The sequence below is a fragment of the Neomonachus schauinslandi genome, chromosome 14, assembly GCF_002201575.2.
Source record: "Neomonachus schauinslandi chromosome 14, ASM220157v2, whole genome shotgun sequence".
Lineage (NCBI taxonomy): Eukaryota > Metazoa > Chordata > Mammalia > Carnivora > Phocidae > Neomonachus > Neomonachus schauinslandi.
The window spans coordinates 59,147,702-59,282,803 of NC_058416.1; the positions used below are offsets into that span (position 1 = coordinate 59,147,702).

Sequence of the window (135,102 nt, forward strand, 5' to 3'; positions counted from 1 at the left end):
GAGCCCAAGCAGGGGGAGGAGCCCAAGCAGGGGGAGGAGCCCAAGCACGGGGAGGAGCCCAAGCACGGGGAGGAGCCCAAGCACGGGGAGGGGAGCAGACTACCTGCCTGCTGAGCAGGGAGCCCATCTTGGGGCTCCATCCCAGGACTCTGGGATCCTGAGCTGAAGGCAGCCACTTATTATTTTTTTTTTTTTATGATTTTATTTATTTATTTGAGAGAGAATGAGAGACAGCACGAGAGGGAAGAGGGTCAGAGGGAGAAGCAGACCCCCCGCTGAGCAGGGAGCCCGATGTGGGGACTCGATCCAGAGACTCCAGGATCATGACCTGAGCCGAAGGCAGTCGCTTAACCAACTGAGCCACCCAGGCGCCCCTGAAGGCAGCCACTTAACTGAGCCACCCAGGTGCCCCTCCAGTATATCTTTAAAACGGCTTATTGTGTCAATCTCATTTGTCTTAACGCTCCACGCAATTGGCATATAAACATAGTCACTTTTTTTGGTCATGTCCGATGCAATTCATGCCAGCATTTGTAGTAGCCACATTTACAATCAGGGCTTCAGGCTTTTTGTTTTGTTTTGTTTTACTAAATTAATTTTATCCACGAGGAGGTTAGTTGTTTCATCTGTATTTGGTTTCACTAACTCATCGGGTGCAAGCTCTATATTTACTTTCTAGGTTCATACTCCTTACGTAATATTTTTCATTTTCTTACTCAAATGTTGCTATTATATTAACAAAGAGTAGTTATAACAATGTGCTGTGCAGACTACTTTTACCTAGCTAATGGTTTCAGCAGCAAGAATAATTGTTCCCATTTTTACATCCAAAGTTTCTAATTTTTCAGCTATTATGTAAGGTTTCTCTTCCCTAATCCACATCACCCATTAGTCAACATTTTGGTCTTATGGGGGAAGGATTTTTGTTTTTTGGAAAAGTTATGCTAAAATTCCACATTCTAAAAATGAACGAGGGGGCGCCTGGGTGGCTCAGTTGTTAAGCGTCTGCCTTCGGCTCAGGTCATGATCCCAGGGTCCTGGGATCGAGCCCCACATCGGGCTCCCTGCTCGGCAGGAGGCCTACTTCTCCCTCTCCCTCTCCCACTCCCGCTGCTTGTATTCCCTCTCTCGCTGTCTCTCTGTCTCAAATAAATAAATAAAATCTTAAAAAAAAATAAAAATGAACGAGGACTTCATCTGCGATATTCGTTGGTTTCACATCAGTGATAACCTCCTTGACCTTCTTTGGCCAGATTTCGATTGTGAGCAGATCCTTCTGATTACTGCTGAGCTTTGTAGGATTTCACAGCCAGTAAGACAAAATTGATCTGGGTGCTTTCCTTATGGATTTATATAGTCAAAGTGGTTCTGGACACAGGCTGCCTCTAAACTGGATTATCTGGGGCACAAACGGCAGCGAGTTTGAGGAAACCCTGAGCCTGACAGCTGCCTCATGTTGCCCATTATTTTGCACGATCTCTTCACTTCAGAGAGTATTTCTGGTCCATGACAAGAAGGCAAAGTAAAAATGTATGCATAAATCCACAACTCATTTAACCAACCGAGCCTCTATTTTTATTTTTGTAATTACACAAGTAAAAAACGAATTCATGATCGTTGCAAAAAAATGCAACACCACAGAAATATATGGAGTGAGAAGTGAGGGCTCCTTCACACACTCTCCTCCCATCTTACCCCTCCCACAGATCCTTCCAGACTTCTCTCAGAGGATTCATAAATTCCATAGATAACCTCCCACTCTGGCCCTTAGAAAAACTGGTCCCCCCTTCTCCTCCTCACTCACCAAGATCACAGAACCAAAAAGAATTTTATTCTGGAGCACTTGTTCAAGTGGCAAAGGAGGTGCAATTTCTCAAAGTAAAGGGGGAAATCCCAAACCCTGCCATGCACTGGAGGGGGCAGTTTGGAGAAGGCCAATGGTGGTGGTGGGGGGGGGGAGGGGTTGTCTAATGAAGCGGCCAGAAGAGGGAAGTGTTTGAGCAGGTGATCAGAATCTGAGCCAAGTCTGCTTGGACAAAGGGCAGGGCACCCATGGACCATGTCTTCCCAAGGAACAGCCCCCCTCATTAGAATCAACCTTTTCAGGTCCAGGAGAAGGTGCAAGGTAGCAAGAATTCTTCTATGCCTTCATTTCATACCTGTAATCGTATCCATCCTATGCTACCTTGGGTGCGAGGCTGGAGGAGACCCAAGGTGACACTCTATCACTGGGTGCTCCAGCAGGCTCCAGGAGGTGGCCTCATGGCAACCCTGGGGGGCACAGCAGAGAACATTCCAAGCAGGGCATGCTCAGAGGACAGTGTGTGGACCTCAGCTCTTCTTGAGGGTGGGAGGAAGCTGCCCTCTTTATGGGCTTTGTTAAAAAAAAATTCAACTGAGTGAATTTTAATGATCTTATTGGCTTTATTCAATGATTCATGAATCAGGCAACAGCCCATCTAGCAGATAGAAAAGAGCACTGAGTAGCTGTACACAGTGAAAGACTCGTAGGCAGAAGGGACTGGGAACCAGGAAGTTACACCAGGCAAAAAAATCAGATTGGTTATTGCAAGGTCACCTTCCTTTAGGGGATGATGATGGGGTCTATCAGGCAGATTACCTCTCTAGTGCTGATCTGGCGATTCCTGATTGGTTTAAGATTCCATTTCTGGGAGAGCAAAAACCATAATTAAGTCACAGTTTGGTGATGTGGGGCTTAGCATAAGGGACTCCCTTTGGGGCCTGCTGTTTTGCTTTTAACTTTTTTTTTTTTTTAACATATATATGTCTGTGTGTGTTGTGTGTATGATTCCTTTTTTTTAAACCATGCATGCACACACATTTTTTTAAACATGAATGGAATAATTGAATTTATTCTTCTGTGACTTGCTTTTTTTTTTTTTTTAAAGATTTTGTTTATTTGACAGAGAGAGACACAGCGAGAGAGGGAACACAAGCAAGGATAGTGGGAGGGGGAGAAGCAGGCTTCTCGTGGACCAGGGAGCCCGATATGGGGCTCGATCCCAGGACCCCGGGATCATGACCTGAGCTGAAGGCAGACGCTTAACGTCTGAGCCACCCAGGCGCCCCATGTGACTTGCTTTTTTTCACTTAATACAATAGAGTATTTCATGTTAGTATATGTAGAGTCGCTTCTCCTGTTTAACACATATTGCCTATCTTTTAGAATTAGAAGATGGTTGTTTGTTTATGCTCTTTTTGTTGTTGTTGTTGCTTTAGGATTAGGAGGCCAGCCATGAGAATGACCTGGGGAGGACCAGAGAGGCTGGTGAGGCCACATGCCTGGCTATTTGGGGACTTGTGGGAGGGAGCCTTGCTACTGAGCAAGTGATGTCAGGGGCGGGGGACACTAATGTCACTTGGCCTCAGCCTCTACATCTCTGCAAAGGAGGGTGGGGAAGGTTAAGGAAAATCCCCAAATTCCATCCTTTTGAACAATGTCTCCATGCCATTTTAGGTTTTCATAGCACAAGCCTAGCAAAACTTCCGAGATGTTTTAATGATGTCAAACGACCTTCCCTTCTTTTTTATTTTTTTCTTTTTTTTGAAAGAATCGAAGACAAACTTCAAATGTTTAGAATGTCAACTTCATCCCAGTTCAATGCTTTTGTATGTATTGCAGAGAAAGAAACTCCCAGAAGCAAACATGTCAAAATGATCTCTTGAAAGGAAAAAAGCTTATTTCAAATGTCAGTAGTTAGCAATATCCTTGAAATAGAATTATAGCCTTTGAAAATCAGGATTCGTAAACTTAATCGTCCCAAGGTCACAGTTGGGCTTTCATTTCACAGAACTTTCAAACAGCCTCAAAAGTACTGTTAACTGATCATTTTCCATAAGAATGGCGCTGACTCTCCTTAGTTAGCCTGACGAAGTTAATCAAGGGGAGCAACACCAGGAACTGGGGGGGGCAGGACTCGGGGCAGGGGGCCAAGCATATGTGTCTTTTGTGGTCCCCACTCCAGTTTGGAGCTTCTCCAGGACACTTCTGCTTTTTTTTTTTTTTCTTGCCTTAGAATTCACTTGTTTGAACAACTGCCAAGACATTGGGGGACACCTAGGAGCCAGAGATGGAGAGATAAGATTTGAATCATCCTCAAATCAGTGCAGAGGGGATTTCACAAAAATGTCATTCTCTTGGCAAAATGCCAATGTCATTTTTCTATTGTAAAACCATATTTTCAAATTCTCCTCACCAGTGTGGGGAAAAGGACCCACATAAATTGCTCCTCCCATACAGTCTGAGAGGGAGGAACTGTTTGGGGAAGGGGAGAAAATTCTAGAACAGCATTTTCCACACCTGGAGAGGGAGCCCCCTGATGAGTCCTGGATGCTTTCAAAGCAGTGACTTCACAAATCAGATTTATTGCAGCAGGGCAGCATTTCCCAACTGAAGGGTAAAGGGATTCACTTTGTTAAAAGATAGAATGATCACTGTTCTATTTCAATTTTTAAAAATATCCAGTAATTACTTTGAAAATTTTTCATCCTTAAAACGGAAAGTTTGAGAGCCATCCAATGCTTATCCAATGAGCAGGTCAGAGGAACCAGCTCACTTACAGCTGCTATGAGGGGGAGGGGGGCTTAACCACTCAGTGGACACAGCTGGCTCATTGGGTGGGGTGGGGTGGACCATTATCCTTAGTTCTGCATTGTTTAATTTAGTCTGTATAAAACTATGGTGTAAAGTGGGGGAGTGAACAGGAAACCCACTGAATGGGAGAAAATATTTGTAAATCATGTATCTAATAAGGAATCAAGACCCAGAACATATAAAGAACTCCTAAAACTCAATAACAAAACAAACAACCTGATTAAAGATGGTCAATCATCTCGAGTAGTCACTTCTCTGAAGAATATATATAGGGGCACCTGGGTGGCTCAGTCGTTGAGCTTCTGCCTTCCGCTCAGGTCGTGATCCCAGGGTCCTGGGATGGAGCCCGTCATTGGGCTACCTGCTCTGCGGGAAGCCTGCTTCTCCCCCTCCCACTCCCCCTGCTTGTGTTCCCTCTCTTGCTGTGTCTCTCTCTGTCAAATAAATAAATAAAATCTTTTAAATATATATATATATATAAATATTTGGCACAATCAATAACATGTATTTATCTAATCACAGTTCTTACAGTGCACATCAAACTATCTCTTGTTCTTCACAAATCAGTATTAAAAGAGAAAATATAGTTTTAAAAGCCCAATTTTCACTTTTAGAGAAAAAAACTCTTCTATTCACAATGTATGGTTTTTGAACAAATAATAACAAATAGCAGTTTGAAACTTCACAGAAAATTTATAAAAATAAACCAACTGGCGTTTTTCAACCAAGAACTGCAACATTTAAGACAGCTGCTTTGGTCTATTTTTGATGCCACAATGCTGATACATTTTATTCTCACTTAAAATCTTATCAACACAGTAGATGTAAATTACTTTTTGAAAAAAAGAAATCACAAGATTTGTGATGGAAAGCATCATGTCTCTCCCCACTCCAGGGCTGTTCCCATGGGCAATAAATTTTATCAACATAGTAGATGTAAATTACTTTTTGAAAAAAAAAAGTCACAAGATTTGTGATGGAAAGCATCATGTCTCTCCCCACTCCAGGGCTGTTCTCATGGGCAATCACTTTTTTATTTTCCATACTTCTGGTAGTTACCTTCGTAATTCTAAATATTGTGTCCATATCACTACTTCTAAATTAGATAGATATTATCCAACAGCTCCCTGCTCCAAAATGTAAAGATTTAACCTACACAATTGACCTTCTCTTTTCAATTTTTGATAGTTATTTTAGTTCTTTTTTTTTTTTTTTAAGATTTTATTTATTTGACAGAGAGAGACACAGCAAGAGAGGGAACACAAGCAGGGGGAGTGGGAGAGGGACAAGTAGGCCTCCTGCTGAGCAGGGAGCCTGATGGGGGGCCTGATCCCAGGACCCTGGGACCATGACCCGAGCTGAAGGCAGAAGCTCAACGACTGAGCCACCCAGCGCCCCGATTTTAGTTCTTTTTTATAACCTTTGTAACTTGAAATGATACACTTAGACCTCTATTTCTTGTTCCATTAATTTTATACAGTATTTCTTGTCTCTCCAGGATGTAAAATTAGAATTCTTCTCCAAATTTTACCTCTCGACTTAGGTTCTTACTATTTTGTGGATTGTCTAAATGTTCTTTTTCAAAGTTGAAAACCATTAAATGGCTTACACATTATTATAACTATTTAGGTATTATTAACTGCAGAGATTTTTTTAAATGCTAGGATCCCAGGGGCACCTGGGTAGCTCAGTTGGTTGAGCATCTGATTTTTCATTCCAGCTTGGGTCATGATCTCGGGGTGGTGGGATCAAGCCCCACATTCGGCTCCATGCTCAGCATGAAGTCGGCTTAGGTTTCTCTCCCTCTGCCCCTCCCCCAGCTCACACTCTCTCTCTCTAGAATAGATGAATAAATCTTTTTTAAAAAAAGAAATAAAATGCTAGGATCCTATTTCCTTCTGTACATGGTCAATGTCAACACTCCAGAGTTACCTGAAAGAATGTTCTTAGAATTATAAGCAAAACCTATTCTCTTTTCTAATATTCTACCAATTGCTCAAACTTATGCTACCTTCCTTCCAGGTTGCTTCCTATTTGAACCATGACTATCCTGTACAACTTTCTGGGTTTTTTTTCTGGAGTTTCTAAGTGCCTTTATTTTATCTTGTCAAAAAAAGAATGGTGCCTTCTTCTCAATAGGCTTTTGGGTCAGTTTCACCCCTTCCTGTATCCCATGTCTTTCTTTTTCTTGGCTTTCCACTCATCTCAAGAACTTTCTGAAAAGGAATATGTGGGAGCTACATTAAAAAAATTCTTGTATGTGTGCAAATATCTTAATTTTTTCATTCAATTGATAAGTTGACTGTATATAGCATTTTAAATTGAAAATCATTTAAAATTAATGCCAGGATACCTTGACTTACTACTTGTTCCACAATAAGTATGCCTGTTTATTTTGGTATTTTCCTTCTTGCTGCTTATTTTTTCATATATCTAGGGATCCATAATTTGGTCATATTTACTCTCTGACCACCTACAATTCATGAAACTACTCTTCATGAAGTGTTGCCATGCACTACCAGATGGTAGAGGAGACCTTTTGGTAGTCAAGCCAATTTTTCATTAATAAGTTTCTCTGACACAAGAGATCATCCTAAACCTAATGTGCTGGAAGCTTTGCAGTCAAGAGGCCGTAATTTCTTACCTTTGCATTTTACAACATTCTCTAAGTAGAAAAAGTGACAAACTTGTTAATGTATCAAAGTCCCAGAAAATTTTAAGACAACAAAAAGCATTTCATGAGGATATAAATGTTATTCAGTAATAAGATAGATATAATAACTGAGAAGTCTGCTATTTCAAAACATTTGGCAAATGAATTATTGTTTCCATGATGGAAATTTTAAGGTGACAAGGGAGAAAATATGCATTAGGCAACTTTAGTAAAGTAATAAATATTAAATAATGATTAGCCAACTTAATTGTATGATTGATATTTACTATAGATTTTTAATATTAGCCTATTGTTTCTCTCAAGATTTTCAGATATTTTTACTGTTAAACTTTCAAAAGTACATGTTGAGCTTCTGATAATTCTTCAAGGGTTCTCCATAATTTTACTTTTCTACTTTGTTTGGTAATTCTTTAGTTAGAACAAATTATTTAGTTAGAAATACTACTTTAGGTAGGAGATTCAAATGTGTTATAATTAGGTGAACATCAACAACATAATGACTACTTCATTTATTCTTTAATTTGTGTCAGGCTCACTCTAGAACATGACTATTCTAATTGGGCGAATTGAATCAGTCTAATAAGTCTAATCAGAATATCCTATTCTAAAGAGTCAAAACAAACACATCATATTGTCAGGATTTTCTTACCTAATTAATATTAATCAAATTACATGGCATCATTTAACTTGTCAAATAAATAAAAAATACAAGTTGTCTTAGGTATAAGGATTTAGAAATATAAAATAATTAAGAAAATTATAATGCAGTTGTTTAAATGTTTTTCCTATTATACTTAAAATAACTTCTCTATTATATACCACACAAAAACTAAATATCTATCTATCTATCTTCCAAAGAAATTCTAGAATTTCTATGAAAAGGCACATGACCTGGATTATCCAAAGTGATCTTGAAAAAGAAGAACACAATTTAAGAATTTACACTATCTGACTTTAAGATTACTACTAAGGTATAGTAATCAGTGTGGTACTGGTGTAATGATAGAGAACTGAATAGAGAGCCTAGAATTGACCCACATTTATACAATTATTTGAGTTTTACTAAAGCAGTTCAATGAGGAAAGGAAGTTTTTCATAAATGGCACAGGGACAACTGGATATTCATTTGGGAAAAGATGAACCACCTGTATCTCATCCTTACCCAATAAATAATTCAAAATGTATCACAGACCTAGACTTAAGAGTTCAAACTATAAAGCTTCCAGAAGAAAACATTAAAAAAAAAATCTTCTTGACTGTGAGGTAGACAAAGGTTTCTGGACAAGACCCAGAAGGTGGTAACTATAAAATTAAAAGTTGATAAATTAGGGGAGCCTGGCTGGCTCAGTCAGTAGAGCATGTAAGTCTTGATCTCAAGGGTTGTAAATTCAAGCCCCATGTTGGGTGTGGAGACTACTTAAAAAAAAAAAAAAGGTTGATAAATTGGACTTCAGCAAAAATTTTAAAATCGTATTTCCTGAAAGGCACAGTTAAGATAAATAAACAAGCAAGAGGAAAATATTGGCAAAATATATATTTAGTAAAGGATGTGCCTCCACAATATATAGAGAACTCCTACAACTCAATAATAGAAAGACAAAAAATCTATTTTTTAAAAAAGCAAATAATTTGAGCGCACACTTTCCAAAGGAAAATGTACTAGTGGCCAAAGAGCAAATAAAAAAGGGTTCAACATCATTAGTTGTCAGGAAAGTGCAAATTAAGCTACAATTAAGTTACCACTATAACTAACCAGAATGGCTCAAATTTAAAACACTGACAACACCAACACAGGGAAAGTGGAAAGAATAAGAACTCTCATACATCGTTGGTGGATATATGAAATGGTGCAATCGCTTTGGGAAAAGTTCTGATAGATAAACATCTATCTTATGACTTAGCAATTCAGCTCTTAGGATTTTACCCAAGGGAAATTTAAAAACAGGTTCACAAGAGGACTTGTGCAAGAATGTTTTGTTAGGAGACAGTTCTCCACGGGTCTCTGGTGTTATGCATGGCTTGCGAGCAGAAGCACCAGCTGCTTTTTGTTCTGAGCTATGTTTGTATAGAGAACAGCCTTGGAAGATAAAATCTCCCTCTGGGCAATCATAACAGATTCAGGTTCTCTAAGCTCAGGGTTTGTCCCCTGTGACGTAACTCCTGTATGCAAGCATCACTTGTCCTGTATGTCACTCCATGGAGATGGGCTTTGGGAAGTGGTGCAGATACTGATACTCTGGCTACAACCATAGCTGTGAGCAATAAAACCCTTTGTGTCTGACTTAGGAGTCTTGTGATACACTTACATGATGGAATACCACTCAGTGATAACTAGAAATGAACTACTGAAACACAACATGAATGACTCTCAAAAACACACTGAGTGGAAGAAACCTTACACAAAAAAGTGCTAATTGAATGATTGCACATATCTGCAGTTCTAGAACAGGCACAACTAGTCGATGGTGTACAAAATGATGACTGATCTAGATAAGGGTTGGACTGAGTGTTGTATTTTTTAAAACTCATAGAATGGTGGTACACTTCATGTTTGTCTATTTCATAAGCCAGTATTATAAGCAAATATTAAGATCTAGTTAAGCACATGTGAGCTGAAATGTTTAGGGATAAAGTGTCCTCAGGTCTGCTGTTTACTTTGAAATACAGAAAAAAATGGGGCGCCTCGCTGGCTCGGTCAGTGGAGCATGCGACTATTGATCTCAGGATCGTAAGTTCGAGCCCCATGGTGGGTATAGAGATGACTCAAAAAAATAAAATCTTTTAAAAAAAGAAATACATAAAAAAAATAAGATAGGTTGGTGGGTGATAGATACATAGATGGAGAAAAGATAGATCAAACAAATGATCAAACAAATACAGCAAGATATTAATACTTGTAGAATCCAGTAGTGGGTATACATCACTGTACAATTCTGCCTGCCAACTTTTCTATGTAAACAGCATTTTTTCATTTAAAAAATTGGGGGAAAATACACATAAAAATTCTAATGGGGCTCGAGATATATTTTATCATGAAAGGAGTCTGTTAATGAAAATGATGTTTAGGAAATCTTACTAATTCCAGATATGTCTGTCTTTTCAGTTCTTGCAAACAGATCCAGTATAAACCCAGAGATGTCTCTCAGACAAGAGAGAGACAGAGGGAAAGGGAGAAAAATGAAAGATGAAGTCAAGGTTTCCAGCCTCAACATCAATAGAATTTTTAAAATTTGTCCATTAGCGGGGTGCCTGGGTGGCTCAGTTGGTTGGGCGACTGCCTTCGGCTCAGGTCATGATCCTGGAGTCCCGGGATCGAGTCCCACATCGGGCTCCCTGCTCAGTGGGGGGGGGTCTGCTTCTCCCTCTGACCCTCTTCCCTCTCGTGCTCTCTGTCTCTCATTCTCTCTCTCAAATAAATAAATAAAATCTTTAAAAAAATAAAAATAAAAATAAAAATAAAATTTGTCCATTAGCTACATAAACTTTACTAATAAAAAAGAAAGTATATTTTAAAATGATCACAGACAGTTTATTAACAACATGATCCATAGAAGTCATCCCCAAGTCCATCAAGATTCTAATAAGCCAACCAAAGTTTTATTAAATAATTAACATTTATTATATATTAATTGTTTCAGTTTAGATAGTTCAGATTTATGACACTGCTACATTTTTATATGTTGTATATATGTCTTTTTAAACTTATGACATGATTTTGATCATCACTATAATGCTTTTAATGCTGAAATAAATTATTGTGTTATATATTTCCCTTGAAAAATATGTCATTTACTTTGTATCACAGTTCCCAGCAACACATTTTGGAAAAAAATGTACTACTTTTTTTGGGTGCTACTTGTATTTTTAAGTAAAGAATTATGTCAGATGAGTTTTAAAAAGTGTCTTACTATCTATATCCCATGTGAGGAAACTGGATCAGATGACCACAAATCTGTTCAGCCCGATGGTCTGCTCTTTGCTCTGTCTTCTGAACAGTGAAAGTACAAATTACAGCTGCTTCCCCCCACCAAACAGAAAGCATCATTATTTTCCTCCTTCATAATGTATCGTTTTCATAAATAGTTCAAACAACACAGGGACAGTGAACACATTCTCATACATATTCTGTCCAGATAACTAAGTTTGCTGTTTATTGGATATCATGGACATTTTTCATGCCAAAAAAATAAACATACATAGTATTTTTAAAAGATACACTGTATTCTACTGCAGTGAATATATCATAATTGATTCAATCAATTCCTGGTTGATAGACCTTTAGGTTTTAATGCCTTCATTGCTAAAAATAATAATATTATAAGTATTCTTGTCCATCCCACACTTGTCCTATTATACCATTGGAATAAGTTTTTGGATCACAGTTTATATATGCTTTATATTTTGTTAGATACCCTGAATTTCTCTCTTGGAAGTCTGTACCAATTTACAGTTCCACCAACCATGTAAATTTTTTAGTTACTCCCTCAGCTTCTAGAAACCTGCAGCTCCTGTCTTGCAAAGTAAAATATTTAACAAAGGAACTCTTAAATATTCACTAGAGGGACATTTCTCATCCTTTATTTACCAGAAAGACTTCCAGCCATTTCAATCAAAGACTCTATAAAGGTTATTTCAATTGATACTCCTTTGTTGTAATTAGACCCACACATAAACTTCCCAGGAGATGGTAACCCACTTTATTTTTAAAAGCCTGTCTAGTTTTAAAAGCTTTCAACAGCCACTCTAAGGAAATCCTTTTGATGGCAAACTTCAAAGCCTTGTTTTGGTTAAGGTTCTTTTCTTTCTGTTTCAACTTCAATAAAAAGATGGAATACCTGATTCCTTTACTTGAGAACTAGATTTTCAGTCATTAAAAGCATGTCTCCACAAGCATAGCTAAATCCCACAGGATTGAGATGCTGCATTCATTCAACAAGGTCTGACCTTTCTCCTCCTGTCTGGAAAGCTCTGTGCTAAGCACCAGAAGAAGGAATAGGAGGGTGGGAGGGGCAGCAAGCTAAGGTCTGTTTGACACAAGGACAAAACAAAACTATTAAGTGCCTTGGAAAGACTAGGAACTAAAGTGAATGTTTTTGGTTGAGTCACAAATGGCATATTTGCGCTGCTGCAACCAGAGCCAGAACCATAGTTATATCAGTAAACTAGAAATTCTAATGCTCCATTTAACAACCCTGTGCAAATTAAACTTTTCAGGCTTTGTCCAATCCAACCAGACCATAGAGTTTAGAGAGGTTTAGAAACTTCCCCAAGGGTCATCTGTAAGTAGTGACAAATCCCAGACTCAACCCCAAATATATCTGACTTTGGGAAGCATTTCACTGCCTTGGTTCATTTTTTTTTTTCCAGCTTAAAATAGGAATTTTATTTTATTTTTATGTAGTTGACATATAACATTACATTATTTCAGGTATACAACATGATTTGCTATTTGTATACATTGCAAAATGATTCGTATAGTAAGTCTAGTTATTAGACCCATCACCAGACATAGTTACAAATTTTTTTGTTTGTGATGAGAACTTTTAAGAGCTATCATATTATTTCATATAAGGGCCAGAACAACCTTACAAAGTAGTTAGCATTAGGGCTGTTTTTGCAAATGACCTTGGACAATTGAGTTAAGAAAATACATTCATAGAACAGAGGTCAGCAGAGTACAGTCCATGGGCCAAATCCAGTCCTTCACATGTTTTTCTAAATAAAGAATTTTTGGAACATAGCCACACTCACTTAGGTACATATTGCCTATGGCTGCTTTTGAGTTACAGCAGCAGAATTGAGTAGTTCTAACAAAGACCACAGAGCCCAAGGAAATCTAACAAACTTACTATCTGGCTCTTTAAGGAAGAATTGCTGATTCTGATGTACAGTAGGAATTAGAGTTAACATTCAAACTCAATTCTGTCAGATTCCAAATTTGTGCCCATTTACCTAGTCTAATTATACCTGTTCGTTGTGTGTACAAATTCTTGCAAAGTTTTTGACAGTATTTCTCTTCTCCTTGCGGACATGTCAGAGTGGTATGGTCTGGGTGATAGTACATTTACGTGTTAATTTGGTGTCTGTGGGGAAAGATCATCCCACAGTCACCCCAGCTGAACTCCTTGGACCTTACTGGTCACTATAGTAACTGCAGCCTCCCACCTGGCCTCTATTGCTCTGGGGCCCCATCTTGCTAAAGAGCATTGATAACTTGGCTCTGTGCTTTCCTACCATCATCCCTGACTTGCAGAAACTCTTGCTGAACCCCTAAGTGATGCTGGTGCCCCTCTAACAAGCACATCTCTAATGGCCTTGCTGACTGGTGTGTCCTGGGACCCTCCTGTGGACCATAATCCTCTGGTGGGTCTTCTGGTCACCCATCATATATCCATTCCAACACGCCTGCTTCCCTCAACCCTTCTATTCTTCCCCCTACCATGTGCCAGGGAAACTCAGACATTTCTGCTTCACTGAATGTTGGTCATTGGTTTTTTGCAAGCTTCTAATTAATTGTTGCCTGAGCATCAGGTTTGCCCTATTCCTTTTACCAGTCAATTCAAGCAACTCTTTTGGTGGAGTCTCTTTCCTCCATTATCAGGCCCAGCATGTGCCCATCCAGGTGATTGCCCTGGCTCCCAGGATGGGTGGTGGGAGCAGCTCCTGAGGAGTATGCTGGTATTATGTAGTGATTTCTAGCATGGCAGAAATATCAGCTGATACGAGGGAAGGGTGGAACATTTGGAAGTCATAGGGTTAAGAGGTGTCTACAGAGTTAACATCCTCAATGGCATACATCCATTTGTCTTTATTCCATATTTCAGAGTCCCAGGTTTTCCTAACCAGGACTTTGACCTTAGCATAGCAGACTTGCCTTTGGCTGAGAATTCAAACATCCTGGAGCTCATCTGTGTCCACTCTTCTACTGCAAAAGATAAGGACCTTTTTGTGCGCTACTATGACTCTTGGCCATTAACTGCTTATTAATGGTGCTCAGGCTCTAATTATTCCCCTGCAGGGTATTAATACAATTTATCAGCAACCATCTAATTCAACTGTCATGGAAGACATGGTTCTCCTTATATTTCTCAAATTCCTGAATCATTTTATCTGCAAGACTGTTCTCCTCTCCCTGGAAATTTTTCCAGCTCACCACGGGTAAAGTCTTTAGCAACTGGGTCACAATCTTGTGCCAGGAGTATCTGTGCCCACCTACCACTCAGGATAGCATTTTCAACATCTGCCAAGTTGTAAGTCAATAAATCCCAAATCTCATCTTTCCATCTGTTCCTCAGACTCCAATTTCTGTGCCATTTGCAATAGTCTGAGTCCTCTGAGACGTACATGCCAGTATGGGACAACACATGCAAGAGATTTATTAGGGGAAACAACTATGAGAGAAAATGAGGAGACTGGAAGAGCTATCAGTCATGATACAGGTATGACCCCTGTAAAGGAGGGAGGGAGGGAAGGAAGGAGGGAAGAGAGGAAGGAAGGAAAAAAGGAAGAATGAAGAAATGGCCGTAACTACAATGCAGTTCTAAGAAAGTTCTGGCAAGACTATGGGCATTTTCAAGTCAAATACACCCAGGAGAGGAATCCTGCATCTTGCAAGAATGGGCTTGCCTTAGTACTCCTGCCACTCTTAGTCACTGACTGGGGAGCAGCCAATGTGGGAAGTGCAGCCTTGGGAAGAATGCAGTGATGCATCTGGAATACATCATCTGGGACCATCGGTCAATTAGGGTACCTACAGTCAGAGATCCAAGAAGGACGTGTCTCCACTGCCACACCCCACATGTCAAAGAAAAAAGGGTCCTTTCCTTTTTTTTTACAAGAATTTACTTATTTCCAGTTTTATTGAGATATTATTGACATACATGTTAAGTTTAAGGTATATAACATGATGATTTCATACATGTATCCATGGCAAAATGATTACCACAATAAGGTTAGTTAACTCCTCTGGGGGAAACATCTTTTAGGAGAAACCAGTAGGTTGACACACTTAACAAAATAGCCCAACCAGACCCCCCAAGAGGGAACGAGGTCCACAAGTCCCAAGCCCCACATACATATACAAGCTTTTTAGTTTCACACTTTCAAATATAGTGAGATAGCCAAGAGTCACTGCACACTTAAGGAAAATCTCTCATATGAAAAGCAGAGACCCAAACAAACACAAACAATGGTCACAAAACCATCAAATCACAACCTGAGAAGAATCAGAGATTATGCAAGGAGAAGAAAACTTCAACATATGTGTCACTGATAGGCGCAGGAAGAAAAGATAGGTTATTACACCCAAGAATAGACAGGATGCTATATAAAAAAATTAAGAGAAAAAAATTAAAAGAAATTAAACTATGAAACCAAATGAAAACCCTAATACATAGGTTGAAAAAATATTTGAAGAAATTTAAGTAAAAAGACAAAGAGACAGAAAATAGGAGATAAAAGACGATAAAAGTAGAAGAGCATTATAAGGATTCAAGAGCAAATTACAGGAATTACAGAAATACAGAAGAGAGAAGTGGATGGGGAAAAAAGTCATCAATGAGATAATCCATGAAAAGGTCCCACAACTGAAATGCATGGGTTTCCGGACTGAAAGGTCCTAACCCACAAAAGAATAAAACTAATCCCAGCTCAAGACCTATCATTCTGAAATTTCATAAAACCAAGGGCAAAATAGAGAATTTAAAAGTATTTTTTCTTTTCTTTTTTTTTTAAAGATTTTATTTATTTATTTGAGAGACAGAGAATGAGAGAGAGCACATGAGAGCGGGGAGGGTCAGAGGGAGAAGCAGACTCCCTGCCAAGCAGGGAGCCCCGCAGATGCGGGACTTGATCCAGGGACTCCAGGATCATGACCTGAGCCGAAGGCAGTCTCTTAACCAACTGAGCCACCCAGGCGCCCCATAAAAGTATTTTTTTCTTAAAGAAGAAAATTTAAGGTTTTTGATGGTTTGTTCACAAAGGATCAAAAATCAGAATAGTATTGGATTTTTCCACAGCAATACTAGAAGCTAGGAATATTCTTCAATATTCTGGGGTAGAATGATTTGTTTTTTTTTTTTTTTAAAGATTTTATTTATTTATTTGAGACAGAGAGAATGAGAGAGAGAGAGAGAGAGCACAGGAGAGGGGGGAGGGTCAGAGGGAGAAGCAGGCTCCCTGCCGAGCAGAGAGCCCAATGCGGGACTCAATCCAGGGACTCCAGGATCATGACCTGAGCCGAAGGCAGTCGCTTAACCAACTGAGCCACCCAGGCGCCCCTGGGGTAGAATGATTTGTAATCTGTACTTGGTCAAACCAAGTCTGAATTGTCAGCATAGAAAAAAGATACTTTAAAATATGTAAGGTGTGTTGGGGGGCCCATAGCTGGTGTATTAAATAAAGAATATGCAGATTATGACCTGCTGAGTGAAGAGGCACAAGCCACCCACACAGCGTTGGCAGGTAACTCCCTCAGCATTTGAGCTCCCACTTTGGGAAAGAGAAAACCTGGGGGTCCTTTTGACTGAAGGCACAGTTTATTGTTTTATTGTTTTTAAAAAATTTTTAGAGAGAGTGTGCATGGGTGCTCCCAAATGGGGGGAGGGACAGAGGGAGAAGGAGGGGGAGAATCTTCAGCAGACTCCCTGCTGAGCACGGAGCCCAACTCGTGGGGCTGGATCTCACTACCCTGATATCATGACCTGAGTCAAAACCAAGGGTCCAACACGCAACCTACTGAGCCATCCAGGTACCCCTGAAGCTGCAATTTTAACACAAAGAAAGAAAGTAAAACCACAAGATGTATTACTTACAGCTCCCAGAAGGAGGGGCTGGGGGAGGAGGTAGGGAGTGCAATGAGCTGGGGGGAGGGCAGTTCTCCGTCCCAGGTCACAAGGAAACGGAGGAATACTTTTAGATGTTTAGGTTTATCTAGACCAAAACTATGATCCATAAACTCATGATCCAAATTATTATTATTCTAAATAACCGCAGTGTTATCACTGATAACTTTAAAAAACAAATGTTATACTTTAAATTATGACACAAATTTTACCATTTCTCCCCCTAGAAATGATTACATGAAGTGGCATATAATGGAAATGGAAAAAATTTTGCTATATCAGATGGACGCTTGTAAGGTAAAATTTTTATCTGAATCAGCTTTGTAGTTTATTTACTCCTAGAAAATCTTTAGGATTAGAGAGGACTGGAGGGAAGATACTAGAATGCAGTTTATATTTACATTTGATTTATGATCATTTCAATCAAAAGGTGCCAATTCACACTAACTTACAGACCTTGGAGGTTATAAAGTCATTCCTGCAGGAACCAAGGAGATTCAAGAATTCTTGTCATAGATTGCAAATAAATGGCCACAAATTCTTTCCAGTGCCTCCGTGTAGGTGGAGTCTATTTCTTCATCCCTTGAATCTGGAGCGTGGCATATGACTTGCTTTGACCAATGGGGCATCAGTAAATGACCTGCAAACACTTAAAAATTGTTTGTGTGCTGAGAATACAAACTAGCCTTTGGAAGATGAGAGATCACTGCAGAGAGAAGCTCAGCCATCTCAACTGCCCCGGGTGAGTCTAACCTCCACCTAACCCACCAACTGACTGTAACTTCAAAAGCAGCAGAATAGTTTAAAGGCAGAGTTGTGGGGTAAATTGTTGCAAAGAGTAAATGTGAACTCATATAGTTCTGACATCTGTTTTTGTCATGAGCTCTAAATAGTGTATCTTTTATATGATCTGTAAAACTATAACATTTTATTATATTATTAAATATATATTTAATAATAAGAAATAAGAAATTTCAACTATGTAACAGTGCTATGACCAGTGAACTGTTTAGGTGCCAGTCCCAAGGATACAGGCAACAGACACTGGATCTTTCTTTTTTTTTTTTTTTAAAGATTTTATTTATTTGATAGAGAGAGACACAGTGAGAGAGGGAACACAAGCAGGGCGGGTGGGAGAGGGAGAAGCAGGCTTCCCATGGAGCAGGGAGCCCAATGCAGGCCTTGATCCCAGGACCTTGGGATCATGACCTGAGCTGAAGGCAGACGCTTAACGACTGAGCCACCCAGGCGTCCCGACACTGGATCTTTCTACTCTGTTCATCCAAGCGTGGGGTTGTCTTTAGAATATTTAATCCAGTTCTCGTATCTTTAAAAAAAATAACAGTATTATTGAGATATAATTCATGTACCATAAAATTGACCCTTTTAAAGTGTACAATTCATGAAGGATATTCTCTTTTTTTGTGATGTTGTTGGTTTTGTTACCAGGGTGATATTGGCCTCAAAATGAATTGGGGAGTGTTCCTTACTCATCTATTTTCTAAATGGGGATTAATAGATTTGGTATTATTTTTTTTTCCCTTAAAATATCAAATATTTTAAGGGAAAATTCACCAGTGAAGACATTTGACCTGGGTTTTTCCTTGTGAGATTTATATTTACCAATTCAAGTTTTTTACCCTCATATGTCTATTCAGATTTTTTACTTTTTTCTTTAGTTTTGGTAATTTGTTCTCTCCAGGAATGCCTCCATTTTCAGCTATTTTTAAAATTATCAGGATTATGATGTTCATAATATTCCCTTATAATACTTTTCATTTTTGTAAGGTCTATAGTGTTGTCCCTCTTCATTTCTCATTTTGGTAATTTATGTCCTTTTTTTCTTAGTCGAGCTAAAGTTTTATCAATTCAATCTTTTCAAAGAGCCAGCTCTTGGGTCCTTTTCTCTCTTTCCTTTTGGTTTAGATTCATTGATTCCTATTTTTATCCTATTTCCTTATTTCTACTTAATTTAGGTTTGATTCACTCCTCTTTTGCTACCTTCTTGAGATAGAAGCTTAGATTATTGTCTTCCTTCTAATGTAAGCACTTATTGCTATTAATTTCCCTCTAAGTACAGTTTTGGCTGCTTCCCTTAAATTTGATATATTTTTGTTTCCATCAGGTCCAGATGTTTTCTAATTTTCCTTGTGACTTCTTCTTTGGCCCATGGGTTATTTAGAAATGTGTTCATTTCCAGATATTTGGGGGTTTCTCAGATTTTTGTTTTTGCTAATTTAATTCCACTATAGAAAGAGAACATATCTTGTATGTTTTCAGTCCTTTAAAATTTATAGAGATTTGTTTTGTGGCTTATTGTATGATCTATTCTGGACAATGTTTCATTTGTTTGAAAAGAATGTGTATTCTGCTATTGTTGGAGTTTTCTGCATATGTCAAATATTTCAAGTTGGTTGATACTGTAATGCGGGTCTTCTATACCCATCTTGACTTTCTCTCTTGTTCATTGCTGAGACAGGAATTTGAAACCTCCAACCACAATAAATTGTCAATTTATCCTTTCAGTGCTTATGATTTTTGTATTACATGTATTAGAATTTCCTTCCTTTTTAAAGCTAATATTGAACATGCTAATAATTGGTAATTTAAGTGCTCAAAGCACTTAAAGAGTGCTTTTAAAGCTGTACAAACCTTGGCCTCTGAAACTGAAACCAGTCTTCATGCTGTCAGCTCTTGCTTTCTCTCCCTTCCCATCCCACCCTCCCTTCCGGTTTTGGCCTCATTTATTGCTACTGCAGAAAAGACTTTATGTTGTGAAGAACATGGCCATCAGCAGTTACCTCAATAAAAAGCTTTTTTCCCCCTCCCTTTTCTGTGTCCACATAGCGATTTCAAGCAAGGGCTCAATAATGCCCAACTCAGGTCAGTGCCTATCCCTTGGCCCAATTAGTGTTGCTAGAAGAAGAGTATTATTAACTGGCATTGTGACATGCCCATCTCAGTGGGTCAGAGGACACTCTTCTGTTGCCAGAGGGGTTAAAGAGAAAGCTTCTCAAGCAGTCAGAAAACAATGGCTACCACAGACCATGTTGGTATCTAATTGTAGGAGGCTCCTCAAAGTCAGGCTTAGGGGGCTGAGTAGAAAACGTGTACAAGGAAGAGACCTATTGTCAGATCTGTCAGCTTATCTGAGAGTAGGACGGATTACGTAGGTTAATCTACATTATACAATGAAGTTCTAAAGAGAGTATTGCACGTAGGAATGGAAGTAATTGGGAAGGGCATTTATCCCAAATCATATTTTTCCCCTAATAATCAGCCAACTTTTATAAAACAAGAACACTTCAAAAGACCCGATTTCGAGCCATGTAGTAGCAGAAAAATTCTTCAAGTTTTGCTTAGGATTCCTGGGGGGAATTTAGTTATTTTCAGCCTTTCCCACGATTCAGTTATTTCTGCAACCTAAACATGCGGCTGGACAGTTCTATTTCAGGTGTTCCTTTGCAATTATTGAGCCAGAGAGGGCGGTGGAAGACAGCCCCGCACCCCAGCTCGAACCAGGGGCTGGCCCTTGTCAACACCCATTTTAGGAATTCTCAGCAGGCTCCCGACACAGAGTTCTATGCAAGTTTCTCCTCCGAGGCCCTAGGCGCTTCCTTTAACGAAAGCCCACAGCAAAAGTCCCCACCCCAAGCAAAAGATTCCCCACCCAGTCCAAGGCCGGGAAGATGCCCCACCCAGCGGCAGGCTGGGCCGGCCTCCTAGGCTGGTTTAACTGGTTAGGACGACCGAAGCCTGCTGGCACAAAAGATCTGCACTTCGGGAGCTGAGGAGCAGCCGGCTAGAACGTGGAGAGGAAAGCTCTTTCCTTTCTCAAGACCACCGCAGGCGATGCCTTCCAGCAGTCTTCACTGTTAACTTGCTCGGGGTAGGTGTTACATCCCACCCAGTCCCCCAAGACCAGGAACTGCGCAGGCGCCCGCTGAGCACTAGCGCGGCGCATTCTCTCGCGCGCTCCCTCAGTCTCCTCAGCGAGCTTCTGGGCCGAAGGAATCACGGTGCTTCCTGGGTGTTGTAGTGTCCTTCCTCGACGAAGGGCCCTCACGTAAACTGGGCGATGGGCGTCCGAGAACTACGCCTCCCAGCGTGCTGCGCGCGAGGGCACAGGGCGTTTGCCCTTGACGGCTTTAGCCGTCAGCACAGAGAGGAGGACCCGGGAAGCCGGCAGCGGCGGGAGGAGGGAATGCGCGTGCGCGTTGGGCCGGCTCGTCGCGTTCTGTCCCAATCATTGTAAACAGGCGGAGGCTGGGGCGGGGTGGGAATGGGGCGCCCGAGGCCGGCTAGGGGCGCAGCGCAGGAGGCGTCTACGGTGGCTGCGGCGGTACCGTGAGCGCGAGGAGGCGGAGGCGGCGGCTGCGGCGGGGGCGGGTTGTCGCGCGGCGGCAGGCACAGGTCAGTGGCGGTCAGGGGTGGCGTGCGGGGGTCGTAGCGGTGCCCCTCGCGTGCCCGGGGAGCTCTCTGCGCACCCACCTCGCAGCGGCGTCTGTCAGGCATCTTGCGGGGCTGGGCACTCTCCGCGCGCGGAGCTGGAGTTGGGGGTGGGGGGCGTGGCTGCCCCGAGTGCGGGTTCATCCCGGGCAGGCTTCTCCCCAGTTCTCGCCCCGTTGCCGGCCGTTCCTCCCACTTGCCGGCCGGGCTTCCCTCGTGGCATCCGCATTTGTGATTTGGTGCTCTCGGGGTCCGGAGGAGGAGAGTCGGGAACCGGGCCCCTCCCCACTTGAGTCTCCAGGCCTTAGGGCAGCTCTTGGGCACCGGAAAGGAGGAGAGGGGACTCTATCTTTTATATAATAACTATTTTTTTAAAATCGCACCCGGAATATTTACCCGTCTCCAGGACTTGCCCAGTGGACCTTTTGGTTCTTGATGTTTCCCACCGCTGGCACGGAAGCAGTGGGGCTCCTTTGGGTGCTGCGGTCTTTCGTTCAGGATGGACGAACAGATCCTGGAGTTGAGAATTCTTTTTACAACTCATTTTCAAGTATGCTTGTGCCAAAATGTTCTTATTGAGGTCACCTTTTTTTCTTTTTAAAAATTTATCGTTATGAGAGTGAAACAGGTTTTACAAAATATTCCACACCCCAAGTCTTAACCTGAAATAATTACGGTGTTTCGAGTTTTGGGATTCATTACTTCAGAGCCTCTCTCTTGACCAAGCAGCTTGTTTCCTCTAAGGCCTAGTAGAGTTCTTGAAAATAATTAAAATGTTAACTCGAGATATTTTGAATGTGTATTGTAGAAGTACAGTCGTTTGGACGTGCAGTTCACCCACCATCTAGCCTCATTAGAAAAGCTTTCACTGAATGGTTTGTAGAGTGGAGTGGGCATGTTCACATGCTGCAGCACTTTCCGTAGCATTCCATCATACTTGGCAGTTATTCATAAAGTATTTAAGTGGTGATAAGGAGCAAGCTCACTTTTGGTTTGGTGATTATGGAGGCAGCACTTCTAAATGAAAAAATGGGACTGTGAGTAATAAAAGTAACCTCACTTGACGCCTTCCTAGTTGTCTTGGTGATTTGATAGTTCCTTTCTGAGTGTTTCTGAAAATGAGTAATTGCTGTAAACTGTACTGGCAGTAGGAGAGGTAGGAAGGAAGTTAGAGTGGTTCCCACTTTTCTGAGTGACCCATAGATTTAAGTGGGGTAGACTAGTTTAACAGGAACCACTGAGAAGTAATTCTTTGAACAAAGTATCTTGAAGCAATATGACATAATTTGCTCTCTTCAAAATAGTATCTCTCATTTTAGATCTAATTTAGGAAACTAGAAGTGTTATCAGAAAATGAATATTAACTTTAATTTGTACACTTGTATTTGCACAGATGTTTGCTTGGCCAGGGGAGATTGGGCTTGAACATAACCCAAAAGTGTGTTCTTTCTTTTTTGAAAGAAAATTCCTGATAGAAACTTAAGTTCGTATATGTGGAAGGAACGAGGAAGAATGCAGGTCATTTAGTTAGTATAGAGGAGTTACTCTATAGCAGGTACTATGCCAGGTGAAGAGGACTTACAGATGGATTAGGCAGTGACCCTGCTTTCTGGGTGATAAGGCTTTATCTCTTACTTGAACTGTTCTCAAGTACAATATGTTTTTAAGATTACTTTGGAGAGAAAGTATGGGGGTATAGAGGGTGTACAAAGGAGATAGTGATCAGTTTCCTAAGGGAAGAGAAGGAGAGATTGAGGAAGGTGGCGGTGGTAAGGAAAATATGTATAGGAGGGGATGAAAACAGTAAGGATAGGCATTTAGGTTGAAGGAACAGTGTGAGCAGAAGCACAGGAGTCTAAGCCTCCATAATGAGTTGTAGGATCTGCAGGTGTAGCTAGTAGGCAGGGGCCAAATTATGGATAGTCTTACACGCACAGTTGAAGTAGTTTCAACTTTTATCTTGGAAGCAAATACAAGTCACTGAGACAGGATAAAGAAAACAGAAGCCTAAGCCAGCTCAGCCCATTTTAACTCCCTGCTGTGTGTCACATTAGGTACTTAATGCTTTGTCCTTAAACTTGAAGGTTTAGGCATGACTGAGGCAGAAAATGAGGGAAACAAGGGGCGCCTGGGTGGCTCAGTTGGTTAAGCACTCAGGTCATGATCCCAGGGTCCTGGGTTCAAGCCCAACATTGGGCTCCCTGCTCAGCAGGAAGTCTGTTTCTCCCTCTCCCTCTGCAGTTCCCCCTGCTTGTGCTCTCTCGCTCTCTGTCAAAGAAATAAATAAAATTTTAAAAAGAAAATGAGGGAAACGAACTTAAGGCAGAAGGAATGCTGGATGTGATTAGAGAGAGCATGGAACACTTTGCAGAGCTGGAAGTTGTTCTCTGCAACTTTAACATTGGGTTTATGGTGGTAAGTAGCACATGAGGCTGCACAGATCGGTCCTTGAGTATTGCATGACATTCTAAGGATTCTAGAATTTTTCCCTATAGGTAATAATAGAGTTTATGAATTTTAATCAGGAAAGAGTCATGATAAGGTTTTCCTCTTAGAAAGATCATTCTGGTATTGTAGAGTGCAGATTTCAGAAGGGATGGAGGGAAGATGAGGCAGGGTGCAGAAAGACTGGTTAGGAGTTTTTGTAATAATTGAGATGACAAGGCCCTAAACTAAGAGTTGTGGAGATACAAAGGGGTAGGTTAACAGTACAGTACAAACAGTACAAAAACATTTAGAAGGTAGGATCCATAGGATTCAGTTACAATTGGATTTTAACTTGGGTCATTGAATAGACAATGGTAGAGTACAGTTGACCCTTGAACAATGTGGGGGTTAGGGGTGCTGACCCCTCTTGCAGTCTAAAATCCATGTATAACTTTTAACCACCCCCAAAACTTAACTACTCAACTACTGTTGACTGGAAGCCCTACAGATAACATAAAGTCAATTAACACATATTTTATATGTTATATGTATTATATGTATTCTTACAGTAAAGCTAGAGAAAAGAAAATGTTACTGAAATCATAAGGAAGAAAAAGTATGTTTACAGTACAGTACTGTATTTATTGAAAAAAAGACCACATCTGAGTAGCCCCACACAGCTCAAACCCATGTTGTTCAAGGGTCAACTCTGCACTGAGACAGAGGAAGAGGTGCAAGCTTGGGGAGTAAAAGTATTTTAGCTTTTGGATATATCGAGTGGGAGTTGTCTATGAAACATCCAGGTGGAAACATTAGCTACAGAGTTGGTGTGGGTTTGGAGTTGAAGAGAGAGGTCTTGCTATGAGAGTCAGCAGGCTATATTATAGGTAGTAGCTGAAACCTTTGATTTACGTGATACCATGTAGGAAGAGTTTACTGATGGAGACTAGTTCTGAAAATAGACAATGGAGAACATTTATTTATTTATTTAAAAATTTTATTTATTTATTTGACAGAAAGAGACATAGCGAGAGGGGGAGCACAAGCAGGGGGAGTGGGAGAGGGAGAAGCAGGCTTCCCCGTGGAGCAGGGAGCCCAATGTGGGGCTCGATCCCAGGACCCTGGGATCACGACCTGAGCCGAAGGCAGACGCTTAACGACTGAGCCACTCAGGCGCCCCAGTGGAGAACATTTAAAGCCAAATTGAGGAAGAAGACCTGGAAAGGGAAATTCCTATGTGTTTAGAGATGCAGAGAAATCATGAGAAAATGTCATAGAAGCCAAAATGGAATCATTTCAAAAGAAAGCTATCCTTCACAACCAACTCCAGAAAAAAATAAAAATTTTTTTAAAAAGGAAGCGATACTTCAAATGCTTTGAGAAGTTGAATAAGACAAGGATTATTAGGAGTCTGTTGAATTTGATAACTAAGTAAGAGCAAGTTTGTAACATTCTACCTAATGCTGCCATTTGGGGAAGGAGCTAGTTTCTTTGAATTGAGAAGTTAATGGGAGATCAGAGAGTGAAGAAAGTAAATGTGGATTAGTTTAAGAATAAACAAATCTTAGCTGTGAAGAGAAGAATGGAAAGAGGTGTTAGATGGTAAAAAGGGTTAAGAGAGTGATTTTTAACATGGCAAAGACTTGAACCTGCTTTTTTCTTATGACAGTTTAATTGAAATGTACTTTATATAATGTAAAATTCATCCTCTTAAAGTGTACAATTCAGTGGTTTTTAGTATATTCACAGAATTGTGCAGCCATTTCCACAGTCAACTCTAGAACGTTTTCATTACCTCAAAAAAGAAACCTTTTACTCATTATCAATCACTCACCATTCCCTCTCTTCCGACCCATTAGCAGCCACTGATCATCTCCTGTCTCTGGATTTGCCTCTTCTGGACATTTCATATACATGGAATCACATATATGATCATTTGTGACTGACTTCCTTTATTCAGTATAATGTTTTCAGGGTTTATCCATATTATAGCATATGTCAGGACTTCATGTCTTTTTACTGCCAAATAATCTTTCATTGCCTGGTTACACCATGTTTTGTTTATCCATTGATCAGTTGGTGACTATTTGAGTTGTTTCTACTTTATGGCTTTTGTGAATAATGCTGATATGAATATTCATGTGCAAGTTTTTGTATGGATGTATGTTGCTCCTAGGTGTATACCAAGGAATAGAATTGCTGGATCATATGGCTACTCTTATGTTTTAACATTTTGAAGAACTGCCAAACTGTTTCCCAAAGCAACTGCACCATTTCATTATGCAGTGTAAGGATTGTGATATCTCCACATCTTCACCAACACTTGTTATTTTCTGGCTTTTAAAATTTTAGCTGTTCTAGTGGGTGTGAATTGGTATCTCATGGTGGGTTTGATTTGATGATGATGACCATCTTTTCATGTGCTTGTTGGCCATTTGTCTATCTTCTTTGGAAAAATATCTATTCAAGTTCTTTGCCCTAAACCCCTAAAATTGGGTGGTTGTCTTTTTGTTGTTGAGTTTTAAGAGTTCCTTTATATATTCTGGATGTTAGACCCTTATCAGAATATGATGTGCAAATATTTTCTTCCATTCTTTAGGTTCCCTTTTTACTTTCTTGATAATACCCTCTGATGTACAAAATTTTTAAATTTTGATGAAATACAGTTTTTCAATTTTTTTCTTTTGTTACTCATGATTTCGTGTCATATCTAAGAATTCATTGTCAAATCCAAGGCTGAAAATTCACGCTATACTCTCTTCTAAAAGTTTTTTGGTTTTAGTGTTTATATTTGGGTGTTGATTCATTTTGAGTGAACTTTTGTTCTGAGGTACGGGTCCATTTTCTTGCATGTGGAAATCCAGTTGTTTCGTCCCCATCTGTTGAAATGACCATTCTTTTCCCATTGAATAGTCTTGATACCCTTGTTGACAATCAGTTGACCATAGATGTTTGGGTTTATTTCTGGACTCTCAAATCGATTCTATAGGTCTATATGTTTATACTAATGCCAGTACCACATTGTTTTGGTTACTCTAGTTTTGTAGTACCTTTTGAAATCAGGAAGTGTGAGTCTTCCAACTCTGTTCTTTTTATTTTTTGTGTGTGGCTATTTAGGGCCCGTTGCAATTCCACATTAAACTGAGGATCAACTTTTCCATTTCTGCAAAAGAGATTGTTGAAATTTGATAAGAGTTTACATTGAGTCTGTATATCCCTTTGAGTTACAGCAATACTTTGCTACTTCCAATCTGTGAAAAGGCTGTAATCTCTATGTTGTACCTTTTACCCTTGCAAATGGAATTTTTTTTTTTTCTTTAATTTCATTTTTGGAATGTTTGGTTCTAGTGTGTGGATATGTAGTTTATTTTCTGTCTTCATCTTGTATCCTATAATTTTGTTAACCTCATTAGCTCTAATAATTTCCTAATATATATATATATTTTTTAAAGATTTTATTTATTTATTGGAGAGAGAGAGAGTGAGAGAGAGCATGAGAGGGGTAAGGGTTAGAGGGAGAAGCAGACTCCCCACCGAGCGGGGAGCCCGACATGGGACTCGATCCTGGGACTCCAGGATCATGACCTGAGCTGAAGGCAGTCGCTTAACCAACTGAGCCACCCAGGCGCCCTTCTAGTATATTCTTACGGGTTTTCTGTGTAAGATCATGTCATCTGTGAATGGAGACAGTTTTACTTCTTCCTTTCCAATGTGAATGCATTTTATTTTATTTTAAAGATTTTATTTATTTGTATAACGGAGAGAGAGCATGCACATGAGCGGGGGCAGGGGGGAGAGGGAGCAGACTCCCCGCTGAGCAGGGAGCCCGATGGGGGCTTGATCCCAGGACCCGGAGATCATGACCTGAGCTGAAGGCAGATGCTTAACCAGTTGAGCCACCCATGCGCCCCTGCATGCATTTTATTAATTAATTTTTTTTCATAATTGCCATTGCTTGAACTTCCAGCTCAGTGTTGAATAGAAGTGGCAGGGGCAAACCTCTTTGTCTTGTTCCTGGTCTTAGGAGGAAAGCTTGCAGTCTTTCACCATTAACTGTAATGTTAAGTATGGGTTTGTCACTGATGCCCTTTATCAGTTGCCTTCTATCCATAGTTTGTCAGATGTTCTGTTAAATGTTTGTTAATATTTCTGCATATTTTTTAATTAAAACATTTTTTCTATTATTGATTTTCAGTGTCATTTCATTGTGGTCAGAGAACATAACTTTGTGTGCTTTTAATCTTGTAAACTTTATTCAGGTTTGTTTGTGGCCTAACATATGATCTGTGTTGAAGAATGTTCCAATGCACTTGAGATGAATCTGTTTTTTTATGCTGTTGTTGAGTGGAGTGTTCTGTAGATGTCTGTTAGGTCTAGTTTGTTTAAAGTATTGTTCAAGTCTTCTCTTTCCTTTTTGGTGTTCTGTCTAGTTGGTCTGTCCATTATCAAAAGGGGGATATTGAAGTCTTCAACTATTGTTGAAATGTTTCTCCTTTCAATTTAGTCAGGTTTTTGTTCCATGTCTTTTAGGGGTATGTTATTAGGTGCGTATACATTTTTAATTGTTATCTTGTTGACACACCTACCCTTTTATTATTATGTAATATTCTTTGTCTCTTGTAATAAATTTTGTCCTAAAGTTTATTTTGTTTGGTATTAGTATAGTCAGTCATCCCAGCTCTCTTTTGGTTACTGATTGCATGAAGTATCTTTTTCCATCCTTTTACTTTCTTTTTTAAATTTAATTTTTAAAGATTTTTTATTTATTCATTTGAGAGAGAAAGAGCACATGAGAGCACGAGCAGTGGGGAGGGTCAGACAGAGAGGGAGAAGCAGACTCCGTGCTGAGCAGGGACCCTGATGCAGGGTTCAGTCCCAGGACTGTGGGATCATGACCCAAGGCAAAGGCAGACGCTCAGCTGACTGAGCCACCCAGGCACCCCCACCCTTTTACTTTCAACTTGTCTATTAGAACTTGAGTCTCCTGTGGGCAACATATAGTTGGATCTTTTAAAAAAAAAAAAAAAAAGTTTTGCCACTATCTGCCTTTTCATTTTGGGAATTTAACTTATTTACCTTTAAAGTAATTACTGATTAGGAGGAACTTCAGGCCTATTGTGGTTTGTCTTCTATATATTTTATATCTTTTTTATTCTTCAGTTCTTCCATTACTACTTTCTATGTTTCTTTGCAGTGTATTTTAATACCTTATATCTTATTTACTATATATTTTTGAGTTATTTCTTAGTGGTTGCCCTGGGATTACAATTAATATTTTAATTTGTAATAGTCTGGTTCAGGTTAATACCAATTTAATTTCAATAGTGTATAAAAACTGTACTCCTATAGCTCCACTCACCCTTATGGTGCTTTTGTCACAAGTTGTGTCTTTATACATTGTATGCCCATCTGATTTGAAATTGTTGCTTTATGCAGTTGTCATTCAAATCAGAAAGGAGAAAAGAGATACAAACAAAAAATACATTTAAAAAAATTTTTTAAAGATTTTATTTGAGAGAGAGAGCACGCATGCGTGCACAAGTTGGGGCAGAGGCAGAGGGAGAGGGACAAGCAGACTCCTGGCTGAGCAGGGAGCCCAATGCAGGGCTTGATCCCAGGACCCTGAGATCATGACCTCAGCTGAAGTGAGACACTTAACTGACTGAGCCACCCAGGTGCCCTGGAAAATACATTTATACTGTCTTTTGAAATTGATATGTCTTTTATATTTACCTATGTAGTTATTTTTACCAGTGTTCTTTATTTCTACATGTGGATTCAAGTTAATTACTGTCTAGTGTCCTTTTCATTTCAGCATGAAGGACTCACTTTAGCATTTCTTGTAGGATAGATCCATTAGCAATGAATTCATTCAGATTTTCTTCCTCTGAGAATGTATTTTTTTCGTTCAATTTTGAACGATAATTTTACAAGATAAAGATTCTCAGTCGACAGTGTTTTTTCCTTCCAATACTTTGATTATGTCATTCCACTGCCTTCTGGCCTTTATGGTTTCTGATGAGAAGTCAGCTGTTAATGATATTGTGAGGATCCCTTGTATGTGATGAGTCACTTCCTTCTTGCTTCTTTCAAGACTCTCTGTCTTTGAACTGTTTGATGAAGATGTGCCTCAGCGTGAATTTCATTGAATTTCTTCTGCTTGGAGTTTGGTGAACTTCTTGGATATATAGATTAATATATTTCATTAAGTTTGAGACATTTTTAGCCACTATTTCTTCAAATATTTCTGCTCTTTCCTCTCTCTCCTCTCCTTTTGGGACTGCCATTATGCTTGGTGTGCCAGATGGTATCCCACAAATCTCTTAGGCTCTCTTATATTTTCTCCATTAATTTTAATGTCCAATCCCCAGGCTGATATATTTCAGTTGACCTATCTTTAAGATCACTGGTTCTTTGTCCTGCCTTCTCAGATCTGCTGTTGAGTCTGTGCAGTGAATTTTTCATTTCAGTTATACTTTTTAACTCCAGGATTTCTATTTGATTGTTTTAAAAATAATTTCTATCTCTTTATTAATATTCTTCATCTGGTGAGACAGAGTTCTTATGCTTTCCTTTAGTTCTTTAGACGTAATTTCCTTTTGTTTTTGAACATACTTAAAACAGATTAAAAGTCGTTGTCCAGTAAGTATAATGTCTGGGATTCCTTAGGGAGAGTTTCTAGTGATTGATCTTTTCTCCTGTGTATGGGCTCTTCCTTCTTGTTTCTTTACATGCATGTAATTTTTGTTGAAATTGGACATTTTGAGTATTACAATATGGTAGCTGTGGAAATTAGGCTCCTCTTTCCCCAGAGATGTGGCTGCTTGTTGTAGCTGTTGTTAGTTTGTTTAAGAACTTTTCTGAACTAGTTTTGTAAAGTATACATTCTTTGTCATGTGTGCCCATTGAAGTTTGTGTCTGTGTTCTGTCAGCTAATGATTGGACAGATATTTCCTTAAACATTTGGTACCAAAAACGTCTCCCAGTGTCTTCAGAAGGCTGTTATGCTTATGTTGGAATATTTTATTCCCTGAGCACTCAGCCACTTTACAACTCTGGTTAGCCTTAATTTACTGTTTGTATAGAGGTCAAGCTCACCCAGAAGTGAGAGTCTAGGGACTTCTTGGGTAGGATAAACTCAGCGAAATCCACGCCGAGAATCTTAATCAAACAGTTGAAAGACAAAGACAAAGAGAGAATCTTGAAAGAAGCAGGAGTGAAGTGACTCCTCACATACAAGGAATCCTCAGTATCATTTAACAGCTGACTGTTCCGACTTCTTAGCAGAAACCATAAGAGGCCAGGAGGTGGTGGGATGACATATTAAAGTCCTGAAAGAAAAAAACTGTCAACCAACAGCTGGCAAAATTCCTGGGCGTGTGCACAGCCCTAGGCATACATGTTGTGTCCTAGATTCCCAGAAATCTGTTGAAGCTGTTCAAGGTCCTTATTTCTCAAAATATCTCATTGCCCAGCCTTTCTTCCCAAGGTTTTTGTCAGTTTGTTTGCACCAACTGTTATTCATTGTGTCAGGCAGCAAGCGCTGAAAATGTCTGCTTGTATATGTTTTTAACAAACATCCTTTGTGTCCTGTAGTAGTGGCTTTAGCTTGGGGGAAGTTTGAGTTAGCAGCATTAGGTGAGTTAAAGCAAGACTTTTTCACACATCTTCCAGGGAGCCATTAGATTGGTAAAACAAATGATTTCAGTTTGTTTGTAAATGAGGTTTGTTTCGCTCTACCAGTACTAGGAATGTGGGCTGTTGTTTTCACAGCCACCACTGAGCTGGGGAGCCCAGGATAGGACGAGAGTAAGTTAAATGCCACAAAGCTCTATGTTCTTACCAAGATTTAGCTGTTTTTCTTGAATCAGTACCCCTTGGATTGCTACAAGCTTTTGGTTAGTTTCTGGTGTTCTGGAAAAGTTGATTCTGACAGTTTTCAGTTGCTTTTGCAGTTTCTTGTGCCAGCATTTTGCCAACATTACTCCATCTATTTATCATACTACACTTGTTTTTAGGCTACCTGTATTAGTATAGTTCAAGTGAATTTCATATTTCATGTAGCATACAGTGGGTCAGTATATTCTCTTTCTCAGTGCTTTATTTTTCAAGGATTTTAGGTGCTTAAAGAGATGCAATATAAATAAAGGTTTTCTGGCTGTTAGTAAACACTACAATAAGCACCCTTTAATTACATTTTTGCTTACTTTGTGTATTCAAGGATAAGGTTTTGACAGTGGAATTGCAAGGTGAGAATATTAGTTTTTGATAGGTTTTGCTAAATTGCCCTTTTAAATGTATCAGTTTACACTTTTACCAGTAGTGTCTTCACCTTTCCATTATTGGGTATTAGACTTGTTCATCTTCAGAAAATTTGTGGTTGAAAAAGAGTATCTCTTTAATTTCCTATTCCTTCATTTTTAAAATATCTTTTAAAAAAAGATTTATTTATTTATTTTAGAGAGCAAGAGAGAGTGGGGGGGGAGGGATGGAGGGAGAGGGAGAGAGAGAGAATCTTAGGCAGATTCCCCCCTGAGCATGGAGCCTGATGTGGGGCTTGATCTCACAACCCTGAGATGATGACCTGAGCCAAAATCAAGAGTCAGATGCTTAATTGAGCCACCCAGGCACCTCCATTTTTAAAATGTCTTTTTTGTGTATTTTGTGTTTATACGTTCTATCTTTTTTTTTTTTTAAAGAAAATTTTATAAAGTATTTGTCATGTTCTAGGGGGCGCCTGGGTGGCTCAGTTGGGTGTCCGATTCTTGATTTCAGCTCAGGTCGTGGTCTCAGGGTTGTGAGATTGAGCCCTGTGACAGGCTCTGCACTCAGTGTGGCGTCTGCTGGATTTCTCTCTCCCTCCCCCGCCCCCGTTTGTGCACTCTCTCTCAAATAAATAATTAAAAAAATATATATATTTGCCATATCTAGTGCCAGTATTTTTTTCCCAAGTTTCTTCGTGGCTTTTTAAATTTGTTTATGATGGGGTGCCTGGGTGGCTCAGTCAGTTAAGCATCTGACTCTTGCTTTCAGCTCAGGTCATGATCTCAGGGTCATGAGATCGAGTTCTATGTTGGGCTTGGTGCTTGGCAGGGAGTCTGCTTGAGATTTTCTCTCTCTCCCTCCCCCCTGCCCCCTGCTTGTGCATTTGTGCTTACTGTCTCTCTCAAAATCTTTTAAAAAATGTTAATGATTTGTAATAAAACTATGAAAGAATTTATGATGTTTTAAAAATGTACTTAAGATTTTTTGAAGGGTTTTCAAATGGACAATCAAAGAGAAAAGGCAGAAAAAGTTTCGTTTTTCATAGTCTTGTAAGGGGGAGAAATACAGTTTAGAAAATCTCAAGCTTTGTCCAGACATCTTTATGCTCTTGCTTTTTTAGCACAATTAAATATTGGCTAATATTACTGCTTACTGAGTACCTACTGGATATGAAGGATTTCATTTTATTTAATCTTGGCAATGCCTTGCCAGATGTCAACATTGCTTTGTACGGATAAGGAAATTTGGTCCCTGAAAGGTGATGGCATTCAGTTAAAACCCATAGCTATGTTCCAGACAGAGCTAAGATTTGAATCCAGATCATCTCTCAGACTCCAGAGCCCATATACTTCCTATTTACCAAATTCTCTCTCCATCAGGATATTTCCCAGTTTCCTTACAGAGAGAAGGGGGCCTGGGTGATATAATACAATTGTGTTTTTCTCAGCCATTAAAAGATACTACCAAAGGAATAGCATTTCTTTTATGTTCTTGCAGACATGTTTTATGTATAAATATGTATACTTTTAAAAAAGATTTTATTTATTTTAAAGAGAGAGAGTGTGCATGCATAGCAGGAGGAGGGGCAGAGGGAGAGAGAGAATCTCAAGCAGACTCCACACTGAGCCCGGAGCCCGACACAGGGCTGGATTCTATGGCCCTGAGATCACGACCTGAGCTGAAATCACGGGTAGGTCACCCAGCCGACTGAGCCACCCAGGTGCTCCTAAGTGTGTATACATCCTATTCTAAACAGGTTTTGTTTTTTTTTTTTTTTTTAAAGATTTATTTATTTTAGGGAGAGAGAGCATGCAGTGGTGAGGCGCAGAGGGAGAGGGAGAGAAAGAATCCCAAGCAGACTCCTGGCTAATCGAGGAGCCCAATGCAGAGCTCAGTCTCATGACCCTGAGATCATGACCTGAGCCAAAATCAAGAGCTGGCCGCCCAACCAACTGAGCTACACAAGCACCCCACTATTCTAAACAGTTGTAATACATGGAGTGAGGGAATCTGTATTTGTTGAGCACTTGCTGTGTGCCAGGTACTAGGCCTATTTATATTTGAGTGAAGTCCTTAAAACTGGTTGCCTTGAAAAGTTGTATAAATACTTAAAAGTGAAGCTTTTACATAAAGGTTATTGAAAACAAAAATACTAGTAAAACTCATTTGGAATTGCTTTCAGAGCTAATACCATGATGTAATGAAGTATGGCAGTTCATTATGAATTGAACATTAAATTAATTCAAAAGCACTAAAAATTGAGAGGCAGATATTGTGACAGGTTGAGAATAAAACTGCATACTATTGCCATTGTTTAAAAATGGGGTGTGTTTGTCAGTTATAGAAACAGTGTTGTGTGACCAGGACTTTCCTCTTAACCTTTTTGTAAGTAAGAATGTTTCACCAACTTGCCAGTGATGGGTGCCTTTAGATAAATATAGTTGGATAAGGAGCTACTAAAGAGAAAAAAGAGATCTGGGGAAGATGAGGAAAGAAAACTCCCCTTCCCTATACTGGGAAGAAGACTTTGTAAGGAAGATTCATAAATTATAGATGTAATTTTAAGATGTTGGTAATTTTAAGTAGTTTCTTCCAAAGTTGAAATAGTGAATCAAGAACTTTGACTTTCTGCTTAGGAAAATTATGGGAAACAAGTGTGAATATAAAACTGGAGAAAAGGCTCATTGAAGTCCATTTTGTTATCCTACTAGTATGGTAACAAACAGTTGAAAAGCAGCAGATACCATCTAAGTTTTTCAACTTAAGTTTAGCATTTTAAGAAAAGGTATATTATGAGTATATTATAGTCTTAAATGTGTATCTCATATATATTTATACTCTTATTTGGTATTTACTGAATATAAATAATACTCTTATTTGGTATTTCAGTATTAATATACTTTTAACTGTATATTAAAGAGTATATTATGACATTAAATTTAGCTTCCTCAGGTTTTCCTAACATTACTTTTTTTTTTTTTTAAAGAAAATTTAAAGCAGTTTTAGGTTCAGAGCAAAATTGAGCAGAAGATAGAAAGATTTCCCATATATCCCCTGCCCCCACACATGCATAGCCTCCCCCCATTATCAGCACCCCACCCCACCGCCCCCCCCACCAGAGTGGTACATGTTATGCTTGATGACCCTACGTTGACACATCATAATCACCCAGTCCATAGTTATATTAAAGCCCACTCTTGGTGTTGTACATTTTCTGGGTTTGGACAAATACGTAATGACATGTATCTGTCATTATGGTATCACACAGTGTTTTCACTGCCCTAAAAGTCCTTTGTGCCCTGCCTGTTCTTCCTTCCCTGCCTCCTCCACCAGCCATAGCAACCATTGACCTTTTAGCAGTTTCCATAGTTTTACCTTTTCCAGAATGTCTAATAGGAATCCGTACAGTATGTAGCCTTCTTAGATTGGCTTCTTTCACTTAGTAGTAGGCACTTAAAATTTTTCCTCCATTTAAGATTTTACTCATTTATTTTTAGCACTGAATTCTGTTGTCTGGATGTACCATAGTTTATCCGTTCACTTACCAAAGGATATCTTGGTTGCTTTTAAGTTTTGGCAATTATGAATAAATGTAATTCTCTTAAGTTAGCTGCCATAAACATCTTTTTTTTTTTTTTTTTTTAAGAGAGAGAAGGAAAGAAAAAGATAGTGTGTGCATGTAAACGGGGGGGGGGGGGGGGGGACAGGGGGGAAGGGGGGGGGGGGTGGAGAGGGGAGAGAGAATCCCAAGCAGACCCCATGCTGAGCATGATCATGACCTGAGCTGAAACCAAGAGTCCAGTGCTTAGTCAACTGAGCCCCCAGGTGCCCCAGCTGCCGTAAACATCTTATGTATATGTTTTTGTGTGTTCGTAAGTTCTCTCAACTCATTTCGGTAAATACCAAAACACCAATGGAGTGTGATTGCTTTAGTTTTATTGGAAACTGCCAAGCTGTTTTCCAAAGTGACTGCCATTTTGCATTCCCACCACCACTGAATAAGAATTCCTTTTGCTCCATACCCTTACCAACATTTGGTTTTGTCAGTGTTTTGGATTTTGGGCATTCTAATAGGTATGGTTTTTTTTTTTGGTAGTTTTTTTAAATTGAGGTATAAGTGATATATAACATTATATTTATTTCAGGTGTACAATGTAGTGATTCCATATTTGTATACATTGCAAAATGATCACAAGAAGCCTAATGAACATCCATCCCCATATGTAGTTACAAGAACATTTTTTTAAAGAAAAATAATTTTTTAAAAGATTTTATTTATTTATATGAGAGAGAGAAACAGACCATGAACAGGGAGAGGGGCAGAGGGAGAAGCAGGCTCCCCACTGAGCAGGGAGCCCGATGCAGGGCTTGATCCCAGAACCCTGAGATCATGACCCGAGTCGAAGGCAGACATTTAACTGACTGAGCCACCCAGGCACCCCTAAAGCAAAATAATTTTTTAAAAATCTAGATTTGTTTTATCAGGTTCATCAATTTACAGTTCCCTAGTGACATGATATGGAGCATTTTCCATGTTTGTCATTTATATATCTTCTTTGGTGTCTTCTTGTCTTTTGCTGATTTTTAAATTGGTTTGTTTTCTTATTGTTGAGTTTCAAGAGTTCTTTGTACTTAACAGTCCTTTATTATAGTGTAGTCTTTTATGAATATTTTCTTCCAGTCTGTGGCTTGTCTTCTCATTCTTGGTCTTAAGTCTCTTAATATTTATATTCACTCTCCCACTCTCCCTCCTTCCCCTCTCTTTTTTTTGCAAAGTATTAACTAAAGAAACTAAATTAAATTTTATACCCTATAGATTTTTGAGTTTTAATCAATTAAGGTTTTGTTTGCTTATTTTTGCAAGGCTGGTGTGTGTATCTATCAGAGAGCACATTAAGGTGGTTTCTTTCTTTTTTTTGTGTGAGATCTTAGCAGCCATTGAAAATCGTTGCCAGTATCCATTTTTAAATTGCTGGTTAATTGGCGATAATCCTTCATTTCTTTATTAGTTGGAAGGTTTTGATCAAAAGAAACTTGTTGCATCAACACTTTGTATAGGAAATTCAAAATAAATTTTTTCCCCTTTATTTACCAGCTATTCTATATAATGAGATGGTTCTCTAGCATCCTCCAGAGTGACCAGTGACTTTTATTGAGTATCATTATGAACTCATGGATTTAAATATACTTGATATATTTTAGTTCGTTGCAATTATTTTATTAATTTTTGGCCAGTGGGAGCATCTTCCAGTTGGCTTCTGAGTCCTTTCTTTTGACTTGTTCCAATCATCTTTCGTAACTTTTTACTTTCTTAAATAAAATACTTTCTTAAAAATACTTTTTATTTCAGCCTCATTGTTGTATATATCCTGCTCTTAGACGTGGTGTCAGCCTAATGGAAATACCTAATAGTTCCATGTGCTTTTAAGTTATGTTGTTAGATTCCCACAACTTAATGTGTATTTATGTCATGACAGTTTAGTAGACATTTGAAAACAAATACATATAAATTGAAAGAGAAAATAATATTTTTATTTCACTCTTAAATTAAAGTTAATGGTTTGCCTGTGCCTGCTGGATACTATACATAGTAATACTTTGTAATCAGATTGGACATTACCCCTCTCATTTCTTGTCTCATGTTGATTTTCACATGGTACTTAAAAAAAAATTGTGGCAACTACTCCCCAAAATCCCACTTCACAAAGATATGTCATTGAAAGGAATGTCGCTCAACCTAATGTTGAAATTGAACTTCTTTTAGCTAGTAGTTTGTACAGTGTCTGACAGATGTTGGTGCTACTGTTTATCTCAAATTGAAGATACCCCATGGCTCCTGTATGACTTGACTTATGATGCTCTGGCTGCCTCAGTGCACTGTTTGGGAACCATAGACTAGATATTTCTGCCCAGTTTCTATTGTAACCAGTGGTGTGCATTTTAAGATTATTGCTTTGTTTTGTTTCTGTTTTTGTTTTGTTTTGTTTAGTACCGAACCATGGGGCTTGAACTCACAACCTCCAGATCAAGAGTTGCATGCTCTTTTGACTGACTGAGCCAGCCAGGTGCCCCCAGTAGTGTGCATTTTAAAAGTTACTGTTAAATAAAGTTTGTTGGTCCTTCCACTCTCCAGCTGAGTTCTCATTTAAGATTTACTTGAGGGGCGCCTGGGTGGCTCAGTCGTTAAGCGTCTGTCTTCCACTCGGGTCATGATCCCGGGGTCCTGGGATCAAGTCCCACATCGGGCTCCCTGCTCAGCGGGAAGCCTGCTTCTCCCTCTCCCACTCTCCCTGCTTGTGTTTCTGCTCTCGCTGTCTCTGTCAAATAAATAAATAAAATCTTAAAAAAAAAAAAATTTACTTGAGAATAGATTATGTGATTATGAAATATGGCAGGAAAGAGGCCTGTCTCCCCACCCCCCAAGAATATACCATTCCTTTATTTTTTTATTTTTTTTATACCAATCCTTTAAAAATGTTCTGTTTCTCTGTTGAGTACGGACTGATATTTATTATGATTTTTTAAATGAGAAAACGTTTTTGTCCTCTGTATTAGAGTGACAGCTAGTGATAGCACTTTTGATTTTGTTTAAAGACAATAGTCCAGTGTGGGTTTTCCCGTGATACTTAGTAAACATACATACTCTTTGATTTGGACAGCGGTATGTAGGACTGAATTGTGTCCTTCCCAGTCTTTCACCTTGGAGGCAGAAGGTGGAATTATTTCCTATATATTTTGGCTGCTCATTTTCTAACACCTGACATTCTTTCTTTCTTTCTTTTTTTCCTAAGATTTATTTATTTATTTTAGAGAGTGCATGAGTGGGGGGAGGGACAAAGGGAGGGGGGAGCAGACTCCCCGCTCAGCAGGAGCCCAAGGTGGGGGGGGACTCAGTCTCAGGACCCTGAGGTCATGATCTGAGCTGAAACCAAGAGTTGGGACGCTTAACCGACTGTGCCACCCAAGCGCCTCAACAACACCTGACATTCTAATCCTGAGTCTGAACTTTCACTTTCACTTTAAAGCTTTGCTCTTTTATTATTATTTTTGATATTGAAGTCTAGTTGATACAGAATGTTACATTAGTTTCAGGCGTACAGTATAGTGATTCCACAGTCTGTATGTTATAGAGTGCTAACCACAAGTGTGGCTACCATCTGTCCCCACACAACTACCATTGACTATATTCCCTATGCTATACCTTTCATCCCTGTGGTTTATCCACTCCATAATTGGAAGCCTGTACCGCCTACTCCTCTTTACCCATTTTGCTTAACCGCCCATCCCCCTCCCCTTCTCCCCTCTGGCACCCATTAGTTTTGTTCTCTGTATTTATGAATCTGTATCTTTTTTTTTTTTAAAGATTTTATTTATTTATTTGACAGAGAGAGACACAGCGAGAGAGGGAACACAAGCAGGGGGAGTGGGAGAGGGAGAAGCAGGCTTCCTGCCGAGCAGGGAGCCCGATGCAGGGCTCGATCCCAGGACCCTGGGATCACGACCTGAGCCAAAGGCAGACGCTTAACGACTGAGCCACCCAGGCGACCCTATGAATCTGTGTCTTATGGTCTTCAGATTTTGGTCTCATCTGGAGGTTGATTTTACAGATTGCATTGTCAGTTTCCCGAACTAACTTTAGTTTGTTTTCTTGTCATTAGTTGTGTTAGATGTCAGCATTGAAAAGGCATTCATATGTTCATTTTCATTGTAATGAACTTCAGAATTTTACATTTTTATATTTTTTTTACACATATATCTTGTCTTAGGTATATTGTTTTAATCAGTGACACTGAGAATGTTGGGAAGCTGAATGGAAAACATGAAATCAGTATGTCATTCAGCGAATTTCTGTGAGTGGCATGTGGGACTCTAATTAAATGTTTGGATGAGAAACTAAAGATTAAGTCTGATAATATATAAGAAGGGTACAGAAACAATAACTCACATAAAGAGTAAAATCTCTACTAAATACAGGCCTAAACAAATGTTAGTAGATTTTGAAGGACTAATTATATAACAGCTGAATTGGATGGCAAGTGGTCTATGGGGACGTGCATGAGAAATTGTTGTCAAGCCTGTAAATGTGAATACTAGTTTGCATTTCCTGGGCACAGGTCATAAACCTCAAACATACTATCATGGGAGGAAATTCACTGCTGATGATATGAACGCTAAACCTTATCTGCTTCATCTGAAGGATTATATCTGTCCCATTTTGTTGATAAACTTAAAACATTTTTTTCTTGGACAATAATATTAATATTTTAAGAGAAATCCCTTTTTCTTTATTTCTTTTTAATTTTTTAAAAATTTATTTATTAGAGAGAGAGAATGTATGTGTGTGCAAGTTGGGGGAGAGGCAGAAGGAGAGAATCTCAAGCAGACTCCCCACTGAGCATGGAGCCTAACATGGGGTTCAGTCTCAGGACCCTGAGATCATTACCTGAGCTGAAATCATTCTCAGACACTTAACTGACTGAGCTCCCCAGATGCCCCTTTTATTTGATTTTAAAATAGGATTGGCAGTATTCTTTTTGTAAGACATGATTTTTTAAAGTTTTTCTTAAAGATTTATTTATTAGAGAGAGCGTGAGCAGGGGGAGGGGCAGAGGGAGAGTAGACTCCTCGCCGAGCAGGGGAGCCTGATGCGGGACTTGATTCCAGGACCCGGGGATTATGACCTGAGCCGAAGGCAGATGCTCAACTGACTGAGCCACCCAGACACCCAATTTTTTTGTTTTTTGTTTTAAAATTGTATCAGAAAAATTCATAAGATAGTTTAAGATATCAAATAGTACTCGTGCAGAGACTGTTGTCCATAGAAGACCTGCCTGCACTGTCCGTCCTTGGCTGGTGTTGGAGAACTTGACTGTTAAGTTTCCTACAGTATGTAAAACTTTTCCTAAATTAGAATAGTGGCTTAGTGTATCTTACTGTTGGTAAATGCAGCGTGGTTTCTGCTGAATACCTGCTTTCTTTCTGGGAGTCTGGAATTCTCCTACATGCTAGGCTCCACAAAGACCTTGGAGTTGTCTGGCAGACAGCACTTCACGTGTTACTGTTGTAGAAGAGTTCAGCTTGTTTCTGTGACCCCACTGCAGGAAGATTCTTGGAAGCTTGAGCCTGGGTGTCCCCTGGACTACTCTCCGCTTGCCTTTTCCTTTGCTGTTTTTGCTTTGTATCCTTTCATGTAATAAATATCAGCCATGAGTGTGACTCTGTGCTGAGTTATGGGGGTCGTGGGGTGACCTTGGAGGCCCCCCAATACAGTACTGAAAAACATTGTAAAACCCTGGTAAAACCCTGTCTCATTCTTGCACCCCCCAGTCTTATTTTTTTCCTTTTAGTGATTTCTTTTGGTATTTATTTCCTTATTTCTAAATGATATACTTAAACTGCCTTTTTTTTTTTTTAAGATACCTGTTTTAGTTGTGGTGTATTAACTGGGTGTTATGGTAGGCGACGATTTAGGTCTGATAGCCTTTCCTGAATTCCCTCCCTTTAGCCCTCTGATATAATCATGCGTATCACAATGTTTGATTGAGTCAATGTTCATTGACTGGACAAATATTATGTAATGCTGAGCCAGGCAGTAGACTACAATTTCATTTTCTTATCTACTTTTTTTCTTTTTCTAATGGTTAATGGTTATCTCTTATTTTTAATTTGTTTTTCTATTCTATTTCTATGACAGGTTTATTCCAAAAGCTCCAGCAGCTCTTTACCAGATCTTACTGTTCTTTTCCACATGGTCAGAGGTCTATAAATCCCACTGTCCTCGGGAGCTCTTCTTCCTCCTGTGTCACTGTGAACTGTGTCACTGGTTGGTCACAGGCCTGCTTTTCCCAGGGCTGCCTTTGCTGCTTTCCAAGGTTGCACTCAAATCATTGGGATTCTTGGGAAAGTGACACTGTGTGTCTGAAAATGTCTTTATTCTACCTATGTGCTTGAATGGTTGTTGGAACTAATTTTCTTTCAGAGTTTAGAAGCTGTTTCCTTTATTCTCTTTCAATTTCCTGTGTTCCTGTTGGCAAGTTGTCCCTGATCCTTTGTAAGTGCTCTTCCTGGAGGAATCTATTTTAGTATCCTCTTTCTATCCCATTGTGCTCTAAAACTTCATAATGTGCTTTGGTGTGGGTATCTTCATTTATGGTGTGGCGTGCTTAGTGGTCTCTTGTGATCTGAGCACTTGTCCTTTATTTTTTAAGCTTTAAATAATTTTTATTATACTTTCATTTTAAACTAGTAATAAAGGTGCTCAAATCAGATGAATTTTAATTTCATCGTACAGTCTTATGCGTCTTCCTCCCTAGGATTTTTCTTTTTATGTTTTATCAAAGTTTCCCAAGGCTGAAGTAATTTTATCAGTCACAGAAGAAGAAGAATACCATCTCAGATCAGCTGAGATGGCAGCTTCTGGTATTTTGCCACTGATCTTGGTTAGCCAAGTCCTGATTGTGTAGACCACTGTAATTTCAACCCAAGCCTTGGGGCATTAGGCAGAGCCCCTACCCCTCCTCCCCCTTTTTTTTAGAATTTATTTATTTATTAGAGAGAGAATGAGAGAGAGAGAGCGAGGGCACATGAGAGGGGGGAGGGTCAGAGGGAGAAGCAGACTCCCTGCTGAGCAGGGAGCCCGATGCGGGACTTGATCCTGGGACTCCAGGATCATGACCTGAGCCAAAGGCAGTTGCTTAACCAACTGAGCCACCCAGGTGCCCAGAGTCCCTTTTTGTAATAAAGGTTTGTCCTTTAGTTCTGAGAAAATTTCTATGTCATTTGAAGAATAAAATGTGTGTGCAGATACTGTTCACAAAATTTGGCATTCCCAAATAGCAGGTTAATACTGGGTAGAGGTTCAGTATGTAATATATTAATGAGCCAGTATTTGGATTCTCTTGTAGAGATTTAGGTTGGAGACTCTTCGTTTACAGCTTATTTTTAAAAACTATAAAAACAGGGAAAAGCTGCTTCTGAATTTTAGCTTGATATTTATGAATAAAGAACATTTATAAAACGCTGAATTTGTTTGACTTGTAAACTAGTTCAGCAGGTTATTGGTTTTCTGGAATAGGTCTTTTTCTGTGTCGATATTGTCAAGTTTAATAAACCATTAGAGTTACTCTTGAAAGCTTATTTTGGGAGACTTTAATTTAGCAATCTTTCTTCCCTACTTATATTACTTTGTCCTTTTGCATGGGTGAGTGATTCTTATTACATGTACAAGACTATTTTAAGAATACTGTATATCCTAGTTCTTTGGAGAAAAAGTGAATGTTTTTATGCCACTGTTTAGCTAAGTTTGAGTCTAGTTTTATGAAACTTTTTTTTGCTTCAATTATAACTGTCATAAAAGTGCTTTCCACTTTTAACTTAGTACTTGTCAGATACTTCAGAAGTAATGTTGTTTACCTTTAGTATAGTGCAACTCCTCCATCTGTACTGTATTTTATATGCCACATATATACGTTAATATTTTAATGTTTGTGCATTAATATTTTCAATTTGTTTAACCACTTTGTTGCTAAGATTTTGCCATCCCATGCCCATTTTTTCCTTTACAGTTTTAAACAAGTTTCTTCATTAAAAACTATGGTGATGAAAAAAACCCATTTTTTAAAAAGATTTTATTTGAGAGAGAGAGAGAATGAGAGGAAGAGCAAGAGCATGAGAGGGGAGAGGTCAGAGGGAGAAGCAGACTCCCCGCTGAGCAGGGAGCCTGACGCAGGACTTGATCCCGGGACTCCGGGATCATGATCTGAGCCGAAGGCAGTTGCTTAACCAACTGAGCCAGCCAGGCGCCGAAAAAGACCCATTTTTTTACCTGCAGTTCTCTCTGGAGAGAAATTACTCTTTTATACAGGAACCAGCCACAGGCTTTCATTTAGGAAAGATTAAAAGAGATATTCCTGTTGTAGTGATTTGGGGTATGGGGGTGATGGGATGTTTATGGTAGAGGTGGGAGTAGCAACATTTGAAAAGGAAGATCTTTATGTTTTAATGGCTCATGATCACAGTCATCTCTATATAGCATCCATGGCTTTTCTCCCTTCTGAGAGATTTTATTGAGATATAATTGATACTCAGTAAAATATATAGTTTAGTAAGTTTTAACAAATGTGTACATACATACAGCCCACATGCCTGTTAAGATATAGCACATAGCTGTCAACCCAGAAAATTCTCTCCTGCTATTTTATCCTCAGTGCCTGCTTCTGCCCCACACCCCCACAACCACAGTTTTAAATTCTTTTGACAGAAGTAAGTTTCCTTGTTTCAGAACTTCATATAAACAGAATCATACTATGTCATCTTTTGTGTCTAGGTGTGCTGACTTGAGATTCATCTGTTTTGTTGTGTGTATGAGTAGTTTGTTCCTTCTAAAAAATGCTGATATTTAAAAAATGCTAATATTGAGTATATTGTAGTTTATCTAGTCTCTTGTTGATGAAAATGTAGACATTTCTAGCTTTTATGAATAAAATTACTCTGATCATAAGTCTTTGTCGATATGTTTCCATTTCTCTTGGGTAAATACTCAGTAGTGGAATTGCTAGGTCATATAGTAGGATTTAACAAAAGATACTGCCAAACGCTTTTCCAAAGTGGTTAAACTTAACATTCCCACCAGCAATGTATTAAACTTCCTGGTGTCCCACATGTTCACCAGTGTTGGGAATGATCTCATTCCATTTAAATTTTAGCCATTCTAGGTGGTGTTTTTTCATAGTTCACCATGGTTTTAATTTGCATTTCTTCAGTGTTTAGTGAGATGGAGCTTTTTTCATGGGCTTCTTGACCAGTCATATATTTTTCTTCGTAAATTGTTGGCTCAACTCTTTTGCCCATTTTTCCCCCTGAATTGTCTTTTTATTGTTGAATTGTAAGGAGTTCTTTATATATTATGGATATAAGTTTTTTGTCAGATATATATTCTGTAAATGTCTTTTCCAAGACTGGCTTGACTATTCATTTTCCTAATAGTGTTTTTTAATGAGCAGAAGTTTTTACTTTTGATAAGGTTCAATTTTTCCACCTTTAATGTTATAGTTAATGTTTTCTGGTCCTGTCTGGGAAATTCTTAACCCGATGTCTCAAAAATCTGTTTTTCTTTAGAAGTTTTACAGTTATTAGCTTTTAAATTTTGCGTGTATGATTTATCATGAATTACATTTTGTGTATGATGTGATGGAGTGGTTGAGCGTCTCTTTTTTTTTTTTTTCACATGGTTATCCAACACTATTTGTTGAAGACTTTTCTTTCCCCCATGAATTCCTTTGGAACCTTTATTGAGAATCAATTGACTATATACATGTGGGTCTCATTCTGAATTTTGTTTGGTTCTGCCAACCTGTTTGTCTTTCCATACTTCAATACCATACCATCTTGATTTAATAACTGCACTTTTTCAAGATGGTTGTGGCTGTTCTAGGTTTTGTGCGTTTCTAAAAATTTTAGGATCAGCTTGTCAATTTCTTTCAAAAAGCTTGCTTTTTTTAAGCCTTATTGATGTATAATATATATGCTATAAAATGCACCCAGTTGGAAGTGTACAGTTCTTTGTGTTTTGACAGTTGTGAATACCTATGAAACCATCACCACAATCATTATGTAGAACATTTTATCACTCCCCAAATTCTCTTACACTTCTTTGCATTCACTTTCCTGGCTGACCACATCTGGTCCAACAGCATTCCCTCACTACAGATTAGTTATGCTTGTTTTAGAATTCCATATATATGGACTCATGCAATGTGTATTTTTTTGTGTTTGGTTCTTTGGTTCATTGTTTTTGAGACTCATCTGTGTTGTGTCTATCAGTTCATTCCTCTTTATTGCTGAATAATATTTCATCATAAGGGTATGTCATAATTTGTTAACTTTTGCTTGTTGATAGATATTTGGGTCATCTCCAGTTTTTGTCTATTGTAGGTAAAGGTACTACGAACTTTCATTGACAAGTCTTTGTGTGCGCTTACGTTTTCATTTCTCTTGAGTAAATACCTGGAAGTGGAATTGTTAGGTGATAAAAGTGTATGTTGGGACACCTGGGTGGCTCAGTCGGTTAAGTGTCTGCCTTTAGCTCAGGTCATGATCCCAGGGTCCTTGGATCGAGCCCCGCATCGGGCTCCTTGCTCAGTGGGGAGCCTGCTTATCTCTCTCCCTCTGTTTCTCCCCCTGCTTGTGTGCGTGCTCTCTCTCTGACAAATAAATAAAATCTTAAAAAAAGGTGTATGTTAATTTTACAGGAAGCTATTAAGTACTTTCCCAAAGTGATTGTACAGTTTTACCTTACTGTCAGTAACATGAGAATACCAGTTGCTCCACATTCATTTCAACGCTTGGTACTGGCAATTATTTTAATTTTAGTGATTGTAGTAGGTATATAGGAGGTAATGTGGTTTTAATTTGCATTTCCTTAAAGAATATAATGATACTGAGCATGTTTTCATGTGCTTTTTGATTGTGTATTTTCTGTGGTGAAGTATCTGTATCTTTTGCTTGCTGTTATTATTTGCTCATTATTTTTTAATTGGTTTGTCTTATTGATTTGTAAGATAATATGTATCTTGTAGATTGATTGTATATATACACGTGTATGTTTTTTCCCTAAAGAAATGAGTTCTTTGTCAGATTTATGTATTACAAATGTTTTCATCCAGTATGTGGCTTGTCGTTTAATTTTCCTCATTTGATTTTCTTTCAGTATGTAGATGGTTTAACTTTTGATGAAATCTCATTTATCAGTTTGTTCTTTTATGGTTTGTGCTTTTTGTGTCCCAGCTGAGATATTTTTGCCTGTATTTGCTTGTTTTGTCATTTACTGAGTTCTGTGATAATGATAACTGGATTTGTCTATTTCTCTCTTTGTAGTTCTGTCAATTTTGCTTCATGTATTTGAAGTTCTGTTATTAGGCGTGTACATGTGTACAACTGCTTCATTTATGATTGTGGGGATGTCCTTTATTTCTAGCAGTGCTGCTTGTCTTGCAGTCTGTTTTGTCGCCTTTCTGATGTTATGTGTTGTTTGTATGGTGTATCTTTTCCATTCATTTGCTTTTAACCTCTCTGTATCGTAATTATCTTTAAAGTGGTGGGTCTCTTATAAACAGCATTATCGTTGAATCTTGCTTTTTCGTGCGGTCTGAGTATCGCTGCCTTTTTTTTTTTTTTCCAAAGATTTTATTTATTTACTTGACAGAGAGAGCAAGAGCACAAGCAGGGGGAGTGGCAGGCAGAGGGAGAGGGAGAAGCAGGCTCTTCATGGAGCAGGGAGCCCGATGCGGGGCTGGATCCCAGGACCCTGGGATCATGACCTGAGCTGAAGGCAGCCACTTAACTGACTGAGCCACCCAGGCACCCCTATCTCTGCCTTTTTATTGGAATACTTAGTCCATTGCCTGTAATGTAATTATTGGGTTTTTTTTTATTCTTATGTTAATCCCCATACATTACATCATTAGTTTTAGATGAAGTGTTCCATGATTCATTGTTTGTGCACAACACCCAGTGCTCCACGCAGAACGTGCCCTCCTCAATACCCACCACCAGGCTAACCCATCCTCCCACCCCCCTCCCCTCTAGAACCCTGTTTGTTTTTCAGAGTCCATCGTCTCTCATGGTTCGTCTACCCCTCCGATTTCCCCCGCTTCATTCTTCCCCTCCCGCTACCTTCTTCTTCTTCTTCTTTTTTTTCTTAACATATATTGCATTATTTGTTTCAGGTAATTATTGGTTTTAATTCTAAATTGCAATTTGTTTTCTGTGTAATTAATCTTTTCTTTGGAGGTTTTCTTTTCTCCTCTTTTGCTTCTGGCTTCCCATGTGGTGTCCATTGACACTGAAGTGGGATAGCCTCATTACCACTGGGTGATGGTGAAAATCCTGACTCTTCACTAGGCCTCCTCTGAGACTACCCAGCAGCAATGGAGTGGGGCTTAGTTACTTACAGTTTGGGGGTGCAAGTCCAGATTCTTCACATGGTCTCCATTGACACCCTTGTAAGAGCCCAGCCTTCTTACCAGCTGGCAGGTATGAAAGGACCAGCTCTCTACCTGGGGCACTCCGTGAGGGTGCAAATCTAATCTCCCTCTTAGTGGTGTGGTTGGGGGATTTTTTCCTGGTGCTTGCCTCGAGCTATTTACTAACTCCACTATTACCTAAAAGTTTTGTCTTGCAGGGCAGCCCCTTTCCTGGTCCTTTGGCTAGAGAGAGGCGGCTTTTGTTGTTTCATCTATGCCCATCAGTGTTTCTGGGTTTTGGACTTCGTGAGCTCCAAGTCTGGGATGTAGAGACAAAAAGGAAACTCCAGGATCTCCCAACTCTGTTGTTCTTAGAATCCTGAGGTCCCTAAACTACCAGCCTTCTTCTCTACCTGTCAGTCTGCTGTCATTTTTTTTTTTTATTCTAATATCCAGGATTTTTAGTTGTACTTACCAAGAGGAGTGGGGATAAGTAGTCTTTCTAAAAATGTTTACAAATTTACATCAGTTTTTCTGTTGCCTTAGAAGTAGGAATTTTTAATTTTTGTTTTATTACCTTTGGCTTCAAATTTACCATGGACCCTCTGAGGCTTCTTCTGCCCTTTTATTTGATGAAGTTTAGGTTTGCTGTGGCTCCCCAGTGCTCCAAACAGTGTGTCCTAATGGAAACGTGCTGTTGATTTTAAATCATCCTGCCTTCAGGCCTTCACCCCTTCATGTATGCTGTTAGCTGCTGCCCTTCCTTCTATTCATTCCCAACTATAGGGGAAGCAAGTCAACAAATATTTGTCTAGAGTAGTTTTTGCAGGATAATCTATTGAACGCTTTATGAACAAACCTGTCTTCATCATCAGTCTAGGATGGAAACTGAGTAATGGTAATAAATGAACTGGGAGAACATGTGCATGTAGGCATAAGTTACAAAATGCTGCAGGACAGGAGAGAATGACCCAAATCTGTTGGCATTTGGTTGTACCTTTTCCTGCCCTTACTCCTCTTACTTCCAGTTTTGTCACTTCCTGGCTTTGGAATTAGTGATGACTTGGCTCCCACATCAAGGCTGACGTCCTCAGCTGGGCACTCAGTTGGCATTCAGTTCAGGACCCACCTTGTCTTTCCATGCCTTTCCTATCCTTCTTCCCAGGAACTGCTCCCATCAGACAGGCTTGCTGCCATCCCACAAATAAGCCCTGTTGGTTCTGCTTGTGTCTGTACCACGCCGTTCCTCCTGGCATGCACGTACTCTCTTCTGGGTATTAGACACGAAGGGCAGTGTAGTGTATGCTCCAGGGTACATCCTGGTTTTACTTCTTGCTGTGTGTCTTAGGGTAAGTTACTGTGGCCCTCTGAGCCGTGGTTCCCCTGTTTGTGAACATGGAGAAGTACTTCTTTTCTCACAGGATGGACTAAGGAAGTTAATGTATGTGAATGTTGCTGAAGCCACAGGAATTCAAATAAAATAAAATTTGGGTTCCATTGCTTTGTTTCCTTAATTAAAATGTAAGGCTAAGAGTCACGTTCATTTCTTCTAGTCTTTGTCTCATCAGCAGTACACAATATGTTGAGAACATGGAAGAAACTAATTAGTTCATTAAGTAAATGTTTGAGTACCTCCTGTAATGCCCTGTGTTGTGTTAAATGCTGGAGCTCACAAATTTGCTGGACAGGACAGATGGGTGCCCAGGCAATTAAAATAGCACAGTGCATGCAGTGCTAGAGGTGTGTTCTGGAGATTTTGGGAGCACAGAAAAGGAGTGATGAGGGAGGATTCCTGGATAAAGTGTTGCTGGTAATTGTTCCTGGGTTTTTTGTTTGTTTGTTTTTTAGAACAGCTTTATTTAGGTATAATTTACATACCATAAGATCCACCCACTTTAAGTGTGTAATTCAGTGATTTTTAGTAAGTCAACTGGTTTGTGTAACCATTACCACAATCCAAATCTAGGCCGTTTCCATCACTTCCAAAAGAGTCCTCATACCCGTTTTCAGGCATCGTGGTGAAGGATGGGTGTGAATTGGCCATGCAGAAGTGCGGGAAAGGGAGGGCTGGCTTCCCGGGAGTGAAGATAGCATGCGCAAAGCCAGGGGAGCATAAGACAGAATGGCTCAGTGTGGAAGGCATGCCTATAAGCGGGTTTATTTCTGTAGTTTACAGGTTTGCTCCTTCCTGGCAGCTGTATTCTGGCTTCCTCTGTCCTTGGAGCTCAGTTTCCTTACCTGTAATGTGTAACTGTCACGCTGTTGGGCTCTCTTCCCCTAAACTCTCTAATCCTGTAACTGTCAAAACTTATGATGCCTTTGGTTGAAGAGAAAATAGCCTGTTCTTCTAAAAAACAATAGCCAAACAGAAAAACAGAAGAATTAGAGTGATGCTTATAGATCCTTTAATGGAACTTTCTGCCCTTTTTTAGGTTTTCCTTATTATATTAGCAATAATGCATACTTGGTAGAAAAATTGTGAAATGCAGGAAGATAGGAAGAAAACATGGGTCACTTATAATCTTATCATTCAGAGATAATTATTAACATTCTCTTGGTTCTTAGGAGGTTTTTTTTTTTTTAATTGAGAGAGAATGTGCATGTATGTGAGCAGGGGAGGGGAGGGGCAGAGGGAGAGGGAGAGAAAACCCCAAGCAGGCTAGACGTCCAGCACAGAGCCTGATGCAGGGCTCAATCTCATGACCCTGAGATCATGACCTGAGCCGAAATTAAGAGTCAGATACTCAACCGACTGAGCCATCCAGGCGCCCTGTTCTTAGGATTTTTTTGCATGTGTGTTTATATACTTAAATATTGATATTGTGCTATAAATAAAGTTGTTTTTCCCCACATTATTAAATAGTATCAAAAACATTTTAAATGCTGCAGGATTTTTGTGAAATTAAAACACGGCCTGTGCATTTTTTTTAAACAATTATAATAAAAGTAATAAAAAGACATGGTAAATTTCAAACTATGTAGAAGGAATAAAAAAAAAATCTTTCTCTCCCTCCCATTTTACCACTGCCAAGAGTTAACAGTAGTTAACTGTTTCTTACATGCTTTCAGAAATTGTGTGTATTAATTTATATTCCATTATGTGGATAAATCATAATTTGATCTTTTATGGATAGCCATTAAGATTATTACATTTTTGCTTTTACAGTGCTGAAATGAATATTTTCACGCGCCCGTCTTTGAATTCTTACAAAAGTATATCTGAAGGATCAGTTCCTAAAAGGAATGCGTGGATCAGGGAGCACATTTCGTATTTTGATAGATATTGCCAAATTGCTTTTCAAAAAAGATTGTGCTAATTTATACTTCTATTATTAGTAGATATTCTCATGAGTCCCTCTTTGCTTATATCTTTACCAACATTGGGTATTATGTACTTTTTTGTTCTTTGCCAGTCAGATGTTAGAAAAATGGTAATTTACTGTTTTAGTTTATGCTTTAAAAATTAGAATTGTACTTGAACATTATTTTCATATGGATATTAGTCATTTTTCTATGAGTTACATCATATCCTTGGTGTAGGTGTCTTGAATTGTTCGTATTTTTACTGATTTGTAAGAACTATTTGCTGTTCAAACAGCTTAGCTAATGCAAATTGCAATTTTTTTTTTTTTTTTTGCATTTGCTTGTCTTGACCGTGTTCATGGTCAGATTTATTGGTCTTGTCATTTAGGGCTTAGGGATTTTTTAAATTGCAAAATTACCTTAAAAAGTAAGTGCAGAGAGAACCAAGTGATTCTAATAGTTTTCCAAGTGAGTACCGTAAGGATATTAAAGAGGAATGAGAACTAATCCAAGTAACTTTTGAACACTGTATGTAGACTGCTTAACCTCTGACTCAGGAAGAAAAAGTGAACAGATCTTGAATTCTTACTGTGTTTGTCCTTTGCAGTGTCCATTCTAGTGAATCTATTGTATTTTAGGATTGAGCAAATAAGGGCTCCCTTGTTTCTTTCAGTATAATTGCAGTACAAAATAAAATAGTTATTATCAACACACAAACAACTTAATATCATGCAATACAGAACTATAATTAAGAATCTATAATTGTGTGAATCATCAAATATATCCCTACAATTATTGTAAATTTTAATTATGATTCTGAACTATTCACATGTAGCTATATAAGTTGTCTTTGTAATTTATTATTTGTAGTTGTTCATAACCTAAAGGAAAATAGTAAGATTTTATGTTGGATAGAGCAATTAAAATGAAACCCCTTACAATGGGAACTTCTTTGTAAAAGGAACTCTGTATACTACTTTGAGAACTCTGATTTTAATTTGGTTTATTTTTCTAATACTTAAAGTTGCTATTACATTCTATGAAAGCTCTTTGAGAACTGAAATGTGTGATGAAGGGAATATAACTTGAGATGATAAAATGAATATTTTTAAAGAGGGGTCGTGAAGAGAAATATTTTTTATTTGTAAATGCAAGATTACTCACCATGTTTTGTGTGTGTGTGTGTGTGTGTGTGGTGCCTTTGTGTTTTGGTTGGTATTGATGACCTTTTCTCCCTATGTGCAGGTGTAATGGATAGGTAACAGAGAAACCCTCCTCACTGTCTCGTCAGGGAGGCAGAATGACTGAGTGCTTCCTGCCCCCCACCAGCAGCCCCAGTGAACACCGCAGGGTGGAGCATGGCAGTGGTCTTACCCGAACCCCCAGCTCTGAGGAGATCAGCCCTACTAAGTTCCCTGGTTTGTACCGTACTGGCGAGCCCTCGCCTCCCCACGACAGCCTCCATGAACCTCCTGACATAGTGTCTGATGATGAGAAAGACCATGGGAAGAAAAAAGGAAAATTTAAGAAAAAAGAAAAAAGGAGTAAGTGCCATTTTTCCCTATGCTTTTGATATATTTTAGATAAACTCTTACTTTAATCCTGTGTACCTATCTTCTGGGAATATGTCCAAAGACTCTTGTTTGACATTTTCTGTTCTTTACTTTTCTGGGTCTCAATTTTTGTATACTAGTTGTATTTTAGAGTCTTCCTCTTGAAAATAAAAATACCAAATTTCCAGAAATGGTAAAGTTTTTTGGTGGAAGTTTCTTATATTGGTTATTTTAAATAATATATAAGAAGTAGATACTGGAATTTTACTTATATAGAATATTACTTTCTTGGCTAGGTTGTGTAAGCCAGTTAGGGTACTACACTTTATTGGAACTGTGAAAAAAGTAGTTACTTGTTTGTCTTAGGCAAATGCCATAATGCATTCTATTTATAGTTCCTATTCAGTAGGAAAGATGAATTGTTTAAGCATAGCTCTTTAGTATGTTAAAAGCAGATCAGGTGAGTTATTTTAAGTATTGCTTTATTTTGAGTTTTATGGTATTTTTCATTTGTTTTTTGAAGCATAACATTGAGGTTAGAATGCACAAATTATAATTTGAATGACTTATCACAAAATGGACATATGTCCTTGTAATTATAAACATCTGGAAATAGGGTGTTATCAGCACCATAGACATTCCCTTCCATTATCCCTTCAAGGGGAATCCCCCACCCTTCCCAAAGGTAAGCTTATTTCAGCATAGCTTGAAACTGCCTGATTTTGAATTTATCTAAATGAAAGTATATTTCCTTTTGCATCTAGTTTCTTTTTCCCAGTTATATTTGTTAGATTCATCCATGTTGTTCCATATGGCAGTAATTTGTTCATTTTTATTGGTGGATTTTGTTTCATTGCATTAATATACTAGAATTTACTCTGCTGTTGTTCATCATTTGGGTTGTTTTCATTTTTGGCTCATGAATAGGGCTTCTGTGAGTGTCATTGTAGGTCATTTATACATTTCTGTTGTGTATGCCTGGGAGTGGAGTTGCTCTCTTATAGGCCATGCTCATTTTAGCATTAGTTGATCCTGCACAAAACAATTTTGCAGAGTGGTTGTACCAGTTTACACTCACACAAGCAGTGTCTGAGAACTACATTGGCTTTATATCATGGTGTCATGCCCTTAGGGTTTCTGCCCTTATGGATGGTGTGGAGTTTGTGGTATTTTAAATAGAGGGTAATTTGTGAAATATTTTTAATCTTTGTTATGAAATAGCTTATAAGGCAGCTGGCTAAAGAAAAGAATAGGAGAATTCTATTTGGAGACGACGAAACCAAGCTAGGATAGCTCTAATATGATATCAAGCAAGTATCAGTGTGGAAACCAAGGCTCATGATGCGGAGAAATGGGCTGATACATTTGGCCACCATCCAGAGATTAGGGAATCTCCTGGTTCTGTCCTCCACCCTAATGAGGTTTCAGTCCCTGCTGCAGTCTCCAGAAAGAACCTAACAGCTAGTGACAGGAGGGCGGGGTGTGATCAGGGAAGGGCTGGAGCGTCCAAACAGCAGTGCCATTTGTGTCATGGTGTCAGACTGCTTCCAGTTACAGGGACCAAATATATGAAAAAAATCTAACGTAAGAGGACATGGTCAGATGATGAAAAAACGCTCTATATTATAGAAGGACTCTTTCCATTAGCCCTCTCTGTAGATCCTTTGTGGTGTATTCATAATTTGGTTTGCCAAAGTTCCACCTAAAACCAGTTGTAAAGGTAACTGACACTCTGCATTTCCCCCTCTTGTGGTCCGGAGATGTCACTGCCGCATCTCGTTTTCCCGGAGCAGAAACCCGTTTCATTACTGGCAGTACCCAGGAGGGATTGGCCAGGAAGTGAAAAGTGAGGTAGCCAGTGCCTGGTAGCACTTTTTTGGGGGGGGGGTCCTGTTTTTAGAAAGTTTATGGTCAGTTTGACATTAAACAGATAGATGACTTCTGTTTCCTGCTTTTCTGTCGCAGCTGAAGGCTATGCTGCCTTTCAGGAAGATAGCTCTGGAGATGAAGCCGAAAGTCCTTCCAAAATGAAGCGGTCCAAGGGAATCCATGTTTTTAAGAAGCCCAGCTTTTCTAAAAAGAAAGAGAAGGATTTTAAAATAAAAGAGAAACCCAAAGAGGAAAAACATAAAGAAGAAAAGCACAAAGAAGAGAAACATAAAGAGAAGAAGTCAAAAGACTTGACAGCAGCTGATGTTGTTAAACAGTGGAAGGAAAAGAAGAAAAAGAAGAAGCCAATTCAGGAGCCAGAGGTGCCTCAGATCGATGTTCCGAATCTCAAACCCGTTTTTGGAGTTCCCTTGACCGATGCGGCTGAGCGGACCATGATGTACGACGGCATCCGGCTGCCGGCGGTTTTCCGCGAGTGCGTGGATCACGTAGAGAAGTACGGCATGAAGTGCGAAGGCATCTACAGAGTTTCAGGTACTGGGGACACTCACTTCTCTCCGGCGGGTTTTAAAAGTCATTTCCGTTTTTCAAAGGAAGGAAAATAATTGCATGGGTCCTAAGTCTTCTTCATTTCCTCAATCCTTCCAGTTGAACAAAAATCCCCCACAGCACGCGGGCATGTGTGTGTGTTGACAGTTTGCTTTTTTAATAATACTCCCCTCCATCAGGATGCTTTCCACACGAGTTGTTCACAGTTTGCCGCAGGCCGGCTGAGTCTAAGCGAAGCACATGAGTAGCATCCCTTCCCTCTGGTGTGCTCAGACTGGGCTTTATTCCTTTCACCTCCTGCCTCTCTGAGCCGGGCTCAGTGTTGTGAGGGAGAGGAGCAGTGGAGAGGACGCTTCTTGGCCAGAAGACACTTACTGACACAGTCCTATTTCCTGAGTTGGCCTAAGGGACATGCAAATGTTCTTTGCTAAATGTTTAGGCCCCAAAGGCAAATGCTTTTGTCCGCCACCTGCAGCTATTACATAGATTAGTGAAATTGATTTTTCCATTTATTTATGTTCCCTACGTGTGAAGATTTAAATTTCACATTTGGCAAGAATATAATTCATTCGGGTGTCTAAAATCAAGCAAAATGTTTACTATGATACTATTTAAAGGAAAAAGATTATGCTTCTTAAAGTAGTAGGCCCTTTGTACTGTATAGGGTGGTAGTCCTGCCCTGTGGCAACATCTGTGCTCCAAATCATTACCTTCCTGTGATTCAGTTTCTTAATACTGGAGATCTCTTTTATAAAACTTGTTGCTGGTCACATGTTGGTCATGATGAATCAAATCATACACATTTAGAATATAGAGAGATTACATGGGGTTTTTCCATTTATTTGGTTCGTACACATTTTTAGAGGGCAGATTTGATATTTTTGATTTTTTTGGGAAGGGGCAGGCATCTTTGGTAATTGGGGAACCCTTTACGTAGTCCCCTAGATAGCATGTCATCGTTTAAGAGTATTTTGGCTAACATGCTACCATTTTATAGAAAATAAAATCCACAAATTAGGCATTGAATTTGAATTTATAACTCTTTAGTAACACGAAAATAAACACATTTAAATGAATTTGAAAATTTGACTTTTAAAACTAATGATGAATTGATTTGTAAAGATTTAAACAATACTAACATAGCTGCTTCTCTCACATGAGTTTGATAGGCAGGAAGGAATTTTGTTTTAGGTGAAAGTTTCTCTGAAGAGTTTCTACAGCTTTGTTCAAAGGATTCTTTTGTCTTTGACCTATTTTTGATGTTTGCATTCTTTTGGAGAGTCAGAGTCACAGAACTCCTCTGTTTGTGTGTCAGAGCATTCAAACAGCTGTTCCCCTTATCATTGACTCCTGGAGGCTGAGCTGCTGCTTTGATCAATTTTTTATTATTTTTTAAGCTTTGACAGTGTGCTGCTGTAGATTAGAGTTTATGGTTGTGACTTTTCTGTGACTTTTCCTTCTTTGAATGCCCATAATAATACTGTTTTCTGCTGGAGATTTTTGGCTCTTGCTTATTCATATGTAAGTTCCAGTTTTAAAACAAATATATGTCATTTTGGATATGCTCTTTCTCTACCTAGGACATTTTATTTGAAGTGTCCAATTCTTAGAAAACATTTTGATAATTTCAGAGTAACAAAAAACCAAACACACATTTTAATTGTTTACTTGTGCAGTTTTCTGGGTAAGCAATATGGGGGAGAAAAATCAGATACATATAAATAGAGAGAGGAGGTATTTGCTAAGAATTTCACTTGAAGTTATCACTCACTATGTTTTACTCATATTGTCATAAAAATTAGAAAATGGGAATTACTGAGGCACCTAGGTGTCTCAGTTGGTTAAGCATCCGACTCTTGATTTTGGTTTAAGCATCTGACTCTTGATTTCGGTTCAGGTTGTGATCTCAGGGTTCTGGGATCGAGCCCCACGTCAGGCTCCACACTCAGCACCAGGTCTGCTTGTCCCTCTCCCTCTGCTCCTCCCTTCCCCCAAGTAAATAAATAAAGAAAGAAATAAAATCTTAAAAAAACAAAAAAAGAAAATGAGAATTATTTTCTAACTTTTCTGCCTCAAAATGAAGATTATATAAAAATAAGCTTTATCTTCTTACTTTCATACTTAGAGTTACTGATTTTATTTTGTCAGTGCTGGATAATTTACAGACTTACTATAATGGAAGGTTTTCACATAAGATAAGGAACGCCAAAGCCCGGATGTAAGCACTATTGATTATAAAATGCTGTTCAGATGAGATGACACTGGAGTATTTGCATCAACCATTACAGTCTCTCGGCCTTAATCTGTGGCTTGTTTCAAATAATTGGCCTGAAGTTTTAAGTATCAAGCTACAGGAAGCTACCTTGTACTTTTATGAGCAGTCACTGGCACTGAATCCATATCACTTACATGCAGATTGGACTAAGGACTTAAAAACTTATAAAATGTTTGAAAAACAGTCTTTTTGTGTGTCAGTGTTTCTTTCTGCCCAGTAAGAAAAGCAGAACAATTTGATTTTAGAAACCCAAGTTTCACTTTTTTTTGGTTGTTCCAGCTGTGTTCCAGATTAAGGAAACATAGAACAATTTGAACTTAAAAATAGAAATTAGATGGGGAAACTACAGTGTAGTTTTTCATATTATTTTCTTTTATAGAGGAATTGTATGCACCTTGAGCAGATAAATACTTCATAACTGGAGGTTTGTTATTGTCAGATTGGCTCTCCTTAGATCTCCCCCTAGGAGTTGGTGCCATGGTGAAAAAAGCTGTGTTTGATTACTTTCTTGATATTCTCTTTCTCTTTGGAATTTGAATGTTTTTAGGAATTAAATCAAAGGTGGATGAGCTGAAAGCAGCCTATGACAGAGAAGAGTCTCCAAATTTGGAAGAATATGAGCCTAACACCGTAGCCAGTTTGTTGAAGCAGTATTTGCGAGACCTTCCGGAGAATCTGCTTACCAAAGAGCTGATGCCTCGCTTTGAGGAGGCTTGTGGGAGGAGCACAGAGAGCGAGAAGGTGCAGGAATTCCAGCGCCTGCTCAAAGAACTGCCAGAATGTAACTATCTTCTGATTTCTTGGCTGATCGTGCACATGGACCATGTTATCGCGAAGGAACTGGAAACAAAAATGAATATACAGAACATTTCTATAGTGCTCAGCCCAACCGTTCAGGTACATGGCCTTCTCTGCACACATGCCCTCTGATGCTAACCCTGGGGAGTGTTGGAGACATTTTCTGTTGCTGAGTCGCATACAAAGCAGTTAACCAGCAAATGTAGACAATAGATTAGCCTGAATATTGGTCTTTTTCTTTCAGAATATGGACAGTGTCATCATATGACCAGCATGTAGCTTTGTAATTTGAGTATTGTACAGCCTTTGCTGTGGGTTTCTAAACCAGTTTCTGATGACAGTGATCCGTCATGAATAGAGGAGGAGCCCATGGTACCCACAATTACAGAGTTCATCTATAGAATTTTAAAGATTTCATTTATTTTTTCCAGTAGCATTATTGCTTCATTATATCATGTCCACATATCAGACTCAGGCACAAAGAGGCCTAACATCATTTGGTTTGGTCAGGGATTTAACCTGGTGATTTCATTCATGAAGATAGATCCTAGGGAAGGGTGTTAGAGAAATTTAATCTGAGGAGGCATTTCAGGGAACTGGGTATTGTGTTAAGTGGTGTCTCTTTACAACATAAATAGTTGGCCTTCATTTATTGCTGCTCACTTGGTGCTGGCACAGAGCATATATTTTCCTTCCATTAGAATTACTGATATTTTATTGAGGCCAGACACAAAAGACAAAGAAATGAAGTAATGGTTGTATTTTTATTTTAAGCTCTGTTTTTGGCCAATATACTAGGTTATTGTCAGCCATTGTTATAATGCACTGGTGTAAGAGTGTCTTTTCTTACACTTTGATTGTTCATTGATTGTGTTTTGGAAGTAAAATCTTTCTCAGATTTCAGTTTGATCATTCAGACTAGTCAGGATTTCAGAATTTGGTAAATATGACATTGTTACTTGATATTACTATAACAGGACAATAATTTCATAGAAGGTTCAAATGTATTGTAAATTTTAGGTAGACAGTAATTAATGTCCTGATCTCCTAGCATATGAACATCATATTTAAACACTGGCTGTGCAGATGTGCCCAGAAGGCGTTCGTTTCTGGAGTGAGGGTTCTTGTACTCAGCCCAGCTTGACAACTGCAAGTGCTTGTACTTCCTTCATATTCCTCAGTGGATCCACTTGTGTGTTTTAAAAGGTCTCAAAATAACTTGAGAATAAAGAATATAAGATTTTTTAAATCAGTTAATATTATATTGCTAAAAAAGAGCAAATTGATGGTTAGCGACTTTATATCCTTTTTCCTGTCCTTTTTTCTCCCCAGTTCCTTATGGTGCTTGAATACATGACTGAACTTCTACTACTTTTCCATTCTTTTCTTTCAATTGGCCACTAATTAGCAAGCATGTCTGGTCACTACTGAGGAAAACCATCATTCCCATATCTAGGATTAAAGGATGTACTATGCAGCAGACACAAATTAAATGAAATGATAATTTGAATAGGTTTTTTTTTTTTTTTTTGCAAATCTTTTTATTTATTTTTTCTTAGATTAGCAATCGTGTCCTATATGTGTTTTTCACACATGTGCAAGAGCTCTTTGGAAATGTGATACTAAAGCAAGTGACAAAACCTCTTCGATGGTCTAACATGGCCACTATGCCCACACTGCCAGAGACCCAGGAGAACATCAAGGAGGAGATCAGAAGACAGGTGTGTGTGCTCAGCCCCACGCTTCAGTCCTAAAGAGCCTACCTTTGCTCTGACACTTTTGGATGATTATGATGATTGACAGTGATGGTTAGGAGGAGGAGTTCTTGTTCACTGAGCATTTGTGTGTGTCTGGAACTATGTTAGACACATTGTTCATGGCACACCGAAGGCAGAAATTTCTCTCTGGCACTGTTTCATGCCAGTGAAGTCAGAATATTGTAGAAAGAACACAGGTTTTGAAATCAGAAGACCTGGCTTTAAGTTCTTCCTAGGTTTCTAATTAGCTGACTGATCTTTAGGCAAGTTGCTTAAACTCTGTAAACCTTGGTGATGCCATTTAAAATGGGTCATTTCATGGTTTGATGTGAAGATTATTACCATAGATGAGATAATGCTGCCAGGCACGTTGTAAGGAGTCCAAAAATGTTAGCTTATCTGGACAAGGTTGCTGTTACCAGCCATATTTTACAGCTAAAAAGAAATTTGGGGAAATTAAATAACTGACTCTGTGCCACATGGTTACTGAACTATAGAACCGGGATTTGACCCCAAATCCTGTGCTTTTCCATTGTGCTACTTTGATAGAAGAAATAGTTCATTTGGTTGTGTGTATGTTTAGCAAAACTGATTAAGAAATTCAAGACTGAGAAATCTACTTATATTTGATGATTATTACGTCTTTTATTTGCATACATGTTATAAAATTCCTGTTTGGTTTTCTTTCCTTTATCTACTCTGAGCTCCCATTATTAATTGTTGATGTGTTGTGGGAAGGGATATGAACGAACTGTTACTGAACCAATGTAAATTAATGATGAGAACCCAGTGCCCATGCAAAAAAGGATTTTTCAGTCATATGCTTGAAAAAATTATTCATGCCATGATTTCATTCCCTTAATGATAATTGAAAGATAGTTGGTTGTACATCTTTAGAAATTGCATGTAGTTTTATTTTAGGATGATAAGACATGGGACACCACTCAGTGTGTGGTATATTGTTTTCTAGGAGTTTCTTTTGAATTGTTTACATCGAGATCTGCAGGCTGGAATAAAGGATTTATCTAAAGAAGAAAGATTATGGGAAGTACAAAGAATTTTGACAGCCCTCAAAAGGAAACTGAGAGAAGCTAAAAGACAAGTGAGTAAACTTGTTATTTTGGTATATCATGTTTATAATGGAATATAAACCAAATGCACTGGAATTTTTTTATGTACTATTTTAAGTTAGGTTTCTTTTTTAGATTTTATTTATTTATTTGACAGAGAGAGACACAGCGAGAGAGGGAACACAAGCAGGGGGAGTGGGAGAGGGAGAAGCAGGCTTCCTGCCTATCAGGGAGCCCGATGTCGGGCTCGATCCCAGGACACTGGGACCATGACCCGAGCTGAAGGCAGACGCCTAATGACTGAGCCACCCAGGTGCCCCTAAGTTAGTTTCTTTTATAAACACAATATATACATGTTTTCTGAAGTGAAGTTCCCTGGTGGGTATTTATTTGCTTGAATGTTCCCATTAATGATTGTTGATCCTTCAGTTTGGTATCAGGGAAATGTTTAATTTAGAAAGGTTTTTACTTTTTTTTTTTTAAAGATTTTATTTATTTATTTGAGAGAGAGGGGGAGAGAAACAGCATGAGAGGGGAGAGGGCCAGAGGGAGAAGCAGGCTCCCCGCTGAGCCAGGAGCCCAATGTGGGACTTGATCCCAGGACTCCGGGATCATGACCTCAGCCAAAGGCAGTTGCTTAACCAACTGAGCCATCCAGGCACCTGGGTTTTTTTTTACTTATTAAATTAATTAATTAATTGATATTTTGTGGTGTATTGTAATCAGTACTTTTCATAATCTACTTGATACACATTTGACCAGTAAGAACCTTTTAAGTGGCTCCAGTGTTCTGACATGCACTCATCATTTTTTGAGGTTTCCTTTCTTTCTGGCACGACAGAATGTTCCAGGTTCATCTTGTATTTTTTCTACCCCAGCCCTGAAGTTGAACGTTTCTCCAAGGAGCCTTGGTTACTTTCAGTATTGAAATCAAGATCTGGATACTCAGGTGTGCTCACTGCTACTATAGTAGCAGGGGTTCCAGGCCCTCAGTGAACATGGGTGGAAAATAAACACACACACAGAGAATATTAAAGTTATGAAAGACGAAGAGTGACAAACCATTCCAAATTTAAAAACACTACACAGACACAACTAAGTACAATAAATGGCCCTTGTGTTGGATCCTGGACAATTTGAAGAAGTGTTATGAAAGACACTTGGGATAACTGATGAAACAGGCTGGACTAGAAAATTGGGCCAGTCTTAAAATGTTCTGATTTTGATAATTGTACCACGGTTAATATGAGCATGTCTGTTCTTAAAAAAATCTACATTAAAATATTTAGGTACAGGGGCACATGAGTGGCTCAGTCGGGTAAGTGTCTGACTCTTGATTTCAGCTGAAGGTCACGATCTCAGGGTTGTGAGATCGAATCCCCTGTCAGGCTTTGCGCTGGGTGTGGAACCTGCTTAAGATTCTCTTTTGCCCTCCCTCTCTCTCTGCCCCCACTTTCTCTCTGCCCCTCCCCCCCACTTGCACTCTTTCTACAAAAAGTAACAAAATTAAAATGTTAAAGTGCATGTTTGAAGAGAAGATGCACAAATAATAAAGGGGCGAAATGTAAACTTTTGAATCTGTTGAGCATAATGGGGAATCACTGTACTATTCTTGTAATTTAAGTAAACTCTGTGCCCAGCGTGGGGCTTGAACTCACGACATTGAGATCAAGAGTGGCATGCTCTACCGACTGAGCCGGCCAGGTGCCCCTTAAATGATACCAAAATAACATAAAAAGCTCAAGAAGCATCTTATAGACTAAAGGTCTACATAAAACGCAGACTATTTCTGCAGGTATTGACTCAGTTCACTGGGATGACCTAGCTCTGGCCTTGTTAATGTTTGAACCATGATATTTAGTAGATAAATGTGCAAGTCATGGTTTTATCAATGAAAAGGGACAAGCATTTTCTTAATTCAAGAATAAAACCAGAACAACCAATATTAACTTTTTTAAAGCTTTATGCCCAACGTGGGGCTTAAACTTAAAACCTGGAGATCAGAGAGCTGCATGCTCTACTGACTGAACCAGCCAGGTGCCCCTATATTAACATCTTCAGTGGCATCAAAGAAGGGGCGCCTAGGTGGCGTGGTCAGTTAAGCATCTGACTCTTGGTTGTGGTTTCGGCTCAGATCCTGATCTCAGGGTTGTGAGATCTAGCCCCACGTCAGGCTTCGAGCTCAGCCAGAGTCTGCTTAAGACTCTCACTCTCCCTCGGCCCCTCCTTCCCACTCTCTCTAAAATAAATAAATCTTTAATGGCATCAAAGAAATGTATATGTATAAGCACTTACATTTTGCTATAGGCAAAGGTAGTTTTGGGGGGTTAGTAACTGAAAGTAGTTTCATACAGCTGCTAAATTTCATCCTAATATGGAATCTCTCCAGAAAGTTGTTTTTTTAAAAAATTAAACAGATGATTTTACTGTAAGATGTTTTGTCATATCCTGCTTGGTTGTACTTGTAAACAGAAGCAGTTGGATAGTGAGACATTTCAGAGACGGCTGGGGAATTTGAGGCCTTTGAGTCAGTTCTTTGGAAACACAAAGAAGTACTGAAGATTAGGAGGAATTTTATTCACCTATAATAGGAAGACTAGCATGTGACTCCTGATAAGTTTGGGGTACACGAGTTAGACTTTTGATCTCTTCTGGCTTAGTGTGTGTTGCTTGGCTCTGGGACTGTGAGTTGCTCAGCCACACCAAAGCTAAGATCTCAGATCTCAGTGCCAGGCCCCAAATATTACTTCCAAGGAACATTAGTTAGCATTTATTAGACTGGGAGAGTGTGATCGTTGTGGTTGTGCTAACAGACAAAGACAACCCATGTGTTTATGTTGCTTTGAGGTTAGAGATTTGCATTTATGTGGACGTTAGCTTTGTCAGAAAGGAAACATTCATGGGGTTTTTACACATGCACTCCAGGACTAGCAGACTAGCAAAAGCCTTTGTGTATTTTTCTTCGTTCTTTTCTCCTGCTTACCAGATTATCTATCTTTTGCTTCCTATGCCTGTTGTCATTATTGTTCCCTTCATGTTTCAGCCTGGAATCAGTGACTGACCGACCAGCCCTCATGGTTGTAAATGTTAACCATATGGCATTGCCCACCAGGCTTTAAATGAAGGGTCTCTGACCTATGACAGGGATAATGTATGTTTGGTTTTCATTACTCTTACTTCTGCTTCTGTCTTGGATAAAGGAGTTGTGACAGAGCAAACCAGAGTCATTATAGAAAGGGATAGATTACCTTTACCAATTTTCTTTATGCTATCTTGTTATACGTGCTCATTCATTCATAAATTTTCAAAAGGTTCTGTCAAGTTGATTTCAACTTTGAGGAATAAATTATTTTTTTATCTCTCCCCCCCCATGCCCATCGAGGAATAAATTATTTTTAAGGATGGAAGTAATATAATTCATTATATTAACGACTAAAAAGTAAGAAAAACCACAAGATCATGTCAGTAGATGCAGAAAAGCATTTAGCAGAATTCAACACTTATTCATGATAAAAGCTCTCAGCAAACGTCATTCTCAGCCTGATATAGGGTGTCTATGAAAAAAATCTATGATTAATATTGTACATAATAGTGAAAGTCTGAATGCTTTCTCCTAAGATTGGGTATACAAGGCAAGGATTTCTGCTTTCACCACTCTGTTCAACATTTTACTGGAGGTTCATTCTAGCTAGTACAATAAAGCAAGAGAAACAGGTATACAGATTGGAAAGAAGAAAGTCTTTATACATAGACTACGTGACTGTCTACATATAAAATCCTTAGGAATCTATAAAAAAAAACTAACAAGTGAATTTAGCAAGGTCGTGAGATACAAGATTAGATACACAGAAGTCTGTTGTATATCTTGATATTAGCAATGAGCAGTTGGATACTAGACCTAAAAGGAAAAATAAAGACCTAAATAAATGGAGTGATGTGTCTCAGTATTTTTAAGATGTTAGGTGTTCTCAAATTGATCTGTGGAGTCAATCCCAATCAAAATCTCAACAGGTGTTTTTTGTGGAAATTAACAAGCTCTTCTAAAACTTATATGGAAATACAAATGATCTAAACAACTGTGGAAAAAAAAACCAACATTGGAGGATTCACGCTATCTGATTTTAAGGCTTACTATTCAGCTACAGTAACCAAGACAGTAGATATTTTATAAAAGTAGACATATAGAATAGGAAGTCCAGAAATAGACCCACACCATATATGGACAGTTAATTTTCAACAAAGATGATAAGACAATTCACTGGGGAAGGATTTTCTTTTTAATAGTGCTGGAACAACTGGATATCTATATGCCAAAAAAGAATAACCAAAACAAAAGCTTGACTCTTTCTACAAGGCATATACAAAAATTAACTCAAAATGAATCATATGTTAAGACCTAAAAAAAAAAAAAAACTTCCAGAAGAAAGCGTAGATCTTATTGACTTTGGCTTAGGCAGTGATTTCTTAAATAGGACACAATACCCATGAACTGTAAAAGAAAGATTTGTTAGGGCGCCTGGGTGGCTAAGTCAGTTAAGGGTCCTGGGATCGAGCCCTGTGTCAGGCTCCCTGCTCGTGGTCATGCGCTCACTCTCTCTCTCTCTGTCTCTCTTGCAAAAATAAAATCTTAAAAAAGAAATATTTGTTAGATTACATTTTATCAGCGTGCTAAAACATGTTCTTCAAAAGACACCTAAGAAAACGAATATACAAATCAGAGGCTGTGACAAGATATTTTGCAGAACACATACCTCATAAAGGACTCGAATATATAAAAAACTCATAACTTAAGAAGAATACAATTCAAGGTTTTTTTTTTTTTTAGACTTTTATTTTTTTTGAAGCAGATTTAGGTTCACAGCAAAATTGAGAGGAAGGTACAGAGACTTCCTGTATATATTCTGCTCTCCCACCAGAGTATGGTACATTTGTTACAATAAGAATTCAGTTTTAAAAAGGTAAAAAAGTTGAACAGGCACTTTACCAGAAATCATGTACAGATGGCAAATAAGCACATGCAAAGATGCTCAACATCATTAGTCATTAAAGAAATACAAATTGAAATCACAATGAGATACCACTACACACCACCAAGAATGACTAAAATTAAAAATAGCAGGTGTTGGGGCACATGGGTGGCTCCGTCGGTTAAGCATCTGACTCTTGATTTTGGCTCAGGTCATGATCTTGGGGTCATGAGATAGAGCCCCGTATCGGGCTCCATACTGGGTGTCTAGCCTGCTTGGAATTCTCTCTCGCTCCCTCTGCCCCTCCCCCTGCTCTCTCCCTCTCTGTCCCTGTCTAAAAAAAATAAAAATAAAAATCCCAGGTGTTGACAAGAACATGGGGCAACTGGAACTCTCATTGTTGCTCTTGGTAATGCAAAATGGTATAGTAATTTTGGAAAACAGTTTGGCAGTTTCTTATAAAGTTAAACATACGGTTACCATATGACCAAGCAATCCTGCTTTTAGGTATTTAAAAGAAGAAAGCACATACCCACACAAAACATATCCGTGTGAAATGTTCATAACAGTTCTAGTTATAATAGCTCGAAATTAGGAAGGACCCAAATGTCCATCAGCTGGTGAATGGATAAACAAATTGGTGTATCATGGCATATTACTCAGCAAACTACTAATACAGACAACAAAATAGATGAATAGTAAAAGCATTATGCTATGTGAAAGAAGCCACATAAAAAAAGATTTCTTATGGATTGATTCAATTTATATGAAACTCAAGAAAAGGCATAGGAATGGAAAATAGGTCAGTGGTTGCCAGGTGCCAGCAGATGGTGAGAAGTACTTTGTGTGGTGATGGAAGTGTTTATATCATGACTGTGGTGGTGGTTACTTGACTGTATTTATTTATCAAAATTAATTTTGTACTTAAAACTGACACCTTCCAAAAAAAAAGTGTCACAGAAAGTAATTTTATATGGATGGGTTCCAGAAATGGTGAGCACATTGACCAGAATTGAACATTTTTCATGGTGCAGCCACAAACTAAGATCCATATGTTATTTTCCAAGCCCAGTTAACAAATTCTCCTCTATCCAGAGGAGAATTACTGTTACTTTTTCAACTCTAGGAAATGAGAAAGAAACTTCTACATGGTGATGGTGTGAAATTGTTGGATATATGTTACATTTGGGCTGACCAGTTTTTCATTTGTCTTATTTGACAGGAGTGCGAAACCAAGATTGCACAAGAGATCGCCAGTCTTTCAAAAGAGGATGTTTCCAAAGAAGAAATGAATGAAAATGAAGAAGTTATAAATATTCTCCTTGCTCAGGTAAGCTTAACTTTTTTTCTCTATTTTGCAAGATCCTTTTTAAAAGATAAAAATTGTACATATTTGAAGTATACAGCATGATGATTTGATAGACCTATATAATAGTGAAGTGATTACTACAGTGAAGCTAATTAACATTGTCTTCTCATCTAGTTACCTTTTTCTTTTGTGATGGGAACACCTGAAATCCATTCCTTTAGTGTATTTCCAGTATTCAATACAGTATTATTAACTGTAGTAATAGATAGTCTAGATCTCTGGACTTACTCATCCTTTGTAATTGCAACTTTGTACCTTTTGACCAACATCTCCCCATTTTCCCTATCCCCAGCCTCTGGTAACCACTGTTCTGCTCTCTACTTCCATGAGTTCTACTTTTTTTTTTTCCCCCAAAGATTCCACCTAGAAGTGAGATCATATAATGTCTGTCTTTCTCTGGCTTATTTCACTTAGCACAATGTCCTCCAGGTTTATTCACGTTATCAGAAATGGTAGGATTTCCTTCCTTCTCATGGCTGAATAATACTCCTGTGTATATGTCTATACACACCCCACATCTTATTTATCCATTTGTGCATTGACCATTGGGTTGTTTTCATATTTTGACTATTGTGAATAATGCTGCAGTAAACATGGCAGTGCAGGTTATCTCCTCAGTATCCTTTTCATTTCCGGTATAAACCCAGAGGTGGAATTGATGGATCATATGGTAGTTCTGTTTTTTGAGGAACCTCCATTCTGTTTTACATAATGGCTGCATTCAGTTTACATTCCCACCAACATTGTATAAGAGTTCCATTTTCTCTACATCCTTGCCAACAGTTGTTACCTTTTTTTTTTATAATAGCCATCCTAACAGTTGTGAGGTAATGTCTCATCATGGTTTTGATTTGCATTTTCCTGATAATAAGTGATGTTGAGCATCATTTGATATATCTGCTGGTCATTTGTAGGTCTTCTGTTTAGAAATGCCTATTCAGGTCCTTTGCCCATTTTTGAATTGGGTTGGCTGTGTTCTACCTGTTGCATTGGTTGCATTCTTTATAAATTTTGGATATTCACCCCTTATCTCATACATGGTTTGCAAATATTTTCTCCCATTCCATAGGGTGTCTCTGCACTCTGGTGACGTTTTCCTTTGCTGTGCAGAAGCTTTTTAGTTTTATGCTGTCCCATTTGTCTATTTTTTGCTTTAGTTGCCTGCTTTCTGGGTCGTATCTAAAAATTCATTGCCTAGACCAGTGTCAGTGGACCTTTTCCTTATGTTTTTTTCTAATAGTTATATGGTTTAGGTCTTATATTTAAATCTTTTTTTTTATTATGTTAATCACCATACATTACATCATTAGTTTTTGATGTAGTGTTCCATGATTCATTATTTGCGTATAACACCCAGTGCTCCCTGCAGAACGTGCCCTCTTTAATACCCATCACCAGGCTAACCCATCCTCCCACCCCCCTCCCCTCTAGAACCCTCAGTTTGTTTTTCAGAGTCCATCGTCTCTCATGGTTCATCTCCCCCTCCGATTTCCCCTCCTTCATTCTTCCCCTCCTGCTATCTTTTTTTTTTTTAACATATAATGTATTATTTGTTTCAGAGGTACAGATCTGTGATTCAGCAGTCTTGCACAATTCATAGCGCTCACCATAGCACATACCCTCCCCAGTGTCTATCACCCAGCCACCCCATCCCTCCCACCCCGCCTCCAGCAACCCTCAGTTTGTTTCCTGAGGTAAAGAACTCCTCATATGATCATATGATACATGTCTTTCATATGATACATGTCTTTCTCTGATTGACTTATTACGCTCAGCATAACACTCTCCAGTTCTATCCACGTCGTGGCAAATGGCAAGATTTCAATCCTTTTGTTGGCTGCATAATATTCCATTGTATATATAGATATACCACATCTTCTTTATCCATTCATCTGTCGATGGACATCTTGGCTCTTTCCACAGTTTGGCTATTGTGGACATTGCTGCTATAAACATCAGGGTGCACGTACCCCTTCGGATCCCTACATTTGTATCTTTGGGGTAAATACCCAGTAGTGCAGTTGCTGGGTCGTAGGGTAGCTCTATTTTCAACTTTTTTTTTTTTTTTTTAAAGATTTTATTTATTTATTCATGAGAGACAGAGAGAGAGAGAGGCAGAGGGAGAAGCAGGCTCCCAAGGAGCAGAGAGCCCGATGCGGGACTCGATCCCAGGACCCTGGGATCATGACCTGAGCCGAAGGCAGACGCTTAACCATCTGAGCCACCCAGGCGCCCTGTTTTCAACTTTTTGAGGAACCTCCATACTGTTTTCCAGAGTGGCTGCACCAGCTTGCATTCCCACCAACAGTGTAGGACGGTTCCCCTTTCTCTGCATTCCCGCCAACATCTGTCGTTTCGTGACTTCTTAATTTTAGCCATTCTGACTGGTGTGAGGTGGTATCTCATTGAGGTTTTGATTTGGATTTCCCTGATGCCGAGCAATGTTGAGCACTTTTTCATGTGTCTTTTGGCCATTTGGATGTCTTTGGAAAAATGTCTGTTCATGTCTTCTGCCCATTTCTTGATTGGATCATTTGTTCTTTGGGTGTTGAGTTTAAGAAGTTCTTTATAGATTTTAGATACTAGCCCTTTATCTGATATGTCATTTGCAAATATCTTCTCCCATTCTGTCGGTTGTCTTTTGGTTTTGTTGACTGTTTCTTTTGCTGTGCAAAGCTTTTTATCTTGATGAGGTCCCAATAGTTCATTTTTGCCCTTGCTTCCCTTGCCTTTGGCAATGTTTCTAGGAAGAAGTTGCTGCGGCTGAGGTCAAAGAGGTTGCTGCCTGTGCTCTCCTTTAGGATTTTGATGGACTCCTGTATCACATTTAGGTCTTTCAACCATTTGGAGTCTATTTTTGTGTGTGGTGTAAGGAAACGGTCCAGTTTCATTCTTCTGCATATGGCTGTCCAACTTTCCCAACACCATTTATTGAAGAGACTGTCTTTTTTCCATTGGACATTCTTTCCTGCTTTGTTGAAGATGAGTTGACCATAGAGTTGAGGGTCCATTTCTGGGCTCTCTATTCTGATCGATGTGTCTGTTTTTGTGCCAGTACCATTCTGTCTTGATGATGACAGCTTTGTGATAGAGCTTGAAGTCCAGATTGTGATGCCGCCAGCTTTGCTTTTCTTTTTCAACATTCCTCTGGCTATTTGGGGTCTTTTCTGGTTCCATACAAATTTTAGGATTATTTGTTCCATTTCTTTGAAAAAAGTGGATGGTATTTTGATGGGGATTGTATCGAATGTGTAGAATGCTCTAGGTAGCATTGACATCTTCACAATATTTGTTCTTCCAATCCATGAGCATGGAATGTTTTTCCATTTCTTTGTGTCTTCCTCAATTTCTTTTTTTTTTTTTTTTTTAAGATTTTTATTTATTTGACAGAGAGAGACACAGCGAACGAGGGAACACAAGCAGAGGGAGTGGGAGAGAGAGAAGCAGGCTTCCCGCTGAGCAGGGAGCCCGATGCGGGGCTTGATCCCAGGACCCTGGGATCATGACCTGAGCCGAAGGCAGATGCTTAACGACTGAGCCACCCAGGCGCCCCTTCCTCAATTTCTTTCATGAGTATTTTATACTTTCCTGAGTACAGATCCTTTGCCTCTTTGGTTAAATTTATTCCTAGGTATATTATGGTTTTGGGTACAACTGTAAATGCGATCGACTCCTAAATTTCTCTTTCTTCTGTCTCTTTGTTGATGTATAGGAATGCCACTGATTTCTGTGCATTGATTTTATATCCTGCCACTTGACTGAATTCCTGTATGAGTTCTAGCAGTTTTGGGGTGGAGTCTTTTGGGTTTTCCACATAAAGTATCATATCATCTGCAAAGAGTGAGAGTTTGACTTCTTCTTTGCCGATTTGGATGCCTTTTATTTCTTTTGGTTGTCTGATTGCTGTGGCTAGGACTTCCAATACTATGTTGAATAGCAGTGGTGATAGTGGACGTCCCTGCTGTGTTCCTGACCTTAGGGGGAAAGCTCTCAGTTTTTCCCCATTGAGAATGATAATTCGCTGTGGGTTTTTCATAGATGGCTTTTATGATACTGAGTTATGTACCCTCGATCCCTATACTCTGAAGAGTTTTGATCAAGAAAGGATGCTGTACTTTGTCAAATGCTTTTTCTGCATCTATTGAGAGGATCATATGGTTCTTGTTCTTTCTTTTATTAATGTATTGTATCACATTCATTGATTTGTGGATGTTGAACCAACCTTACAGCCCAGGAATAAATCGCACTTGGTTGCGGTGAATAATCCTTTTAATGTACTGTTGGATCCTATTGGCTAGTATTTTGGTGAGAATTTTTACATCTGTGTTCATCAAGGATATTGGTCTGTAATTCTTTTTGATGGGGTCTTTGTCTGGTTTTGGGATCAAGGTAATGGTGGCCTCATAAAACGAGTTTGGAAGTTTTCCTTCCATTTCTATTTTTTTGGAACAGTTTCAGAAGAATAGGTATTAATTCTTCTTCAAATGTTTGGTAGAATTCCCCTGGGAAGGCATCTGGCCCTGGGCTTTTGTTGGGAGATTTTTGATTACTGCTTTAATTTCCTTAGTGGTTATAGGTCTGTTCAGATTTTCTATTTCTTCCTGGTTCAGTTTTGGTAGTTGGTACATCTCTAGGAATGCATCCATTTCTTCCAGATTATCTAATCTGCTGGCATATAGTTGCTCATAATATGTTCTTTTAATTGTTTGTTTTTCTTTGGTGTTGGTTGTGATCTCTCCTCTTTCATGATTTTGTTGATTTGGGTCCTTTCTCTTTTCTTTTTGGTAAGTCTGGCCAGGGGTTTATCAATCTTGTTAATTCTTTGAAAGAACCAGCTCCTAGTCTCATTGATCTGTTCTACTGTTCTTTCAGTTTCTATTTCATTGATTGCGGCTCTGATCTTTATTATTTCTCTTCTCCTGCTGGGTTTAGGCTTTATTTGCTGTTCTTTCTCCAGCTCCTTTAGGTGGAGGGTTAGGTTGTGTACTTGAGACCTTTCTTGTTTCTTGAGAAAGGCTTGTGTTGCTATATACTTTCCTCTTAGGACTGCCTTTGCTGCATCCCAAAGATTTTGAATAGTTGTGTTTTCATTTTCATTTGTTTCCATGAATTTTTTAAATTCTTCTTTAATTTCCTGGTTGACCCATTCGTTCTTTAGGAGGATGCTCCTTAGCCTCCTTGTATTTGAGTTCTTTCCGACTTTCCTCTTGTGATTGAGTTCTAGTTTCAAAGCATTGTGGTCTGAAAATAGGCAGGGAATAATCCCAGTCTTTTGGTACTGGTTCAGACCTGATTTGTGGCCTAGGATGTGAACTATTCTGGAGAACGTTCCATGGGCACTAGAGAAGAATGTGTATTCTGTTGCTTTGGGATGGAATGTTCTGAATATATCTGTGAAGTCCATTTGGTCCAGGGTGTCATTAAAAGTCTTTATTTCCTTGTTGATGTTTTGCTTAGATGATCTGTCCATTTCAGTGAGGGGGGTGTTAAAGTCCCCCACTGTTATTGTATTGTTGTTGATGTGTTTCTTTGCTTTTGTTATTAATTGGCTTATATAATTTGCTGCTCCCATGTTAGGGGCATAGATATTTACAATTGTTAGATCTTCTTGTTGGATAGACCCTTTAAGTAGGATATAGTGTCCTTCCTCATCTCTTATTACAGTCTTTGGTTTAAAATCTGATTTGTCTGATAGAAGGATTGCCACCCCAGCTTTCTTTTGGTGTCCATTAGCATGGTAAATGGTTTTCCACCCCTTCACTTTCAATCTGGGGTTGTCTTTGGGTCTAAAATGAGTCTCTTGCAGACAGCATATCGATGGGTCTTGTTTTTTTTTATCCAGTCTGATAGCCTCTGTCTTTTGATTGGGGCATTTAGCCCATTTACATTCAGGGTAACTATTGAAAGAGGAATTTAGTGCCATTGTATTGCCTGTAAGGTGACTGTTACTGTATATTGTCTGTGTTCCTTTCTGGTCTATGTTGCTTTTAGGCTCTCTCTTTGCTTAGAGGACCCCTTTCAAGATTTCTTGTAGGGCTGGTTTTGTTTTGCAAATTCCTTTAGTTTTTGTTTGTCCTGGAAGCTTTTTATCTCTATTTTCAGTGACAGTCTAGCTGGATATACTCTTCTTGGCTGCATATTTTTCTCATTTAGTCCTCTGAATATATCATGCCTGTCCTTTCTGGCCTGCCAGGTCTCTGTGGATAGATCTGTTGCCAATCTAATGTTTCTACCATTGTAGGTTACATATCTCTTGTTCTGGGCTGCTTTCAGGATTTTCTCTTTGTCTCTGAGACTTGTAAGTTTTACTATTAGATGTTGGGGTGTTGACCTATTTTTATTGATTTTGAGAGGGGTTCTCTGTGCCTCCTGGATTTTGATGCCTGTTTCCTTCCCCAGATTAGGGAAGTTCTCTGCTGTAATTTGCTCCAATATACCTTCTGCCCCTCTCTCTCTTTCTTCTTCTGGGATCCCACTTATTCTAATGTTGTTTCATCTTACAGTATCACGTATCTCTCGAATTCTGCCCTCGTGATCCAGTAGTTGTTGATCTCTCTTTTTCTCAGCTTCTTTATTTTCCATCATTTGGTCTTCTATATCACTAATTCTTTCTTCTGCCTCATTTATCCTAGCAGTTAGAGCCTCCATTTTTGATTGCACCTCATTAAGAGCCTTTTTGATTTCGACTTGGTTAGATTTTAGTTCTTTTATTTCTCCAGAAAGTGTTTCTCTAATAATTTCCATCCTTTTTTCAAGCCCAGCTAGTATCTTTAAAATCATCATTCTGAACTCTAGTTCCGACATCGTACTAATGTCCGTATTGATTAGGTCCCTGGCAGTTGGTACTGCCTCTTGTTCTTTTTTTTGATGTGATTTTTTCTGTCTTGTCATTTTGTCCAGGGGAGCAAGAGATGAATGAGAGAACAAAATGCTAACAGGGTAACAACGTCCCCAGAAAATATACACTAAACAAATCAGAAAAGACCTGAAAATGGGGGAAGAGAAAGGGAAAGAAAGAAAAAAGAAAAAGAAAAAAACAAAAACAACAAAAAAACATATGATCAAATATGATCAGGCTGGTGCATAGATCAGTGCCACACACTAGATTTGGGGCATATTTTGGTCAGTTAGAAGAAAGTGCCTCCCAAAATTTTAAAGAAAGAAAAACTTATATATGTACAAAAATAAGGGTTAATATGATGAAGGGATGGAATATGACTGCAAAGATGAAAATTATAAAAGATTTTATAAAAGGAATTGATAAGAAGTGGTTGAAAAAAGAAAGAAGAGGATTTAAAAAAAAAAAAGGGAGAGAATGTGATCAGGCAGGACACTAGAACAAAGCCATACACTAGAGTTTTAGGGTATATTTTGATCTGTTAGAAGAAACAGTAGCTCAAAATTTTAAAGAGAGAGCAACTTATATATATATACCAAAAATAAGGGTAACTGCTATGAAGGGATAGAATATGACTCTAAAAATGAAAAATAAAAAATATTTTTTAAAAAAGGGATTGATAAGATGTTGGTTGAAAAAGGGAAAAAGAAAAAGTCAAAAAAAAAAGTTAAAAAAAATTAACTTTGAAAGACTAAAGAATCATGGTAAAAAAGCCATGAATTCTATGTGCAGTATTCCTTTAGTGCTGGAGTTCTGCCATTCCCATTGATGGGTAAACTTGGTCTTGGCTGGGTGTTCTTGCTGATCTTCTGGGGGAGGGGCCTGTTGCCATGGTTCCCAAATGTCTTTGCTGGAGGCAGAATTGCCCCGTCGTTGCCAGGTCCGGGCTAAGTAATCTGCTCAGTTTGCTCTCGGGAGCTTTTGTTCCCTGCAGACTTTCGGTACAGCTTTGGAGAACGAGAGTGAAAATGGTGGCCTCCCAATCTCCGCCCTGGAGGAAACTCGGGGCCCCACTCCTCAGTGAGCCCCCAGAGAAAAGCAATCACTCCCGTCTCCCCAGTCTCCAGCAGCACTCCGTGCTCACCCGGCCTGTGACCGAGCATTTCTATCTCTGGCCCCCGACCCCGGGTGGAGTCTCCAAACCCAGCAGATCCCTGTGGTGCACTCCCGCGCCACTCCTCCCAGGGGAGGAAGGAGAGTCTCCCCGGATCTGCCGCTTGTTGGGTCCCTGCTGGAGGTGCAGTGGCCCGACTGTGCCGTGGATCACGGTTTATGGCAACCCCGAGCTGTGAGCCCACTCCTCGGCTCCTTCTCTGCAGCTGGCTTCCTCGCTCTGATACCTGGGAGCTCTGCTGCACTCAGGCACCCCCGGTCTTTCTGTGACCCCGTGGGTCCTGAGACCACACTGTCCCAGCGAGGGTTCCACTCCCCGCTTAGCCACTGGAGCAACGTCCCTCAGCGGAGCCCATGTCTAAAAGTTCTGATTTTGTGCTCTGCTGCTCTATCACTTGCCAGAAGTGGCTGACGGAGGCCCCCTCCCCCGCCGTCTATCTTCCGAAATATCGCCTCGGATTCACTTCTTCGCACGTCCTACATTCCAGAAAGTGGTCACTTTTCTGTTCAGAGTTGTTGCTGTTCTTTTCTTTGATCTCCTGTTGAGTTCATAGGTGTTTAGAATGGTTTGATCCCTATCTAGCTGAATTGCTGGGACCAGAGGAAATCCAGGTCTCCTACACCTCCGCCATCTTGGTCCGCCCCTCTTATATTTAAATCTTTAATTCATTATGAGTTGATTTATATATATGTAGTGAGATAAGGGTCCAATTTTATTCTTTTGCATGTGGAAGACAAGTTTCCCTATACCATTTATTGAAGGGATGGTCCTTTCCCTATATATGTTCTTGGCACCTTTGCAAAGATCTGTATAAATGTGTGGATTTATTTTTGGGCTCTCTGTTTCCCTCTATTGGTCTTTTTTTCTGCCAGTACCATACTGTTTTATTAAAGCTTTTGAAATCAGTATACTTTGAAATCAGGTAGTGTGATGCCTCCAACTTTGTTCCTTTTGTTCAGGATTGCTTTGACTGTTAACAGTCTGTTTTGGTTCTCTATAAATTTTAGGATTGTTTTTTTCTGTTTCTGTGAAAAATACCATTGGAATTTTGAATCTTTAGATCTCTTTGGGTATTATGAACATTTTAACAATATTAGTTCTTCTGATCTATGAACATGGGATATTTTTCCATTTATTTGTGTCTTCAGTTTTTATCATCAGTGTTTTAGTTTCAATAGATCTTTCACTCCCTTGGTTAAATTTATTCTAAGTATTTTATTTTTTGATGCTGTTGTAAATGGAATTTTCTTCATTTCTTTTTCAGGTAGTTTGCTAGTGTACAGAAATACAACTGATTTTTATATGTTGATTTTATATTCTGCAACTTTACTGAATTGGTTTAACAGGTTTTTTTGTTTTTTATTGTTTTTGGTAGAGTCTTTAGGGTTTTCTATATATAAGATCACATTGTCTGCAAACAGACAATTTTACTTCTTTCCAATTCGACTACCTTTTCCTTGTCTAATTACTCTGGCTAGGACTTCCAGTACTAAATAGTGAATAGAAGTGGTGAGAGTGGTCATGATTGTGTTGTTTCTGATCTTAGAGGAAATGTTTTTAACCTTTAACTGTTGAGTATGTTACCTGTGGGCTTGCCATATGTGGCCTTTATTATGTTGATGTGTGTTCCTTCTATACCCACTTTGTTAAGACTTTGGAAAAATTTTGTCAAATGCTTTTTTGCATCTACTGAGATGATCATAGGATTTTTATCTTTCATTCTGTCAATGCGGTGTATCACATTTATTGATTTGCATATGTTGAACTATCCTTGCACTCCAGAGATAAATCCCACTTGATCATGTTGTGTGATCTTTTTAATGTGTTGTTGAATTTGGTCTGCTGGTATGTTGTTGAGAAATTTTGCATCTGTGTTCATCAGGGATATCAGCCTGTAACTTTCTTGTAGTGTCTTTGGCTCTGGGACAAGGGTAATACTGGCCTTGTAAAAGGAGGTTTGGGAGCATTTGTAAGTTTTGTTGGAAGAGTTTGAAAAAGATTGGCGTTATTTCTTCAAGTATTTGGTAGAATTCACTTGTGAAGCCATCTGGTCCTGGTTTTTGCTTGGTTAGGCAATTTTTGATTCCTCATTCAATCTTTGTGCGGCTCTGTTCAGATACTCAATCTTTATGATTCAGTCTTGGCAGCTAATATGTTTCTAAGAACATATCCATTTCTTCTAGGTTATCCAGTTTGTTGGTGTATAAATGCTTATAGTAGTCTCTTATAATGTTCCTTATTTCTTTGGTATCAATTGTAATGTTTCCTCTTTCATTTATAGTTTTGAGTTCTCTCTTTTACTCTAGTTAAAGGTGTGCCAATTTTGTTTTTTCAAAAAACCAACTCTTAGTTTTATTGATCTTTTATATTGATTTTCTAGTCTCTATTTCATTTATTTCTGCTCTGATCTGTATCATTTCCTCCCTTCTGCTAATTTTAGGGTTAGTTTGTTCTTTTTCTAGTTCCTTTCTAGTTCCTTGAGGTGTAGAGATAGGTTGTTTCAGATCTTTTTTCTTAATGAAGGCATTTATACCATAAACTTCCTCTTCGAGCTGCTTTTGCTGCATCCTGTACTTTTGATGTTGTGTTTCAACTTTGATTCATCTCTAGATAATTTGATTTCGTCTTTGACCTGTTGCTTGTTCAGGAGTGTGTTGCAAGACTCTTAGTGGTCATCATTTATTAAATTTGAGAAGCTCAACTACATAGGTGTAAATCTTTTAAAGAAACTTGTAAGATGATATGGCAGCCTTAGAGGGATCAGGCCTGTTGTATTTGGTCTTACCTTTATTTGGTGTTTGCTTAAGTGTTCAGCTGGAGAAAGAAACTACCTTCTACTGATTACTTCTTACTAGACACTGTTCTAGGTGCTTTACTTAATTTCATTTTATCCGCACACAGGTCTGAGTTATAGGTGTTTTCCCCAACTTATAGATTAGTTGCACTTGTTCCATATTAATGAGATTGGACTTTAATAAATATTTTAAGACATGTTCTTCCTGACCACAAAGTTTGGGATCCTTGAAATTTAACGGTATAGATTTTATCTGATTGTTGTTGCTGATAATATCTGTTTAGATATTTTGACTTTATTCTTTGTGGTTGAAGGTTGTTGGAGATGAGTTGTTTTATTATTCATTCATTGATTTGACAAATAGTTATTGAGTATCTATTGTTCTAGGCATAAAGCTGAAGATGAGCTCCTTTCTTTCTCTCTGAATTTCTTAAGTCAACCTTACTCTGTTCTGGAACCTTCCAGACTTTCACCAGAAATGAATGAAATTCTAGGCTCTGACAGCAGAGTCTGTACTCCCAGAAACCCATAGATGTGGGATACCTAAAGCCGGACAAGTTCCAGTCCTTTTCTGTCACTTGAGAAAGACTATGTTTTGCCTGCCAAGGACACATAGCTCTTCCCCTGAAGACAAGATGAAGTCCCAGATTATGTCTTTATTTCAAAGTTTTCCAGTCTCATAATTCTTAGCACATTAGCTTTACTAGGTGCACTGGGGTAAAGGGAAAACATCTGTGTTTAGAAACCCGTGGGGAAGGACCACTGCATATCCCATCTCCCAAGAGCTTGCTCATGCTTGCCAGGGGCTTTGAGTAGTTCCCTCTAGAACTTGACCACAGTGTCTTTCAGGTTCAATCACAGGTGCTTATCTGGATACCTAGGAGTTGGGAAGGAAATGCTGTAGACCTTTGCCTCCAACTCTTCGTTTTCATAGCCATACATTCCTGCCTCTGAAATTCTGCTTTGGTTCTTTTCTCTAGGTTGGAGGGGTTAGGTAGATCTTGGACAGATAGGGTTCCCTGCCCCCCTTTTGGTGATTCAGTTTTAGAAATGCATAGTCTGTGAAAGCAGAATATTTACAATTTATCATCTCCGGTGACATAGGTTGAGGAGGATGGTGGCTTTTGGTGAGGAGAAAAGATTTCTTCTGGGAACATCTTCCCTTTACTAGATCTGCTTTAAGGTGATACTGACATCAGCTGTATATCTCCTGGGTCCTTCTCCCAGTGCACTGTCAAGGGCCATCTTGACCCTGAAATAGATACTCCCTTTACTGATAGGTGGGAAGGCATTCAGGAGGGACTGAGACTCAAAAACGGACATAGTCACTTGACTTTTGGCTTTGTGCCCAGTGTGATGGCCTCATAGGGAAGCTTTGCAAAACGAGGACATGGGATTCCTAGGTGGCATTTTATGTCTTGAGAAAAATCTAGACAATTCTCCTAGAGGGCCTTTTCTCAGAGATCCTTTTCTTGACATTAAGGAAATAGGATACAAGCTTTGCAGTCCAAGCCTGCCCGTAACTTGTGTTATGTATGTATGTATGGGGCTAAAGAATTCAAGGGAACATAGGAGAACCCAGAAAAGTGACATTTCCTAGACTCATACTCTCAAAGGTGTTCACCAGTGATCATTATTTCAGGAGAATGAGATCCTGACTGAACAGGAGGAGCTTCTAGCCATGGAGCAGTTTTTACGCCGACAGATTGCCTCAGAAAAAGAAGAGATTGAACGCCTCAGAGCTGAGATTGCTGAAATTCAGAGGTAAAGGAAAACAGAGGGTTTTAAGTTTGCAAGAATGTTTAGTTAAATATAAACATAAAATTGTTTCAGCTCTCAGACTTTCGTACAAAAGAACTAGACATCCAAATCACTTGTCTTTAAGTTTCTTTCTCTTTGTTTTTAAGATTTATTTGAGAGAGAGAGAGTGTATGCAGTTGGGGGCGGGAGGAGAGGGAGAGAGAGAATCTCAAGTAAACTCTCTGCCGACCATGGAGCCCGACGAGGGGTCGATTCCATGACCCTGAGATCATGGCCTGAGCTGAAGCCGAGTTGGACGCTCAACTGACTGAGCCACCCAGGCACCCCCAAGTTTCTTCTTGATTAAGTCTTGAGAATGGTGCTCTGTTAAGCCAGTTCATGAAAAGCTGGTGAATCTAAAGGGTAGGAAAGGAGCAGCATTCCTTCCTCTGCTCACTGGTCCTTTTCTCTTGGCCTTCCGCCCACAGCCGTCAGCAGCATGGCCGCAGTGAGACCGAGGAGTACTCCTCTGACAGTGAGAGTGAGAGTGAGGATGAAGAGGAGCTTCAGATCATCCTGGAGGACTTACAGAGGCAGAACGAAGAGCTAGAAGTGAGCACCGGCTTCCCGAAACTCGTAGAGGCCACCTCTTTCCCTTAGAAGTTGTCTTCCTTTCCTTGGGAAGCAGCGGGGAGGTTGAGTAGAGAGGAGTTTAGGGGACATCTCACCAGAGTGTGCAGGGGGTGAGCTGGTCCTGGCCGAGCACACAGCACAGGTGTGACCTCACCGGGCATCCCTGGGTGTGGTGACCTTTCCCTTCCATTTATGGGGAGCCCCACCTGACTGCCTTGAACAGTTGTGGAAGATCTGGGGTAACTTCCCAGAGATGAACAGGAGGAGAAATGCTGGTGGAGGAAGGAAAAGTCTCCTGACTCACCTGCAGGTAAAATGGGGACAAAGTTTTCTCTCATCCCTTAACCCTTGAAGCAGCCAGTGTGAATAAGCTTGGCCCTAGGGATCTGGGAGGCAAGCGCATGGTGAAATGAAAGCAAGAGATTTACATGATCCTGATCAGAACTTCCCTTCTTACCCCAGATTAATCATTGTCTCCGGATGTTTTACCTCAGGGTTGAGAGAAAGCCAGTCTTGTCTTAGATTCTAAGAATGGTGGGACAACTTTGTTTCTCTCATCCTGGTGCATGCAGCTGCTGGGGCAGATCAGAGCCACCCATTGCATAGAAAACTAGAATTCCACACCAACAGTAAGTCCTATGGACAAGGTTGAGAGGGGCAGCGCACCGAGGCTCAGGCCCCGGAACACTCGCAGCAGCCAGGGGCGTGTTGTGGGAGAAGTGGAGCAGCGGGTGGGGCCCTGGGCCACCGTGTAGCTTCCCTTCTTTAGAAGGGCGTCACGTTGGCACTCTATTTTGCTTTCTTAACATTTTACAGATCGTACGAAAATCCTAAGTAGGAAAATGTTCCAGAATTGTAGTACTTAGGATACGGGCTTAGCTGCTGTAACAAAGAAAATACTCTCTCGTGGTTTGAACAAGACAGTTCTATGCCTCGCCTGGCAGACATCTAGGTCTCCCACCCTCCACGTGAGTGGAAAACACTTGGGGTCCAGAGTAGCCCCTTAGGTCTTAGCCACTCTTAGCAGGAAGGGGGAAGGAACCCAAGAATGCCTGGTGGTTAAGGGCAAGTGGCACAAGTAGAAAGCAACGCTTCTGCTCACACCCTGTCAGCAGAGGCCCCTGGCCACAGCTAGCTGCGGGGGAGGCCAGGAGACACGTGCTGCATGTGAAGGCCTCCGCCTCGGGAGGTCAGCAGAGTTCGGGATTAGCTACTGAGCTGCCTTGGCTCTGCTGAAGGAGTGCAGTAATGTAGAACTGATAGCTCTCTAGTTTGCCTAAGTAGCCCAGTTCACAAAAGACAAAGGACATCCACTTTTGAGACAAGTCCGGGATTTTATCCTATCTCTAACTTCTCCCTCTGATTGCTGGTACAGTCACTTCTATCTTCCACTTACTTAAGGGCTGGTCTGGAGCCCATAAATTAAACCTACTTTAAACACTAAAATACTTAATATTTAATATCCTTAAGCAGATTGTTTTCTGTTGGTGCATTTACCTTTCCCAGATGTGTTTACTCTTCTGTACTGAGCAGAATTTTGTGCATTCTGGGTCAAGGTCTTTACGTGTCTCATTTGCATATTCATGTTCTCATCTGCTGTTTTTCGACTAAAACATAGATTCTTGTGTAGGATACCCTCGCTAACTGTTCCTGAATCATTGTCCTTTTGCCCTTCCTGCTTCCGTGACAACTGTTCCTTTGTCATTCCTCAAGATAAAGAACAATCATTTGAATCAAGCAATTCACGAAGAGCGAGAGGCCATCATCGAACTGCGGGTGCAGCTGCGCCTGCTCCAGCTGCAGCGAGCCAAGCCCGAGGCGCAGGCGCAGGACGATGACGAGCCCGAGAGGCGGCCGGGCACCCTGGAGCAGGCCAAGCCGTCCCCGGGCAGAGACAGGAAGGAGACGCCCATCTGAGCAGCCCGAGCAGCACGGGACCCCCAGACCCAATGAGACCTGTGCATCTTACTGTAACCCTGAGAGTCGGAGTGTATAACTCTCTGCTGTACATTCTGTAAAGATGTCTTTTCTTCTCAGACTCTTCCTTCTTTTCACATGTGTGACTTCTCCGAGTCAGGCTCAGGTTACACGGAGGACAAAGCAGTGCGCGCAGTGTGGGCTTGTAGGGGACAGATGAGTTTTCCAGATAGTGTCAGCTTATTTGAAGATTAATTTTCTTTGTTAACTTAAAACTGTTTTAACCCTTGAGTGGCTTCTTTTTAAACCAAAAATCGTCTTTCTTTGCTTTTTTATTACAGCAGAATCAGGATCTCTTTCTCTTGTTCAAGGGGTTGGGAACCAAACAAGGTAAATACTGTTCCTGCCTTGTGGATTGCCCCATAGTCTCACCCTCCGGGATCTCTGCTTACTAGTCACTCTTGCTTGTGCCTTTTACACCTTTTTGGTGCAGATTATATAATGGGGAGCTGCCTCATATTTCCTGACTGGCCAGAACGGCTCTTACTGAGGTTACCTTTACCCACCCTTGTCACCCTCTCCTTTGACGGTCCTAACCCACAGTCCATGAGCCTGAGTCACAGGATGGCCTAGCTGGTCACAGAGCTGCTGGTGGAGCCTGCCCACTGGCCCCCTCCCCCCCACCCCGCAGTGGAGGAGTAGCCACCTCGCTCCTGCTGATCAGCACGTGCTTTTCACTGGGTTGGTCGAAGGTAGCTGCCTGGCCTGAGGCGTCCACACAGAGGATCTGTTTCTGAACCCAGACATCTTCTGTGTGACTCATCTGCCATTAAACACAGAATGACCGAGATTGCTTGCTTGGGCTAGAATGTAAAAGTCTCTTTGCCTGAATAAGCCATATATGCTCTTAAACAAAAGTTTTCAATGACCCGTGTCATCTCAGTGAACCTGCTGATGGACTCCCAATTGACAAGATTGAGCAATAGAAAAAAAAAAAAAACTTCTCCTTTAAATGATAGCTGTGATTCCCGACCCCGTTTTCTTGCTTCTGCGACTTCTCTGGTGACTGAGGCATCTGGGAGGTCAGCTCTCAGGCACCTTTGTTCAGTCGTGCTCTGTCGGAATCAGTGGCACTCATGAGGTAGGTCAGCTCTCATGGCTATGAAGACAGACCTCACACACTCAAGGTGATGGAAGCAACCCCCCCCCCCCCCGAGGGCTCTGTCCTCTCCTAGTTACTATTTATTTTCAGCACCTGTTTGATGCGGTTTTTAATTCTCTACCTATTGCACTGTTGTGACTTGTTGGCCATTGTTTGATTTTTGTACGAAAAAAAGCTTTGTTATAGAAATCAGCATACTATTTTTTTAAATCTGGAGAGAAGATATTATGGTGACTGAAAATATGGTCAGGTGTCAAATATAAACGTATAAAAGCCTTCTTGCTGTCCTGTCGGTCATATTACATTATTTCATATTTGCTGGCAATATTGAAGGTTTCTTTTTTGTTTGTGTGAACTCTAATTTCTATCAAGGTGTCATGATTTTTAAAATTAGTATTTCATTACAGTTGTCTCAGCGTTGGTTAATTTTTTCCAGGACCATTATTGATCAAGCAAATAAATTCAACAGCCATTTGAAGAAAAAAAAAAAAAAACAACAAAACCCCAGCGTCTTGTTTTATTTGTACACATTCTTTCTTTGTAGTTAGTACCCTGTGGCTGACCAGGAGTTGGTTTGATACTTCTTTGAGGTCCAAGAGTGCACTAACATTCTGTTTTCACTTGCTGTCTGCTCCTCACCTCGGTGGACTTGATGCCCCTTGTTGGTGGCGAGGGTTTGCTGTCCTCCTCCTTCCCCAAGTAGGTGCTTGCTGCTGAGGGAGCACATGATCGTGCAGTGCAGCTGACTGGCATCAGGGCGGTGGCTTCTTCCATGAGCGATGTCCTGCTTACGGTGCAAAGAGCCCTTCGAAATGATGGCACAGGTCAGTCAGCCCGACTTGGCAAAAGAGCAGGTCGGTTATTACAGTCGCTTTCCTTTTAGGGGCTGGCAGGGGTCTGTCAGGCCAATTAACTAGCATTGATTAGGCGATTCCTGATTGATTCCATTGCCGGGAGCACTGGACCTGTGATTAAGTTGTGTTTGCTGACATGGGGCTTAGCATAAGTGACCCTGTTTTGGGCCTCTTGGCTCTAACAATAACCTCCCTTTTGATGAGACTCTCAGCCTTGAGAGATGGGATCAAAATTTAAGGCATTAGTGCTCCTCTCTGCTACCATTCTGGTGTTCTTGCAGTTCCCACCCAGTGTTGGGTTCACATTCTTTAATTTGGTCATTCTCTGTTCCTTTTCTGATGTTCTGTTCTTCGGGAGATCATTTGCATGGTGGTATGTGGCAGCAGACATGGATTTAAAGCTTTTGAGAGTTTCAGCGCACCAGGGAGCTACTAGGATTCTAAGCAGGATAATTCCAGTATCTGGAGTGTACTCCGGAGCCATGGTCCCCAAGACCCGAGCCAGTCAACAAAGAAAGACCTGTTTGTAGGAGTCACTTAGGACAACTGGTGTGTTCACAGACCTTAGGTAGCGGAGTCTCCACTTCCGCACAGGTGTCAGCCCAAGTGCAGCAAGTGGCACTGGCCACAGCACAGAGCCCTCCTTGCTCAGCTGATAGATAACCAAGGGCCTTCCCGGTACCAAGAATCTCTCGGGAGAGAGCCAGGGTTTGCTTGTTGTTGTGGGGCAGCTATTGCTTTAGAAGCAGATTCTTCAGTATCTTCAGGAGTTAAGGAGAAGTTCTGATCATAGCCTCATTTGCACTTAGGCTTAGCCAGGTGAAGAGAAGAATCTGTTGAAGGAAGTGAATTTGGAATCCTGAATGCTTCCTGGGAAATCCGGTTTGAGTCTGTGGCTCGGGCCTGGGCAGGTGACAGCCATGGAGGCCAGTACAATTTCAGGATCTATAGACTGCACCGGTGGTTTTATTCTGGGTAGCATCTCGTATCTGTTTCTTGGTCCGGAGCCTGGATGCAAGGTTCCCCAGGTTTGGGGTTGTTAACTGGAGATAGGGAGAGGGGCCCCGAGGGTTAGGGAGCCTGACGGGACTGAGAGAGGGCCGAGCTTGTTACAAAGAAACCAAGGCATCGGAAATCAGAAGTTTGTGATGGACAGAACGTAGGATCACCAACATCGTGGCAAATCCAAGAGTTGTTTAAACGTTGATTACCTGCTTGAGGTATGTGAACAAGGTAGTTTCTGGGCCAGAGGCAAGGCAAAAGGTGAACAAAAGAACCCTAAAGACCTTCATGGTGGTAGAATTAGGGAAAGGATGGTTAGGGAAGGAGCAGAAACATTCCTTGCCCCACGTCTTGGGAGGAAGCTGTCTACCTCAATGTTGGCTACTTCTCTTCCTGGTCATTTTTCTTTTGAGGTCTCCAGCCATTTACACAGGAATCGGTGGAGCCATCTTCCTGTGACATCCACACCTTCTAACTTGGCAGCAGTGTCAGTAAGAGTACTTGGTAGGGTCCTTTCCACGAATCTCACTTTTACAAAAGCATCAGAGTAAAGTGACTGTCTGTAAATGACAAGACTTTAAAAATGCCCATGGTTAATGATCTGATGAAATAACTACATTTCCTTCTCCGATAATTTCATCATTTAGGGTAATAATTGGACAATGAGAGTTTTGACAAATACCTAGAAACTGCAATTTCTGGATTACTTATGTTAGTAATATATATCCATACACATATAACCTAAGGTTATTTGACAGTGCTTCCCACATATTTTAACATGTTGAATTAATGAGAGACAGCCTTTGAGACTTTCCAGGAGCCCTCTGGGAAAATCTCCAAGTTAGTTTGAGGTCAAAAAGACTATTGAGAATTTTAAGAAAATGTCAAAAGGTTTGAACATTCCATTAAATAGGATAATAAATAATTATGAAATAACTCTAGTGAAAGTGACAGATGTTGAGGTAAATACAGGTTATATAGTTGTGAACAAAAGCTCTCAATGTTGTGAAGGCTGGGTTTTTTTTGTTTTTTTAAGATTTTATTTGTTTATTTGAGAGAGAGAATGAAATAGAGCATGAGAGGGGGGAGGGCCAGAGGGAGAAGCAGACTCCCCGCTGAGCAGGGAGCCCGATGTGGGATTCGATCCCAGGACTCCAGGATCATGACCTGAGCCGAAGGCAGTCGCTTAACCAACTGAGCCACCCAGGCGCCCAAGACTGGGTTTTCTTAAGTAATCAAAGACCTGATAAAGACAGTGTAAAGCAGAGTTAGTAATTTGGGGAAGAAGAAAATCTTTCCTGTCCAAAGGTTGGAAAAAAAACAAAACCCCACAAACAACCTTTGCAATTTCTTATTAGGAGCAGAACAATCATCTAAGAAAACTTTGTCCTTTTAACAGAGAAAACCAAATTCTGATTTTGTATATTTTTGATATTAAAACTCATTTTTTAAAAAAACTTTGTCTATATTCCAATTTTAGCCAGCTTCACCACACTTAAATTCCTTTCCCAAGATTCCTTTTCCACAAACTTTTTACAACTTTTTTCTATGCATTCAGATTTTGTCCTGGGTTTTCTCCTTTAATTCTGGAAAACTTAGTCATTTTACTTTCCTTACCTATTTTCCATATGCAGGTTTTCCTTTTATCTTTGTTTTTTTTTTTTTTCCTTTATTTGGGGGGGGGGGAGGGATAGAGAGGGAGGGAAGGAAGGAGAATCCTAAGCAGGCTGTACACACGGGGCAGGGCTCGATCTCACAACCCTGAGATCATGACCTGAGCAGAAATTGAGAATCTGATGCTTAACTGACTGAGCCACCCAGGCACCCCCACCCTTATTATTTCTAAGTAGGTTTCATTATATGCATTGATTAGAATTTGTAACCTTTAGGATCCTTCATTCCTAACGAAAATGAAGAAGTAAGCAATTGTGGACTGTTAAGCTAGTATTCTGCGGATTGACAAATTTATAGGTAACATTTTCAGTTTCTAAAAGCATATTCTTCCTCGGTAAATTTTGCAGCGCAGCACAAAACGTGTTTACTGATAGACCCGAATGTCTTTATCTCTTCTTTATTATAAAAGGAAGGCAAAAGTGGTAAACCTTTGTTCATAAATAAATCTTTTTTTCTTAAAGATTTTATTCATTTATTTGAGAGAGAGAATGAGATAGAGCATGAGAGGGGGGAGGGTCAGAGGGAGAAGCAGACTCCCCGCTGAGCAGGGAGCCCGATGCGGGACTCGATCCTGGGACTCCAGGATCATGACCTGAGCCGAAGGCAGTCGCTTAACCAACTGAGCCACCCAGGCGCCCCATAAATAAATCTTTAAAAAAAAAATACTGACACACTAATTAGCGGGGGAAGGAGAGAGAGAATCTCAAGCAGATTCCTGGCTGAGTGTGGAGCCCCACTTGGGGCTTGATTCCACGACTCTGAGATCATGACCTGAGCTGAAACCAAAAGTCAGATGCTCAACCAAATGAGCCACCCAGGTGCCCCAATGTTTCAGTATTTCTCTCTTATTTGGAAACTGATCTATAGATAGTCCATGAATATCCATTATTTATCTCAGTATAACTTTAAAGTTTCAAGTTACCAAAAAGATTTTGAAAGCTATTTTTAAGTAGACATACCAAAAAGCATAATTATTGTTGAAAACTTCATTTATAAAGTTTTGTCTTATTTACATCTATTTAATTCATTTGTCCCTTAACAATTGAGACTGGTGAAAATTTCACGATATTAAACTAACCACCGTCTTACCTTTCTTGCTGACCAACTCTGTAACAGAGACAACATGAGCTTACTTGATTTTTAGTAAACTAAGGTAGAATAAAAGTTTTATATGTTCACATTATATTTAATGTTAATAACTCTAAAGACACTCCTGTTTTAATTCAACAAGCTAGATTTTATTTACTGAAGATTATCCTAGATGACATGAACTTGAAAAACATTCGGGTTAGTTTCTGTGTTTCTGAGGATATACTTGATTTATATAATACTTGTGTTTAAGCCAAATAGGGCTCCTTACAAATTAATTTTGGCAACATCATCTGGAGCTAAAAAAGAAATCACACATTTATAAGGTATATACATTGACATACCTAACCCTACAGACAACAGGTCTTGTAGCTTTTAAGATTTCAGCTGTTAAGATAGTTTTAATTTAAGTGCAGAACTCACTAGTTTATGAAAGAACAGTTGGATACAAATTTCGTTTTAGGCAGAATAGAATAAGGTTACCTGCTCAGGTGGCTTAAACTTTTCACTAATATTTGTGAAGAATTTAAAGATCTTCTTTTTTCCTGGTAAGAATTACACAGAGCAGATCAGTTAGAACTCTTCCATCTCAGAAGGCACAGAGAACACAAGTTCCACCAAAGAGGACTTTTGTTCTCAAAGCCTTCTGAGATGAACAGGGGAGGGTTTGGGGGTTTGTAAAGATGGCAGGAAGAGCTTTAGATTGTTTTAGAGCCGCATTTCTATTCTTGTGAAGACTCAATTTGTAAGACAGGCACAGTTGTTTTTATTTATTTACTTATAAAAGTTTGTTTTGGGTAATCTCTACACCCATTGTGGGGCTTGAACCCATGACCCTGAGATCAAGAGTCGCTCATTGCTCTGAGCCAGCTGGGCACCCCAAGTACAGTTGTTTTTATTCCTCAAAAAATTGGGTTACAACCTGAATGATAGCAAGAGGCTGACCCAGCCATCCAACTACATAATCTTCAGTTTACTTCTTTTCTATCAGGGAGATGATCTTCAACTAAGATGGAAATCACAAGATTCCTACATTCTAGATTTAGAGCTGTGTGTCTTTGGAATGTTTTAGTAAATCCTCCCACAAAGACTTCAGAATGTCCTTCTTTCCTTTGGGACACATAGGAATTTTTTTTAGGCCTTCTTCCCAAAGCTAAAAGGAAACTATCAGGCTCTGAATATCAGGCTTCCAGTTTGGCCAACTTCTGGCCATTTAGCTAACTTAAAAAAAAAAAAAAAATAGCTTGTTGGGTTTCAGCTGAGACAAATGGTAAATATTCCTGTCAGTATTGAGCAACCCGTGGACACAAGAGATGTCCCCAAAGAAGGTGCAAAAGATACTACCCTCTGATGATCCAGAACCACCCCTCAAGATAGCCAAAAGAAAGAGACAATTCCCCCGAGAGCTGGCAAAAGTTGAACCCTAGCCACAAAGGGAGAGTGCAGTCCACAGTTCTATCTGGCCATATTTTGGGGTCCCCACCCTGACGGTTGACAAGCCAAGTTCTGTGGACATTTTGTGTCTCTGGACACAAAATGAGACAAACAATGAAGCAATATAACTGCACAGGAGAGTGTTCTAATTCAAAGATCTAATTCTTAACAAATGCTTTTTGCCTGCCAATCTGAATATGCAAAGGAAGAGACAAGGTCACATTTTTGCTTCCTCTCTTGACCGGGCACCACAGAGATATGGAAGAGCTGACTGTGGTAAGAAAGAATTCTCATGGTTTGCTGGCTCCTGCCAATTTTCCCAGGATCCCATCTACAGGTTCCAGAGTGGGTGGGGTGTCCCAGCAGGTCTCTTCCTGGTCCCCAGAAACCATAGGGGAGGAAAAATAATTTTCCCTCTACTTTTAATGGGGAGGGCTTGGCTGGGACCCGTTTTTCTCTAGGCATCTTATAAATGGATAAGCGTATCTAGGTTAAAAGTTGTCTACTGTAGGGGCACCTGGGTGGCTCAGTTGGTTAAGCGTCTGCCTTCGGCTCATGATCTCAGGATCCTGGGATGGAGCCCCACGTTGGGCTCTCTGCTCAGTGGGGAGCCTGCTTCGCCCTCTCCCTCTGCCTGCCGCTCTGCCTGCTTGTGCTCACTCTGTGAAATAAATAAAATCTTAAAAAAAAAAATTGTCCACTGTAGCCACTGTACTCAAGATTATCCTTGGTAAGGTAAACCTGCTTGTTCAGCCTTACAATAAATTTGAAATCTGAGGCCTCACACTAGACCCAGTCCAGCTAGGTTAGACCTAGTCTGACCCCAGACTCAGTCAGGTTTCCATGTTGGCCCCAATCCAATTTTCAGGTTGGACCCAGTTAAATCTGGATTCATTCTGGTTTTTAAGTCAGACCCAGTCTAGGAAAATAATGCTCAAATAAAGTTTGAAAGCTCATAATGCAAAAGCTGCAAGACTGGATCTAAGAAGGACGGACCCACCACCTCCAGCGGCAAGAGGAACGCAGCAAGCTCTAGGGGCTCAGTGGGCACCTACGTCTGGTGGCTCCCTGGTCCTGCGGGCGGTCGGATGTCTCCTTCAGATCCCAGATCAGACACTAGAACCGTTACAAACGGAGGCATGTTACAAATTGTTAAGTTCATTTGAGCTATCAAAATTATGGAGAGAGTATTAATCTGGAAAAGGTAAAATTCCACACCAACAGCTTCTTCTAGATCTTAGTACTTAAAAACGTCACCTGCATTCTTGCTAGGAGTGCTGGATCGGAATCTGCCCTTTGACAAGATTCCAGGTGACTGAGATGTACATGAACATTTGAAAGGCAGCATTCTGAATGACCAACCTTGTGCTAGCACTATTTAAAAGCCAAAACAACAAAATACCCCAGAAAAAATCTCAGAATAAATGGCCATCCAAGACAAGTCTGGTGGCAGCACATACGTGCACCACATGCACTGTCTTTCCTCTGTAGGAGCTGCTGAGAACTTTCTCGTGGGCTGGGGGGACCCACTGTGAGGGTGCACCCCCGCTGTGGCAGGCCAGAAGTTAAATGGCAGGGGGTGGCCCCCGGGGAGCTGAGACTCCCCTCGAGCGGCTGTACCGCTTGCCCTCCTGTCAGTGACTGCCTAGGCAACTTTCCCTATAAAACTTCCTCTTCTCCACTATTTTTGTTCCCAAACTTCTGTGTCGTCTGAATGCTGGGCTGCTGGTGAGCTCCAGGCTAGGACAGCTCATGGGGACTGGACCAGGCTGAGGGACACCCATGCTCACAGCTTCCTCCTGGAACATCTACAAACACTACCCAAGTGATGCCTCGGCTCCAGTTAGTAACAACTGTGGGTATCATTAACGCTAAATACAGTCGGGCAGGGTGAAAGAGTTATAGGATGAAATTTCTCACTACAAACCCCAAGTATCAAATCTGCCAAATTTCTTTCGGCAGAACTTAACCTACAACAGCAGTGTCATACGCTGCCTGGAGTGAAATCTGATCCCTTGCTGTCAAATTTTCTAGGAAAAGAATCCACCTGCTCTTGACATTCTCCACCTTGCACGAGGAGGGCTGAAGACAGAACCACAAAGTCTTGCTTACATTTATGTCCAGACTCAACTTCTTTTCCTCTGGTGTGAGTCAGGAGATTATTCATTGTAGGGAGGCCATTTGCTTGGTTTGGAGTTGCTGGGAGTTTCCTTTTCCACCCATCACTCATCCCTTCTGTCTCCTGGAGTCTCGCACGGAAACATGACGATACAAGGAAATCATTGCGCGTGTCCCGGAGCCTGAGGCGCTTTTTCCTATAGACGGTCAGTTTCAAACCCTGCCGCACCCGCTCTCAGCTCCCACCCTCCTTGAGCTGCGTCTGTGAAGAAGCATTGCTCCCCGATGCTCCCCAAATACGCCATGCCTGGTGTTTCAGGCATCCATGTTCCCCTGACGCTGCAGCAGGCGGATTTTCCACCTGCTTCCTTTAGCATATTCAGCTTCCAGCCTGCCAGGAAACAGACTCGCCCAACACAAAGTGGGGCCCGGACCGAACAGGTAGGAAAAGAATCAGTAACACACTGTGCACCCGACCTCCTGCCCCGCAAACTAAGTATCCGGAAGCCAACATCCTGGATGGCTCTGAGGGCATCTGCATGGTAGTCAGGAAGTCAGCACTTGCCAATTCAGCTAGAGAGTTCCAGAAAAACTAGTGGTCTGGCATCACAGAAATATCTCCAAGACTTAAAGACAAAGATCACAGCCAAAAGGTGGCCCCCAAACCATTCCACTAAGCAAATGAGAGGTCTGGTGGACTGGGGGCTGGGTAAAGGGACACTCTGAACACTCACAAAAGCTCCCAAAGAGATTTCTCCCAGACAAGGGTAGGAGCAGCTGAGATCCTTTAGAGCACCACGACTCAGAGCCAAGCAGGCTGCTGAGGGAGGGTCGGGCCCTGGGGTGGGAGGCAGCGGAGGGCAGGGGAAATGCCCCACTGTGACCGCTTGGGGAATAAGCTCTAGCTTTTGGAAAAGACCGTTTGCCTCTTCACCTTTGTCTACCTCACTCAAAAGTCCCCAAATCACAGAGTATTTTCTAAGATTAGCTACCCTATAGTAAATACTTTTAATAAATCTTTTACTCATTTTCCGATTATGAAAATGCCTTGAGTACTAACTGGTTTGCTGTTTTGCCTCCTGGAGGATGTCAAATAATTGCTGAATCATCCATTTTCCTCCCTTTTCTCCCTTCGACTATCGTGTCGCCCCGCCAGCCCTCCGCAGGGAGCGAACAGCCGAGAATCAGAGCAGCGCCACGTGCACCTTGCCCCAAACTGAGTTCATTAGCGACCACGCACACTGGGCCTGCTTTCACTGCCGGGGCCGCGGAACAGCGCCCCGGGCTTCTGGGCGCGCCGCTGCCATGGGGGACCCGGATGCCCCCCCCCCCACCAGGCACCGGCGGGCGCCCCCAGCGCGTGCGAGCCGTGGCGGGAAGGTGGGAAGGCCAGTGCGGAATTGGCCGGCAGCGGCCCCTAAATTCCAGTTCTTGATCCCCAAATAGACGGTTATGGCCCCTGCTTACGACAACGTGCGGCGCTTGGTGTACACGGTCGCGGAGCTGATACGACGGTAATTCCGGGGCGTAGCGTGTGTGAGCAGAGCTTTGTCGTGGAGAGCCTGCTCCCCACAGCCACCCCCCGGCCCCGCTTGGCAGGCGAGGGGAAGGGACCCAGGCCTTCTCCATAATCGTCCGTACAGAAAGCAGCCTCGAGGGGGCCTGACCTGCTCACGCGACCCTGAGGAGTCCCTGCCTGGCGAGTCCCGAGTCCCGGAAACCAAGGCTCACAGAGGCACTGCGGGGACTCGGGCCGCGGTCCTCCAAGCCGGGCTTGGCAGGCCGGCTGTGTCCTCACAGCAGTGCGCACGGCCTGGCCGGGCGGCCGGACCCCGAGCCACAGACAGGGCGGCCCCCCTGCTCGCGGTCAGCGCAAGCCAGCAGTGCCCCGGACCTGCCCCTGGGGGCCGGGCTCCAGGACCAGGCGCCTGGCGCACACTTGTCCTCCGGGGACTGCCGCCGAACAACAGAACCTGGCCCTGGGTGGCACGTGCAGATGGCAAAGAAATTACTAAGCTAGTTAAAAGACAAATATTTTAATCTAGTTTTCCCACTTCATACTAAATCATTAATACAGGTCACAAATTGCATTTATTTGCAGACATCTAGAAAACAATCAGAAGTGTGTATCTCTCTCTATAGATCTTAATAAATTTTATTCGGACAAGAGAACTTGTGCCACAACAGTTTAGACAGCATGATTAAAGACCGCAGCACTCCTGAGAGTGGTCACAGGTATGTACAGCATGGGAAGGAAAGCTGCACCTAGAGCCGATCATGATCAAGTTAAAAACACCTGACATACAGCACACGTGCCAATAAACTCCTTCAGGTCATGACCAGCATGAAGAAAATCAGGACATAGATACTCAGCCAACGTTCTGTAAATGTGCACAGCAATATGCTGCATTTAAGAGTTAAAATCAGATTCTACTTTAGTGTTAGCATCAAGCCCTTAGGAGAACCCCCCCCCCCCCCCAATCTCCTTTCGCATTTACACACGCCAAAAACTATTCACACTTAGGGCTGGGCTGGGCAGCTGGCCACAGAACCAACAGGTCCTTGCCTGCGTGGGGACAGTGCGGGCTAATACTGAAGATCTCTTTACATCCTGGCTCACAGCCGCCTTCTGGCTGCCACTCCATCTATCTGTCGTTAAAGAAAACCAGGAGAAAGCAATGCAGGTCTCTGGGAATCTCCTCCCTTCCATAAGGAAAATACTCTGCCAATTCAAGTTTCATTCAGTCAGGAAGACAGAAGGATTTAAGGCTTCGGTGACAATTATAATCCTCTGAGAAATTATTTTCCCTTAAAGTCAAGATAAGATAATAGTGTTTACTGTACTTTCTCTTGACTCTTAAAATCCCTGGTATCAGTGTAGGCAACTTGCACCTGCAATTGAGTCTGCGAGAGAGGAAGGTCTCTCCTCCTCCCAGAGGCTGTCCTAGATCACACGTGTGGGGCACTTGTCAGCCCTTGGCTCCCGAGGAAGCAGGAGGACAGTGAGGTTCCAGCTTTCTAGTAGGTTGAGGAAGCTGTGCTCATGGCATCGTCAGAGATTTTGGTACTAGCAGGGTGGATGCTTGCAAAATACTTGACATCACTGTCCTGATCCATCTGAAGAGCCACGATGGTCTGTTCCACGGCTTCCTGATGACAGCCGGCAGAGGTTAAGAAATATTCTGGAGACGCAAAATGCAGATTACAAATAAAATGAGTTTAACAATTCAGTTTTATCAGGTGCAAGTATACGAAGTTCTCAGTCATAAAGTATAAACACAAGCTACGTTGAATTATAAACGGTAATCTGAATTGATTTGTGTGATATGAAAAAAATCCCCAAACGTAAGAGAATTAGATTTATCTTGATTATTTTTAGAACAGACTAAATGGTAGCGAAGCTAATAAATACATTAAAACTTATACTTGTGATAGCTATTAATTCACTCAGTAAAAACACCCCAAATACCAATCACACATGACTAAAAACCAGTCTTCTCTAGCCATTTCCTTGTAAATGCTATTAAAACAACGATAAATGAATTCTAAAGGAGAAAAAAGCAGTATTCATTTACCCGTATTCTTAGACGTCTATTACAAACCTTTCTGTGCTTCGTTCACGAGTTCATGCATTAAATGATATTTATTAGGTATTTTGGGGGGATGACAATAAATGAAACAAGCTAAATCTTGAGCAGCTTATTAGGATGTGCAGCAGAACAAGTAGTAGGGGGCGTCTGTCTTCTGCGTAAAGAATGAAGAGAAGGAGGACACACAAACATGCCTCCTGGCCTAGAACAGCAGTAACACACGTCATGCGGGGCAGACCAAAGGCAAGAGTTTTCCCTCCCGTCTTAAGTGACTATCCAATCTCTCAAACTAAGTCTGCAATTATAAAAGAAATGCCCCCGGGGCAGAAAGGCGAACATGTCCCTGTCCTCCAATCTGTGTCCTCTCTTAGGGGGAACCCCCATTAACAACTCACAGATCTTCTCCTATCACATTATGTTTGTGGACATACAACACTTCTCCCTCCATGCAGTCTACACGCCTCCTCCCCGCCACATACGGTTTTCCTAACAGAGCCACCCACCCACCTTTCTCTAGTAGAGTTTGTCTTAATGTCTTTGCGAGCAGCACTCGAACATTTGGAACCCTATCATTCGCCAAGGTTAGCAGATGTGGCATCAGATGCACGGCAAACTGGTCCATGGGAAGGCAATCGTCCTCAATGACAGTCTGGGGAAGACAAACAGCTGCTTTACATTTGCCAAGTTAGTCTACCAAACCAGAATACGGGCGAACATTATCTTTTAATAACAACCGAAGTACTCCAGATTTTAGTTACTTTTTAAACCAATATTCCAGACACTTGGGAACTCAAAACTAAGATGACATAATTTTAAGTCCCTACAGTTTTTTAATGGTTCCACTGAGTCCTGGAGTGTGCAGTGTGCACAGTCACATGCATTTATACACGTACCATGGACCCCGAGCACCCCCTAGTGGATGGCTGTGGGATGAGCCAGGCAGGCACCTACTCTAGGGAACAGGTGATCCTATGAAGAGCCAGATGCAAAACTCTGTTCCTTAAGGATAAAAAAGAGGGTGTCGAAAGGCAAAGAGCGGAAGAAGAAATGAAGCTTCACAGATAGAAATGGTTAAGTCTTTATTTACCTGGCAGACAAAGACAAAGGCTTGCCGACCAGACCACTTGGGACATCTACCAAAGTTTTCTACAAGCTCATTGATGAGGTCCACTCCAAACGTGGGGGGCGTCGCCATGTGCAGCTTCTTCACCATCTCACTGACCTAGGAGGGGGAACACAGAGAAGTGAGGAGTTCTAGGATCTTCTTGAATAGCGTACAGTTCTAAAATTGTAAAAATTGTAACACATACCAACTTGTAGGAAATCCAACGAACAGAAGAAACTTTATCTGCACATAGATTCAGAGCAATGGGACGTAAATAGTCATAAACATCTCTGGGACTATATAATTCTAGAAGTAAAATCAGCTGTCTATAAAAGTGAATTATAAAAATAAAATATAATTAAAATTTTAAAATAAATGAAAATAGGTTAATCATTTGAATAATTTGTAATACTGGATACTATTTGTAAGATGAACACATGCAAAGACTAGTGATTAACGTGGTCTCTCATGCATAGAGCTCTCTCTAGTCTGTATGTATCTGGAAATGCATTTAAACACTATGCAAGTTCAAGAAGTATCTCTTCCCCTCAGAACGTAAGGAAAACAAATGTAGAATTTTGTGTCCACAGGGACTGAGACAGAGCAATGCATTTCCTACTATGTTCAATTGGGACATGAAACACATTTTTTCCACAGTAACTGTTCAGAATGCTAAGAAACTTCCATCTATAAATCAGTTTCCTAGATAAGAAGTTCTAGCAATATTAGGTAGCCTGATGTGTATCTGTCAAGGCTCTGAGCAGCTTCTAAGGGAATGAATGATACGTTTATTAGGGATAACAGAAATGAAGAGATCCTCTAGTGACTGTTCCTATTACATCTGGGAAGACCTGAAGACTGACCGCGTCCACCAGTCTACTTTGAGTAGACACAACAATGCCCTTGAAAAAATACCTCTGATACGAATGAGATTTTTGCCTTTCAGATTTTATGTTTAAGACTATTTACATTCGTAATCAGTAGGGAGTAAACCAAAAGCATGAATATACATAACAATGACCCATGTGCTTGTACATATATATAAAACACTCAGAGATGAGAGGCACATTTATCGATTCCATTTTCTGACACTGCGAACTTTCTTGCTGGCCTCCCCTGGGTGCACACCACATGAGAAAGTCTGGGGTCAGGAAAGCAAACCAGAGAGAGGCTGTGATTCAGTAGGCAGGAAATGAGTGACACATCTTGGGAGACAGGCATAAAGCCCCACACACTCCCCTGGGCCCTTCTCTTTACTGAGCCTGAGCCTTACGGTGCTGACAGAAGGGCAGCAAAGCCCATTCACCTATGGGCATAGGCAAACACACTGCAGCGGGGGGCAGAAGAGAAGAACTCTTTCCGAGAGAGGGGGGCAGCAAACCTTGAGCAAAGACCCTACACTGATAACAACAGAAGTCTCCTCCTGCTGAGGAGGGGCAGGAACCTCTGCCCAACATGGACCACAGATACAAGGCAGAGACTGGATGCTACAGGGATAGGGGAAGACTCTGAGAAAGCCCAGGGACCCAGGGCCTCCCAGAGACTGAGGCTTAACCGAAATAACAGAGATTCTCCCCTTTCCCAGCACAAGCCTACCATGTCCTAACAACGGTCTACAGCTGGGGGAGGGGAAGAGACCCCCCCCCCCCGGGTTTACAAGGCTGCACGAGAGCTGCAAGCTGAGGGTGGAACACAAACACAGGAGGAAGCCCCCTGGCACCCCGGCTCCCACCCTCAGCAAAAGGCACCGGCAGGCCATGGTGAGAGGCAGCAAAGCTTACTGGACACTGAAGGCAATCATAGCAACAGCAAAGCCCAAACCCAGCTTGCTCCTGATTAGATGGACCCAACCCTCCACACTAATGGCAGAAGAGATGTGCCTATTTTCAGTCAAAAACCTGGCAAGCCAGAACTCAGTGAAGTGAACCTTTAATGTACAAAGAAAACAACAACAAAAAAACAACCAAGACTGTCAGTCCCAATTATATACCCAGCAAAGATATCTTTTAAAAATGCAAGTGAGGTCTGGAATCCAGAATACATAAAGAACTCTTACAACTCAACCCAATTTAAGACAAACAGCCCAATTAAAAAATGGGCAATGGACTTGCATAGACATTTCTCTGGATTATATATAAATGGTCAACAAGCATATGAAAAGGTGTTAACCACCACCAGTCACTAAGGAAATGCAGATCAAGATCACCACAAAACACTGCCTCGCAATCACTGTAATGATGGCTATAATTTGTTAAAAAAAGGAAAACACCAAGTGTTGGGGAAGATGTGGTGAAACTGGAATCCCTGTACATTGCTCATGGGAATGTAAAATGGTAGAACTGTTGTGGAAAATAGTTTGGTGGCTCCTCAACAAATTAAACAGAATTATCAAAAAATCCATCAAATCCACCACAAAATAGGTGAAGATAGGTGTTCAAGGAAAAACTTGTACATGAATGTTCATAACAGCACCAGTCACATCAACCCAAAATGTAGAAACAACCCAAACATGCACCGAGGCATGAATGAATTTTAAAAAGTGGTATACAACGGAGTATTAGTCATAAAAAGTAATAAAGTTCTGACGTATGTTACAACACAAATGAATCTTGAAAACATGCTGAGAAGTCAAGAGACAAAAGGCCACATGTTATAAAACTCCACTTATATGATATGTTCAGAATAGGCAAACCCACAGAGGGTAAAGTAATGGTTGCTAGAAGTTGAGGGCACAGAGGGATGAAGAATGACTGTGAAAGGGCATGGTGTTCCTTTTGGGAGGAGGGAATGTTCTAAACTAGATAATGGTAATGGTTGCACAACACTATGAGTGTACTAAATCTTACCACAGTAAGAAAAAAAAGGGCGAAATAGGTTTAAAAAAAAAAAAAAAGCTGAGAAAATTCACTGCTGGCAAGACCTGCACTTCAAGAAATGTTTTATAGAACACCAGACAGAAACTTGTATCTACACAAAGTAATGAACAAATCCCAAAAAGGTAAAGATGAAGTAAGTAAATACCCCTCCAAAACATAGTCCAATAAACTTAGAACTTACTCAGCCAGTTCAGCTCGAAAGCGCCAATTTCTACTATTATCTGTCACCAAAAACTCCTGAAGTTGATAAAGATATTCTCTTCTTTTGTCAATATGAAGAAGCTGAAGTGACAAAATAAAAATATTCGCTAAGATATAGGCATTATTACTCTTACTAGACTGCTTGAAAACAACTATAATATAGTTAATTCTTCTGAGAACAGATAGTTCTCAGACTGTTTTAAAATTGACGTTAAGGCCATTTTCCCCGATAATCCCATATACCTTCAAGAGTCTTATCCTTTTTTGAAATATTTGTTCCTTGAGCCATACGTGACCTCCTCTGAACCCTACAGTACCTTGGTCACAGATATATGGCAGGACTGACCCGCTATGTTCATAGGACACCCTGGTTAACTGTGAACTCTTTGAAGACAGTAATGTGCTCTTACTCACACATGTGAGCCCAGTGCCTGGCACCATGACGGCACATGGTAGGTGCTCAATAAATATTTGGTGAGTGAAAAAACATTTATCCCAATAATTGCTCTATAGCCATTTTAAAGGAGGTTTATGGTCAGCAAGGGGGGAAAACCCTAAAATTTGATATAAACAGAAGCAAACAAACCTAACTGTATATCAGTTAAGAATCACGCAGAAAAAAAGTACTCTGACTATACATGTTCATGGGGTATGTTCTAAAGGACAAAGTGCTGAAGGAAATCTTGAACGTTTTTTTGGTTGAGTTGATGTTAGAATTAATACTGGTGGAGTAATTCTGAAACTCCATGTATGCTGTGGAACTGAGTGAATGACTGAGTATGTTCACATTAAGAACAGAGTTTTTACCATGAGAGAAAAGAAAAAATAGGAAGTGGAAAAAGGAAAGGAAGCGGTGTGGGACTGGGAGCTGAGTTATCAGTATGAACTCAGTAATTTAAAAAAAAAACAAAACCCAAACCAAAAAACCGCTCCCAGCTCCTGTCCCCCGAGAAGGCGGAAAGCAGATGACCCCCCCAGGGAGCAGGGGCATATCCAGGGCCTGGGGCGTGGTTCTAACTACCGCTCTCCACCAGAAAACAGCTGACTCGGGGCTGGGGCAGAGAAAGGAGAAGGTGGGGTAGAAGGAAGGCAGGCTGTGCTTAACGTGAGGGGACAGATCAAAGGGGCCCAGGAGGCGGCTTTCAGGGGTTCCTGTTAGCCAAATTGATGCTCAGAACCAAGGACAGAAATGGATTACACTGAACAGAAAAAATTCCAGAGTTCACACTTAACACTAAAAAAAACTTCCATAAAGGGGGAGGGAAAGAAGGAAAATATTAGCTTTACATGAGAATGCCAACTAATAAATGGAGAAGGAATTATAAAAACAGAAAATTGGTATTTTACAACCAACACAGTAACACCAGATTGAGGTGAGAACCGTGTATAGACGCACGGATAAAAAAGCTCTGATGAAAGACTCGGGGGCGGTGGGGGGGAGGTGTTCAGAGTTTGCAAGTATCGTCCCCCAAGTAATCACTAATCAGGAAGGTGAGAGGTCGTTTTACAATGGAGGGAGCGAGCCGACGCCACCATGATCACGTGGCCGGGGTCACAATGCCAGTGACGCGGGGATGGCGCACACACAGGCAACGCGCCTGCCACGCAAACCCGCGACCTGAATCTCACTGTGTAGCCGCCCTCAGACTGAGGGGCATCTGCAAAGCAACCAGCTTGGCCTCTTCAAAGATGCCGATGACATTAAAGACACAAGTTAGGAAACTGTTCTAGATCTAAGAGCGCTAAAGAGATGCGATATTCCCATTCAATATGCAATTCCCGACTGGATTCTGAACTGGGGGGCAGGGGAAGCCACACCGGCACACTAATGGGACGGGCTGACAAATTTCAGTATGATCTGTATAAAATATACTAACACAGTACCAATGCTTTTTCAAAGTAGGATTATATTACTTCTGTACCTCAAAACTTCAAACTACAAGAGCCAACTTCAAGGTTAAAGTCTAAGAAACAATAGTATTCCAGGACTAACAAGTTGTAAGATCACAGCTGTTCACCTCCAAGACCAGAGATCCATACCATCTCCTAAGATAAGGACTTCTAAAATATCACATAAAGCCTCCAAACTTAAATGTTCATGGAATTTTTGTACATGTATTTAATTCAATAATTTTGAAAAAAAAAAAAGGGCTTGTAATCATGATCTAACAGTGTTCAAAAATGAAATTTAGGGGTGCCTCGGCTCAGTCAGTTAAGCGGCTGCCTTCGGCTCAAGTCATGATCCCGGGGTCCTGGGATCGAGCCCCGCATCGGGCTCCCTGCTCGGCGAGGAGCCTGCTTCTCCCTCTCCCTCTGTCTGCTGCTCCCCCTACTTGTGCTCTGTCAAATAAATAAATAAAATCTTTAAAAATAAACAAGTAAAATTGAAATTTAGTGTAATTATTTTAAAATTAAAAATTCAAAGGACACCAGCAAAAGTGATCAGAATGGGACTCTTTTTTTTTTTTTTTTTTTTTTTAAGTTACAGCTTACTATCAGCTCATGGCTACATTTTCTTACGTAGAACATATGGAAACTTAATCTTGGTGGGAACAGAAAACCAAAACTTCTACAGTGGAACTTTAGTCTGTTTTTATGCAGAAAAATTTAAAAGTTACCTTCAGAAAATCATGCAAATGTTTAAGAACACCTATCCTGACTTCGTCGAGGTCTTTTAAAAATCCATTGAAGATTGGAACCAGATCTGCAGCTGTCAGCTGATCTCCAAGAATAACTGCAAGCTCGTGGATGGAGAAGGCTAATGTTCTTCGAACCTTCCACTGCAGAGATAAAGATGACTGCATTTGTAAGTGAAGCACACAGTACCAAGTGCTTTACCTCTCAGCCGGTGCATGAAGCCTAACTTAGATCTAAATGTTACCAATCTCAAACAATTAAATCGGAACAGAAGTAATGATAAGAATAGACACTCAGCTTTAAATGCCTGCTATGTCTCAAAAACTGGCAGAGAAATTTCAAAGCCCGGCACAGTGCATATTATTCTTTCATTTACAAAGGGAAAAAACTTGGAAATCACTAAGAGTATAGTCTTTGTAGTTCTCTGAACACTGGATGCCCGATTTACAGATGTCCCACATCCATCAAAGGCTGGGTAGTATCATCCTTGCTTGACTGTTCCCCTTCTGATTCTTGTACAGTCTATCTTATAGTTAAAAAAACAATAATGAAACTTGTTTTTAAGGAACTGGCAATTAAGGAAATGTAAGAACAGGCAAATGTAGGCAAGTTTACATTAAAAACATCTTTTTCTTCATGTTGCTTTAGTTTAAAATTTTTTACTTTGTTACTTAGCTTAAAACACTCTACTTGCCAAGAAGCCATTTACAGCAAGGGTTTTATCCCCAATCCCAAACACTAGACCCTATTTTTGAAATAAAATTTTATACCCACATTCAACATATCAAGCAGATGAAGGCAGAGCTGTTCTGATGGAGGGTAGGGGAGAGGGAGGATAGAGGCAAGAAGCCCTGCCCATCCAGGGCCTTCCTAGTCACCAGGGGCCCTGAGGTGCACACCCCACAGGAACCTTGAAAGGCCTGTGGAATGAAGATGGAAAACCACCAATGTGGAGGATACTGTACTCTGCAGAGTGGTTCTTTGTTGTCCCCTGCCCAGTTCTACTGGTGAAGAAGTGTGCGAACACAGGATAAATTCACTTCACCCGGACCCTGTTCCTAACCTCATAGGTCAGAGAAGGAACTTAAATTATGTTCTCTCAAGATTATTTCCAACTCCTACCTTGCTTAGTCAACAGCACAAATTCCTTGAAAAATGCAGTAATTACTAACACATTTAAGGGAAAATGATTCATATCTCAGTATAAATTAGTCTAACCAGACTGCTTTCTTAAAAACCAAAGGATTAATTTCACCAAAGAGATTTTGAGGAAGAGGGGCAAAATTTTGGTGTATGACATAGAAACCAGACTTAATGGCAGGGGAAGTTAAGTCAACAAGATCTAGGGAAAGAGCCACAAAATCACACAGATATCCAGACAAGATGACCTAGGGTCAACATTTCACATTTTGTTTTCTTTCAGAGGGATGGTGTTGGTAGTGTGTAGGTCTGGAGAAGACCATGCCCACGTGCGCACGTGCACACATACATGCACGCACACAAACGCATACACACACCTTCCCCCACCTTTACTGCAACACTCACTGAACCAGGGCCCAGAGTTCAGCAGTGCTAATGCTACTACAGTTCTATTTAAGTTTTAAGAAAATAAAAGAAGCATTTATAACAGTGTGTCTAGAATCAATCTACGTATAAACTTCACACAATAACATATTTGTAAGTTAGGAACTTAGGCACGTCAAATGCAATGATAATTTCCAAACGGTGGAACTTGGGACCATACAAAAAGCAAGCTCTTTGGTATTACTTTCAAAAGCTCTTCTGCACATGATTTCCTGTAATACCAAGTATTTTCTGGAACATGAACAGAAACCCTCCTAGGCTGTGAAGGGCACATCACTGTGCCATCCATCCACACTCACTCACCTGCATGTCTGACGCGAGCGTCTCGTAGGTCTCTCTCAGGCAGTGCCAGTTCTGCCTGCCCAGGGTCAGGGCCACGCCGGGAAGGCTGTATGCACAGTGCTTAGCGATCTCCGTGTCGACTGTCTGTGCACGAGACGGGTCAGTCATAGATAAATACTGATCTAACAGAGCCTGAGGCACAACATCCTGAGGGAGAGAGACACACGGCAGGGATTCATTTTAGCAATCTAGGCATAAATTGAGTAAACTTATTTTTAAATAGATGAAGAATTTAACACAGCATCTCAACAAGCAGAGAAAAACCCAGTTTCACAGTTTCAGGGATCTACTGAGAAGAGGTAGGAAAAACATGCTAAGGAAAAAATATATATAAATAAAAGAAGCCACTCCAGAAGAAAAATAGTAAGATCTTAAGAATAGTAAGATCTTAGAAGATGATTGGAACTGATTAGTAAATTGAAGAGATGCATCAACAGTAAGACCAGCACCTCTCAACGCTGGCAAGGATGGTCAAGTCTGACGTAATCTAGTGAATGTGATAAAATGGGCAGACTATCACCAACCTGGATTTTATAAAAACAACACCCACCTTTTGATGGAAATTGAGCTATTACCTATAAAAATTTAAAGTGAATAAACACCTAACCGTTCATATAAATGTGAAGAAAAGAAGAATATCTACACAATCTTGCTAACATATACACAACACAGCTTGGCAGAACATACAAAAGAAACAAAACTGGCTGCTTTGGGGAAAGCCAAATGGATGCTGGAGGAGAAAACCGAGAAGGAAGTTATCACCGAATGCCTCTGTACCTTTTGAATTCTGAACTATATAAACTTACCTATTTATAAAAAATGAACTAAAATTGAAATAAATTCATTAAGAGAATGAGACCATCTGTTTTTATGAACTTGAAAATACGTCTGCAATGTAAGTGGTGAAAAGCATGTTTACAACACTGTGAATACTAATTCCATTTTTAATAAAGAGAGCAAAAAGAAAAACATATACCATTTGACCTAGGAAACCCCCCCCATAATCACCATGAGCGCGGCACCGCATGTAAGGTCCCAGGACTGAACCTGGAGGCATCATAAGGAACTTCGGAGGGTAGTTCTCAAGACAGAGGCCACACTGCAGGGACACGGTGCTGCTCCCGTTAGGCACGGGCGGTAAGCATATGGGAAGAGCAACACACACACAGAGGCAAGGTACGAACGATCATACTCCAAATATTCCATAAGCATATTTTCCCACATTTAAAATTTCTGAAACTGGAGTGTAACTTGCCACTGACAGCACTTTATATGGCTTTGGGACACTTTTTCATACTTTCATCTCTGAAATTGAGCTGTATCTTGTAATTCTTGGCAAATCAGGCACCATGAAATACCTAGGTATGATGGCATGATTCTGTCAAAGACAGACAAAAAGGGGTACGTATGCATGTTTCTGTACCCATAAAATGTTTATAAAGAAATATACGGGGCGCCTGGGTGGCTCAGCTGGATAAGTGTCCGACTCTTGATTTCGGCTCAGGTCGTGATCTCGGTCATGAGATCGAGGCCCACGTCAGGCTCTGCTCTGGGTGAGGAGCCTGCTTAATACTCTCTCTCCCTCTGCCCCTCCCCCTCTCGCTCTCGGAAGGAAGGAAGGAACGAAGGAGTTGTGATCTGTGGTTACTCTGAAGAATGTGATCACAGGTGTGAGAAGAGGAAGATTTCTGCTTGTCTTCTACTCTATTTGAATTTTCTTATCGTAAGTATGATATACTAGTCTTATTCTTAAAAAGCTCACTGTAAGGAGGACCAAATTTGGTGGGAAATGGGTTTCGAAGAGGAATTAACAAGACCCTCACCACATAAAGACTTGTTGTCACTTACTTGTACTTTGGATCTCCTCTCCTCATCAGGGCTAAAACTACTGTTGGTGCTCAAGTCCGAATCATTATGAATATAGCGAAGGGCAGAGTCCATATTCTGTTAGGAAAAAATATTTGCGTGAAGAACTATCCCTTCTGTAAGTGTCCTTCACTTAAACCATCTTCCTAAGTTACTTACCTTTCAAGACTACCCGGAGATATAAATACATATAAATTCTTCAAGCTTTTAAAAGCTTATAAACATGCCTAAGACCTCATAAGAAATCCCCCCACACCCCCGACTTGAGACAAACTTGCGGACTAGGTTGCTAAACATATGAAAATGAATTCCAGAATAAACTCATTAAACTATGTAAATTCAGAAGTAATTCTGAAATGGTTCCAATATCTTTAGCTTACTTATAAGATAGTATTATTATGTTATAGAGGGTGCTTTTGGTCAATGTTTTAGAGGCCATGGGATGTCCTATGTAGTTTTTCTTCTACTGTTGGCTATTTCTAATTTCACAAATATACTTTTTTACCAGCTTCAAAAAAACTCCAAAACAAACAAAACACCTTCTAAAATGCAGAAATATCATAGCATTCGAATCTCCAATGATGACAGGTGGCCAGGGTTTCATTCTGAAGCACGGGTATTATATAAGATTTCTAACTCTACCAGCTGTCACCTAACAAAAAACAAAACAGAAATCCACTAACGCTCCAAGAACCTTCTCCATCCCCGGTGTGTATGCAGGCACTCTGCCCTGAGCTTATCACTCAAGCCGCTCTGATCTGTGACCGGCTGCTTCTGGCAACCACTGGTGCTATTCCTTCCCCGTGTTTCTCTAAACAAGGGTAAGAAATACCGATCCCACATGATGCTGGCTGGGGGCGGGGGGTGTGGTAGGAAACCGGGGAAGGATCACACAGAACAGCTCCAAGTACACAGCGAAGATGATGCTAGTAACAGTACCCACCCTCACACTCCAGAGTCCAGATAATGCCACTGGCCCTCCGCAACATGGCCTCAAGTCCCGATCTTCTGCTCAGAATACTGTGTTGCTTGCTGCAGTGAAATGGTCCGATCAGAAACAAAGCACCTCTCCAAAAAGAAAAGGGAAGAGTTAATTATTCTTGATAAAGGGCTTTGTTTCCAGTAAGACTATTTCACTGCAGTGAGCTACGTTAACACGTTGAGGCTACTCAAATGGTCATGTAGACAGGACAGGGATTTACATTTCCAAGCATTGCACATGACACTCATGTCACAAAGACAGGATGTGGTGACAAGTACTTTTACTTTATGCTGAAGAGAGAGCTGACGAAATCAGCAACAGACAGAACGTACTAATTAGGAAGTGATTAGCTACAACTATTCCCCCAACAAGACTTCTGATTGGAACTATTTTCACTGGATAAACACTTTACTGAGTGCATTACCTCAACAGCATCGCTGATTAAAGGCACGGAGGCGTCGTGATTTATTTTACAGTTTGGTAGCTCATTTACACCCAGCTCATCTTGCACATCACTTCTGTTTTCTGCATCACTGGCCTCCTCGCGAGCATCCAGCCTGGAAGCGCGCAGCGCGGCGGACAGCACGTCCACTTGCGCTGTGGGCGGAACAGAGAAAGGGCGTGTGAGCGGCAAAATCGACAACCTGCCTGCAAGTTTCTCCTCCGTTTGCACTAGAGGTTATCAATGAAATGCATACTGTTTTGACACTGCCATCAAAAAGCTGAAAAAAAAAAAAACTACTGTGGTAAATCATTAGTCCTTCGAGAGAAAAAGTAGAAAACTAATATGCTTTCATGAGATTAAAAATGCTTATCCACTACTGTACATTATTCTCCGTTAGTATGAAAGAGAAATGCTATCTAGTTTTGGAGATACCTCCAGTTTATTAAAAGGAGTCAATTTCAGTGTAAGTTAACTATGTTTTGGTAATGCATGAATCGAACTGACAAGGCTTACTTACTAAGCTATTTTAGCAGAAGAGCAGTCACACAAACCCTGCCAACATAAAACAATGGTAATTACAAAGATTTTTGTTGCAGTTACATTTCAACATCTCATATCTCATTCCAGTTTATTTTCCTCTAATTCCTTTTGAAAATGAAATTAATGACTCGGACACCCCCACGTGTGTGCTGTCTTGCTTGCAAGCAAACCAAAACGACAAATTACCAAGCAGTGATTCTTAAATCTGGCATATGTTTTATTACCAGTCTAAGTTTTGCGTTACACCTTCTTTATAAAAGTGACTCAAAACTAAAATAAGGCATTCTTCCTTCTCCCAAACAATTGAGACATGCAGCAAAAAAATTGCTTAGTTATGCTTGTTCAAGTAACAATCCATCTGGATGCTCAAAATATAAAAATTCATCAATTTTAACTTCAAAATTAATTAGTACAAAGATCAGAAAGTGTGTCCCCACTCCACTTAAAGATTATAAAAAAAGCAATTCTAGTACTTTCATTAAGACAGCCTATTACGGGGCTGCAGCATTTATGAAACTCAAGCCCAAGCACATTGGGCCCCTGGCAATGGATATACAGGAGACATACGGGATGAGCTTCTATTCTGTAGGTCATTAGCTGCTCAGTTAAGTAAGTAAATTGAAGGTGTTTAATCATAAAAAGTTACTCATGAAAAGTATGCTCCTTCTTTTGAGAACTCCGGTTGCAATTTGTACTAATCCTTTTAATCAGTTTAGGCCCCGTTCTGGAATCTTTTTAAGTTTCCAAAACAAAATCAAAATAGTACTAAAGGAGACTGCACAATACATAAAGGTTAAAATGTTTTGTCCCACATAAAATGCACGGGGTGTGAGAAAAAGAGCCCTAACGCATTTTAATTGTTTCCCAGGAAGTAATTAATCAAAAGCCTTTCACAGAAAATGCCTTACATGAGTCACTTCTCTCTAAATGGACTACATATTTCTCTTTGTCTACTTTAAGGTTTGTACATTCATAAAAGTTTAAATGAGTTACACTGTGAAGTTACCTTCCTAAAAAAACTGATATATAAAGATCATCAAGACAGAGCCTAGTGCTGACTCCTGAGGAAACCTGATGCCTCAGCTCTCCAGCCAGAGAATGAAGTAGAATCTAATGCTGGGCTAAATGCTGAAATTTCAGCAGGATACACCACCACAAAAAAGTTAAGAAAACTGAACACACGGTTTTCATCAAAATCTGCATTTTACTTAAAATACAGACTGAAATCCCAGGAACCAGGGCTGGTTTAATCATAGACTTGTGAAGAAACACAGTCCCCACTGACTCATGCTCAGAAGTAGGGACAACGTAGAAACTCTGAATTTTACTCCTTCCCTGAAGAAGCTGGTACAGTTAAGCTAAAACCTCATAATAATCTCTCACTCCTCCACACAACATACTGGTGGTTAGTCACAAATTCCTAACAATTTATTGATTTCAACAAAGGAACAATATGATTTTTTTCTGACCACGGCTACCAAAATGGCCCAAATTCTTCCACTGGGCCTAAACTGGGTAGAAATCTAGATTTTGTGAGCTTGGGCATTTTTTCCTTTTGTAGTCTATGAGTCTAGCTATAGTAAACCAAGGTGGCATCAGTAATGCTACTCAGCCATAGAGTTCAATCCTGAATCGCTTGGTGACCGCAAATGCCAGAGATTTTGAAACTGCCCTAGACAAAGCCAGAAAAACCTCAAATTCCCTAGGTAAGTATTCTAGAAAAGAAGGTCTCTTACACCTTCTTCATGTTTTCCTACTTCCCTCTTTGGCCTTCCATGTAGGGTTATGTTTCTGTTCTATGACTGAGAAAGGGCTTTCTTTTTCTGACAAGAATATCTTCCTAGTCGCTGGAAACACTTAAATTTTTTTGACCAAAAATCCACAGAGAGAAAACCCCACAAATGCTTTGACAAAGGGAACTGTTAAATTTAGCAAGACTGGGAAGCAAAGGTTGCCTTATAAGCAACAGCCCCAGCCTTGTTATGGCTTCCCAACAATGCCCGCTGACGGCAAGCAACGAGGGGAAGGCCAAGGGACACAGGCCTGGGAGCGCCGAAACTCCACTTGAACATTCCCTGGGCAGTGCTGCTTCACCATTTTACAGGCCAGCTGACAAGAAAAAATTAACACATGCAACATAACTCGTTCAAAAAGGTGGACATTTCCCGACAGTTTGTGGCTGCCCACAATCGCAGAATTAGAAATGAGGACACATCCAAAATTAAGGGATAGCCCTTCAAAACACCTTCTGACACTATGGAAAATCAAGGCATAGTTACTGACGTTTAACACAAGTTGCACATGCCCTCAGATTTCAATGAAATAAAAAAAAATCAGGAATTCTGTAGCCTAAGAAGAAAATGCCCGACACTGAACACCTACGTTTTATTGCAGAACATCGGACGCATGGGCAGTTTATGTGCTAAGCATCACCCTTCTGTGCTCTTTGAGGCTGGGATTTTGGTCTGGTTTGTTGCTGCTCTATATTTAGTGCTTAGGAAAGGACCTGGCACAAGAGCGGGTGCTCAGTAAGAAATGCTGAACAAATCAATGAATCAACACATGTGTTATGAAAGGGTCATCAAGACAGACAGAAAGAACATTGCAACAGATTTCAATTACAGCAGGTGTAAGAGCTGAACTAGAAAGAATGGATTAAATCACAATATAGTATTTGTACTGAAATCGCTCACCTGCAGCCTATATATTCACAGTCCTATTTTAAGTGAAACAGGATTAGCCATTTTCTGAAACACAGTTGGATCCTCAAACTTGTATGTGTACATAGGTCTTTTTTAAAAGGCACGCTCTCACTTTTAGCTTATTTGTTAAAAAATTTTTTAACATAGCTTATTCAAATATTTCAATTACTGTTTGTTAAGTGCTCTGATGTGTCAGAGATCTAGCGGGTACTGGAATGCAGTGAGCGCTCCCAGAATAGCCCTAAAAAGCAATGTTTGAACGACTGTGTAAATGTCAAGGCGAGTGATCCATAAATTAACAAATCTGTGTATGTATGCTACAGTTAGCAACACAGTGATGAGCTCACCTAAACGAAACTTCCTATCAGATTATTATTTATCAAGACAAGAATACATGATGATGATGGTGAAAATAAATTTTTTTTTAAGATTTTATTTATTTGACAGAGAGAGACACAGCGAGAGAGGGAACACAAGCAGGGGGAGTGGGAGAGGGAGAAGCAGGCTTCCCGTGGAGCAGGGAGCCCGATGCGGGGCTCAATCCCAGGACCCTGGGATCATGACCTGAGCTGAAGGCAGACGCTTAACGACTGAGCCACCCAGGCACCCCATGAAAATAAATTTTTAAAAGGCAATTTTTCTGGGAAAAGAGTCAGCAAATAATATATCAGCTTTAGAGTAAAGAACCTGATAGACTCTTCCGTACCTTTAACATCTGGATCATCAATGTGCGGCTCTAGATTTTCTATCATTTCTTCAAGTTCCTTTCTGGTGGCCATAGTGATATTTGAAGAACCTGGTACGGTGACTTCAGAGGTTTCTTCTGGTCTCTCTGGGCTGGGAGTATTCCCAGAGCCCTGCTCAAGCTCTATATCTAGATCTATTTCAGGAAGAGGAGTCCTCCAGAAATGGAAGGAGTTGTACAATTCCTGATCTAAGAGAGCTGAATCTGGTGAACTGGCGCCACCTTCTGGCCGTAAGGCAGATTTGCAGTTAGCAGGCTTTTTATCATTCTCATTACTAGCTGCTTCCTGATGAGATTCTGAGGACAAAGTACAAAGTAAAGAGCTGTCCACTGGGACACTTATTTCACCTGGAGATTTCCTAGATGTTTCAGCATGATCTTCCACCATGTTTTCCAGTTTGACACTGGAATTACTAATACTGGGATCTGAAGAAACATCCTCTGGCCTGATCTGTACATCCTCTGGGACTTCTTGATCTCTGATCCTTTTATTGTTTCATTTGGGAAAAAAAAATGAAAGTATAAAAATAATTACTGAAAAAAACTCAATGAAAGACACTACATAACGTATTTACACAAGTTCAGTATTAAAATTTACAGATTATCCATACAAATTGAGTAGTGTATATACTGGTAATGCTTCTTTTTCCATCAGTTGTTCTGTGTTCAGAGATGTAAACATCTGTTAAGCATAAGTCTAGATATTAATGCATTACATGAGTTGGAAAAGGTAACACTGTAGAATCCCAGGATTCTTAAACTAAAGAAAAACTGTAGGAAGATAAATTCCTACAATGCACTTCAAAAATGATCTGATTCTTAGGATTATGGTATTGCCACTGCTCCAATGATGTATTGAAAAGCTGAGAATTAAAACCTATTTGCTTTTATAAAAAAGAAAAGAAAAAAAAACCTCTGTACAGTATTAGAAAAGATCCTTATTTGCTATCTCACAAAATATTAAAATCCATTTCAGTGTAAATGAAGTTTTTTTATTTCTTCCACACTTGCCAGCTCTACTCCCAAAGGTTTTCCCAAAATAGTCATGACTTAATTGATAAGGACAGATGGCACAAGCTCCTAAATTAAAATCCACTGATTACCACCATCCATTATCTAAACTAAAACACTACAGTAAGTTTTAATGTTTATCCCCTATATTTTATTTGACTCCATTAAATTTAACAAACATATACTGAGCACCTACTAGGAGCCAGGGAACGAAGCCAGTATTGAGGATTCACATGTGAATGAGATGCAGGTCTGGTCAGGGAGATTAAATTAGAGGCAAACAGGAGAACCGAACATGTAAGCAAGTAACCGCCAGACAGAGTGGTAAGTACAGAAGTATGCACACCGAGCACGGGAGGCAGGATGGAGTTGAAATGAAAAGGCCTAGAGGAAAATGACAGGAGCGGTGTTTAGAAGAACCAGGAAATGTTTACGAGGCTAAGGGGAAGAACATGTATTCAAGGGAGAAAAGGAATATGCAAAGGCAGGAGTGACAGAAAATGTGTAACACACTCTGCAAACAGCCGTGAGTTCCTCATGGCCAAGAGAAGGAAACAGTGGGTGACCAGGGTGAAAAACTTTGCCAGAACCACCGTACTCTATAACCAACACCTCTGGAATTGATCCTATGGGCTACATGGAATAAGGCAGGAATTGGGAGAATCGCATTTTTAGATGCGTTATTTTTAAGAGAGCATCCTGGAAGCGGGGTAGAAAATGGGGCAGAGGTGAGACAGGAGGCGGGAACTCCAGAAGGGCAGGGGGAGCCAGCGAGGACTTGGTGGATGAAGGCAGTGCGTCTGGGACTATGAAGAAGTAAACACATTCAAATGATGACAGGACCAGTAGGATCTGTTTACTTATTTACTGCATGCTGGAGATGGGAACCAAAGGGAGGAATCCGGAAAGACTGCCAAATTTCTGGCTAGCGCGACGGAACAAATCATGGTAGCACCAACTAAAAGTGGAAAACACAAGAACAGTGTAATGAGGAGGCTAATGAGTTCCGGTTTGGACAGGCTCAGTGCGGTACCTGGGTTGCATTCTGGGTGGGGATGTCCACGGGAAACCGGTCAGACACCAGGGACCAAGGTGGAGGTCATCAACTCAGAAGGACGTGTGCAGGGCTTAGATGGGCGCAAGGCAAGAAAGACGAATGGAAACACGAAAGACACACCAAGTAACAGAGTGAAGGCATTTTTCTCAGGATGCCTTACAGAGAGAGGTCAGAAGAGATATAGGAACTGCAGGCACGGGAGATGACGAAATCACTGATAGAGCACTGTCCTTCTAAGAGGAAAGAAGAACGTGAGCTCAAGAACAGAGGTGCACAGATTCAATGGGTCAAGACACACCTTTCATAAGAAACATGAGAGAGAAGTAAGGATGGGTGTGTAGGTAAATTTGAAAGTGAGTGTGGGAAAAAATTAAAGCTGCTCCCTGAAACAGTATGTGCCTTTAAATACACACAGTAAAAGGTACTAAACAGGAGGCTTACCAGGACTGAGCAAACGGAAGGTGACATTAACACCTGTGTAATATCCTAGTTAAGTAGCCACTGTACATGTTCCCATGAAATTATCAACTTCCCTCTGATTATGCTTTATCTCATGGTAATGTTCACGCTATTTTCAAAAATAATGTATTTTTAAAAACACATGATTATTTTAACAGATCTTGAAAAATACAGAAAAAATATGTAAGAAGTCATGTGAAAACATATCACACAGTGATAGCATTTTACTTCTGGTGTTTCCCCTCGATTCTCAGGACTATAAAATAGACGGTGTGCACACATAATCGAGTTGTTACACCTCTGGGAGAGCTGGGCCCTGAGTTCTCAGGTCCCTGTCCCAGTGCCAGCACTGCATTATCATAAACCTGTGAGTCTTTCAAGGCCCCCATGATTCCACATTTACTCCTTATTCATAAGGATGACAGACTGGCTTAGACAACCTTTAAGATCCCTTCCCTCTCCAAAACAGTGCTTGGAGCTAGTGCTGTTATGCCAAATAAATGTCTTCTATACAAATTACATATTTTCCAATCACGTGGTCCTTATTAAAAGACATTTTTTCTTTTGTTTTAAAGAATTTAGTGGGATAATTGGTAAAATTTGAATAAAGTCTCTGGTTTAGATGACAGTATTTTATATCTATGTTAATTTCTTAATTTGGTAATTGGACCATGGTTATGTATTAATGCCTGCATTCTGAGGAAGTACACAGTGAAATATTTAAGAAAGGTAAAAAGAATATGTCTGAAACCTCAAAACTATTCAGAAAAAAAGATCAGTAAAGCAAATATGGTAAAATGTTAACATTTGGAGAATCTGAAGGGCATTATGGGATTCTTTGTGCTATTTTTGCAGTTTTTCTGGTATGAAAACTAAATTTAAAAAATTATAGTAACAAGATACTGTTTGGTGGGAGTGGAGACCAAATGGGTTAAAACTTGTAAGACTTCACTATCTGATAAATTAAAAAAAAACAAAACACCTGCATTTAAAATACACAAAAAGAACCTAATTAAAAGGCCATTCAGAGGGCACCTGGGTGGCTCAGTGGGTTAAGCGTCCGACTCTCAAGTACAGCTCAGGTCATGCTCTCAGGGTCACGAGATGGAGCCCCACCTTGGACTCGAGTCACACTGGGAGTGTAGACTGCTTAAGATTTTCTCTCTCCCTTTGCCCCACCCCCCCCCCAAACAACAGCAGCAGCAACAACAACAAAGGCCATTCAGTATGCAAAACTATCCCATGGGCCTGAAATTCCTTGATTACTATTCTCACCATGCCATTAAGATTAAACTTTAATATTCTTAGGAAAAAAAAAAAAAAGAATGGTAAGTCATTCTATTTCTCTAACGTTACATTACTAGTCTGTCCAAACTTAAAACTCCTAGTATGGTTTCAAGGAGACAAAAAAATTTTCCCTACTGTTAAATTCTGGGAAGAATTACTACATGTATGAATAACAGTTGCTTCGAATTGTCAAAAATATAAATTCTCTGAATACTGATTTTTCCAAGAGCTGGGAGCTAGTCAATGCAAGATCAAGCTGCTAAAAACTAAAATTCTGATATTCTTAGTTGTCAGATTTCCAAATGCTATTATAAAAGCAAAAATCATTTTGAAAGCTAAAAAGACCTCTGATTCTGCAAAATGAGAGAATTACCCCATCTCCTAAGAGATGCAGGTAACAAGAGCACCAGGGTGAGCCAGAAATTTCTCTAAAAGAACCTTAATTTTCCTTTAGTGTCTACATAAGTTTCCTATTAATACTCTCCGAGTTCTGGACTAGAGACTCTGGGCCTAGAAAAATAAGTACACGTATTTCAGGAGAAAATGACCTGTGGGACATCTGGTTAAAGCAGCACTATGTCCTGACACGAAAGCAAAGAACATACATCTTTCCTGTACTGTGAATTAACTAAATGAAGTTTTCATATCACTGAAATACTTCCAAATTTGTACCAACAGCCATCAGTTTTACTTTCACGCAGCTGGCATTACACTAAGCTGACAAAAAGTGGCGTAAGTGGTGTAGCTACTTAAGGCTTCTGAGATTAAAGCTTTCCTTACAATTCATTCAAGGTTTACTATTTGCCAGGCCCAGTGAAGGTGCTCTATATACAGAAATTCAGAACTCGACTGCTACAGCAGCTGGACTTGCAGTCGGCTGGCCTAAGCATATATACAAATACACAACTGAAAAGATACGGATCAGAAATCTGTGCTCATATTCCAGTGCTGACAGCCAAGATGCAAAAGCTCTGTATTTCCCAAAAAACTCAGGAAAAGATTCATGGAGGTAGTGAGTCTAGAGACAGCAAACACACTGACAATTCACTTTGTTAAATGGGTATGGATGGAACAGAACAGCTTCTTGAACAGAAAGCAGAGAGAACCAAAAGAACATAGTGTATTCGGAGAACAATATAATACAACAGTTGATCAACTAAGAAGAAAAGGGAATGCTTATTTTACATAATTTAAAAATGCAAATATGAATGTTTAACTCTGCTTCTGGAAGTAGCCTTTATTAACACCTTCCAAGAAGCATGAATAGCCTGATCTAGGGTGAAAGATAAATCTGGTATACAACGTCAGAGGTTTAAAATCAATTAAGGCTTCAGAGAGTATTAAGTGACATTAAATGTTTCCAGGGTCAGATGAAACTATATAATAAATAGTAGTGGAAACAGACTGTCAAAAACTTGCTTACTTTGTAAGATATTTGTTTGAGAGATGTGAATTCTAGGAAAACTGAGAGGACCTCGACAACAGGAACCGAGTTCTCGATTTCTATCTATAGGAGCTGGTTCATAGTAGGTGCTCAATTAATTTCTGCATGATCAACCAATCTTAAATAACAAACAAGTTTTAAGACAGCTTAGAACAAAAGTCAGTGCAGTATTTAAGAGAGGGTAAACAAACTAATGGTTCTGAGATTAATAATACATAAAACTTTTTTTTGAAGTTAGGAAGTAAAACTACACAACAGTTTTAATGGTATTTAACACAACTCCTTCCTTAGCCAGAAATTCTCTCTTCCCTCCCCTCTACCATTAACACGATTCAATAAAGTCTAACAACATAGTGAAAATCCAATGCTACAAAGAGTACTGACTTGACATTAAGACATACCTCATTACAATGGAAGAGGAATTAAGGTTTGTAGGTAAAACATAACTACCTTTAAATATCTCTTCCAGTAATGTCCTACACGGGCAGTCAGTACAACTACTGGCCATGGTAGCCACACCAACCATTTTTGTCAATAAAGTTTTATTGGAACACAGCCAAGCCCATCCACTTATGTGTGGTCCATGGCTGCTTTCACGCTGCAAAGGCAGAGTACAGCAGTTGTGGCAGAGACTGAAAATATTTATTATCTGGCCTTTTACAGAAAGTCTGCTGACCCCTGACCTATACAATTCTCTGTAAATTTGTATTTTCACTTACTAGACTTTCTCCAGATTTAAAAATAAATAAAAGTTATGTAATAGTCTTCGCATAATTACGTAGTGAACAAGGTATGTTGACTTTAAAAATGAAAAACAGGTAACATTTCCCCCATCATCATTTTTGTCAAACTCCTTGCAGCAGCTGTTTTTCAAAAGAACTGACAGAATTTGCTTGCTAGGAAGACAGGTTTAGAGTGATTTTCTTCCTTTACAAAAAACAGTACCTCAGGTTTGTTTGGCTATTCAGCAGGACAGTAGGAGAACGGGCAAAAAGGTAAAACAAGGCAGCAGAGAAGAAAGGAAGAACTGCCAAATCAAAACACCAAGAAAGCAAATATCACAGTATCAAGACCTACAGAAGAAAATGTCCATTAGCATCATGACAAGGGAGGGACAAGACACTATGGTAACTCAAGCATTATAGTAGGGACTGTTTAAAAAGCAGGTTCTAAATTATTTCAAGCGCACATCTGTAAAAGTGCATATTTTCCATGCACTAAGTTAGGCTTGATTTTTTTTCCCCCTAAGTATATAGTATAATAAATTTTAAAAACAAAAACCTGAAATTTCTTCATGTAAAAAAATTTAAAAATAAAAATCAGAGTTGTCCTTTTTATTTTAAAATTAGTTGCCCTATTACACTTAAAGTTGATATTCTAGTTAATAAGTACATTAATTTGGTGCTAATCATTATAATACTTTCCCTCTCGATTGAGAGATAATCATCATTCTGCAGAGTTCAAGATCCACAATTAAAATAATTGACTGAAAGGAAAAGTAGTAGTAAGAAATGGACTACATACTAAACAAACATATTCCTAAATTAGGTTTTACCCCTTAAAACACTAAACCCTTTAAATTGTATGACCATTACTTCACCTAAATGTCAATAGATGGTTTACTAGGTAACTAATTTATTAAACTTATTCAAAAATTATCATCACATCTATCATTTATACTTTTCTCTATGGCCAGGATCAAGCTCAGTGTGCTACACTCATCTTCATCTTCTCACTTAAGATGTAACTGACCAAAGAGACATTTAACAAATGTATTTAAAATATAGCTCTTTAAAAATATTTACCAATTTTTACAATCAAGAGAAATAGCAAAGTCTCCAAAAAGAAAATTTATTATAAAATAGAGGAAATGAAAAATATGTTCACAAGCAATAAAAGCTGGAAAGTAAAGTTTAAAGAAATCATACCTATTTTTGTCTTCTACTGACGTATCTTCTGAGCTTTTGCTTTCTTCTTTAAAATACTGGCCTGAGCTAGATGGATTAGCAAAAGTAGATATGAAAGGTCCCAGAGACTGAAAAGCCGCTTGGCGAACCTAGAAAGAAAAGGAGAACAGTAATAAAACATAAAAATAAGGGATTATTAATAGTCTACTTTTCACTTACCGAAGTATGGTTAAGATAGTAAATAAGAAAGTGTTTTCTAAAAAACCTTCCCAGATTCAGAACTATAAATCATTCTTCTGCTAGGATTTAAAATTCTTTATATATTTTTTTTACTTTTGATTTTTTAAAATCGGTCTTGAATATTTAAACCATGAGAATATGAAAATGAGATCCCATAGAGCATCTGCATGGAACTAAAGGAAATCCTGCAGTGTTCTCAAGGAAAACAGAATGAAGAAAACCAAGACTGCCAAACAGAAAATACAGAGCAATAAATTCGACAAAATGTGATAAATCCATTTCATGTTTCCTGGTAGGAAAGACTGTAATTTGCTTACTACAAGAAAATAAGACAGATGTGCCAGAACTATGGATGCACTTATCAGAAACAGAATATTGAATTAAAATATATTTCACAAAAATCTGGATGCACATACTACTGTTATGTATGAATGTCTCAAGTAGGAGAGCTGAAAAAAAGGTTACAGAATTTTATTTCATATTGTATTCTTGTATTATTTTTGTAATCTTGATTACAAAAAAAAATTGGGGGAGAGAGGTTTTATGAAAGGACGCAGAAGGGCAGACACAATCTGAAAGAGGCATAGTTCTCCCATCATAGTTGGGAGAAACCACAAACCAATTTCTCTAAGACCCTGCCCTTGAGGCATAACAACACCTTTTCCATAGTTTAAAATGAAGATTACATGACATGTGTAAATTTTGCAGAGGCAAATACATGTGAAGCATGCATATTACTAGTATTTACCCTCTGGGGGAAGCAGATACAATGATTCAAATGGTTTAAAAAAAAAAAAAAAAGGCTAGAATTATATATAAGATAGCAAAAAGAAGCCTATGGAAGAACTTAACAGGTTTTCTCCTCTACAGTCAATGTTACTTCCATAAAAACATAAAAGGTAACTTTTAAAATTATATGCATGAGTTTAGTCTACTCTGGATACTGTTAAAACTCTGAGTTTGTCTCAGTTATAGGATTTACATATACCTGAAATGACAGATTTAAGGAGTCCTTCATTTTAATATAAACATATTCCCAAATTAGCAGGAAATACTGTATATCATTGAGCCAAGACAATGATAAAGTCTCAAAATGAAAACTTTAATAAAGCTACGTAATCTTTTCTAACAATCTTATACATTTTAAACAACATTAAAGTCTTAAGCTATGGCTTAAGAGTCTTTGGAAAATGAATATGGAAGGTCCTGAGATCTACTTCAGGCATGACAGCATAAGGAGCGCCACTGACCCACTCTCCAGTGAAATTGTTGAAAATGGAAAAAACAAAAATGAAACAAAACCCCAAAGCCCCACCAATTAAAACCTGTGGAAATAGTCCTAAGGGCAGGCAAACAACAAAAGAAGGAATATCTATAAATATTCAGTAAAAGAACCCCGAGAGTCTGTGATATTTGAACCAGGGAGGCAGAACCTCTACTCCAGACTGCTGCAGACAACAACACTGGCCTCCCTCTCTTCTAGCTTCCAGCCAGAGGGCTTTCAATGTTTTCCATCCTGCCTCCAGCTACCTGTTGGGCATCCCTTCTACACAACGCCCACTGGTAGAATGGAAGCTCTACCTTAGACGTGGCTCAGAACACTGGGCCCTGAGAATACTCAGAATACAGTCCCTGGCCCAGCTTAAAAGGCTAGGATAGATGAGCCAAGAGAACCTGGGGCTGCTGTCCCTCTTACTCCCATCAAAATGTGGTCATCCCAGGATGGGATACAGGCATGCAGGCAGGCCCAAAGCTGTGCCTCCTGGAGGGGGGAGTAAGAGTTCACTAACACATTCCAGCCAGTCACTAAACAAACAAGTAACAGTAACAAGCCCCAGAGAGGGTTCAAGTACCCAAATTTGCTGTATTAACTAAAATGACCAGTTTAAAAAAAATTTTAAGGCATGCAAAGGAACAAAAAAGTATGATCCATAGACTGGAGAAAAATTTAAGGAACAGAAACTACGTGTGAGAACACTAAGATGTTGGACTTAGAAAAAAACTTCAAAGTGACCGTTATAAATTGTTCACAGAACGAAAGGAAAGCATGAGTAAAGTAAAGGAAGGAATGAGGACAGTGTCATATCAAACATAAGTTAATGAAGAGAACCAGATGGAAATTCTGGAGTTGAAGACTGTAATAATTGAAATAAAAACTAAACACATAAACTTAAGTAGATCTGAACTGGTAGAAAAAAAGAATTAGGGAACTCAAGGTATATTAATATAGATTAAGCAAAGAACAGAGAGAAAAAAGAAAATGAGGAAAAATGAACAGAATCTTGGAAAATGTGGGACTCCATTAAGTGCACCATATGTGTAATGGGAATACCAGAAGGAGGGAAAAGACACAATATTTGAAGAAATGATGGCTCAAAATGTCCCAAATTTATTAAAAATCAATAATCTACACATGAAAGAAGCTCAACAAATAGGATAAACTAAAAGAGATCTACAAACATATCAAAATGCCAAAGTCAAAAGCAAGAAGAAAATCTTGAAAGCAGCAAAAGGGAAGTGACATATCACTTACAAGAGAACCCCAATAAAATAAACCTAACTTCCTACAAAAACAAGAGAGATCGGAGGACTGTGGGGAAGACACAAAGTGCTTGAAGAAATTTAAAAAAACAAACACCAAAACTGTTAACCAAGAGTACAAAGCTATCTTTCAAAAAAAACGAAAGCAAAATAAAGACACACCCAGATAAACAGAAACAGAATTTATTGCCACCAAATTTACATGACAATAAATGCAAAAGGAAGCTCCCCAGGTTGAAAGTCAGTTACCCTGGATGGTAACTCAAAAGAAAGAAGGATGATCTCAAACTGCTAACTTAATCTTCCACCTCAAGACACTGGAAAAATAAGAGCAAACTAAACCAAAAGCAAGCAGAAGAGAGGGTATAATATAGATTAGAGTGGAAGTTAATGAAATAGAGAACAGAAATATAGAGAAAATCGGTGAAACTAAAGCTTTAAAAAGATGAACAAAACAGACAAAACTTTAGCAGACTGGCTAAGAAACAAAGAGACAAGAATCAACTAGAACCAGAAAGAAGAGACATTACTACTTACGTTACAGAAATACCAAGATTATGAAGAAAATACTATGGATCATATACCAGCAAATTAGATAACTTACATGAAACAAATTCCTAGACAAACTACTAATAAAACTGACTAAAAGAAGAAAACTTACTAAAAGAAGAAATAATCTGAATAACTCTCTATAACAAGTGAAGCTTATCTGAATAGCCCTATAACAAGTGAAGAGATTAGTAAACAAAAACCAAAAAAAAACTACACACAAAGGAAAGTCCAAACTGAGACGGCATCACTGCTGAATTCTACTAAACATTTAAAAGAGAACACCAATTCTTCACAAATTCTCCCAAAAAAAAGAGGGAGCCCTTCCCAACTCATTTTATGAGGACATCATTACCTTGTTAACAAAACAAAACAAAACAAGCCATTGCAAGGAAGCTATAGACCATTATCTCTTATAATATGGATATAAAAACCCCTAACAAAATAGTAGCAAACAGTCCAGCAACATATCAAAAATTATTACACTATGGCCAGGTGAGACTTATTGAAGGTTTAACACCTGAAAATCAATATGCCACATCATATCCTTAGAATGAACATGATTTCTATTTGTACAGAAGTTTTGTCCAGTTAAAAAAAAAGTTAATACAGTAGTTTGCCTACTGTCTACTCCTAAAAGGATTAACAGTAACATACTTTGATAAACTGTTTCTTAAATCATGAAATCAAAATGTTTCTTGTAAAATGTATTATTTTACAAAAATGATAATTAGACAAAACCCTACCCAACGTGAAGGATCACTGATCAAATTAATAAACAGTGCTGACAATTTAGTCCGTCGGATTTCTTGACATGTCGCACAGGAAACGGCCATGAAGCATTCAGCACAAGCCTTCCGGACTCCCCACACGTTATCAGAACAAAGCTGGAAAAACCTGGGCAGCTACGCAAGGACAGTGGTGTGTTAGGCAGACAACTCAGGTTTCAGTGGTTCATTTTATTTCATTTTCTGCTTTCACAGTGTTTCGAAATACCAGATTTTCCTATAACAATTTAGAAGATCTGTTTCATATTAAAACTTAGTAATTTGAAATAAATCACACCTAATTCACAGCACTGTTGACTGGAAAAGCAGAAACAACAAATACAGCTTAAATGTTATGCAAAATCTTGTACCTAAACTGTTTTGCCTAATGGATGATTTCAGAAACTCTTCCAGTATGTTAACTGGTACACGAAGCATGTATATCCCCATGCACTAACCATTTAAAAATAACAAGCTATAGATTTGTCACTAGAATACTTGAGAGTTGCAATAAAATTACAGATTTCTTCGAATAAGAATTGATTTAATAGAAGTGGGAGAGGCAAAAATAAATCAATGGTCCTTACACATCACATATCTGCATTTTTAACAAACTATAATCAAAACACAATTCAAGTGCCTAGAGTACAGAAATTTGAACTCTCAAACTCAGAGTCATCTGATCGTTCTAGTTCACATTCATGAGACTGTGTTAATAAAATTGGGGGGTAAATGTATGCATTTTAAACTTTATGTATTACTCTGTAATGTACTGCTTACTCCTTTATGTCTGCAACACTTACCAACATCTCCTCAGTAGCTTGCTGGCCAACTACACTGCAAATATCTCCAAAATTGGCAGCACACACCTGGCAACGAAAGTATCACCGACATTTCAAAAATCTTACATACACAGTGCTTTTAAAATAATCTTTTAAGTTTCACACATTGATACAGTAACCACTAAAACCATGTGTTCTTAAACAAAATGCCTAAAAAATACCTTTCGAACATGAAACATTCTGCAATCACAGCACATCTCACAAAACCTAGGGAGGATAAGACGCTCTGTAATGTCCTTCCCAACCATGGGAGCCATTTTGCACATTATCTAAAATGGATAAGAACAAAAGCACACTGAAAACATCTTCAAACTAAGACTTTTCCAGTTAAGTTTGCTAACTTATTAGAAGTATACACTTTAGGAAATATAAAATAGGTCATGGCATCATTATACTGTATACATCACAAAAAACATTCATCTTATTTATCCAGGTTCAAGGCAGAAAAATAGATATTTACTACTACCAATAAAATCAACCAATAATTACTAAATAATTATTTATGCACAGTAAACCCAGAGAAAATCTGAAAAATTTCATTTCTGACTATAGTTTCAATCTTATTAATCATTTTGCCTGATAACTTTAAAAGTAAAACCCCCCCAAATTTTCCCAGTAAGAAAACAAATGGTTACTGTTCAAAGGAAAGATTATCCACAAGAAGAATTTGGGTTTAGTATATTTGTACTGCTAAGAAAAGACACTTTAGAGGCAGTCCTTACCTTGCAAAGTACCGTGTTAACAGAAACTCGTGCGTAAGAGAACTGTGTCCCTTGGTTCTAAGGGAGGCAAGGACCCAGTTCCAACATGCACAGTTTCAGGTAACGCAGTCCCAGGCAAACGAGGATGAACTATGTTTGAAAACCAGCCCAATGCTATTTAAATAAATTCCCCACCCCACCCCCCAGTTAGTACAGAAAGAAATCTGATGGTCTTTTATTATCACACCTACTCCTAGCCCATACAGACATAATTAGAAGTAAAAGGAATAGAGATTGCAAAGAAAGAAAAAACTATTCATACAGGACGTGATTATCTACATAGAAAAATTTCAAGGACTCTACAAAGAAGTCACTAGAACAAATAAGTGAGCTTAGAAGTTTTCAGGACATGTCAGAACCAAAAATCAAATGTATTCCTATAAATTAGCAATGAAATGAAAACATTTAAAAACAGTATCATTCACAACAATGTCAAGAAACATAGGTCAACAAAATATGTATGTACTCTGTCTACTGAAAACTACAAAACACTGATGAGAAACATAAAACACCTAAATAAATGGAGAGATCTACTGTACTAATGGCTTGTTAGGTGGGCGACTATCTCCAAACTGATCCAGAGATTCAACACAATCCCTATCAAAATCTCAGCATCCTCAGAACTGGAGATAACATCTGTACCTCCCAAATCCCAAAGCCAGTTTTGTTCTTCGTACTGTTTCTAAGCATTTTCAAGCCCTAAAGATCCAAAGTTATATACTGTATCACTGATCTAACATAATGAAATTCATCAGAATGAATTATCTCCAAGATAGAGAACAACTAGGAAGCCAGGGTGTGCAAAGCATGATAAAATATAGAAGCCGACTATAAAAGAATCATGGGTTTCATACCAACGCTGGATATAATCTCTACTACAGCTGTAATGTTTCACTATTGTTAAATCCTATAAAAATAAGAGAGCAAGTTGAACTCTGCTCAGTTATGCAAAAACTGATTTCCTTCATTGAGAAACTTGTGAGATAAAAAAAAAAATCTGCATTTTGGGAGGTGACAGAGGTGCTGATTGTACAACACGGTGAATGTACTAAATGCTAACTTAATTGTACACTTTAAAATGGTTTTTCACTATGTGAGTTTCACTTCAATAAAAATGATATTACTGAAAAGTATCTAAATTTATTATTAACTGGTATGGAGTATCTAAAAAATAATGGAATCAAGAAATTTCCAAGGGAAAGGGGACTAGAGAGATGACCTAATTCATCCTAATGATCCAGAAACACTATCCAATTTTTGTATAATTCCTTTCTTATCAACAAAGACGCTATTATTTTAGGGTTTCTATTTTATTTTTAAGTAATCTCTACACCCAACACAGGGCTTGAACCCCAAGATCAAGAGTCGCACACTCCACAACCGAGCCAGCCAGGCACCCCTATTTTAGGTTTAAATAGTAAACTCTCACTATCCAAATAGATTTAAATTTTTAGACAGATTTATTATACCAGACTTTGTTACATACATGATTTAATCCATGTGTTTTTCTTATAATCACAATTTCTATAACATATCATATATCATTATAATAAAATTACTTGCCTGATTATCATTCCCCCAAAGCACACTGTCAAGGGCAGGAGCTATTTTTTCCCCCTGTGCTTACAAAGTGCTGAGAAAAGTGTTCAACAGCAACTGAAGTTTCACAAACGTTTCTTCACCCAACACAGGGTTTTTGTGTTTTTTGTTATAACTGCACTAATTATTTCTCCCATCTTTTTTCCATAATAATGAACTTACAGTTACTTATTATTCTCTTGCTCCATATCTTGCTTTCTCAGAGCCCAGTAATAGAGCCATCGAATTCACGGGTGCAAAGCACAACATGGGGCCTACAGAACATAGACCTTTTTTGTGTGCCTATGTCCCTTTCTAGCCCTTTCTAATGATTTGTGGCTACTTTGATACCTAATACGTACAAACTCCATAGCACATAATATTTGAGCACTTCCTATTTGTCAATACAGTGACTAATTTTTGCCTGAACAGAAAAAGCGCCTTCTACTTACAGCCACAGCTTCTGTTTTCACATCATCGTTGCTATCTGGGGCAGTTAGCTCTATGAGGACAGGGCACACTTTGGTCTCCACATCAAATCGCTCAATTAACTCCTGCTCCAGCAGAGCCAGCAAAGCTGCCTGACTTGTTTTTCTTACCTAGGAAAGAAGTCAGCACTATAAACAAAGTACATACGTGATATAGCAAAACTCTATTACTTGTTTTTCACAATACTGAAGACTTTTCATCTCAACTTAAAGGGATTCATAACTGGCAAAACCTTGCAAATAAAAACTTGTCGCTATTTCCTCCAGCTACTGCCAAGACAGAACTTGGTAGATTGTGATACGACAAATGAAACGGAACAGAAAAGCCATCCTTATGGGGTGCCTGGGTGGCTCAGTCGGTCGGGCCCCCGACTCTTGATTCCAGCTCAGGTCGTGATCTCAGGGTCCGGGATTGAGCCCTGCGTTGGGTACCCCACTCAGTGGAGAATCTGCTTCTCTCCCTCTCCCTCTGCCGCACCTCCCCGCTCGCATGCTCTCATGCATGCAAAAGAAAAGCCATCCTTGTGAAAGGTGACTCCCAAATTCCCAAACTTTCTGAGGGACACCCATGAGGGTACCATGTGAGAATGCAGCTACTGGGCATCATCTTGTAACAGCATTAAGCAGATATCCCAGATTTGCCAGACTCTCAACATATCTTGTCTAAGACACATGGTCATTTTGAAAAACAGAATAATGAAGTTGAAGAGGAAAAAACACTCAAATGAGACCAGCTAGGGGAGGCTATTCTACATACATCATATTACATGCATTTCCAGTTAAGAACCTGTAAATGGCACTCTTACCTGATTATTCTGATCTGCGAGATATCTAACCACGATAGGTAGTAAGTATTTGGAAAAAGCATATGGGATTGAAGGCCGGTTTTCTTGACAAAACAATGCAATATGAGGCACCTGTTCCATCAGCTCTGCTCTCACGGTTGGTTCTATTGAAATAACAGAAATGTGAGCAAACACATTCTCCCACAGTAACAAAATCTTTGCCTGGGCTTAAGACTATTTAGGAAAGCTTTGGACTTCCGTCCTCGGCATAAAAAGGACTTACACAATGTTCTCTAACTCTAGGAACCTTTTCACAATCATATGCAGGTCAACCCCATGAGTAAAAGGAAGACCCTACTCCCATCCCAGGCTTCTATCTTCCTACTGTGTACCAAGTATGCAGTCATTTCCTATTATGACCAAATTTATCCATCACCTACATTGTGTCACATATGTTAGGGGTTAAATATCCAATATTCACATCAATAAAATATGTATTAACTATGAACTTTTTTTTTTTAAGATTTTATTTATTTATTTGAGAGAGTGTGAGAGAGAGCGAGAGTGAGCAAGGTGAGGAGCAGAGGGAGAAGCAGGCTCCCTACTGAGCAGGGAGCCCAATGTGGGGCTCGATCCCGGGACTCCAGGATCACGACCTGAGCCGAAGGCAGCCACCCAACTGACTGAGCCACCCAGGTGCCCCTTATCTATGAACTATTAAAGAGCCTCCTAGGACTATTTAAGAGCCTCATAAGGACTGGTTCCTAAGCTAAATTCAATCAATGAATGGAGAATTCCTGGTTAAAATTAAGACTAAAATGGTAAGTGACTGTTAAAGTAGACCAATCAAGTTAAAGAAACAAAAAAAATCTGAAAAGACCCAAGTATGTACAGCAAATTTAAGTATGACAAATACATCATTTCAAATCTCCGGGTTTCAAAAGGATGAACTGCTAAGAGTAATGGCAGGAGAATCAGATATGTGATAAAAAAAAAAGATTCCTATCCTGCATATCATAAATGAATTCTAAGTGAATTAAAGTTCCAAACTGTTTTTAAAGACGAAAAGCACGAAAAGACAACATTAAAAAAAAAAGTTTAATCTTGAGGAAGAAGCCCTTCCAAGGCAAACAAAACCCCAACACCAACTTGGAGACCAACTAATTCTACTTTATAAAGCCTCCATTATAGACAACAGGTACCACATTCAGTTAAAAGGCAAACCAGCCTGGGAGAAAATACACGTATAACAAAATATTAATAACTAAATATACAAAGAACCCATTGTTCAAATGAACACAAGAAAGAAAATAAGAATATGGACAGGCAATTCTCAGAAGAAATGCAAGTGACTAAGACACATACAGACATGGATTATCAATACAATTCATTACATCAGACCTAATTAGAACTTCGGTATTAATGAATGTATCATTACAGTTACTTTAAGGTAAATATGCATGCATGGGTCCGGAGGAAATTTAAATTTCAACAAACAGAAATTAATGAAACTATCAGCAGAAAATGTACTAGCGTCTTACAAAGCTAAGAATCTTATCAACAAACCAGTATTTGGTTTGTTGCCAGACTCTCAACATATCTTGTCTAAGACACATGGTCATTTTGAAAAACAGAATAATGAAGTTGAAGAGGAAAAAACACTCAAATGAGACCAGCTAGGGGAGGCTATTCTACATACATCATATTACATGCATTTCCAGTAAGAACCTGTAAATGGCACTCTTACCTGATTATTCTGATCTGCTCTGCCATGTGAAGTTAGACAGTAATTGAACGAAACAGTGCTTCTGTTTTGAAAAATACTTAGTTTTAAAAAAAAAAAAATTGGCCTCTCCTTTTCCTCACTGACCCTGAATTTGCCAACACTGACCTAATACTTATATAAATTTTTGAAGCAAAAGAAGGATACAAGTTACAGTTCTGGTTAAGAATGAAATCAGTAGGGGTGCCTGGGTGGCTCAGTCGGTTGGGCATCTGCCTTTGGCTCAGGTCATGATCTTAGGGATCGAGCCCCATGTCAGGCTCCTTGCTCAGCAGGGAGTCTGCTTCTCCCTCTCCCTCTGCCCCTCCCCACTGCTCAAATAAATAAATAAAATCTTAAAAAAAAAGAATGGAATCAGTACCTTCTCTTTCTTCAAAGTCATGCTTAGGTAAAAAGACCAATGGAACAAAACAGAGTCAAGAAATGAATGCACTGTGAGTCGTTTGGGAGGAACTGAAGTGCTGGGGAGGGATTTCAGAGCTACGATGATGGCTGAAGGGAATGAAGGAAGAAAGGGGAGTTGAGCCTAACGTCTCTAACTTGGTGGGCTGGGCTGATCATGACTACTGAAAAATATACAGTTGCAAAATTAATGCATATATTCTAGTCTCCTGAGCAAACAAGGAGCTCAGAACCTTAAAATCTCTCATTTGCCTATTCCTTATCAACGTTTATCTTGATTTCTTTATTCCCCTAAAGTTGTTATTCATATTTTTAGGATTTTATATAGCAAATACTTGTTTAGATTTACTACTAATCTTGTAAGTTTTTTTTTTCCTTATCAGTACATTTTTCATCCAAATCTTTTCTGCTTCAATTAAAAAAAAATCTATAGAGTTACACACCAACAACCTGATAAGCTTCAGAAGTATAAAGAAGCTAGACACAAAAGAACATATTCAGTATGATTCCATATAAAGTTCAGAGGAGCAAACTAATCTAAACACTTAGCACTCAAAACATGGATTACCTTGGGGAAGAAGAGGACAGAAATGAGGAGGTGCCCTGAAATGGATTCTGGGATGCTAGTTCTATCTCCTGATCTGAGTACTAATTACATTGGTCTTCATTTTGCTTTACTTCATGGAGCTGAAAATTTATAGTCCATGTACTTTTTGTAGTGTAGTTTTATTCAGTATTCAAGTAACAGAGTTCCCCAACAAGTAAGTGTTCCTGTTGCCCATCTATGTCACCAAGTCTGTGCATACTGGTACATTACTGTTCTATATCACAAAAACGCACTCTAGCATGGCACAGTATAAACCCCTACAATCTATACCTCGACTGCCTTATTGAAGAGCCTCATTATTTTAAACTGTAGACTCAGTAAACTACCTGTTGACCAAATGTGGCGCTATCTTGAACTACTTAAACCTCTAAACCAGTCTTTTCTTCTCCTGAGTATGCTCCTTTCCTTCTCTGTACCTCATCATTCTATTAAATTCAACTCAATGTCACTAACTTCCTGAAATCAGCACCAATGCTCCCCATTATAATGTATTGTTTATAAGTTAGCTGCATTCATTAAACTGTTAATTTGATGACAGGAATTCTTATTCACCTTAGTAACTGTTCTAGCATTTATTCTAGAATCTGGCATAGGACTGTGCACTGTGTTATTTTTACCAAATGAACAAAAAATGTAAATGTCAATAGAGAGATTTATCATGAACTGAACAACTTGAGAATATATTTTTTAAAAATCTACAGCTGACCCTTGAACTAGGGGGCTAGGGCACTGACCCCTCCCTGTGCAGTAGAAAATCCACATATAACTTTTGACACCCCCAAAACTTGACTACTATTAGCCTACTGTTGACTGGAAGCCTTACCAATAACAAACAGTCGACTAACACATATTTTTTAGCTTATATGTACTGTATACTGTATTCTTACAATAAAGCTGGTGAAAAGAAAGAAAAAATCATAAGGAAAATACATTTATAGTACTGTACTCATCAAAAAAAATCTGTATCAATAGATCTGCACAGTTCAAACCCATGTTCAAGGGTCAACTACATATACCTACATATATTTATAAAAACAAGCACTATAGGTGGCAAACAGGTAAAAGAAAATAAACACAAATTCCTCCCTAAAGAATATCTATTCTACTAAGAAAGGAATAAATAACCATAATGCAAAAAATAAGTAAATGAAAATTATAATTGATGAGCTTCTTCTAAAACCATTCTGGAACAAGCATACACACATGAGCAAGTACATTCATCATCACTAGACATCATCATTAGACAGATTCTTTGTAAGCTTACCAATTTTTTTCTACCCTATAGGAAAATAAAAAACACTTAAGGCTTATGTAAATAGTAAAGCATATTCCCATAAAACAAATTGCTCACCAAAAGATGAGCCCATCTAAAAATTAAAAAATGAGACTGCTAACATGCAAAAGAGTTTGATAAAAAGTGAAAAATAGGGGCGCCTGGATGGCTCAGTCGTTAAGCATCTGCCTTCGGCTCAGGGCATGATCCCAGGGTCCTGGGATCGAGCCCCACATCAGGCTCTCTGCTCGGCGGAGAGCCTGCTTCTCCCTCTCCCACTCCCCCTGTTTATGTTCCCCCTCTCGCTGTCTCTCTGTCAATTAAATAAAATCTAAAAAAAATAAAGTGAAAAATAACACATTTTAATAGAGATAATGGGTTTAAGAAAAAAATATATTTATTTTTGAATTGTTTCTAAAATAAAAAATAAAGATCTGCATATGACTTAAGATTAGGTTAAAATGGTAAGTTTTATGTTATGCATATTTTGCCTCAAGAAAAAAATATTTTTAAAAAACTTAATAGAACCATATTCCAAGCCTGAAGTCAGGTTTATCTCTTTCGTAAGCAGACCCTCCTATCTTCGCTTTGGAGACAAAACGCTCTAGTTTTATCATGACTGATTCACATTTTTCACAAGTGAGAAAGCATAGGAAAAGGAAGCATTTTATATTTGCTTAAAAAAAACTTATAGCCCAATCCCTCCCTTTTAAAATTTATTCAAAATTATTTTTAAGTTTTTAGTAATCCTAAAATATTAACATACATGATGCAAAAACAATTTTTAGATTTTTCTGAGAAATTTCCAAAATTAAACTAAACTACAAAATGTGGCTCTTAGAAAGTTTTTTCTTTTTACTGATGTATTTGGTAATTAGGAAATCTTTTAAAGAAGTCTCACATCACACTAAGTTTTTCATTAGTTTTTAAAACCTCAAATTTGGTAAAAGAAACCTTTCTCTGCATAAGCATATACCTGAATCGTCAGCTAATCTGCTAATTCTTTCCAAAACAGCAATGCAATCTCTTTCATCATCGCAGACTTCCCTCAACGTGTCCAGCAAACTCCGGGCCACCATTTGTCTAACAGAAAAAGAAAATGATATGGTGTTTAGTGGTGTTCATGAGCAATATTTAGAATTCCAAAAGGTAGAATCTACATGGTTTTAAAGAATTTCTTAATACATTTTATAACATACATTAAGTCACTAATTTCCTAAGTGACAAATGCCAGTATGGATTTTATTGTAACAGGATGAGACTAAAATATTTTTCATCTTTAACTGAAGTGACAAATTTCTAAGGTCACTGAAAATTCTATAAAATTTCCAACAGTTACCTTCAACTATCAAATAATAGGAAAATACACACATTCTTCATCATATATCTTCAGTATATACAAATACACACATTCATTTTTACTAAGTGAGTTTTATACATCTATACTTAAGAAATTTAAGATGCAGATTTCCCAGAAAACTGATACAGGTATTCTGGGGACCACAGCTGGAGAAACAATGCATTAGGAAGAGTGTCCCAGTCCCCTTAAATATCACCTGGCACACAGTAGGTATACAACATCATCTGCTGAAAGAATAATATACCCCCCTCAGTAATCACTTTACACAAATATCAAAATTATGCCTAAGAGCAAAAAAGTAATGGTGTTTTGTTTTTGTTTTTTGCCAAAAAGCAAAGAAAGAGTGCCACATGCTTACTAGGATCAAGGAGTAAACAATTATAAAAGAGGCCTTGGCTGTGATTATCAACAAAACATGCTGACTGAGACTACACATGTTAACACTACTTTAAACTGGAAAACTGGATCTTCCCTACGGAAATGAATGTAATAATTAATCATTCCACTTCCACAAGGAAAAGAATATGCACATACCTGTTAAATATGTTCTCACTTGCAGCATACTTGTCCAATCTCCCCAGTGGCGTCAACATTTCATCTTGTGAGACAAAGTCCAGGGCTGAAGGTATAATAATCACATCAGACTCTGAGCTGTAGTCATCCACACCAACTATCAGAGACATCAGAAATACTCCTTATAACACTTTGAAACTAAAAAGTACCCCTTGCCTGTCTGAAGCACCATAAGTAAGACTGCCTTTAATGTTTCTGGAGTGGTATAAAGGATCACAAGAGACTCCTACATCAACTCAGAAGCCATGAATGACTCAAGGATGTTAGCTCTCCTCTTTTTCTACAGATATGTGTAGTTGTCTCTAGAAACACAGCGGTCAGAGGCTCCAGAAACTCAGCATGGGGTGATTATGAGAACTTAACATGTTCAATCAGAACACTAACAACTTGTAAATAAATAAAATGTCAAACACTGGTAAATTCTGAAATGCAGTCAGAATAACTCACATTATAAGCAAAAGAATGTAAGAATTACAGCAGACTTCTCATCAGAAACAATATAAGCCAAGAGACAGTAGAGCATTCCTTAAAGTACTAAAAGGAAAAAAAACAAAAACAAAAAAACCCCAAAAAACAATGTCAACCTACAACTCTATACCCAGTAAGTAAACATCTTTAAAGTATCTCTGAAATTCATATCTTTCAAATACAAAGATTTCAGACACACAAAAGCTGACAGACATCATCACCAGCAAACCTGCACTACAAGAAATATTAAAGTCCTTCAAGCAAAAAGAAAATTTTACCAATTGGAAATCTAGATCTATACAAAGGAATGAAGAGCAGTAGAAATGGTAAATATGTGGGTAAATACAAATATTTTTCTCATTTAAAAATCTCTTTGAGGGGCGCCTGGGTGGCTCAGTCGTTAAGCGTCTGCCTTCGGCTCAGGTCATGGTCCCAGGGTCCTGGGATCGAGCCCCACGTTGGGCTCCCTGCTCAGCGGGAGGCCTGCTTCTCCCTCTCCCCCTGCTTGTGTTCCCTCTCTCGCTGTGTCTCTCTCTGTCAAATAAATGAATAAAATCTTTAAAAAATAAAAAATAAACAAAATAAAAATCTCTTTGAAAGATAATTAAGGTAAAAATATGGACTGCAAAAAAAAAAAAAGAAAAGATAAAAAATGTACTGTGGGGACTCTTAACTAGAATGAACAAACTGATGGTCACCAGAGGAGAGGTGGGTGGGGGGGGATGGGTGAAATAGGTGATGGGGACTAGGGGGGCACTTGTGATGAGCACCAGATGTTGTATGGAAGTGCTGAATCACTATATTGTACATCTGAAACTAACTACACTGCATGCTAACTGGAATTTAAATAAAAACTTTAAAAAAATATACTTTGGGTTTCTAACATACATAGAAGTTAAAATATATGACTATAATAGCACAAAGGTAGGAAAAGGGCAAAATACACTATCCTAAAGTTCTTACACTGTATGTGAAGAGATACATATTATTTGGAGAAAGACTGTTTAAAGATGTATACTAATTATAAACTCTACAGTAGCCATTAAACATAAAAAAAACCGGGCGCCTGGGTGGCTCAGTTGGTTAAGTGACTGCCTTCGGCTCAGGTCAT

At 39.6% G+C, this 135,102-nt stretch overlaps 2 protein-coding genes across 5 annotated transcripts; one reads left to right on the forward strand and one right to left on the reverse strand.

The window, feature by feature from the left end:
- Positions 1-17,821: 17,821 nt before the first annotated feature.
- Positions 17,822-84,299, forward strand: RALBP1 (ralA binding protein 1). 4 transcript variants are annotated; one of them, XM_021689471.2, is made up of 10 exons: positions 17,822-17,873; positions 52,783-53,081; positions 55,056-55,514; positions 58,352-58,701; positions 60,162-60,323; positions 61,330-61,461; positions 67,619-67,726; positions 80,214-80,335; positions 80,800-80,923; positions 82,658-84,299. In XM_021689471.2, the coding sequence occupies exons 2-10, from the start codon at positions 52,838-52,840 to the stop codon at positions 82,859-82,861; spliced, it is 1,905 nt and encodes a 634-aa protein (XP_021545146.1). In that variant the 5' UTR covers positions 17,822-17,873; positions 52,783-52,837; the 3' UTR covers positions 82,862-84,299. The 4 variants fall into 4 exon arrangements, with proteins under 4 accessions (XP_021545146.1, XP_021545148.1, XP_021545144.1 ...); XM_021689469.2 differs by lacking the exon at positions 17,822-17,873 and adding an exon at positions 20,869-21,020; XM_021689470.2 differs by lacking the exon at positions 17,822-17,873 and adding an exon at positions 21,417-21,544.
- A 10,716-nt stretch (positions 84,300-95,015) lies between these two features.
- PPP4R1 (protein phosphatase 4 regulatory subunit 1) lies at positions 95,016-133,568 on the reverse strand. The gene is made up of 17 exons (XM_044920850.1): positions 133,485-133,568; positions 127,547-127,689; positions 126,705-126,851; positions 124,075-124,182; positions 123,875-123,940; positions 123,051-123,209; positions 118,996-119,123; positions 111,771-112,294; positions 107,802-107,974; positions 106,378-106,473; positions 104,491-104,676; positions 102,585-102,746; positions 99,947-100,047; positions 97,095-97,215; positions 96,872-97,006; positions 96,292-96,433; positions 95,016-95,376 (listed from the first exon to the last, which is right to left on the reverse strand). The coding sequence occupies exons 1-17, from the start codon at positions 133,510-133,512 to the stop codon at positions 95,213-95,215; spliced, it is 2,583 nt and encodes an 860-aa protein (XP_044776785.1). The 5' UTR covers positions 133,513-133,568; the 3' UTR covers positions 95,016-95,212.
- Between the last annotated feature and the right edge of the window lie 1,534 nt (positions 133,569-135,102).

Bases quoted from the DNA above. Each gene is read 5' to 3' on its own strand.
- RALBP1 (XM_021689471.2), top strand. From the start codon at position 52,838: ATGACTGAGTGCTTCCTGCCCCCCACCAGCAGCCCCAGTGAACACCGC. The intron at 55,515-58,351 runs GTACTGGGGACA...GAATGTTTTTAG, and splicing joins AGGCATCTACAGAGTTTCAG to GAATTAAATCAAAGGTGGAT. The intron at 67,727-80,213 runs GTAAGCTTAACT...TCATTATTTCAG, and splicing joins TAAATATTCTCCTTGCTCAG to GAGAATGAGATCCTGACTGA.
- PPP4R1 (XM_044920850.1), bottom strand. From the start codon at position 133,512: ATGCTGCAAGTGAGAACATATTTAACAG. The intron at 119,124-123,050 runs GTAGGGTTTTGT...TTTTCTTTCTAG, and splicing joins TCAGTGATCCTTCACGTTGG to GTTCGCCAAGCGGCTTTTCA. The intron at 104,677-106,377 runs GTAAGTGACAAC...TCTCTCCCTCAG, and splicing joins AGAGGAGATCCAAAGTACAA to GATGTTGTGCCTCAGGCTCT.